Raw genomic sequence first — 144,179 nt, forward strand, 5'->3', positions numbered from 1 at the left:
GGAATCCCAACTTAACAGCAGTTTAAAAGTTACTGGTAATTTTTGTGCGAGCATATTTTTGAAAAATTACCAGTAATGTTTTAGTTTATGTTTTTATTTTCTTAATAAAATTGAGAAACTTTCTACTCTTCAAAACTGTTGGTTTATAAGTGCCTCGAAAGGAAATCAATACTGTCATATCCTTCCCTGGCGAGGAATTACTAGGTATCTTAGCAGTGGTGTCATGGTGCCGGGACGCGCCGTTCCGGCACTGGTTAACAAAAGATATAATAGTCAAAAAACACTTTTATCAATTTTGTTGCCTCAAAATTTCTAATGCATACATTCCTAACCAAAGTAAGAACATTGTAATAAAATGTAAATAAAGATTTGCAATAAAAACACACGGTAATATTTCACTTCTAAAAAAATTAAGAAAAGTGCGTTCCGGCACTGCTAATTTTGCCATGACGTCATTATATCCTAGGGATGAAGTGCCAAACGACATCGCTTGCATTATTTAAAGTGCAGTAGAATTTATTGAGGAGGTCAATCCCGTGCTATGCCATTGGCGACAGAATATTAGAAGTTCCAGCCCAAAAAGAATTTTAAGCTGAGTCAGGGGCGTATATAAGAGGGGGCAGAGGACCCCCTCGAAAGGAGGAAAATGATCAGTGTTTAATGAATCTCCGGAAGCAAAGGCTATCGCAGTACGTGCTATCCATCCACTTGTACTTGTAAATTTTGTTAAATTCAGTTTAATTTTCAGCATATGTATAATATTATGGAGAGAACTCATTTAAGATTACTTAATCCAATCTTGCATTGAACACCCTCCCCATCCAACCTCCCTCATCTTAAATATATATTCTACATTCTCTTCTGTACTCAGTAAACATCATTTGAAAAAATAACAAGAATAGTATTAAGTATGATAATAATAATATTTACTCACAAAAAGGGCAGCCCTTCCTTTATTTTTAAATGCTAATACAGAAATGTATAATAAATGGCTGTGTTTTTTAAAAGCTTTGTTCATTATATTGGTCCGTTTAAGGGGTATAAACTCAAAATATTATTATATCAAACTGATTAAAATCTGTGTCCAGCAATACAAACGGCTTTCATAAGTCATAAGTGTAGGGAGTTGTAAATTTTATTCAGATTTTATTTAAAAACGAGCGCATCCGTTCACTATTTATCAATAGACTACTCAGCGAAGATAACTGGATTAAGATGCGAGATGTAATAAGTGTGTTACTATTTTATTCTCCTTGAAAAAGTTTCCCTTATTGTCGCAACCAATAACATCTTCAGCCCATTTCTTCATGCCGCCTTAGTTAATGTATCCCCTATCCATCGCCTATACTTTAACGTATAAAGTTCTGAAGTACTTAGTTTCTCAATGCCTTTTGTCTAGAATATTCCTTTCTATGACATTCCGATGGAAGTTTTCGTGCTTGAGTTAGTGTCCGATGAGGTTTGCCTTCCTTATTTGAATTTTTACAATTGTTCTTTTTCTGCGTGGATTTTATTAAGTACTTTCTCATTCGCTTTTCTGCCGGTCCGCTAAGTTCTTGTAACCCGCCTCCAAAGCAACACTACTGCAGCTTCAAATTAGGTCACTTCACTCTTCCTTAGAGACCATGCCCACATTCACATATTAGCACACCTCATACAAAACTTATCTGGAATATTTTTTATGGAGTGCGCTGACATACGGATGTGAGACATCTATTTATAAGTATTAACTTCCCTTATTTTTTTCCATTTCCCATAATAACACCGCAGATAGGGGCTCAATGCTCGCCTCGGCTTTTGTTTACAGCGCAGTCATTTTTGAACGCCATGCTATTGAATGTCTCGGGATTCGAGTAACATTCCGATTCCTTAGTTGAGCAATAGATCCGACTGGAGTGATGCGAACGAACATGAGCCAAAATTAATAAGCCTTCGTTTAATCTAACGCAGTACGTTACTCATTATGCCCAATTCGAAGAATCCACAGATTTGAGAGAAATTCGTAGGCCCGACGCGACGGCTGGCGACCCGCGGAAAGCAGTCAAAATGGGAGGTCATTGGCAACGCGCGTCGATGACTCACGAAGGCATAAGAGCTGACTGCGAGAATATTCAAGATACTCCCGAAAAACATGGAGGAAAGAAAACAACCTGACGCATGCAGAATTGCAATGGACTAGTTCGCCGCACAATGACTCACCAGTGAGGTCCTGCCGAAAAGCAAACTCGGCATCATAGATTAGAAGCGGTCAACCTCGGCAAACAGTATACCCTTTTCACATTTCCATTAGGCTCTGGGATTCAAAGGAAAACACCACTATGCAGCGCAGTAGGTTCCCGAAAGCATTACTCTCGCTTTTTTCCATATAGTTTGAATGAATTTTTCAAGAAGTACATGTCTTGGTCAAACCACTGCCTAACGTTTGACCCGTCGAAACCGATTCAATCGAGCAAGGATTAGTGCATCAGTAGCTATTTCTCCGATCGTAATTTGTTTCATCTCATCACCATGGAGTTTCTCGTCCGAGAGGAAGACTGCAGGGCCGCAATACAGAGTTATCTAGGGTCCAACAACTTCATCCTGGAAGACTACAAAGTGAAACCAGCGGGATCAAAGCACGTGGGCTTCATGGGAAGGCATTACATCCTCACGGCGGCCGTCCATCATGCCGGTGAGCTCAATGAGACTCACATGTTCGTGAAGCTGCCTCCAATCACGGTGGCGCACAGAAATCTCGTCCTGGAGCTGAAGCTGCTCCAGAGGGAATACACTGTCTATAGTTACTTGGTACCTCTACTGAAGAGCAGCCTACCACCTTCGACAAAGCTTCCCATTCCAAAGTGAGTATCGTTAACCTGTGTAATAACATTTTTATATTTGACTGAATGACACCTTTCATCTATAAACCTCGAAAATATAAACTTATTGTACTTGCGTTGAATTCTTTGGCAATATTCAAGTTTTCCCCATTCCGTGCTGGCCTATTTTTGAACTTTTTTTTGCTGTCAATCACTTGTATAATTACGTACGTGAATAGGATGATCTCTCCCGAAGAATACTTTATTATATGCGGAGAAAAATCTTTGAATCTCAGTATCATGAATTTCTTAAATATTGACCCACAAAAATACCATACCATTCTTCCCGTTGGTACCGCTGTGATGGAGAAAATAAGTCAATAATCTTCAAATCTCGTAGCTAATTTATGTTTCGCAAATATTGTCCCGCAAAATCGCCATATAAATCTAATCGTTATTTCCTATGTACTTCAGGAAATAACACGATGAAATGAACAATTAATTAGCGAAATTTCTTCAAGGAAGACGATGCTTATTGTGGTCTAGTATAATTCGCATATATATATATATATATATATATATATATATATATATATTGCCGCGGGAGAGATAATAGTTATGTTTTTCAACTTCTCCTTTCTAAATCCTATTCCTTTGTTTTCGTGGTCATCATTCTGCTGGGTTTCTTCTCATTTTAACGAAATCGTCGGGAAATACTTTCTCTTTCAACTGAATTTAATTATAAAATACACGAATTCGGCCGGCCTCAGTAATGTGGTGGTGTTAAGTCCTCTTCTCCTGAGCCCAAGGTCGGGGATTTGAGTTCCACCAGGGTGAAAAATATACGCTTCTTTGGCCATGGCTCTGTGTTCGTCCATACCCAAGGGCGGATTCAGGATTTTTTCTGGGGGGGGGGGGCAAACGGTCGGTCTTCTCATATTTGCGATTAAAAACAACATGCAACAATTACTGTACAAAATATTCTCTTAATTTTATTATAAAAGCTATTAATATGAAATTATATGATTGTGGCTCCGTAATACGCATAACAAAACGAACTTAATGATAACCGTATGAAAAATCTTGTCTATTTTTTAAGCGTCTGGGGGGAGGGGGGGCCCGTGCCCTCGTTTCTCCTCCCTAAATCCGCCTATGTTCATAACAGTTAATCGGTTTCGGCTACGAAGTTTGCATACATTATTATTAATTAGCACTTTTCCAAAACTGATCACCGAAATGAATTATTGGTAGATTACATAAAACCTCACTTCATTCCTCGATACATTAATTTCCGTAAAATTTGACCCAATGATGAGATTCCATTTTCTATTCAGGAGGAACAGGTGAAGTCGAAAGTACGGCATCTGAACTTAAGATTCACGCCATTCCTTCGAAAAGTTGCATTACAAGTGGCGTTAGCGCTCTCCGACCTCACAGTTGCTTTAACTGCCCCCTTACTCTATTCACGTACGTCTAGTTCATTCCCTTACGCTGCCATGTACACACCATCTTTAGTAATGCGATAACCTCACTCAGTTCTATAATCCTCTGGAATGATTAGACAGCTGAAGGTGGAGCCATGGTCATTGTAAGATCATTCAAATTTACAATTCCCCGACTTTTCCACGACAAAAGTTTCATTTTTCTTAACGTTTTTTAAGTCTAGTTTCGATGATAAAATTATTATTTATTCGACGATCATTATCAATTCATTATTTAGATCATAAGTATTTTACGGGTCAAGATAGGCTTACATTTAGCATTTTTCCGATTATCCCGGCCCGTTTCCAAAATCAGAGTTCCCTCTTCAATTCACAATAACGCCTATTGCCTTTCATTTTATCCAAAAATCCTCTTTTCTTCCTTCCTCTCCCTCGTTTAACCGATATTCTTCCATCTAACGCTGTCTTCAACATCCCTTCCTCGCTCAAAACTGAAACTGAAAGTCTGAAAGTGATCACACTCGAGACTGCCGGTGTATTCCCAGACCGCGACTAAGCAAGCTTCCACTTCATAAGGCCACTTCCACTTCATCCCTTCTGCTACTTCTATTTGAGTTTTTTAAACAGGAAACGGAAGAAATAAAAAATATTTTTTAAAGTTGGTGTTAAACAATGCGTTTATATTTTTATTTGAAATTTTTTACGATAAAATGGGAGCGTATAATACCTAATAAGAAATGCAATTATTTGGTTAAAAAAAGTCGTAAGGTTTTACCAATATCACCCTCTGCAGAAATTATTGATTTAAATTATTATTCACAGTTTAAACTTTGAAATACATACAGTCCAGATGTTCGATACAGTCCAGAAGTTGCAGAGGAGAAAGATATGATCGGATTATGAAATCAACCTCCAACCATGCCCCTGCTTTTTCTGTACCATTACCGGTAACTTGGAATAAGGACTTTCGGAAGGTCGTCCAGCTACACTCCTATATGTGTTGTGAATGTTTTTAATATAAAGACGACGGATGAAGTGAAATATTTCGGAGTTAAGATAACTTTTAACACATAGAAAAAAACATGTGTTGGAGCCCTAAAGAAGCTAGGATTCGTCAAGCGTGCCGTGGGAAGATTTTCGAAAAAAGAGTGAAAGAGAGGTGCTATTTCTCACTCGTTAGGCCACATTTTGAATACGCAGCCAGTATAAGGGATCCGGTGCAGAAGGTCTTATTCACGGCACTTAATAAAACGCAAAGAAAATCTGAGGTATTTGTCAAGAACTACTACGAGGGTATGGAAGCGTTATACAGAATCTAAACGAAATAGGCTGGGAGCCACTGGAAACTCGGAGGCTTCAAGCTAGGTTTAGATTGCATGGGCATTTAAGAATGAATATCTTTCCGAGCAGTACAGAGAACATCATATTAGGACCTTACTATATTTCCAGGTCCAACGGAACGATAAATTGATAGGTAGACATTTTGCCTAACGGACAGGTATAGAGATTAGTCTTTTACCAGAATAATAAGGAAAAAATAAAAAATAAGGACTCAGAAACAACTAAAAAAACAATAAGTGCTGCGTGGAACTTCGTGGGCGCATTTCCTCTTTTCGTTTGTAAGCGGCTGGTGTCTTAATAACCCCGCTACATACCTATTACGACGGCTGCTGGGGTAGTGAATAGATGTAGATGCAGAATCCAAGTTTTGAACTAGTAATTCGTGGAAGAAAAGAAAATTCGATCGATTGAGGGGGTGACGTGTTCTCTGACGTAATATAACGTATGGTTAATTTTTTGTGAGTTGTGAGCTAACCCCTGCCTCATGTTCACATGTGCCTTTGAGGTGGCATCCAAAACAACGAAATTCCGCGCACGCACGGTAAAAATACTCACCCCCCGCCAAAAACCTTAAGGCCTGGTTTCACGATACATTAACACGTACGGGTTAATTTCTAAATGTATGAACGCGTGAATGAACACGAAAATGTACCGTATAACCACCCAACTTGTGCGAATGCATGAACGGAAAATAGAACCTGTTCTAATTTGGTTCATGCATTCGAACATTTTCCGTTCCGGTCCACCAAAATCATTCACGCAAACGTACATTAACTTGTACGTGTTAATGTAACCAGGCCTTTCGAGGCAGTTCACAGGATGTTATATAGATGTAGATTTTGATTCTAATTACCTTGTTGAGGAATACCTACGCATGTGTTTTGGTTATTTGGATTTCTCTTTATCTAAAATTGATAGTTTGAGGTGTAACTTTGTGAAAGCGATTTATTATGAAAAATGTAAAAGAAGAAGCTTTGTGCTTTCACGTGAAATATTTATTCACACTTTCACACATTTTCTAGTATAATGTGTGAATAAATATTTCATGTGAATGCACAAAGTTTCTTCTTTTTCATTTTTCACTTTATCTGTCAAACACACCATTTAATTATATAACATCTCCATGAATGAAATTTCATCCAACATCATCTACCGTAACTAAGTATATTTATTTGCTAACTATGTAGTTGTAAAGAAATATTTTGAATTAACTCTTCAATAGAGGAGGCCGAACTGCTTAGGCTCAGCACATTATTATTAATTCTCTTGCATACGAAAAATTCCTTGACGTTCGCGATGGCGTTACTCGTCTAAAAAATAATTTATTTTTGAACAATTCAGTCCTCGGTTTTCTCTAAGACCTCTGGCTTGGGATTTGTTTCATAAATCATTTACAAATTGCCATTCAGCTATTTGAGATTTTAGAGATGAGTATTGCCTGGGTTTTAAAATGAAGACAGGGGCTTCCAAAATCTTTCACCATAAGTTAACTTAAAATCTGGCCATGGATAGCTCTGTATTTATCTATTTTCATCACGGGCCATCTAAACTTAGTTAAATTCAACTTAGGCATACATATCTAGGAATTGTGTAGTGATTGCAGTTTCTACGCGATAAATATATCAAGGAGATACCATCAAGAAAAATTAAGAAACGTCATGAAACTGGTAATTCCAGTTGAGATGTGATGGAACCCATCCATTATGAATATAAAAAAATCTTGCCAGTTCCACTAACCTTCAATAATTGACACTACGCGTTTCTAAGCCTCGCGCACACATCTTCAAGTGCGACGTACGTTCATGATTCACCTAAGAAAAGAAGCGCTATTTTCATGAAAATTTTCAAAGAATCTTTCTTCTACTCCTATACTTACTGACGTTCAAAAAATTGGACTTCACAGGGTGAATTTCAGGAAGATGCATTCGAAAATCAAAATTTTTATTCAGGCTCTAAATTCAGTGCTAGGCAAAAAATAAACATAGGAAAGATATGTAGTTCAAAAAAATATAGGTTCGGACAAAACTAATATTAAGTTTCCCCCTTCCAGCTACTTGGTTGCGTGGGAAAAAAGATTCTTTCTTACGAATTTGCGGCATGAGTGTATGGACCCATCTTAATAAAGTTTGGGATGCTTTTGTCTATGGAAATAATGTAGCCAAAACGGGGTACATTCACCACGAATGAAGGTAAAACTCTTTAATAATAAACCCATTGCACATAGTAAGTTGTAAGTTCATAAAAATCAATATTTTTCATGTATACTTATGATTAAATTTGGTTTCTATAGGAACACCCAGTAGATAATTACTTTTACCAAATGCTGATAGCTTCCTTGAGCTGTCTTCGTTTTGTGATTTGCAGTCAACTTTTCAGTAACTGGTCATGAACTCATGAAAAAAATATTTTCTTCATCTAGCCAACTTATCGAATTGTTGATATTCTTGTCACTCTGTGAACAATTTATGATCAATGGGTCCCATGCATATTTTTCCCATTTTTAAAGTTCCTCGAGAGCACAGTACTGATTTATGGCCACAAGTTGGTCAATAATGTAATTTTATTTACAAACAATTCCAGAAAAGTGAGAATTCGGGTTAATTTTATGATTTTAGACAACCATAGAATATGGGCAATCACTTTCATTCAAGTCCCTCTCCGTATCTTTCCAGGTGCTTCCTCCTTCGAGATACGGTACATCCGGACGCCTTCCCCGCCCCCGGATCCGAAGATGAAGAAATCATCATCCTGGAGGACGTCACCCGGCTAGGCTTCAAGCCCCTGCAGAAGTGCCCCCTTCTGGACCTCCCCCACTGCAGGGTAGTGATGAAGACCCTTGCAAAGTTCCACGCCGCTTCCATCCTCTACGAGCACACGATGGCCGAGGACGACAGAAAATCCCGAGATTCCCCAGACTCGGAAGCTAAAGAGGAAAGAAGCAATCGCAACCTGCCGTTCCTCGACGACCTCTGGGAGTTCGAGGCCGCAGAGACCGTCGTAGCCCCTTGCGTCGTCAGCGTCGCGACGGCCGCCGCCGAGATTTGGCCCGAAAGGTTCTTCGGCGAGCGGGAAACAGTCTCGGAGACTTTGCGAGAAGCTTGGCAGGCTATGAGAAGGGATTTCTCCGAACACCCCCGCGTCATGTGCCACGGGGACCTTTGGGCCAACAACCTGATGTTCGCCTACGACGGCCAGGACCCAACAATACCCGTGGACTGCCTCATGGTCGATCTGCAGAAAGTCTCCTATTGCCCTCCCGTTACGGACATTCTGCTGTTCCTCCACTCTTCCACGACTCGGCAGTTTCGGGATGAGAACGCAGAGTCCCTGCTGGATTACTACCACTACAAGCTGGGAGAGATAGTGGGGACGGAGTTGCTGGACGAGGTGCTGCCTTTATCGGCGTTCCTGCAGAGTTACGCGGATCTCAGGATGCTGGGACTGGTACTTTCCACGGCCTATCTGCCGGTCATCTTAGAGGAAAATGATGACCTCCTGTCGCGCGGAAAGCTCTCGCTGGACCCCTTAGATGTGAAAGAGACGATATTAAAGGATAGGGGTGAGAGAATCGCTTCCAACTGCAAGGCGAGCAAAGCGTACGCAGAAAGGATCATGGAGTGTTTCCAGGAGTGCTTCGAGAGCTTAGGATTGTGGGACTGATTTCGCATGCGTGCTTATTCCAACTTTTTGGCTGTGCCTTAGAAATTACTACTCGTCGTAACGGTTAATATTCGTTCGATTTCAGATGCTGATTTAAGTTTCAGTCATCTCTTAATTTTTATCAATTCAGACGTTACCATCATGCAGTCTAACTTCATATGCTTTTACAACTTGATTTCCCTTTCAGTCGTATTTTTCATATGATCTACTATCTCTTTAACATTTTACCAAATGACGCATTCACATTGCAATGTATTTTTTTGGGCCTCCTTAACATGCAGAAACCCATTGGTTTTTATTTTATACGTTATTTCTGTCCGTAGAGAATTTCTAAAATACTTATTTTATTAATATCATAAATTTGCCACCAATGTGAAAAATGTACAGAGAGTTTGTAATCTGAAACTTCGTAACAAATAATTTTTGTACTTGTTATTATAATAAATGATGCCTAATATTTATTTTCCTCTGCAACATGCCGTTCAATGACCGCTGCACCGGAAAATGCTGAAGTGTATGATGCTGGATGCTTATGAACTAAAAGGTATTTAAAAAGAATCGGTAGCCTCACAAGTCCCTCATGCTGAAATAATACTTTTTTCCTAAACGATATAGAAATTTTGTAATAATAATCGGTTAAGGACGCCCTCCCGATTTTTTTAAGATCGTATATTTAATAAATATTATAAAATTATTAGGCGCTTTGTATTCGGGTACAACGTGTTAGATGAGAGAACGAAAGTTCTAATGAAAATTCCGACTCTTTTCATAAATAAATAGTGTTGCTACTGCACCGATTTTAATATCATTAAAATTCAAGTCATGAGCGCAGCCATTTTATCTGAATCTTACACATTTGTCCTTTTGTGCAACGAAAATGTTGATCCTGATTTCTAGGTGAAAATACACTCATCAAACCACAAAAAAGAAACACTTTCTATTATTTTCAGAATAGCTCGGGCAACTTGTTAAATATATAAAAAAACAGAATTAAAAGATATTATTTCTGGAAATATTGAAAAATGATATGCTCATGAGTATTCAAGTTTTAAGTAATTTTCCTACTGTTTTAAATGACATTATCTAGTCATAATTTTAATATTTATCAAGAGGATACTCCAAACGCAATATACGTAATACAATAGGTTATTTTTTACTGAAGCTATTCTCCAATAAATAGGATGTTTTAAAATAAATAATTGAAATAATACTGCTCATCCATCAATAGAAAAAAATCCTCGAAGTCAATGATTTTAAAAAAAATTTATTCTGTTTCATTAAAAACCACGAGGAATGGCATTAGAGGTCTTAAGGGCACTGAATAGCTTTTGATTGTTTTCTATCAAAATAAAAATTAATTTGTAATCCGCTTGGTTTGGTTGATTAATATCCCTGGTCTCAGTTCGTTAATAAACATATGATATGTTTATTAAACAATGATTAAGTTTAAACAATTTTTTAAACAAATGAAGAAGTCCACTAATTACTAAATATGCGGACAAGTATCTTAAAAAGCCTTTTCTGTGCGGTGAAGTCATACGGCAAATAAATAGGATCACCCCAGATGCCACTTTAATACCGTACTCCATGAGGAATAGAAAATGGAAAGTCACACTTGGCTTAATTACTCCTGATAATCATTTAGGAGCTGAAGTATGAGAGAAAAAAGAAAGGTCTATTATCAGGTATTATTCTCTAGGAATTGAATATCAATAGGCAGGTGAATTACTTAATTTTATACATTAGAATTTTGGACTTAATTTTATACAACAGAATCAAAGTTAGTTCCCAGTTATGTCAATGTCATCCAGTGGTTCAGGTTGGAAGGTTCAACATTATGATTAAAAACATTCGAATGCTTCCCTTTTTGAGTTGTGTTAATCCACAGCATGAAATTTACTGCACATAAAATTTTTGAAGTTAAGTGATATGTTTTTAAAAGAAGATATTCTCATATGTAAGTCTAAAATTCCGATTACCTCATCCTACTATGTATTTCCAACGCATATATCTACGATTATTTCTTCCATACATCTGCATACTCGCCCGTAACACTACAAATCATTGAGATAATGTGTATTTTTAATTTAAAGGAATGAGAAAGTAAGAAAGGTAGATTGAAAAATTAAGCATCCTTTCAGTCTATCACGCGGCTGCTGATGATCAGCTAAAGACTCAAGGACGTCGCCTGGCCAACCGGTCGATCCCCATAATTGCTGACTGAAGCGTGACTCTACGCGAGCACGTCTTCTTTAATGAATTAGCTCTCAATATTATAATTGCAGTATCTTCAATTTGTGCCTTCCATTTTACAATAGTTGTCCATACACAAACAACATATCTATGGCTAAGTTCTAACTACACGTATCTCAAAATTTGTCCGGTTCGAGACAGGTATCTTAAAAAAAGTGTGATGACATTAAAAAAAATTAAAATTCAAGCAAGAAAACTCTTTGTTTGCAAATTTATGCTTCTTTTTCAGTGTTATGATTTTTTTGTTTTTCATTTCAGTGTACAATTTCAAATATATATCGTTTCTTTTGCTCTCCTGAAAAGTTGCTAATTTTGAGATACGTATTGTTATAACTTCGCTTTCGATCCATCGTCCATAGTAACAAGAGCATTATACTCCCAAAAAGCTCATCACCTAATCCCCATTCTCCAACCATCCCTATCAATTAACTCTCCCACATGAAATTCTTACATACCCATTTACTTTCTTACTCTCTTCCACCATGACTTTTTGGGACTTTGGAATTCTTGGGTCTTCCTCTTTTCCTTATGCCTTCCGGTATGCATTTGAAAATAGCTCAGGGCAGGGCAGGGCTCTCTTTTTCCCCATCCTTAGGATGCGTTCAAATCATAGTAATCTTTCATCTTCCAGATTCTCTACCACATCCTTCTTTACGTACTTGACTTGTCTTATTTCTTCCATCTTTGATTCAGGAGGATAAGCTTTATTATCCGCTTATAAAATATTGACCACACATAAAATATTTTTATTCATTTTCGCTTAACTTCCAAGCAATAAAGCTAAAAAATGATACTCATGTTTTAGCATGTATATCGTCTCGACATCCATTTGAAAACAGGATTGTATCCCTCAAATAATCAACAATCTAGATTCAATGTCATACACAGCGGCTAAAACATATTAAAAATAAACTGATATCCGCTAAAAATGAGCGTAATTCGTATGAATATCCAGAAATATAACTCTCAGACTGTGTCTTGGGAGAGAATTGTCTACGAATTGTTTATACTGCCAACAGAATAATGTCTTTTGAAATCTCTTTTGAAAAGCTGTGGCAAATGAAGTGTGTCAAATCGAAACTTGAAGCTTGTGCGCGGTGGAAGGGCACAATATTAGCAATGAAAACCCTTATAGTGACTTCCACAATTTATTTAGAAAATTACTTCCGGGTTCGGCTGACAAGGTATTATTAAATACATAAATACAAAAAACACTGTAGTATTTTTAAATAAATTATGGAAGTAACAAAGTATTTTCATTGCTAATGAAGTTTTTTAACCTTATGATTTCACTATTTAATTCAAATGAAGATGGTAAGATTACTTGATGAGTATATTTCTATAAAAAATATTACTTGAGTGCAATGGTGCCGTACGCTTTTTTAAGGTAAAAAACACTGTGGGAAGGATTGCAACCTTCTAACAATGAGAATCGAAGATAGTTCAGCGAAGGTCTTACAGAGTCGACAGTAAATTATTTGGCTATGGAAAATCCTTCTCTGGTTGGAATGTTTCCCTTACTCGAGCAACTCTATTTATGGCACGACAATTTTAATGATCTAAGAGAACCGGAACGCCTCACTCGATCGAGGAGTGGAGATTTGTCGTAGTTAATGCCCACAAAGAAATATGGACAGCCAGAGAGAGCAAATGACCGATAAGCTATTCTCTCATAGAATCCACAAAAATGAAGCCAAGTCATGGGAGAATTGCTCCAATAAACCATTTCGAACTGATTCTTTCCTGAAGTGAATGATACTCACTCTTTCTTAAAACGAGGAGGTAATATAAATGACAGTAAAGGTCGGAATTCGTCTTATCTCTCAACACAGCATTACCTAGCCCTGACATTCGCTCCGACACATCGCCTGAAGGCAACACCAGGCATACCCATAAGTTTAAGTGGCTGTAATAGCAAGTTTGAGAGTTAATCCCCCAATTTTTGTGTTCAGTGAGCAGCATTCACGGGTTGAGTCAGCTTCTAACTTTATCTTTACCAGCACCTAGGCATGCACGCGTTGAATTCACCAATTCTTGTAATAAATATAATTTCGTGAAGAGAATTTTTTTAAGTTCAAAAGACTTAAATAATTCTGCCGACATAATTAGCGAGATGTCGGTCCATTTGAGTACGGAAGACTGCGAGACGGCGGTGAGGAACTTCATGAGATCCGCCAATTTTATCCTCGAGGACTACAAAGTGAAACCATTGAGCGACAAGACAGTCGGCTTCATGGGCCGACATCTGAAGTTGACAATCACCGCCAGTTGCGGAGGCGTCATGTACCAGCTGCCCTTCTTCGCCAAAATGGTCCCCATCACCAAGAGCCACAGATCGTTCGTGGTCGACTTAAACTTTTTCAGCAAGGAGGTGACCACCTACAACACCCTCGTCCCAAAGTTCAACTCGTGCCTGCCGTCCGGAATATCATTCCCCGTGCCGCAGTGCTTCTTCATTCGCGGCACGGTGGTCGATTCCGGAAGCATGCCCACTCAGGGGTCAGAGGACGAGGAGGTCATCATACTGGAGGACTTGACCAGTAAAGGCTTCCGGACGTTGGATCACTTCCCACCTCTGGACGTCGTCCACTGCGAGGCAGTGCTCAGAGCAATGGCCAGGTTTCACGCCGCCTCGATCCTCCTGGAGGATTCCTGCAGGAAAGCGCGCCCGGACGACTTCGAACCGGTGAGGGATCTGTTCTCGGGGATCAAAGAGAACTTTCTGGTCGAACAGAAGGGCCATGTGGGGTACGAGTGGGCCAGGAACAGTGCGGAAAGTGTAGCCACGGCCGTGTTCAAGATGTGGCCGGAGAAATTCCAGGACACGAGTAGGGAAAAGGTGCTGGAGACCCTGATGGGAGGCTGGAGCAGGGTGTTCGAGATGGCCAAGACCTCGCCGGAGTACCCAAATGTCGTCTGTCACGGTGACTTGTGGACAAACAACATAATGTTCAAGTACGAGAGGGACGCTTCAGGTATGAGGGAAAACCCGGTAGACGTGGTGTTCGTGGACCTGCAGCTGGTGCGATATGCCCCTCCCATCTTGGACATCCTGCTCTTCTTACACGTCTGCACCAGGAGGGAATTCAGGGATCGGCATATCAAGGATTTCCTCAAGTTCTACTACGGTGCCCTGGGGTACTACGTGCCGGAGGATACCCTCAAGAGGTTCATGCCGTTCGGGAAGCTCCTGCAGATGTGCGACCGGTTCCGGGACTTCGGTCGAGTGATGAGCACGGCATATCTCCCGATCATCCTTGCGGAGAGCGACCTCCTGGTGGCCAAGAGAGAAAAGACAGACGAGCCGCTCAACATCGACGAAGTGATGTTGGCAGACAGGGGGGAACAAATGGCGAGGAACTGTAAGCGAAGCAAGAACTACAGTGAATGGATAACCAATAGTTTTCAAGAATGTCTCGTGGGACTTAATCTGTGGAGATGATTCAAATGAGAGTTCCTAATGCTGTGAACATTTTCTTCATTATTAAATCATATACGTCTAGCTTGGAGCTTTATTTTAATTGAATACCCGTTATAGTACCAAAGGGTACAACCGATGTACGCGAAGAATCAATTTTTTTAGAGAGTAAATAAGGAACACTTGTGCATTTCATGGAAAAAATGTTACAAATTAAGTATTACGTCAGTTCTTAGAGTATTGGCAACCACAAAAGCTTGTGACACGCTGTCGCACTCATGGACTTTCACTCAACGACTTTTTCACGATGTTTATAGTATTTATCTGGAATTTTAGCTGTCACTCACTCACATAGTTGTTCAACCCCAAGGTTTGTTTGGATAGGTGAAAGTAGAGCTCACCCCGACCTAAAACAAAGGCGTGTGAATTTCACACATTCAGGCAGTTCCTTTACCTGTACTTCCGAGGTTTTTATTATTATTTTTTGCTTGCCAATAAAATTATCATTCTTAAAACAAATGATAGAATAGTAATTTCAGAATTCGAATACCACTTCATTAGCTTAAATAATAGGGTGGGCCAAAAAATAAATTTTACGCAGGATTAAAGTTTCCCTGGGCGGGAAAGAAGCGAAATTATATAAGGGTCTCAGATACGAAATTTTTATCAAAATCGGATATTGCAAACTACTGCCACCCGACCACTAAAGTTTATCGTTTTTCGAATATTTAGGTGGAATTTGGAGGCAAATACCTATAGAAATAATATCACTACAACTTTAATTTGAAGAAGTTTAATGTTTATCTAAATAATGTTATGTTTTTACGATTGGTGAGTCGAGTGTAAGTCGAGTCGTATGCGTCGTGAGTCGAGTAAATGTCGAGTGTATGCAACCCGCAAGTCACCCAAAATGTCTGGTTGCGTCTGACATCACCACACATTTTGCCTTTTGGAGGCCGAATTTGCGGTAAATTTACTACTTTTTCACATATTATCTGTATTTAAATGCCTCAATGACCGTTTAGAGAGAATTAATTCCCATATTGCACCGTTACATTAGTTAGCTGCGAATTAAATGAACAATTTTGATGTGTAAATGCATATTTGAGGATTTATTCCGACTAAAAAAATAATTTGCTCATTAAGATACTCCATTAAAAAACCTTGTACAGCTCTCGCATGCATCAGCATCACTTCACTAGCATTGTGGTGGTATATACCAGAATTCAAAAACGAGAAAATGTTTAATTGGTTACAGGGCTGGACAACATTTGAAATGCAAGTATTTCAAACTAAATATTTGACATACATTTGTAATTTGTACTTGGTATTTCAAATACACGGCCTGAATGCATCTTGTATTTTGAATTTCAAATACAGATTGTTGGTATTTTTCCATTCTAAATAAAAAAATGCATTTGTAAAATGCTTTTGAAGTAGCTCTGATACCACTTCCGTGACATTGTGCTTCAGGAATTTCTTCGTTTTCGTTAGAATCGTTTTCTTCATGTTTGCAACTATCCATAAAGTGCCTAGGCAGGTTATATATATTTTTTTTTAAGATCTCTTGGTTTCCATACAAATGTATTTTGTATTTTAAGAGGTATTTAAAATTCTATTCTGCAGTTTTTTTCAAATATTCAATCATAAGTATTTTCTATTTTACATTTCAAATACATTTGGAGCAGTATTTTGGGTTTCAAATACATTGGGAGCGGTATTTTCTATTTCAAATACTCTTCGGCCTGTATTTTGCCCAGCCATGATTGGTCCGCCCGAGTAACTCTTACCCTACTTCCCACATCAACCTCCAAGGAGGCGAGTGCACCTTGAATAGGTAATTTTACTTTCATATTCATAACAGTACTTAACTTACTATTTTTCTTTAACTTTTGGATGCGATTCGAGCTTTAAGTATATGAATCCAATTCCAATCCTCCCGAAATATCACGCGGATTTTGAATCAACCGTAACAATGTAACCAATCGATTATGCTTTTAAATGGGGAAGTATGAAATTAAAGCAAAGTCTCTTCCTCAATAATACATTCCAAAACATTAACTTTCCCAATTTGGGTCAAACTATTCACTTGTTTATCCATAACCCTACTCAAACTTGCCTAATACGTTAATAGTGCAAACATTCCAAGTTGAGTAATTCGAAATATTTTCAGCCCCTTTAATCAATCATACCAGCGGCGTAACTATGGGGAGGATTAGTATATTTCTACTTTTCCTCTTCTATTCTTGACCTTGTTCAATTAACTTTTTATGGTGTTTCTTGGAATTTAGGTCAATTGAAACCAAGTTATAGCCAACGTTTCGATTTATGTAAAATCATCCTCAGGGCTATGAAAGTGAAAACATGAACAATATAAAATACAAAGATGACAACGATATACAATATTTTTACATAAAAATGTTACGATCGCGTTTTTTATACAGTAATATAATTTAAAGTATACACATATATATATAAGAACAGAATGGAATACACAAAAAAATTTTGACATACCTCTTAACTTTGTACATATTTATTGATGTTGTGTTACTAAGGTATTGCCACACCTAGTTACCATTAATTTTGATTGTAGATTGGATAGATCCCCTCCCCCCCCCAAAGGCTCAGAGAAATAAATAATATTCAAAACCATTGTCTAGGTTTGACTTATAATAACTGCATCTACTTTAAGTTATTTTTTTAGTGCCAAAATGATGTAAAATGTATTGGCATGTCATTTTTTCCCGAGCCCCCTAAGGGGGTAAAGGGTGTCGCCACCCCAGGCTTTCTCATCCCCACACCCCCCAAAGCATATTCCTAGTTACGCCACTGAATTATACTATTACTCGCCTCTGATCTTCCTCATGTATGAGTATCAGACTTTTCCTGGAAGTGATAAAAATTTTCATTGAATGATAGCGTGAAAAGATAATGACATGCGCCATTCAGGTATTTCACAAATTGTATTGAATTAATGGCAGAAGGAGGATTTGAGCTTCTATACCACATTCCGCTGCTCTGACACAACTGTAAAAAATAGCTTTCTTCGATGAAGTCGTATTTATTTTAGAGGAATTAAAAAAAAACCTCAAATGCTCTATCTTATCAATTCTCGTCATAAACTCGGCATCCGGTTATTTTTTTTCTTTGCTTTTTACTCTTAATTTCCGTGGAACAACGCCTCCAAAAACCTTGAAATAAGAACCTCAAGTACAATCGTAAAAATATTAATTCCAATGGTATGATTCAGTATGTGGAAACATCAATTATCGCATATTCTTATATTAATTTAGGGAACGGAGAGAATATTTAATTTGAAAGAATTTGTTAACGATAATAGCGGTGCTAAGGTTCACATTTCAGCCATATCACCATGAACATGATGTTACGCAGTTTTCAAGAGAGCGGGAATTCGATTTTTTTTTCAATTGAAGAGTAAGTAGATATGGATGAAATAGAATAGCTTCCCCTTTGAATATGTTTTTGTTGCGCCAATGCATGTATGATCAAATTTGCGATTTCGGGAAGTCAATTATTCTATTTTCCTTAGGACCTCATGATATAACGGCCCATTACAGCGCGTACATATTTTCGACCTAATGACCATTAATGATTACCCAAAAATACGTTAAACGAAACCGCACACGCCAAAATGAATATTAAAACCCGGCAATTTGAAGGATTACGCCAATCTCAGAACTTAAACTGTTTTTAGTGAGATTTTCGCGGACGAAATCTTTTCCGATTCATCACTGGACTACTTTACACTGAAACGATACCTTTCACAAGTCTGGGCCGAGAAATATGATTTTTGAAAGAATTGTTCGATGTTAACCCTCCCCCTTTTCCCTCTCCCATTAACCCCTTGGGCTTTGGGGATGAGGGTTCTTCGACCAATACCGCCAACACTCGTTCAAAGAAAAACTGTACCAATTTTCATGCTTACCTCATCAAATACCATGTTTAGCTCAATGCTTTTAAGTATTTTTCAATTACCGCTAGCATCTCACTGTCATATTATATTAATAGCATATTTATTCAAATTTTTATAGGTATCATGATTTTATTTCACGCCCTCCCCCGGATTTAGCTCAACAAGTGTTTTGACTCGACATGAAAATTATAACCTGTTCAATACGGCTAATACGAGCGATATGCTACATATTGAGATGTTTAATTTTGCTAAAGGAAGGAAGCAGGACGAATATCATCTCCTATTTTACGAAAGGAGACATTTTTTATGAATATTTTGATTAGAATGTTAAGAAATTAGTTACGATAAGATTACATAGAGCATCGTAATGTCTTTTGCAGAAACATGGTATGTAGGGAGGAAGGACGAGAATGGGAGGTAATAGTTTTTTTGAGCGTACAAAGGGGAATGGAGGCATTGAAATTGACGAATTGGTCTCCTCTCCTCCTATTGGTCACCAAAATTTGCTTTTAGGTAGGAGAGAGTTCGTTACTTTATTAAAAATGATCTTCCAAATTATTTAAGAGAGGTAATGTTTGATATTTTCATCGTGCAGGAACTCAGCAGAACCCCGAGGAGTAGGAACGTGGGAATTTATAGGAGACGACAGGTATTCTTTGTTAAGGTCATTTCCGCCATGAAGCATTAGAATTATGGCGCAAATTGCATTGCGCCATTAACAGGCAAGGGTAATGACGAAAGGTTGGAGAGAATCGCAGCGTGACCAGTTGCCTGCTCTATACGAAATACACCAAGGGGATCCCGACTTAACGTCCCATCGACGTATGGAGCGCTGAACTCGAACAAAGCACTCAAGCAGGAATCGGGAAACCTCAGAAAAATCTCCCTCACTGCCAGAATTTCGCTCCCAGACCTAAGAGATAGGGAGCCAGCAATAAAGACACCACAACAACGCCATCCCCACGAATTACTATGGAGGTAATTGCATGGGGAAGCTGAAGTCAACAATTAATGTAAAGGAGAATGCTGAACAATTGAAGATGGAAGGGAGCAGAACAGAAATTTAAAAAAATTAGATTAAGAGAAATAAGACCTTACAGGAGAATAAAATTACAGGGAATATTATTGATTGCTGTTATTAAAGGGTAGAAGCATAAGATATTTTATGGAAACCTCTAACGGGTATAACTGAATGAAAGGATTATCTGAAATGAAGTGAACAATGTCGGCTATAGTGAGCTAATATTTTCGCTCTGACTTCCAAGTCTATCAATGTCTCTCAATTTAGTATTTCCCGTCCATGGCTGATAGAAGAAAAGTACAGCCACCCCAGAGATGAGCGTATTTTGCCAGTTCACAGCAAAATAAACTTGCCATTCTATATCCTTACGATGAAAGATGCACCCCTCATTCAGGAGATAAATGACATGCATTTCCCAAGCTTTACATTTAACGCTTGAATAAACGTAAAAGATGCCCCGTCACGCTGATGAATACTATTGCTTCAGGTTGGAAGACCCCATTTGCAATTGAAAAATGATTCACAGACTATATCATACACTCAAGTTTTATCTCAGCACCTACCGCATTCCATTTATCCTTGCGGACTTTCATTAGCCTGAGATAATAGCAAAATAAAACTGCAGCTAAAATAAATAACTTTGGATACTTTCATTTCAATAGAAAGGGAGTCAGTAATGTAAAAAATTGGTAAAAGAATGCGAAAAATCGGTATCGGTCATGTAATAATGATAATTGAAATAGTTTCCAACGTCATTTTACACACGAATAAATGTTCATGAAAATGAATATTCGTTCTTTTTAAAAATATAAATTTCAAACTACACGCAAGATACTATACAGATAAACACATGAGAATTCAGCAACTGTGAAGTGACTCAGGCAATTTTTATCAGAGATGAAAAAATGGAATGAGTCGGACATCCACAAAATATCGATGAAAAAACTATCAGCGGCCACAATCTTTGGATATAGATGAAATGCGTGAGAATAATCGCTGAATTTGACCAGTTAATTAGATAACGACACAGACTGAAACCAACGGTGACTTCCTTTTTAGTCTTCCCCTACATTACAGACGAGCCGGTAACTGAGTGCACAAAATGGAAGCCGTGCTAAGAAGAGAAGACTGCGTAACCGCGGTGAGGAACTATTTGGGCACGCCTGATTTCGTCCTCGAAGGATACCAAATTAAACCCTTCTCCGACAAGACTGTAGGTTACATGGGACAGCATCTGAAATTGACGGTCTCCGTTCTCTTAGACGGCAAACTTCAGCACATCGTCTTCTTCGTGAAGCTCATCCCGATCAGCGACGCTCACCGTTCCGTCGTTGTCGAGATGAACCTCTTCGGCACCGAGGTGACGATCTACAACAAATTTGTCCCCAAGCTTCAATCGTGCCTCCCCGCCGGCACGGAGTTCCCCGCGCCGAAGTGTTTCTTTGCGCGCAGTTCAATGCGTGTGGATGTGGGAGCTCCGGCATCCCCAGGAGCACAGGAGATCATCATCCTGGAGGACATGTCGGTTAGGGGCTACCGGTGCAGGGACATCTTCCCCGCCATGGACGTCCCGCACTGCCAAGCTGTGCTGAGGGCCATGGCCAAATTTCACGCTTCGTCCATCCTCTTAGAGGAGTCGTGCAGGAAAACCCAGGTGGGAGACTTCGACCCGAAGAGAGATCTTTTTCCGGAGATAAAAGAGAACTTTTTGGTGAACGAAGCTGGTCACAAGGGATACGAGGTCGCCAGGTTCGATGCGGAGAGCTTGACCTCGGCCGTGCTCCAACTGTGGCCTGAGAAATTCAATGGTTTGAGCAGGGATACTGTCTTCAAGGCGGTGATGGGCTTGTGGGATAAGGCGACGGAGATGGTCAAGCCCTCAACGAAATACCCGAACGTCGTCAACCACGGTGATCCATGGTCTAACAACATATTGTTCAAATACGACAGGGAAGAAAGTGGACGGGAAATTCCAGTTGATGCAGTGTTGGTTGACTTTCAGGTACCACGCTACTCGCCGCCCATACTGGATATCTTGATCTTCCTTCACGTCAGTACCAGAAGGGACTTCAGGGAACGCCATCTCAAATATTTGCTCAAGTTTTACCACGAGGCTCTCGCGGAACACGTACCAAAATACTTCATCGAGAAGCGACTACCTTATGAGCGGCTCCTGGAAATGTACGACGATTACGTTAACTTTGGTCGCATCCTTGGGACCGGTTACGTTCCGATAGTGGCATCGGGAGTCGATGAATTGAAAGACACAGAAGCAAAGATGGAAGAGGCTGTGGATATCGACAAGACTATATACAGCGATAGGGGAGACCAAATCGTGAGCAACTGTTTTAAGAGCAAGGTGTTTAGAGAATGGATAACTGACTCTTTCCAGGAGTGTCTCGAGGCGCTCAATCTATGGGATTAAGGCAGATGTGAGTCGTATTTCACATTATTTTCCTATTTTGTGCAATTCGGTATTCGTGATTTAGTAAAGCAGCTCATTAAATTGCCAACACTGACTTTAATATGCTTTTTTCAGTGACCTACTTTTTATCCCTACCTGCATGTAACACTAACAATAAGCCAAATCTTAAGAAGACAGGATAAATACGGAACACCACATTTCTGGAGCATTAATCAGATACGAATTGCATTTTCATATCGTCGTTGCAAAGACTTTTGTTTCAGGTCAGAGCATTTTACATCATAAAATAAAAACTACGATATAACACTTTTTGACAAGGAAAATATTCAACTTATAATTTTAAGTGATTTTTAATTTGTAAGTGATTCAAGCTTAAAAACAGTAAAATATAAATAAAATAGTCGAAATTATGCCTATGGCCACATTGGACCAAGTAAACCAGTGTCCATTGCTAAACCATACTTATACGAGATAAAAAAATATTGTGTTTATAAAAAACAGGCTGTAAAAATCCATTGCGATAAAATATTGTCACATAAAAATGAAATAGTAAATTACCCCAGATTTCCTACCCATTACAAAGTAAATATTACCAAAGGTGTTTATGCACACAAAAATTATCTTTGTTCTAAATTTATTTTTTAAATTTCTATGTTTTTCAAAAATTTGAAGACTTTCTTTTAGGTAAACCCGCGGCCTGGCTGGTGGCATGCTGTTGCGTAGTCTTTCACTGATTTATACAAATCGAAATCCTAGATTCCGAGCCAGATCCGCCGAACTAGTACCCGATGCTTAAAACCATTACTGTTAACAAGGCTTAATTGATTCAAGGTTCACGGCTAAAGGTTGGATGTTTAGGCGCGTGTTTATTTGGTAAAGGTTAGAGTCCAGGTCAATATGAATGATTACTGCACTTCGGAAGTTTAAGGACCTTGAGAGAGGCAACCTAATCCGTGAAAACCTGTTGCAACCACTGATCTCGAACAGTGGCGTAACTATGGGGTAGATAGATCCCCCCCACCCCTCAAAGCCTCAGAGAAATAAAAAAAATATTTAAAACTACTGTCTATTTTTGACACATAATAACTGTAATTGCTCAAAGTTGACTTTAAAATGCCAAAATGATGTAAAATTTTATTTCCAGGTATGCAATTTTTAAAAATTTTTCCAGGACTCCCTTTCGTGTGGGGGGGGTCGCAACCCCAGCCCCTCCCATCCCCCCCCCCCCCAAAGCATACCCCTGGCACCCCGGTTACGCCACTGATCACGAACACTACATCCCTGACTGTTCAGAATATTGTAATCCTTCATCATGTATTCTCAAATGCAAACTTCGCTACCGTTAAAACATTTAAATGAATCCCATTCGGCAGATAAATAAGGAGTAATATCTAGTAAATCTGATTTTTCATGCAATAATGAACCATTTTTGCCGCTCTCTACGTAAGAACGTTGTAGCGTTTGATATTTATGTTTATGCTGTGGCTAATATTATTGATTTCATGTTTATGTTTAATTTGATGTGGATGTTTAATGAATAGTGATGGAATGTTTCCTAGGAATTGTTGAGAGGAGAGAGGGGGTTCTTGAGAGGAAACCCAATGAAATGGGAGCTGTCAGTAGGAAAAAGGGAAAACAAAATTGTAATTTGAAAGGAATAAAGAGGTCTTTTGAAGAAACAATTTTCTGAGGTTACACCATGCAAAAGCGATCAAGGTGGCTCCGCAGTACCTCAGAGACGAGGTCAAAATTGCACCCCCAACTTCATTTTTACGCCAGAGAATGGAAGAAGTAAGCAAATGAAATATTTTTAAATATATTAATAAAATTCAGTGTATTTTCCTCTTTCGTGAGCATTTCATTTGATGAAAATAAAAATGTCAATGGAAATAAACTACATGGATGAGAATGCTATCGTCATAGTAAGCTAAACAGATCCGTCACGTAAATTCAGATTTTGCCATTTTTATCTTAGTCGCATACCTGAAGGCCATCAATTGCTCTTGTTTATGATAACCCATCACGTCTGGAGTAGACAAGCATCGGGAAGGTGTGTTAAAAAAGAAGCTTCTTATGCTTAACCTTGCTATCATCGGGAGCTGAAACCCGCAGTCAGTTAGTCGACGGGAATATTGCCGCTGATAAAGACGAGGTTTTGAAATCAAGAGTTCGTATCTTAATCTCCCACCATTCCACTCCCTTCAGAGCGCTTCCACTATCGGATAATCAGTTCCCATTCCAAAATATGAAGTTATTTCTTATTCTTCATATCTCCTTGCATTCAATTTTTTCGCTTCATAAACCTATGGCCAATATTTGTACATAACAGTGAAAGAATAAAATGGATCACGTTTGTTGAATACAATTGATTCACGGTTAACAAATAATAATAATTTTTTGGATTAGCAAACAAAAATGTTGGCTCCATTTCACATACTTGATTTGGCAGATAAAAATTAATCCCAACCCGCAGTGTTGTAGAGCTGATTACCCATCGCTCTATCACAAGAACACATGTCATTTCCATACACTGTCTAAAAAAAACATCTTCAAAATACTTTACTTTTGGATCCTTTGGAATATCCTTTCTTTGCGTTTTTGAAGACGTTTGTCTTTATACCCAAAAATACATCACTCCAACGTAAATAAAACGATTTCTAAAATTTGGATTAATTCAATTTTGTTTACAGATAACCTTCAAGTAAACAATAACGAATTAAATCACCAACATCTGTATACAAGCATTCCAATCCCAAGAAAGCAATTTATTGTCACTATATGAAGCAGAAGAGCATAATAACCATTTATTTTACTGTTTAATTCTCCCTAAGGTAATATCCGGCAATAAAAATCATCGTCCATTGTTATAAAGTTTTTTTTAATCTCCAATGGTGCATGACAGCGCTACCAATATTTATAGTGATCGTAAAGTTAACCTAACGAAATATTGAAACCTATCGAACAAAAATAATTATTAAAATCATAGCCAAGTTGCACCAAAGTATTGCCTAAAGTTCCACAGCAAAACAAAGCTATGCAGGGCTATATTCTGAGTACTATTATTTAAACTTTATGATCCGTTACTATTAGCCAAATTTAATATCGCTTAAATTCCTTCCTTTGACTCTCCTGACGAAATAGGCATACTATCATGAAATTAAATCAATTAATGATTACTTTGATGTTTTCCTAGTCGGTCAAAGATTCTAAAACTTAAAATCACCGCTGTATCAAAGTGCACTTGCACAGTAAGTTTCACAATGATTTTTTTTTCTACAGGGGTTTCGATACTGAACGTGAAACTCCGTACGTGTTGCTATAAAGTAAGTATATGATATTACTCAATTGCCATTTAAATATCAACCTAACCAACCTGTGATTCCGTAACAGCGCTAAAACGTAATAAACGTGATGATAACCTATCTATTGCATCAAATGGCAGTATGAGTCAAGGAATTGCTATCGCGAAACCATCGAGTATTTTATAGGAATTAGAGCCACTTATGATTTTTAGAAATAATTGAAGAGATGAGAAGATGTGGCTGGTATTACTGAAAAAAAAATCTTGAGGGTTACGATTGTAATACAAAGATAAGCTGTCCAAGCATCAAGTGCCCATTGAGAATGGATAATCGTGAAACAATGACTCGTATAACTCATACAGAATTACGCAATGGACGTTACCCCTCTTTCTCCATCTTCCATTCGTTAAATACATATAATACTGCCGCGCGAATAGAATGAACGTATTTTCCATTGCCTCCTCCATTCAATTCCATGCTAAGTGTACAACAACTCATATGGATTCCATGGCTCCTAAAAGTTAAGTAAATTACGCCTATATCTTATTCCAATAATGCGAGGGAGGATGTCCATCAGCAAAGGACTGTGAAGGAAACATTAGTGTCCATCGTCATTCATCACAGAGTGGAATTTCACTATATTCTACGCCTAATCTCATAAAATTATTGTGTATACAAGAAAATCAGTAATCAGCTACAGGAGCCTCCCATTAGTTTAATTTTGTGCTAAATAAACAGCACTAGAGATCAAAAATGGAAGTTCCGGTGAAGAGAGAATACTGTGAAGTGGCAATTAAGACCTACTTGAGCTCCTCTCAATTCGTGTTGAAGGACTACCAAGTAAGACCGCTGAGCGACAATGCAGCCGGGTTCATGGGAACGCATTTGAAGCTCATAGCCACCGTCGAACACGAAGGTCAGCTGCGGAAGATTCCGATGTTCGTCAAGATGATCCCAAGCAGCGACAAACACCGCTCAGTAGTCGTCAGCCTAAATCTTTTCGACCAGGAGGTGAGGGTGTACAACGATTTCGTACCAAAGTTCATCTCGTACCTACCACGAGAGACAAAACTCCCGGTAGCTAAGTGCTACTTCACTCGCGGCTCGGGGCCCGAGGCGGGCAAGTTCTCTTCCTCCGGTACAGGGGAGAAGGAAATAATCATACTGGAGGATTTGGCCGCAACAGGATATAGACTGAGGGAAAACTTCCCACCCATGGACGTGCCACACTGTCGGGCTGTGCTGAGGTCCTTGGCGATATACCACGCCGGTTCCATCCTTCTGGAAGAATCCTATAGGAAATCCCACCCTGGAGAGCTCGACCCGCAATCGGAAATTTTCGCAGGGATACAGAAGACCTTTCTCGTCCGGCAAGATGGTAACCACGGATACGAGTGCATAAAGTTCAGCGCAGAAAGCATGGCAACAGCCGCGCTCAAACTGTGGCCAGAGAAATTCGAAGGCGTGAGCAGGGAAACGATCCTCAAAGCAGTGATGGATATGTGGGATACATGCTGCGAGATGGCCAACCCTTCTACCACATTCTGTAACGTCCTCTGCCACGGAGACCCCTGGACCAACAACATCATGTTCAGGTATGAGAAGGACGAAGTGGGACAAGAAGTTCCGGTGGATGCCATATTACTGGACCTGCAACTTACTCGATACGCTCCGCCTGTCCTGGATATTCTTCTATTCCTGCACGTCAGCACGAGAAGAGACTTAAGGGAGCGTCACTTAAAGTTTTTCCTCAAGTCCTACCACGAGACTCTGACGGAATACGTGCCAAAGGAATACATCGAGAAAGTACTGCCATTCGAGCGGCTCCTGGAAATGTACGACCATTACCTTGACTTCGGCATCATTTTATGCACTGGTTGGCAGCCGATAATATTGTCGGAGAACGACCCTCTAGTAGCCAAGGGAGGGAGACTGGAAAATCCTCTGAACGTCGAAGAGTCGATATTCAGCGACAGGGGAGAACAAATTGCAAGAAACTGCGCTAAGAGCGAAAGTTACTGGGAATGGATAACTGGCTCCTTCCAGGAATGCTTCGAGAGGCTCAATCTTTGGAGATAATAATAACGTGAGTATATAATATTAAAATATAGTTTATTATTGAAGTTTTCCACCGATGAAGGTAGTTCTGCATGAAGCTTCCCGAAGCAAACCTGCAGTCTCTCCTCCCCTCATGACTTGTCTCTTCAAATCAAAGTAAGGACTACTCCCTTTCATTCTACCTCATCTATTCATTTCCTTTTACGTGTACAACCTTCCATATGAACTCCATGGTCCCTGGAAGTGAAATAAATTACTCCTACTACTTATTTCAATAATATGAGGGATGATTTTTCTATCAGTGAGGGACTTTCAATGATATGACTCGCTTTCCGTAAACGACAGATATTCAATAAATTCCAGGCCTCATATTGCAAGATCGTTAAGCTTGCCCATAAATTTGTAATTAGCTACAGGAAACGTCCTTTATCTTACTTTTGTACTGAATATATTGGACTTGAATTCAAAAATGGAAGTTCCGGTAAAGAGAAAAGACTGTGAAATGGCAATTAAGACCTACTCTTTGAGCTCCTCCCACTTTGTGTTGAAGGACTATCAAGTTATACCCCTGAGCGACAATGCAGTTGGATTCATGGGAACACATTTGAAGCTCACGGCCACCTTCGAACACTAAGGTCGGCCGTGAAAGATTCCGATATTCGTCAAGATGATCTTAACCAGCGAAAAACACCGAGAAGTGGTCATCAGCCTAATCTTTTCGACAGTGGCGGCTTGCCCATAAGGACTCTCGGACGCCGCCCCTCCCAAATATTTGAAAAAGTAAAAAAAATAAATATCCATTAATTTATAATTAAACATCTAATTAATCAAAGTGTTTTTTCAGTACCATACATCGAAAGTATTGGAAAAACACGAAAAGAAATGGCGCGAGAAGTTCGTATTTGTAGCCGTGGGGCGCTGGCCAGAACGTCCCAATCCATCCCCATGCAGTTATATGGAGAGTGGTAGTGGTGGGGGCCGCTGGTGCTATGACGCGTCTAACGTTGTGTCTTATGGAGGTCTTGGGACGTCGTCCGAGAATGCGCAGAGCGACGTGTGAGTTGACATCGCTGCGCAGGCCGGCGGGCGTATAAACTGGCGTCTACTTGGTGCTGCCCCAGAAAAGGGACGTACGGAATCAGAATGGTCACTGTACTGGATGTAGCTATACGATTTTAATTTTTAATTACTGGTAGATATTGCTACAGAAAATAAATTATCTCATTATGCTTGCGTTTTTGGGTGTTTGAATTCCGGAACACATAAAATCCAACCAGTTAAAGGCCGTATTGACGTAGGAAAACTATTCTCGAGTATTTGCCACAGTTCTGTTATGATTACGAATTTCAAGAACCTTGGGGAAACTAATGTTATAATGTTTAGGCCTGAACAATGTATTAATATCTTCCCGATGATTAGAAATGCGGTACCTATTTTTCAGATAAATTTTTTCAAAAGACCTGCGGTATAAGGAAAAATCAGTTAACATCTCCTACTGATTTATAATTTAAGAAATAGGTGCGTGCGTGATAGGGTGAAGGATTAAACATGATTTAAACCGTAAAACGTGACTTTAAATGGAGTCATTCAATGAATGTCAAGAAGTGCCGCGTACAATGCACCTTTTGTGTGTAGGTTCATCATTTATCTAGCCGTCCTTGTTGTATTACTTCATGTTCACCTAATTCCTCAGCGGCAGAGCGGTAACTGTCTGATGGAAAATGTCCACTTGGGTCTGATTTAAGTGGCTTTGAAGAGTTCATATCAGTGTGGAGATCCTTACAGCTCCTCTCTGTGGCTCAGAGTCGTCTTCTTTTACGATCTAGAATTTATATTCTATTATATCATGGCAATGATTTCGAAGACATGGTTATTCCAAGTGCGACCCGTTGGCGTTTCGTGTGTTTACCACATATGAATCTTAGACTCAAGGAGATGGTCCGTGACGTCTTTTGTTTGCTAGAATGCCTTTGCTGATCTTAAATTCGTCCCTCAGCTGAATCAGCATTAGTGGACCACGACTTCTATCTCCCTTGAGTCTTCCTTATAGTAACGCAAGACTCTCCTTAAGAACGGAGTGAAATGAGTTCAGACATCATTTTTGAGGAGTTAACTGTGCTTAATTGCCGATTAAGAAGTTTCTTAGTGCTAAGTGTACATTCAAGAAGACAATTTTGAATTAATCAACAGTGCTCGTTTTTGTTTTAGGGAAATATAGGGAAAAATTGTCCCCAAATCTGTGTCCTGGCACCTTGTTCTTTTTGGTCGTATTTTTTGTCGGCTCATTTTGTGTCGTCCCTTGTTTATTTATAGACTAGTGCCCTTGCTATGTGTTCAATCGGAAAGAAATTGTTGTCCGGCGCTGATTTCAACGAACGTGTAATTGATCACTTTGCTGGACAAAAGGAAAGAAGGATGGACTTGTGCAATATAACTAAAGGCATGTGAGTATTTCAGATTTTGTTAAAAATGTGTGAGAAATATTAAATTATTGATTTTAAATCATACTGTATTCAAGAAGCAACGCGAACACCGCAATCAAAGTTTACATCTACAATAGCAAAGCGCGCGCATTCTAGTAGTGTTTGTTGCCTAGTGGAAGTCAGTGACACTCCCCTCCCTCCTCAGGTGTTACAAGTGTCATTTCTACCTAAATCTTTGCAAATGTCGAATAGATTTGACAAATAACGCATTATGATTGCAAAACGAACAACATAAGTGTATTGCGGGCATATCCGCACGAAGAATGTAGGCGCTAAAACCTAAAGTTACGTATTTTCGTTTGTATTTGCAAAATATCGCAGCAATTATATTTTTATTCTTCAAGATCATTGATCAGTATAATCGAGAGTCCGGACTAAGCGGATCCGCATGAACGAGAGTCTACCGCATTTAGTATTTATTAATCAAGCTTTATTAGGAAAACTAGGTATTTTTGTTGAAAAAAACGGAACATATGGCATTACTAAATTTTATTCCTAGATTGCCGTAAAAACTTAATAAAATACACGAAATATTAAAAAAGTGGAGTGGTGCCCGGTGGAGTGCGCCCCCCCAGGCATTTGACTCACGAGCCGCCACTGCTTTTCGACAAGGAGGTGAGGGTGTACAATGAAAAGAAGTGGAGCGGGAAGGATCAGAAGGAAGAAGGGTGGGGAAAAAGGAAGGGAAATAAGGGGGTGGGTTGGGTTGAGCACAGAGACAAAGTTAAGAAGATCACATCAACAGACCAATTCAACCAAAACATTCAGGACATACATCATATCACAAGGTAGAGACGGTTTTGGGGTAAGAAGTGCGGTTACAAAGCAGTTAGGGGATTACACCTAAGAAAAGGAGAGTGACTAAAAACTTTATCCGTTCAATAAATCAATTTATTCCTTTTCTCTTTCTATATTTCCCACATGACGGAAGTCCGGAATTTTTTGGTTGCATTAGTCCGTTGATGTAATGTTCTTAACTTTCTGACTTAAATAGGAATTTGTTGGCACCTGATGATGATTGCAAGGCAATAAAAAAGCGTATTGAGAGCTGTTTAGTAAAATTAGCGGGCAGTACGAAGTCTTTGTTTATCATTAATACAAACGCTATCACCTCAGTTAGCCAATCAGATCCATCACGTAAAATCAGATTTTGCTACTTCTGTCCTGGGGCCGTATTCTGTATTTCGTCGGTGCCGCACCGGTCGGTTTCCCTTTCAAGCCCACCGACTGGACATCAAACCGTACCGACAACAGATTCCGCACCGACGACGACACTTTCAGCGATTCTGTAAGGTCGTCGGTTTCAAACCAGTCGGTACGGTTCCCTCTCCTTCCCAAACAGGGAAAATCCGAATATATCCGAAGTTTCACGTGTCTCCACCAATGAAAGAAGGGTAAAAACAAGAGAAGACTCATTGGCACAATTTGTTGTCGTCATTCTCAATCTTTTTATTTGCGGAAATTACGACTTATTGCTAGATTAAGATAAACGATATTGGATAAGTTGTTAACAATGCTTATATAATGTGTGGTAGTAATGCTGTACCTACAGAATCGAAGGAAACAATATTACAACATCACAATAAAGTTTGTATGTGATGGAGATTGTTGTTGCTGGAATGAATTATTGAAACTATCCTTGAGATCGTAGTTTCTTTTTTTAAATATTGGTTCCGTATAATGCTATTTATTCATGATTTGGTAATATAGTTGTCATTAAGTAAGTTCCGTATAAATGTTATCAAAGGAAGGTTACCCGTAGCAGACGAAAATAGCATACCATGGAACGTGAACGTAGGATTCAAATGCAAATGTAAATGTCATATTAGAGGAACAAGTTAGGAAATTGTTATAAAAATATGGAGCTGGGTGTAATTAAAAGAAGTGTAATGACGAGGAAGTAAAGAAATTGTGATTGGGTGAAATACATATGTATAAGTTGCGCATTCCAAGTGAGAGAAAATGATAATATTGCGGTAAACCTCATACTTATAAACAAATATCTTCTTTTATCGTCAAGGGAATCAATGGTTGACGATGAAATGAAATATAGTTGCCCGTTACAAATGAAAGAAACTGATTCCGTGGTGGCAAACTTCATACTTAAATAAAAATATCTTATTTCTATGCCGAGAGAAACGCCAAATTGATGATTGAGTGAAATAACAGTCGCCTATTCAGAGTGATATACAGTGATAACATTGCGGCAAAACTCATATTTAATCAAAAATATCTTTTTTATGTCAAAGGAGCAAATAAATGATGATAGAGAGAAATAAAGCCTATTACAAGCGAGTGAAAGTGGTAACATAAATGAGAGAAAGTCATTATATGTTAGCAAACCTCATTTTTATTAACCATTATCTTATATTTCTGTCAAGGTAATTAATATAGATGATGACACAGTGAATTATAGAGGCGTATTCGAAGGGGCAGAAAAAGATAACATTGCAGAAAACCTCATTATTTACTCGGTGGTGAGATAAAAACAAAATAAAACGTACAATGCGCACCCACGATTCATGAAACCCACTAGTCGGTGGCCGTACCGACACCTTTTTGCTGTCGGTACGGCTACCGACGATCTCCCGTCCTCTCGTCGGTGCCGCACCGACCGGGTTCGTACAGAATCGCACGACTTCTTACCGGGAGTCGGTGTGACGTCGCACCCGACGAATCGGTGCCGCACCGATCGGTTTGGAGTTACAGAATACGGCCCCTGGTCCCATCGCGAACGTCGGAATTCGCTCTTGTTTATGACTAGCCATCCCGTATGGAGCAGACAAGCGTCAGAAAGGCGCGTTAAAAACGTAACTCCTTATCCTTAACCTTGCTATCGTCGGAAGCAGAAACCCGCAGCCAGTTAGTCTACGGGATTATGGCTGCTGATAAGGACTAGGTTTTGAAATCATGAGTTCGCATCGTTAAAGTCCCCCATTCCACTCACTTCAGAGCGCTTCTACTGTCGGATTATCAGTTTCCAGTCCAATATGCAGTTAATTCTTTTTCTTTATATCTCGCAGAATGAAATTATCCGCTTCCTAAGCTTAAGGCCAAAATGCATATTTAACAGCGAATGAACAAAAATGGAGTACTGATAATTAATTAAATGGTTTCAACCATGGAAAACATTTTGGAGGTTAAAAATTTTAAAATTGGCTTCATTTCACACCATTGATTTGGCAGAAAAAGGTTACCCCACTCGTAGCGTTGCAGACATTACGCACAGCTCGACGAACACATATCATTTTTTACCTTGTCTAGAAAACATTTTCAAAATACTATACTTTTGTATCGGCCTGACTGGTCCCAGTCAGGCCGCAGGTCCTCTCGTATTGAATGCGAAAATAAAATGCAGTCTGCCGACCAAATATGGAGCGACGCTTGGACGACGGGCGTTCAACACATCGCAGCGGCAGGAATAAAATTCGTGGTTGGAGCCGAAGTGGTCTGGTGGAGTTGAATGCACATTCTCGCCCGTATGTGCACGGCTTGAAACGAGCAGATTTGCGTTCGCATGACACGATGCATGCTTTCGAAAATACATCGCGTAGTTTGCGTTCGACGCAGAATCTCTGCACCCATATTTCACACTTGGTTCCAGGGCTATAGCTTTATATCACACTCATCCTATTCGCGCGGTCGTTATATTATCCAGCGGTAGGAGAGAGGGAGGGGGGAAATAATACTTGCGTAAAGTTGCGGGCAGAAAACGTTCAAAAATGGACCAAAAACAGCCTGCCCACAATACGGGAGAAAAACAGTAGCAATCACAATTGATTCCTGTCTACCCACTGCAGGGATTCTACTTTACAAGACGCTAGCACCCAGCAACAGGTGCAACACTATGACAGGCAACAGGCCACAACGATAGGCGACAAGGCAACGACAGGTAGTGCAGCTGAGTCAACCTGGCTATCGAAAAGCTATGATGGCACTGCTATAGTCACTTCTCAGATCTTTTTCTTAATGCACAATAGTAAATCATTCCAGCGTAAAGAAAATGATCCTACAATTTTAATTGATTTAATTTTGTTGGTTATTAACCTTCAAGTGAACAATGACGTATAAAATCACGTACTTAATTGCACAAGCATCCAAATTCAAAGAAAGCGATGAAGTGTAAATTTATGAAGGCGAAGAGGAGAATCACCTTTTATTTTAGTGTTTTTCTCTCTCTCTCTCTCTGAGGCAATATATGGCGACGAAGTTCATCACCCATTATTAATAGGGCTCACACCTCCACGGGCATGAAAACGCCACCTCCTTTTTGCATTAATATGAAAGGTAACTTAAAGTAATATTGAGCACCTATCGCACAGAAATAATTATTAAAATCATAGCCAATGATATTTCACCAGGTGTCATTCCAAAACAAAGCTATAAAGTGTAAAATTTCGGTTTAACATTATTATTTAATACTTATGATCCATGAGCTTTAAATGATTTCTACCACTGAGAAACTTTAGGAGACTAAAATATAAAAAGACGGCTCGATTACATTATGACTATTAGCTGCAATTACTATCATCCCAATTCCTTCGTAGGCACTAAGTATAGACGATATAGGCCATAAATTCAAGAAATTAACTCAAAGAATGATAGTTGTGATGATTTTCTGAATGCTTAACGATTATAAAACATAAAACACAACAAGTTTAGTTGTATAGTGATTTTCACAATTTAGCTGCAGCTGTTCAGATACAGAAAGTAACTATCACCATGTATTCCCTAACATCCTATTATATATCAACCTAACCAACCTTTGATTCCGAAACAATGATAAAACGTAAAAAATGTAATGATAACCTATCACATGTACCAAATGGCAATATGAGCCAAGTCATTGCTCATCGCGAAAACATCCAGCATTTTCCAATAATTAGAGCTGCTTTTAATTTTCAGAGATAATTGAAAAGATGAGACGAAGAAACTACGATTACTGAAACAGAAATCGTGACGCCTATGCTTGTAATAGAAAGATATGCTATCCAAGCATGAAGTGCCCTTTGACAATGGATAATAGTGATGCAATTACTCCCATAATTCACACAGAACTACGCAAAGATTATCACCCCTCTTCCTCTCTCCTCTCCCTGGTCAAATATAACAGCAGCGCAAATAGGATGGACGTATTTTCAATTACCTCCTCTATACAAATCATTTCTACGAGTACAACCTTCCATATGAACATCGTGGCCCGTAAATGTGAAGTATATCACGCTTACATCTTATTGTTAGTTCAATAATTCGAGTGAAGATTTACATTAGTGAAGGACTGTCAGTGTCACTCTCCATCTATTACTCACAGACATTTCACCAAATTCTAGACCTAAACATAGAAGATAATTAAGTGTGCCACTAAATTTTAAATAAGTTTTAATTTTGAGCTGGATTAAAAAAATGGAAGTTCCGGTAAAGAGAGAAGACTGTGAAGTAGCAATTAAGACCTATTTAAACTCCTCCCACTTCGTGCTGAAGGACTACCAAGTAAGACCGCTGAGCGACAATGCAGCCGGGTTCATGGGAACACATTTGAAGCTCACGGCGACTGTAGAACACGAAGGTCAGCTGCGGAAGATTCCGATGTTCGTCAAGATGATCCCAAGCAGCGACAAACACCGCTCATTGGTCGTCAGCCTAAATCTTTTCGACCAGGAGGTGAGGGTGTACAACGATTTCGTACCAAAGTTCATCTCATACCTACCTCGAGAGACAAAACTCCCGGTAGCTAAGTGCTACTTCACTCGAGGCACGGGGCCCGAGACGGGCAAGTTCTCTTCCTCCGCTACAGGAGAGAAGGAAATAATCATACTGGAGGATTTGGCCGCGACAGGATATCGACTGAGGGAAAACTTCCCACCCATGGACGTGCCACACTGTCGGGCTGTGCTGAAGTCCTTGGCGATATACCACGCCGGTTCCATCCTCCTGGAAGAATCCTATAGGAAATCCCACACTGGAGAGTTCGACCCGCAATCGGACATTTTCACTGGGATAAAGGAGACCTTTCTCGTCCGGCAAGATGGTCACCATGGATACGAGTGCATAAAGTTCGACGCAGAAAGCATGGCAACAGCCGCGCTCATAATGTGGCCAGAGAAATTCGAAGGAGTGAGCAGGGAAACGATCCTCAAAGCAGTGATGGATATGTGGGATACAAGCATCGAGATGGCCGAACCTTCTACCACTTACTGTAATGTCCTGTGCCACGGAGACCCCTGGACGAATAACATCATGTTCAGTTATGAGAAGGATGAATTGGGACAGGAAGTTCCTTTGGATGCCATATTACTGGACCTGCAAGTAGCTCGATACGCTCCGCCTGTACTGGACATCATTCTATTCCTGTACGTCTGCACGAGAAGGGACTTAAGAGAGCGTCACTTAAAGGATTTCATCAAGTTCTACCACGACACTCTGGCGGAATACGCGCCAAAGGAATACATCGAGAGAGTATTACCATTCGAGCGACTCCTGGAAATGTACGACCATTACCTTGACTTCGGCATTATCATGTGCACAGGGTACCATCCGATTATACTGTCAGAGAACGACCCTTTAATAGCCAAGGGAGGGAGACTGGAAAACCCTGTCAACATTGAAGAGTCGATGTTCTGCGACAGGGGAGAACAGATTGCAAGAAACTGCGCTAAGAGCGAAAGTTACAGGGAATGGATAACTGGCTCCTTCCAGGAATGCTTCGAGAGGCTCAACCTTTGGAAATAGTAATAATGTGAGTATATAATATTAAAATCGTCTTAAGTAGTGTATAATTCAATTTTAAAGGAGAAATATATATTTTGCTGTACTTACCAACATACACCTATGTTACTGTTATTCTAAGATTGGTATACCTCAGCCCTACATCACTTGCTGTTCTAAGCCAATTCTTCTGCATGCTCGAGGATCTTCTCCCCCGTAACCTTCGCCTTTTGTCTTATGTAATTGTCACTCGATAAAATGTCACTCGATATGTGCGTGAAAAATAGCTGCTAATATTCCCCAAATTATTTTCGATTTTTTTTGTTTACTCGGATGCCGCAGCGAAAGAAAAAAGAAAGCTTGGAAGATGCGTTGCTAAGTGTCTTCCCTAAAAATGAACCCTCCTCCACCCGAAATAAACCCAATTTTTTATTCCAATTTTTTTTCTCTGTCTGCTGTCTCGAATACGGTAGGTTTCGGTCAGTTGGGCCACTGGGTATTTGAGGTATCCGCTAGTTAGAGAAAATCTCATAGGACATATCCTATTGAGGAATTACCTGGAGTTGTCTCTGGTTATTTAAGGCAATAAAAAACGTTTGAAGAGGTTACTGAACGGTAGCATTTTCACAATACGTACTTGAAAGAATGAATTTTTTTCAAAAGCTAAAAACCGATTTTGCACTTTCTCCTCTCACCCTCATCCTCATCCTTCGTCTCTATTATCTACCGCTACTCAGACTAATATCACCCGTTCCAAAACGTGGAGGCTTTTGAGAGAAATATGAATAGCTTTCAATCCGCTGTCGGAATTTCGGGATAATGCTAAAGACTTCAGCATTGTCATAATTTTTGTTTATCCAAGAGATAAAAGAAAAATAACGCATTTTGTCGACCTGAAAATTGGAACAAACAAAGGCTGAAGGATTTCTGCTGCGTTGTAGTCGAGAGACCAACGATGGACGAAACAAGAAGAAAATAATTAGTAGAATATATAAAGCAAAGTGGGCATATGTAAAAAGAAGAGTAGTGAAGCACGGGCGATGACAGCATCGGAGAAATCAATGCTGAAGCTTTCGAAATGTGTGCTGTTATGGTGTGGTGTTATAGAAGAATGTTGAAGACCAAATTGATAGATAATGTGAGTAATTTGGAAGTTCTGGGAAAAGTAGGAGTGAAGTCTTTTGAAAATCTACAAGAAGGGGCAATTTAGTCGGCCATATCGTGAGACGATAGAGTCTAAAGAAAATTATCGTTGAAGGATAGGAAGGAGGGAAGAACGACATAGGTAGCCCACGGATGAGATGTATATAGTAGATGATGAAGGATGAAAAAGCAGAGGAATGATATAGATTTTAAAGATTTGACCATTTTCCGAGAATTAAATGGAGAGCTATGATAGAATTGATTACTGTGTGTCAAGGTGGAAGAGGAAAAGGAATAGATGGGGAAGGTTGGCCTGGGAAGAAAGACGTTCGTAAAAAAAGAAAGTTACATTTCACGAGGCATTATTTCGCAGTGGTAGCTATTCCGGGGCATAAACTAAAAGCATACATCCATATTTAGCAAAGCAGTATACCTGCATGCCTGTCATGGAGAATGGTGGGTCATCCCACTGAAACGCCTGGAAAAATAATTTTGTGAGTGCCCATTTTTCTGTGTCTCTATGTTTAAAAACTAGTTATTTATTTATTTAAGTGTCATCACTTGAAGCATTTTCAAGATTGTATTCTTCATGATATTCCAGCACGCTATGTGATGGTATCTTCAGACACGCACCCTAATCAAATGCAATAGGTAAATACTCGGTTAGAATTTGAAATTTAGGAAATATATTAAATTTTCAGTTATTGCAGATAATTTTTCATGAAAAGATATTGACGGAATTATGGAAATATATACATAATCGTAGAAAAGACGTTCACGAAGCCATAGCAAATGAAGTTCCATTTGATGATTCGGAACTCGGCATCGGAAAATGAAGAATGCTAAAATTAAAGCTCTCTAAAATAAATGCTAAGATGACCACATTCCAAACTTGAAACTATGCATACTCAACTCGAAGTGTTATAGTTGGAATATTGGGTGCGCAAGAAAAGCAAGCACGTATAATTTACAGAAACGTAAAGCGAGTTGAAAACGCTTCCGATAATTATATTGACACACCCATACCCGGGTGAAACTAACGCGTCAAAGATAACGTTTTAGAGAGCGAAGCCAAGTCGGTCACAACACTTTCACTTCTCGACTGTGATACATGCTGAAAGTCGGTCTACAATGACGGCGACGCCAAGAAAGGAAGATTGTGTTGAGGCAATCGCGAAATATCTACAATCACCCGATTTCGAGCTGAAGGACTACAGTTTTAAGCCTTTCAATCAAGGAACGGCCGGCTTCATGGGCCAACATCTGAGGTTGACGGCGGACGTTGTATTCGATGGAAAATTTCAACAAATCTCGTTCTTCGCCAAGCTGATCCCGACAGAAGAAAAACACCGCTCGATGGTCTTGCGAATCTTTCTTCAAGAGGCTGCATTCTATAGCGATCTCGTCCCGAAGTTCAACTCATGCCTTCCTCCCGGCATAGTCGTACCCGTACCAAAGTGCTTCTTCATCCGTTATCCCCAAAGCCAAGATTTAGGGAATGCCAAGGAAGAGGTCATCATACTGGAGGACCTGACGTGCAAGGGGTATCGCTCCCTGGAAAATTTCCCGCCGATGGACGTGCCACACTGCGAAGCCGTGCTCAGGTCAATGGCCAAACTTCACGTCTCCTCCATCCTACTGGAAGAGTCCTGCAGAAAAACCCACGAGGAAAACTTCGACCCGAAGAGAGACCTGTTTTCCGAGATCAAGGAACACTTACTGACTAATGATAAAAGTCACCGGGGAAACAAGGTGATCAGGCAGAGCGCAGAGAGCTTGTCCACTGCCGCTTTTAAGCTCTGGCCCGATAAACTCAAAGGGTTGAGCAGAGAGAACGTTACAGAGACATTGATGAAGGGCTGGACAAAGGTGATTGAAATGGCTGTATCCTCTTCAGAGTACCCTAAGGTCGTTTGCCATGGCGATCCGTGGACGAACAACATCTTGTTCAAATACGAGAGGGGTGAAGCTGGAAGGGAAGTCCCAGTGGACGCGATCTTCGTAGATTTGCAAGTTACTCGGTACGCTCTCCCCGTATTTGATATTCTAATATTTCTTCACGTGTGCACGAGAAGAGAGTTCAGAGAACGTCACCTCATGGATTTCCTCAAAGTTTACCATACAGCTTTCGGAGAATGTGCGCCGGAGCATATTCTCCACAAGTTCCCTTTCAAGCGGCTAGTGGATATGTGCGACAAATATCGGGACCTGGGTCGCATTATGTGCACAATGTACTTCCCAATCATCCTTCCGGAGAACGATCCAGTGATTATTGCCATTCGCAAGTCCAGCGAATCGGTTAACATCGCAAAAACGATGTTCAGCAATAATGGCGATGAAATAGCGAATTACTGCGGTCAAAGCGAGAGCTACAGAACATGGATATCCGACTCCTTCCAGGAATGCCTGGAGACCCTTAATATCTGGTAAAACAACGGTGAGTAGTACCTATGATAACCCCATTTCCTCCGTAGAGGCACGTTATATCTCCGGGAATCGATAGAAATGGCCTGTAATTGTAATTATTTCGAACGTAGATCTACGCGTACTCCAAACGTGCCAATAAAGAAAATTTCGATTCGTCTTTATAATACTCAACAAGCCCCAACGAATGTGTCAGGCCAGTACAGGGTTTTAACGGAATGTAATACACCACACGTTAAGTATTTATTATAATGATAAACATAATTTAGAGGGTTTACAATGTCACGTATGGTGACCAGCTCTTAAAGTATTTCACACAGGTTGAATCAGTCAGCGAGCAAGTGAGTAAATGCTAAACGGAATTGATTTATGCTTATTTGTTTAGTGAGCTTTCACTAATCGCACACATATCTGTGCGCGTAAAAGATATGATATGGAACTATGAAAACCGGTAGGTACCTGGGTAATGAAATTATTAAATTTTATTTAATGTAAGTATTTTTATACGAAAATGCTATTTTTATTAGCTTAATCATTGCAAGGGAGACAAACACTCCAACTTCTGTAGTGGAATCATATGGGAGGAACTTCATGTCACAAAGCATTTGACGCAGGGAGAGATAGGAATATCCAAGGGACGAAAGGACAGATTCTCTTGTAGCAAGATAGAAACTGACTGGGCGAGTAAGCAAGTGCAAAGTTATAGGGCAGGCGAATAGCCAAATTGGGAATTAGTATGAACTCTATGATCGAGAGGACACAGCTGATGAATACCGAAGAGAGAGCAAACGGTTCTTCAACGTCTGCGTAGAATTAATGTGAACTGAATTTCATATTACTAAGATAATGTGTCATTTAAAATCATCACACACTCAGTGATTCAATCCGAAGTTTGGCTTGGACATGTGAAGGTAGAGCTCACCTCGAACTAAGCCACCTCGCACTTCGAGGAATGCGTTTGGGGATGTCCGAAAGGCTTCACTCGGTATTCGAACCCGAGATCCCTCGATCAGCAGCCAAGCGCTCTAACCACAAGCTTCTCCTTGTTTAAAATCATAGGGATTAATTATTCCCATTACCTAATGCTTAAACAGGTACTTTAGCTCATGGAAATTGGTTTGTAAGCATTGAGTGATCCCGATCAGATATTAGAGGGAATAATAAATAAGACTTTTTCCGAGAAATTAAGGATGTAGCTACCACTCGTCTGGCAAAACTTGCGGGAAATTGAAGGGTGATTTGGTAAGGCCTTTTGTTCAATATTCATTGGCACAAAAATGGTAGTCTTTAATTGTAAAGCTCCAAAAATAAAAACGAGTAGACCAGTTGATCACTGAATGCGTTTTTAGCGTTACTTTTATGAAGACAATTATTTAATTCTCTCCATTGTGAAAAGGCGATGCTTGTATTTCTCAAGGATGCACCTATCCAAACAAGACCCATAAATAAAGCCTTAAACTCATATTATCAACATACATAATATATTTTCGCGCCAGCCATAGTTGAAAACTTGTCAAAGCCTTCATCTTACATCTATGCCCGACATCTGGGGCGGATCCAGGATTTTTTTTCTGGGGTGGGGGACGGGACACAAGGGTCTTACAGGTCTTCTCATACTTGAGATTAAAAACAAAATTCAACAATTATTGTGGAAAATATTCTCTTTATTTTGATGTGAAAGTTATTGATATTAAATTAAATGATTGAGGCTCCGTAATGCACAAAATAAAAAGAATGTAATGACTTTTCTACTATACGTGACCCCGTGCCCCCCTAAATCCGCCTACGCTCGACGTCATAACAAAATAAATTCAAAACTTTTTTGACTCAATAATTGCATGTCGTGATTTCGTGCGGAAAACTAATTCAAAGGTTGCGTACATTGTAATTTAGGAAGATAGGAAGAAGGAAGTGACCGCTTTGGGTGTCACAGAGGCAATGAAATACACTCGGGAAAGCACAGGGAGGAAGTTGGCAAGCAAAGATCGAGCGCAAATTCTTCCACCACTTGCCTATGCTCAAATCAAATATACGAAGTTACTGCGGCTGCTAAATGACGTTACTGCTACCGTTCTATCACTCATAATTAGCTAAACAAAGACCAATTCACTTCCTAAGGCTACCCTTAAAACGTTGAAGACAACAAATTTCTGCGATAACAGGCATCACCTTCTTACGGCTATATGAGTTAGATGCCGTATACAATGCACTTAGATAAGGCAGATGCAAACACTGTGATAACGAGGATGTCATCGAGGAAAAATCTCCAAGATTCCGAAATCAGTGGCCAGCTCTATGAAATAGAGGAGTAGTTTTCAACGTCATATATTGCACAGTGATGGATACATTTTTAGAATGAGGACATATAAGGCATCAATTGGCTACGATCATTAAACGGCCGATTCTTACGCGATAAAGAGGAGGAACACGCTAGTTTCACTTCGGATGAAAAGAGGTTTGTCTTCAGCTCGAAAATGGCGGACACTCTCAGGCAAGAAGATTGCGAAAAGGTGATAAAAAATTACTTTGACTCACCCAATTTCCTTCTTAAGGATTACCAAGTAAAACCATTTAGCGAAAAAAATGTAGGATTCATGGGACGACATTTAAGGTTAACAGCACGTGTCCTCCGCGACGGAAAACTACAGCGGATAACCTTTTTCGTGAAGACGGTCCCCATTGACAACAGCCACCGTTTCATCGTCATGGACAGCAATGTCTTCGGAACAGAGGCGACGGTTTACAAAAAATACGCCCCCATGTTCAACTCTTGCCTTCCCCCAGGATGGACTTTCCCCGTTGCAAAATGCTACCTCACCCGCGGACCCCAGAGCGAGGGATTGAAGAATTCAACGACAGAGGACGAGGAGGTCATCATACTGGAGGACTTGACGGCCAGGGGATACCGGAACAGAGAGAACTTCCCACCGATGGACCTGCCTCACTGTCGAATAGTAATGAAAACCATGGCGACCTTCCACGCCGCCTCCATACTCCTGGAGGAATCCCGCAAAAAATCTCACCCTGGAGACTTCAACGCCAGCATCGACCTGTATCCCGAGATCAAGGAGAACTTCCTGGTCTACAACGAAGGCCACGTGGGATACGAATGCATCCGTTTGAGCGCCGAGACCATGGCGACAGCTGTGTTCAAGTTGTGGCCGGATAAGTTCAAGGACGTGAGCAGGAATGAGGTTCTGGAGGCCATCAGGGGAGCGTGGATGGAGGTCTTCGAGATGGTCAAGCCCTCAAAAGAGTACCCCAACGTGCTGAATCACGGCGACCCCTGGACCAATAACATACTCTTCTCTTACGAGACGGGCCGAGAGGGACGGGAAGTTCCGGTGGATGCCAAGTTCGTAGATCTTCAGATCGGACGCTATGCTCCGCCAGTGTTGGACATATTGATCTTCACGCACGCGTGTACGAGAAGGGACTTCAGGGAGCGACACATGAAGGAAATCCTGGAGTTTTACCACCGAGCTCTCGGAGAGATTTTGCCACAGCAGGTCCTCGATGAAGTCCTGCCCTTGGAGAGGCTATTCGAGATGTGCCACCGCTACCGGGACTTCGGCCGGGTGATAAGCACAGCTTACCTCCCGATCATCTTATCGGAAAACGACCCACTGATATCCGGGGGAGACAATGCGACGGCACCATTGGACATAGAGCAGGCTGTTTACAGCGACAGGGGTGATAAGATCGCGGAGAACTGCGTCAAGAGCGAGAGCTACAGGAGATGGATAACCGAGTCTTTCCAGGAATGCCTTGAAATTCTCAACCTCTGGACATAGGTATGGTTTGATGGCCATGTAAAAACTTACTTATGCCACCATTTCATTATCACATATCTCTAAACAAAATTACAACTAAAACATCAGCTCGAACAGCATTCTAAAGCAGATATCTAGAGTAATAAAATAAGTTCTGCGTTGCCGATAAAGGCTACTTATTGGAATATATTTACTTGCTATATTTCTATGGATGCAATTGATACTTATGCTGCACTAGTTGTTATTCGCTATTTTCCGTGAATTACTATTTGGCGTTATCTGGTTTTAGAAGACTAGGATGACCATATTTATAAATGGTGAACATATACTAGTACCTGAATATGGAATCACATGAACATAATAGAAATTAAAATAATCATAGGTCATATCAGATACGATGGGTGGAAAGACCAATAATTCAATTAATCTGGTAATCCAGTGAGAAATGATTGTGAATTCCTAAGACAGCCTCGCTTTTGGGTGCAGAATAAACTACCAGAAGAAGGCCATACTATGGTACCAGAACAACTACTGGGACCAAGTATTAAGAGGAGTGGAAATTATATTGGAGATATTGGCTTCCACTTGAACACTCTGAGGAATCCACCCATCAAAAACATGGTTAGATGAGGAAATGAAGCATGTAATAAATGGACCAATCAAATCCCACCTAAACATGCCTCCACACTATATTGACCAGAGAATATTCCTGTTCTCCACATCAGGGGCGCAGCTAGGAATTAAGGCTAGGGGGGGTTTCTGGCGCAACTAATACTCTGGGGGGCTTGGGGTATTGCATACCTGCCAGGGTAAGTGGGAGGTGCGGAGGCCCTCTGCCGGAAAAAATTAAGATAAAGGGTTCAAAATGGTGATTTTTACGGCCTTCTGGGGGATATTTTATTAATCTTCACACTATTCTATAAGAAATATTATTCCAATTAATTAAAATAGATTTAACTTAAAAATTTCTATGAGCTCTGGGGGGGTTTTATCCCCCAAAACCACCCCCTCTCTGCGCCACTGCTCCACATAACCTGAAGATAACCTTAGTGCCAATCAAATGCTGGATATGGTGGGATAACTGAGAACTTTCCCTACTTACATTGCCACCTTAACATATGTGTTACCCAGCAAGCTGCCTAAATAGGTATATGGCAGAGGGTGGTAGGATATCAGCCGTTAACAAAAAAGGAGTTGCACGCTGGAGATAACTGACTTCTGAGTCCCACCTAGCAAGTACATACCCGAGTCCTTCATTATTCAGGGGAAAAATGAATTCCTATACCTATTAGTATGGAAAAAATGTCTCTAATTTGTTTCTTTCCATCTTAGAAAGATAGTTCTAAGATGATAGTCATAGTTGAAGGGACATCTAAATACCTGGTTTCAAACCACTTAGAGGAGTGTTAGTGTTATGGTAAACTGAAAAGTTAGGAAAAATGCATACGTAGTGCATAAGATTGAGCCTGACAATGAGACCCGTGAAACTACTTATGCAAATCGGGACTGTAAACCCAATTCCACATAACATATATCACTGTGATTCTAAATTTTGTTCTAAGATAATACTATTTTGACCCAAATATACATTTGTCTGCACATTTTCTTCTTAAGGCTTACTTGTCATTTCACCAAGAGATTTCTGAAAATGTACTTGCTGCGAGTGAGTTGCAGCTGTTATGTGTACCTACCCAGCAAATTGTTTTCTGTCAAAGGGGTTGATGGTACGAGGAAGTTGTACAAGAAATTGATGATTTGACAGGAAAAAATCAGGACCACCACACTGACACTCATTTGCAAGTGCAGGCAAAATTTACAACTCACATGGATAAATTATTCAAACAACTTGGATATGGTTTTGGCCCATGCAACTTCGTATTTTAGAATTAAGTGAACCCAAAAAGATATAATAAGGGAATACAAAGAATTAGTAATACTCTCATGACTTAGGCATGTAGTTACCATTTGTAAGGCTATTCATTACAGAAAATTAAGGGTAAATCAGCAAACAAACTAGAGCAGAACATTTAATCGCTGATGGTGGCGTGATTTTGTGCAAATTTTATGAAGAAAACCTTTTTAATTTTCCACCAAATTAAAAGACAATGTATGAATGTCCTAGAGACCAACCACCAATTATTATTACCAACTGGTTGACCAAGCTATAATAGGCATCCAATCAGAAGGGTCACCAATCCAGCATCAATGTTGCATGATACACAGATGGAAAATGACACAGAAAATCTGGTGATTGATGATACCATGACAGATGTCACAAACTAGGATTCATAGGGTCATACATGATGCTCCCAGGGCATCATCACTCAACTAAGCCACGGGCATGTGCTTAGGGGAGTCCTTAGGCTTCACCCAACATTTGAACATGGGATTCCTCGATCAGCAGCAAAGCGCTCTGCCGACTAGACTACCATGCTCCCCTAAATAACTCATATCATTTCCTAAATTAAATACATATGAATGATGAATACATAATTATTATAAGGATTAATACAAGGTTTGCACCCATCTTGAAATATTCTACAATAAAATTTGAATTATAGTAGGAATGCCAACTAGAATTTAATTGTTTAAGCCAATTTACTCTTGTATTATTACATTCTACATATTGCTCACAGGGGCGGAGCTAGGAATTAATGCCCGGTGGGGGGGGGGGGGGTTTAGGTGGTACTAACACCAGGGTGTGTGGGGGTATGGTATACTCACCAGGATAAGCGGTAGGTGCGAGATTAATAAATTGCTGAATTTTAAGATAAATGGTTCAAAATGGTGAGTTTTACGGCTTTCTGAGAGGTATTTTATTTTAATTTTATTAATCCTTACACTATTCTATTAGTAATATTAATCCAATTAGGTAAAATGGATTAAACTTAAAAATTTCTCTGAGCTCTGGGGGGGGTGTTCATCTCCCAAAACCCCCCTTGCAGCACCACTGATTGCTCATGCATCCAACTCCTTTCAATCCCATTACTCGGGACCCTATCATCATCATGATTCTGAAGTTCTTAAGTTTGATTATACACCTCTCTTGTCAATTGTCATGTCAGCTTACCTTTTCATAAAATCATTCATTATTCTTCTCCTCTGTATCCTCCATGGTACATCCATGTTTGTCTCCATCAGACCCAAATGTCTCACAAAGAGGCCAGTTACATACCTCTAGAGGCCACGTACATTGCTTTTTCTCTTCAAGAATTATAGACAATTTCTCACCTGCCTCTTCCTCATTACTCACGCAGTCCATCCACTTCATTTTCATTACACTCCTACAATCTCCCTATATCCTCATCACTCTCTCCACTCATAAATAACAAAAACTGAGCTAAATATTCATTCATAAATTAACATATCTAATTCTTATTCACAGGTATTTGCCACAAGGTGCAGAAGTGACAAGCCCTATGTCAACTATTCTCATCCCACGAGGGGACACCTAGCTACCAATAGCAGTTGGAGTGAATCCTTTAACATGAGGAGCCAGGGATGCTTTGTTGCTCAAGATGCAAGATATAATTGTCATATACCTATTAATAAACAGTATTGAAGACAGTATTTGTCACCTTGAATGTCATTCATTGGGTTAAATCATGAGTGCTAGTGATACCCAATTTTCTACAAGAGACTGGCGAGATTTTGCTGACTTTTATGCATTCATTCATGTTCATTCCCTATTAATAGTAAAAAAAAATTGTTTCAAACTTACATTGAGGATTGTTTGCAGAAGGCTTTTCATTTTTATGCATTTATACTGGATGCACAATTATTCATAACCAATAACTGCTGCTTTTCTTCAATAATTTCATCCTGCACCTATCTTTGGTGTATGATGCTCCACAGTTCCTTTTATTCTTTTTTACTTGGCATACCTCCTTTTTCTCATCCTATTCATTTCCTTTATCTTCAGTATCCGCCCCAGCAACAGGTCTTGAACACTTATTCAAACACCCAAGCACCAGAAAACACATTCTTAATTTAAAGGTTTCTCTCTTTTCCGAACAGCTTTTCCAATGATCCACGAATCTCATCTTTAAGATGCTTCTAGACAATCCAGCCTTTTACCATTCACCACGGATGCCACGTCACCAGGATTCAAAATAAAAAAAGCCTTAGTGAGTGCCTTCAGACATATCAAAGCTCGCTGAACATGCAGCTCCATGCCAAGGTCCTACCGCTGCCCACTTCTGTCTGCCATGGTGCAGTACCATTATGCATATAAAATTTATAGGAGCTCCAAGCCATGCTAGCAATTTTGCACAGTGAAAGGGCTGATCATCTGAAAGAAGCCATTGAGTGCTATTTCCACTGTTATTACATACTGCCCCCATCACTGATCTTGTACGAACCAACATACATACAGTAAACTAATGTAGATGGAAGCTACCCTTCTTTGCAAGACTGAGGGGAGATGCAAGTTGTTCTGTCCCTCCTCCCTTCTTCAGGAAGTTCTGAGACCCTGGCAACTCCTCAGTATATACTATCAAAAATGAATTCTATGCTAACCAAGGACAACAAATATCACCACTTCTTCATTAACACGTTCACTGCGGCGTGCGACACTGTGTCGCGTGGCAAGTTTGTTTCTGCCGGCAGGCGTCGACAGTGTGTCGCTGTTGACTGTTTTACTTTTTTAGTGCCCGTATTGGTTTCACTTGAAGCGAATTTCTTTCCGATGCATTTTCAGCCCTCAGAAAGGTCGACAGATAGTTCCGGTGGTTTCCGCCGTGAGTTTAGAGTTTTTTGTTGCTGGCCAAGATACTCAATTTGTAAGGTGGGTTCATTGGCTCCTGAATTTTTTTTTCGGAATTTTTTTACAGCATACATTTTATTTAGATTAATTTCACTTGTCAGAAATTAATTTGTACTTAATTTCATCTTTCTTGCCCGTATCGTGTAACATTTTCGTATCTTATAACGGCTTTACACACAATGTCTACATTTTTTTTCGTGGAGGTGCTTTCTGGACATCGATACATAATGTGTCAATGTAGTGTACCCCACCTTCAAAGGCCCGGTTCCTTTTGCCAAGGAGAAAAATTTAGTTCAGTGTTTGCTATGATCCCGTCAAGACCGAAGGATATTACCGGCGGCAGTCGTCTTGTTTTTTCTTTTCTGCTCAGTCCACTTTTTCAACGGTAAGTTCTACTTCTTTTCTTATAAATATTTGGTGTGATTTGATAAACTTAGGGTAACATGATATCTTTTTGCAACGAGTAATAATGAAGTATTATTCTGTATATTTGCACTCATTGAATTAAGGATTCATTACATTGGATTATTTTTCAATGATTTTTTTAGTCATGAATCAACCAAAAAATGGCGTCAAACGGCATTTATCTAATTCCTTGAACTTTTCTGGCGAGCCATCCCCCGTTGTTCGTGGCACTTCCTCTGCACTGACGTCGCCTGGACCCTCATCAAGTGGCCTGCTGTTCGGATCGCCTTCACCTAAGAAAAATAAATCCCATGTGCTGGTCAAAAAGCAGTGGACAGAGGAGGAGCTACTCGATGCGTTGCAGAATTCTGACAGGGAGGAGGATCTCAATTCTGACTCGGAATCTAGCCCAGTGGAATGCACCGATGAAAATGAGGAAGGTGATGATGATGAAGAAGAGGCAGGTGATGTTGATTTTTTTCCAAATGCAACTCCATCTATTGCCGTAACAACCGTGATGTCAGCTAGCCCACCAGCCATACCATCTCCCGGGAGTCAAGTGTCCCAAAATCACGGTGCAGCTGTTGTAGATGCACCACCAGCTGCAGCAGGGCAACCATCAATATCGACTTGGTGTCAAAACGCGCATCCTTCCGCACAAATTCCTTTTTCAGGAAATTCTGGGTTGAAAATAATTCCTCAAGGAAATAAACCTCAAGATTATTTTTATTTGTTATTTTCTGATCAAATATTCGATTTAATATGGCAGCAGACAAATTTGCAAGCACAAAATTTGTCATCTAAGAATGTTTCACCTAAAGCTCGCATAAATGGATGGAAAGACATCAACCGTGATGATTTTGAGGTTTTCTTGGGTTTGCTTTATCTTTCTGGTCATATTCATGTACCCAGTTTTGCACATTATTGGATGAAAAATTCGGTGTATAACTTTCCCCTTTTCCGAAATGCCATGGGGCGCGACAAATTTTTACTTATTCTTAGAACTCTTCACTTTGCGAGAAATCCTCAGCAAGGTGAACCTAAACCGTCAGACCCACTTTTCAAAATCAACCCATTGGTGGAGTTATTTCATCAAAGAATGTCAGACATTTATTATCCCTCTAAAGAGTTGAGCATATATGAGTCAATGTTGTTATGGCGGGGACGCCTTTTCTTCAGGCAATATATCCAGAATAAGAGGCACAAATATGGTATCAAACTATACATGTTGACACAGCCTAACGGTCTCTTATTGAAATTTAGAATTTATTGTGGTTCTGCTGATAAGGTAGTCGGTGGAATTGGCCATGCTGAAAAGGTCGTGAAACACCTTATAAAAGATCACTTAGATGTAGGCCATGCAATATATATGGATAACTATTATTCTGGGGTTGGTCTAACAGCTTACTGTCTTGATCGTAAAACATACGTAACAGGAACCTTGAAGGCGAACCGGAAAGGTAACCCATCAGATATAGTGCAAAAAAAGTTGAAGCCTGGTAATGTAGAAGCAACTTACTCTAATAATGGCATCTGTGTTCTCAAATGGCGGGACAAACGTGACGTTCTAATTGTGTCCTCAGAGTTTGGCGCCCGTATGTCTGAACACAAATCCCGCTCTGGTAAGGTTACTCAAAAACCTGAGGCTGTCCTAAAGTATAACGAGTTTATGGGAGGGGTCGACAGATGTGACCAATTATTAGCATACTACCCCTGTGAAAGAAAAACTCTTCGCTGGTATGCCAAAGTTGGCGTTCACATATTCCACGTTATACTGAACAATGCCTTTATACTGTATAATATTTTCAGCAATAATGAAAAATTGACTCTTTTGCAATTTCGGGATAGTGTGATTCAATCACTAATTTATCAACATCGTCCACCTCTTGAATCTTGGGCAGAAAATCCCAAGTCAAAAAACATCCATGTTCCGAGAGAAGTTCCCCGAAATGAAAAAAATAGAAAAATAAGAAAGAGATGTGTCATATGTAAAAATGCAAACATGCGAATAGAGTCGAACTATGTAAAAATGCAAACATGCGAATGGAGTCGAACTATTACTGCGATCTATGTCCAGGGAAACCAGGATTATGCATTGAAAGCTGTTTTGAACGATTTCATGGTTATAAATGAAAGACTGTACTGATATTTTTACATATTGCTCTTTGTAAAAAATATCTTACCTATTTGTAATTTATGATTATATGTTTTTCTCTTATAAAAAAGTGTTCATAAGGATGTTGAAATAAATATTTATGTTTCTGAAAAGTCTACCCGGTTTCAATGTCTAAAAGTAATGGATGGTAAAAAATGTGTAATGTTACTGAAAAATTGATTTGGATATCAACTATATACCTATAGTTTACAATAAACTTAACTTATTGATCTGACACGAATAAAGAGAGAATCTGACAAAGTAACATTATTTGGAAAATCCAACCGAGAAAATGGATTTTTTTACATTTTACGCTTTTTTGCAATAATTTATATTTCATGTATAAATTTTTATTTGATTGTATGTGTGCGAGTTACTTAGATTAACTATTTTTAAGCGATACACTAGTGAATTCTTGTTGTTTTATGAGATATATTCTGCGTGTACCCAAAAAACTATGACGCGCTCTTGGCGGTGATCTACGCACACGTGATCGTATGCCACTTTCGAATGCTTGCGCATGCATAAAAATGACTTGCACTAAAATAATCTATAACTATTGAGTCTGTATACAAATTCTTAGGAAACTGGATGGATACAAAACCTGCCACAAATACAGTATACCATAGCGTATGTGAACAAGCAGGAATTCCCGTGTGTTGCGGGACTGCATAAGCAAAACCTATTCGAGGGGCTTTCGTACGGCGGCAGTCGACACTGTGTCGCAAGTCGTTTTTTTTTATAAACAATGTCCAAAATGCAAAAAGGTATTTAGGTATAGTTTCTATATGTCAAAAAGAGAATATTTAAGAAATAAAACATTTCAGCCATCGGGGAGACTAAAGAAATTTAGCCCAGCAGTGAATGTGTTAATAGCTACTAACTAGCGATTAGGGAACACAATTAAATGACTGAGAAATGTATTGGAAATCAAGACAAGCTCCACGTCGTGCACACCCAGGAAATGTTGGTGATGTTATTGCTTTTTAACAAGTTAACAATTTTTCATTAAACCAACTATGATAGTTTTGGCTAAGTGAGCATGCATGATGAGCCCAAGCTATAATATACTTACTTCCAAAAATTACAAACAGAAACTGTGGCCAACCAACCAATCTGCATTTACCCTAATTCTACAAATCAGGACTTCGTAACCGCTAACCAACATACACTTAGCAACCTAAATTAGGTGGTAATATCCCTTCCCAACATGACAGACAGTAGGTATCACTAGGAAAAATGCACAGTTTTAACACTAAAGTGGTGGAAGTGGAATTGAAATCATAAGCCGACTGCTGCAATATGAAAGACAGCAGAAAACTACAATTTGTTTATCATACCACACTTTTCACATCTAGCTATTCTTTCCATAGAATAAATTATGGATTTTTATATGCCCAATTACTTACACAAGAGGTCAATGACACACTTGTGGCAATTTCTATGCATTCTTCACCCTGATAACAAATGTAGTACAGTTAAAACCTAGGTCAGAGCCAATCAAGGAGGTTGTAAATATACTGGATGGGGTACCACTGGTTCCAAGCATTGAGCGCAGTGTGGCAGGAATGGGGGAGCTTGGGTAAGATAGCCACGCCTACTTTGACCACAACATTAATAATCCCATAAAAGTCAATGCTAACTAATTGGTGAAATATTCGGTCATGATTGTTGCTACGTTAAAATAAACTATCCCAAACGAACACAGTAAACCTTTTCTCTAGCATTATGGGAAGGCTTCGTGAAAACATGCCTTCGAATATCTTTTCCCAAGGAAAAATTATTGTCAATCACCATGATTCTGCTGTGCAACTAGCTTAGCCGAAAATAACATTTTGCAAGTGTAAAATATCAATTCCCCTGCACTTCTGCAGGTAATTAATAAGATTGAAGTCATTGGAATGCTTACAATAGCAGACCGGTCATAATAATAGTGTGAAAGAATGATCACAACGATATATTATCACCACGATATGACTACATGGACAGTTTAATGTACACAGTAGTATGACGAACGATCGGAAAACTCCGACGACAATCAAGAAGTAATTGTTGCATTTTTATTTTATAAATCAGAGGCGATATAAGGAATAGAATACTTGATTAAATACGTACTGTTTGAGACTAAGTCCGAAAATGGTCAAACCAAGATGGCGGAATTGTGGCCACGCTTAAAACTCGAATACAGCACCTCCAGATATTTATAACCTCCTTGGTGCCGATTAACATCGGTGAAATATCACTAAGTTACTAATTATTCTCATTTTCACAAACTGAGTTTCACCTACCACCAACAATACAGACAGTACAGTCTGCAGACTTGGTTAATGCCCTTGAATGGGCCACAGAGGTAAAACTACCATTGAATAATTCTTCTCGGGTTCTCAACCAGGTTAACTTAGCTGTGTAGGCCGACATTTCGGAAAATGACTTGTCTCCCATTTTCAAGGCGTGTTACTCAATTAAAGTACAATTTTAACATTAATTCACCAGGAGAAATAAAAATCGTAACACTACTACTTTAACAGCATTATCATGTAAAATGTGAAAAGATGTTTAATAAATGACCAATACTTACTACAGAAGATACATACGAGTACATTGAGTTCTACAAATTACAGATATTAAAAAAAAAGCATAGGAACATGACATAGATCGTTTTTCAACAGCCTTTTACAAAAAGCATACATAATTTCACGAGTATATGACATTTTTCTTAAGTTCTAGGGACTCTATTAACACTTGACACAGAATACTCCCAGTGGGCAAATAATAAATAAAACTCTCACAGCACTTCAGTAAGTTTTTTTCCAAACATGCAACTCAAACACATTTTTCAATAGCCACACCATTTGAATAGTGAAAATGATTTTACCCTCCCTGCAAGCCTCACATTTACACCTTTTAATTTAGTTATGAAATAGAACATTACATTCTGCTTCCAAAATAGCAATAAAAGTGTTAATTGTCCAAGTAATTATAAACTTGATTTAAGGCCTGCTATAACCTCAACAGGTGCCTTTGATTCTTAAAGGAGTGGAAATGGTTGCTATCACAGACATACTCAATCTAAACAATCTACCATCAAATTTGTGGCAAGAACAGATTAACAAAACATAAAACTAATTGAGCGTTTTTTAAAATTATGGGAAAGTTAAATAAGATAATTTAAGTTTAAATACAATGTTTACAGCCTCCACAGATTTTTAAATTGAGTACAACAGCTTTCTAGTATTGACGCTACATTTAGGTGAATAGATATATACATAATTCTCCTATGTTAATGGATATAAACAATATTCAGGGTAGGATGCACATATAAAAATGTCTTTAGCTTCAGTTGAAAGTAGTGATTTCGCCCTGCTAATTTAAAACAATGCAAAAATCAAATATGCGTCTGCCACCATCTATCATTTAGATCTAAATATCATCTTGATGGTGTCATAGAAAATCCCTCAGGTCTTTCCCTCTCCTTTTCCATTTTTCCTTTCCTCCCAATATTTTCAAACCCCTAAGCCAAAAAAACAACTTCAGTCAAAGTCATAAAACAGATACCCTAGATCCCCACTTTCTACCCATCTCTCGTTGTGAAATAAAATCCATACTTTGTACCCCATTAAGAGAGAGAGAGAGTCAAAACCATGGACATGATATAACAAAAAAAGTATGGGAAAGAGCCAAGTACCTTCATTATATGTTTGATCAATAACCTCCACCAGGTGAAGCCAAAGACTTTGTCTTGTATCCTTGATGGCACTGATGGAAAATACAGACTTACCTTCCAAACACAAAACATCCATGAAAATGTTTAAAATCACTCGCATTCAAACGTGACACCTATGTCTTGAAACATTCCTCAGAATGCAAATCCAACTAATTATACACGGACACAAAATGATTTTTCATTCAACACAATCCCATATTTCAACCTCCTCCTTTCAACGATAAAGAAGTGAATATCACTTGCTTAGCCCACCAACTATAATCAAAGACATAGCCAATAATAGGTGGGACTAGATAGATAATTTTTGGGGCTACTGATTCATGATGAGGCGAGTAAAAATTTTAAGTTTATACTGAAATGACTATTTCATGGATCATGAAGTGAGTTTCAAGAACAGTTTTCGAAAGATAAATGCAGACCACAAGTTGAACTATAGGAGCTGATAATTTACAGCTTTATTTGGCCATACTACACAGCCAATAAACAAAATTGCCTGATGAAACTGACATACAGTGATGATTTACCACCAAAGACTTCTAACTATACAAATTAACTTCAAGTAGTAACACTTGATTCCTTGCTTGTTTGATCACCTCTACCATTATGGGCTTCTGTTCTATGCTTCCTCAATGCACTAGTACCAATGAAAGTTTGCTGGCAATCTTTACACACCAATGGCTTCACTTTACAATGAGTGAGTAGATGTTCCCTTAAGTGATAATATCTATCAAAAGAACAATGGCAATCTTTACACATAAACACCTTTGTATGAACCTCTCTTCTGTGAGCTCTCAGCTCACATCTGTAACTGAAAAACAATGAACAAGCTTTACAGGAGGACTTACTTGCGTTGGTTGCCTTCAAATGTCCTGTCAAGCTGGATTGAGTACCAAAATATTTATTGCATCGAGTACACTTAAACTTAGACTTGCAATTATTACTCTTATGGGCCTCAAAAGCAGCAAGTGACCGGAAATCCTTTAAACACTTTCTGCCTCGCTTTTTGCAGGAGTCATAACCATAATGAGGCGTAACAAGCGAAAGAGGCAATGAATTGACGCCAGTCTTTCTTTTACTTGGGCCACCGCAGCCTTTTGCCGATGCATTGATTGGATTCATAAAAACCACTTTACCAGCAGTATTTTCTTTGGATAGTTGCTGTTGGGTCTGCCGGTGTTTCAACCTCCCTTCCTCATGTTCTGCAATGTGGTCACGTAAATTCTTTTCCGTACTCAACACCGCACTGCAGAAGACACAATAAAACCCTTCACCAACAGCAGAGTCCTCACCTGCAATGCCCCCCAATGACTGTTTGCGTTTGCGTTGGCGCACTTTAACACGAGACACTGACTCCCTTTCAGTCGATTCACGCTGAACTGGCCGATTCGAACAAGTTGCACCAGTAACAGGATCAAATGAAGACATTCCAGGAACCTGCAAAAAATAAATTTTGTAACAATGAGTGAATGAAAGCAAAAGATAAGATGACCCAACTAGCACATTGTAAGTCATTGAGATAAGGTGAAAGGAAGAAATGAGGGAGGCGCTTATCAAGTAAGCTTGTTATGGGTTTCTTACACCCAGGCCGACAAACATCCAGAGTAATGAAAAAATGGATGCCAAACTTTCAGCACTTCCGTAGATGTTGTTTTTATTCCATCATTCTTAGAGTATTCATTAAGGGATTTATGTATAAGAATAATTTTTCCATTCTTGGCACTACTACAATATGAGTAGAAATAACGTCATATGGCCATAATTTGAAAATCATTCACATATTTATGAACTGATGGCGAAATGACGGTCGTGAGAAAAACACATAATTTCACAAGAATAGCGACGTAAAATAATATAAAAATGCCGGAAGGAATCTCTAACATACATATTGTATTCTTTGGGTTATCAGGCCATAAATTAAATTTCATAAATGTTATATTGTGTGGACCTTGAATACCTAATTTCAGTTTCTCATGCACCTACCAGCCAAGTTTTTCCACATAATTGGATTTTAAAGTGGTAACTGCACCTCTCACAGTTAACAGTTGCTGTGGAGTAGTAGTAAGCGTACAGAGCTACGGATGCGTAGGTCTTATGTTCGGTTCTCCCTGTTGTTATTTTTTTTTCTTTCCGCCACAAGGACAAAGCACTTGTATAATACTTTATATCTTCACCAGCCGGTCACTTGCAGAAGTTAATTTTTTTCTATTTACGGGAAAATCTGTTATCAGTTGTTAATCTCTTATAAAGACTCGCTGAATTTCACCGGTAGGCTATTTATTCATGTCGGGATGAGCCGCGTATCATGTGTAGTATGCTGTTCAACCCCCTTTGGTGCTCCAACTGAAGCGACTTTCGTTGCCTGAGGATATTTGATGGCATTCCTTACCTATTCTTCCCTAAAATCTTACCCTTACCTTATATAACCCCCTTAGCTTAGGATAAAGATCTTATCAATTTTTTCTGTAAGAAAACCATAAGAAACCGATAACTCTCTTACTTTGTGCTATTTGGGGAGTTTCCACCACAAATCCAGAAGTACATAGAGCAGAAATCAATTATGTATAACAACCATCATTGTAGTCAAAACTACCTCAGGATTCATAACACCTTTCAATTTTCATTCTCCTCATTCATAGAAGTTTTTTTTCTTTTAAGAAGAATATACATATTTTCATTTGCATAGAAATTTTCCCTGATTTCCAGTCTGAATTTTTTAAATTTCCTGAATACCAATAGTAAAACGGTAAATATCATATTAATTCGATACCCAATTACATACATATTTTAAAAGGTTGACACCAAAAAATGAATGCAAAACTGGGGGTTGAGCTTCTACAGCCTCAGAACTGTAGAAAGGAAAATGCTCAATTTTTTTTTCTCCCGGAAGATTGAAGCCATCTCTAGGTGAGTGAATGTATGAGTGACTGCTCATTGAGCGCTTGTGTTTCTGCAAATCACTGGCTATTCCTAGCAGGCCTATCCTGAGAAGATTCCCGGTTTTTTTGTGGAGCGAGAATCCTTCGTGGAGGTCCGTGCAGCGCCACAAAAGATCTTGTTGTGTATGTTTGTTGTGAGTGAATGTGTGTGAGTTTTGGGCTTTCCGGTTGAGAGGCTGGTGTTTGGTCCCTGCGGTGAATTTCTCCCCCTTCCCGCACACCAACACAGTGAAAATAATTTGACTTGCAAGGTGGACGAACCATGGGAGAATTATACGGCTATCTGAGTATTTTCCTTTCTACAAAAAAAATAAAATAACACAAGAAATATAAAAAAATATGCCACCATACCCTACTGTTCGGCTAAGGATACCATGAAGCATGCATCAATAACCAAAATGCCCTGAATAACTGAAGTTCCCAATCAGCAAAAAACAAATGAGGAGCCAAAATTTGATTCCCTTAAGGAAATGTTTGAATGTTCATCCATTTCCTTCCTTTTCATACAGCTTAGTTTCATAGAGTTCACATTACTCGGGTTCGAAAGGGAGTTACCACGGCCACACTAACAAGCTTGTATTCACACAGCTCCTGATTTACCATGGTAAGGATGCTGGCGACATATGATGGATAGTCAAGAAAACTAAATAAAACAAATTGGGTCCACAGGAGCCTGTGAACACAGATTGAAAAAGGAAGTTGAAGACAATTATCAATAATATTATTTTCAATGCCCAACATATGATATTGAAAAAAGATAATAAAAGGAGGCCTCATTAAAATAAAGATAGGGGCAAAGTGCATTCTTAACTTGTACTGATCTTAAAAATGTGTGAAAACTGTTGTTATAGCCAGTCAGCTGAGGCACAATATCTTAATAATAACATTTATTGTGAATCATTACAAGCTTCTACCGCAAAAATATACACACCTCCATTGAGGATTGCACACACTGATCAATCTCATTCAAGTAAGTACCATCATGAAAAACATCCAGTTTAAGTTGTCTAAGAATTGTTAAACTTGCATGAATATCACCTGATGCATTAAATCAACACTGGCTTTTTCTTTTCTTTCTAAATCTTGTGAAATTGAAACAGAATTAGAGCTTCTTACTGGATGAGTGTATTTCAGCCAATGCAAAATATCATTTCATGAGAAAATAACTACATAAAAAACAATAATTTCACCCCCAAATCCATACCTAATAAAGTAAATGAGACATGGTTGAGCAAAGGTACTCTCCAAAACATGCATGCATATTTAAACTAAACCAGTATTCCTATAATACCACTACATATTTAAGACACTGGTCCAATAATTTAAGATGTGAGTTTGAGTTTTCGTTTAGAATAATTCATTCACACCACACTTCTGTCGTTTCCTCTCTTCCATCTTCTATATTATTTCTACAGTATAGATACCTTTTTCTCAACTTATACGCAACCAAACTCTACAAATGAGGTACCAAAATGCACAAAATTTATCAGAGAGCATGCGACGGCATATCGTACTTCCTAAATATTGCTATTGTTTCCTAAAATTGGTTTTTAAATAATAAAAAAAAAACAAAAACCGGTAAATATCCCTGACATTAGTGGCGCACAACCTGATACATTTGTTCATTTGCAACAATACCTCGCATTCTTTAAATAACTTTTATCAAAATGCGGCTGATTCCACATTCAAGTCTCTTGTTGATACGTAAGTATGAGTCATCATGTGCGTTTAACAGAGGATAGTGTAATTACTTCCAATGTTGTGTTTACAGAGGTCCACTGATCTCAATTTGTACATGAACATTACAATTAAATTTGTGCATAAGACCCTGCCTTTTTTTCTACATTTTTGAAATTAGAAACGCCTATCCCTCTGTGGACCTGCATTGAAAAGAGCGGGCGCATCACACTCGTATGTCTATTTAAACCACCTCCATTTTGATTCTCAAATCCCAGTCCCCACTGACTTGTGTTCATACAAGCTCCAAATACTGGTAACCAGTGCCAACCCTTGTAACTCTATGCTAGTAAAACTGGCATATTTTTAGAGTAGTTCAGTTAAAACTGATTAACTGTTGTAGTGGTGTACTGGTGTAACCTACTTTCACACCGTGAACTAGACGTTTGAGTTAATACTCATGTACAGCCAATTGCTACTCTAACTTATTAAGGTGAACGAGACCTTATAAATATTTGACATGTCTGACTTCATTTCCATTTAATATCATTTTGCACACGCCACACAAAACATTTTTTGCAAACAGTCATGAAAATTGGATGTGCTTCTCTGCCAGTTTAATTCAGTCTATCAGAGACGTGAATCCTGTGCGTCCCTCAGTGTATTGGTGATGCCACCCAGATGCACATTCACATCCATGGGGCTGAATGTGTTAAGAAGCAGTGGCAGCTATTACATACAGTGGATAGCACATGGCATGCCGATGATGGACTCAGAACAATGATCATGAGTGACACCAGGAGTTCAGATTCAATAAACATGCTCAACTTGGCTTCAACCAAACAAATTTAATATGTATTCAAAAATTCTAAGGCGTCACATGATTAATAAAAATTGACCGAGCTAACTTGAGCATACCTCAGGTGGATATGATGATTCATCCACTCGAAATTCTTGAGGTTCCTCCTTTATGTCCAACCTCTGTCCCTGAAAAAGCAAATAATAGTAAAATAAAATCACATCTAAATACTGTATATGTCTGAATATAGTGCCCCCTTTTTTTCCAAAAATGTCCGTGGTAAAAGTAAAGGGGGGGACAATATTCAAACGCATTTTTTTAACTTTTCCCGAAACTGAAGCCTCAAAATTAGGGGGGGGGGGGGGGGGGGACTATATTCAGAGAGGGACTAAATTTGGAGAAATATGGTATTCAAATTCACTACTCCAAATTCAAAGAAGAAGAAGTAATTCTACTTCTGAAATGGAAATATATATACTAAAGCAGGGTGGTGCACTAATTCATGAGGAATCCAACAGGTTAAAATATCACACTGAATGTGGGATCAAATATTTGACTTTGATAACACTAGTATCTAAATCCATGAAATAAAATTAAATGCAATTTTAACTAAGCTGAGGACATTGCCTAAAAGAGCCATGAAGAAAATCCTCTAGCAGCATTATGCCTCCGTGAGCTTGGAAATAATTGGTGGCCTGAGCTGCATTTAATAGAATGTAATAAATATAAATTAGCTACATTCCTGCCGAGATATTCATTTCTATAGTTTCCATATGAATGAATCAGAGACAGGCAATGTTAAGCATAACATGAACTCACTTCTTCAATGTCAATCCCTTCTTCCTGGTCTTCTAAGTTTCCTTCACTGGAGTCTTGGAATTCTCTCTTGCAAGGATACAATATCACATTGGGATTTCCTTCATCATAATCGTGCCAATCAGAAGTTACAGCTTTTACTCCTGTCAGTGCCTGGCACATTTTACTCACATCAGCTCCTTCTTCATTCGATCCATCACCTCCCTCAGTAATCTCATCAGCATTTGGCATCTGAAATACAAAACATATGAATGACCACAAATTTTAAATACTTCACTACTAGCTGATACACTTCACTCTCTCCAACCCTTATTATTAAGGACTATATACACAAATCCTCTTTGTTAATGGTCAACCTTGGAGGTCACAATTGCTAGCTTTGGATTTCCTTCCTATCATCAACTGAATGACAACGTAATTAAATTAACCTTCATCCATATCACTTTCCCAAGAAGAGAAGACAAATGGATCATAGTGCCACAACTGGATCAATGTCCTCCAACTTAGCACGGCAATTCTTCAGAGGCTGGGTGTACAAGTCAGAGACTTTATTATGTACCAGGTAACATCAGAAGGGGATAGATTAAAGGAAGAATTTAGGGTGAGGGTCTTGCCAAGTTGAACACAGCAACTTCCCAGGGTTAGGATGGACTCAAAAGGTTTAAGAAGGAAAAAATGGATCTTTAAATGCATATTTAGACAACTCACCAGGGATACAATAGGCTTGGAAGGTTTGGGAAGGGAGAATCTATTGATATCAAATCTTGTGGGGAGGCACGAGCTACTACTACAGTGAAACAATTAGGTAAGAGTTTGTCTAGTTTTTGATCATTGGGCCAACACTGCTAAGCTGTATCATTACAATAGTTTTTATTGTAATGATACAGCTATTACATATTATCAAATTTTGGGCCAGAGTATATAAATGGTGCTATCCATAAGGCTCTCATTAACAGTTGAGACAAGGCATAAATTCTAACTCAAACCTAATACATATGTACACAGTATATGGTTTAAAGGGATACATGCATCCCTTTTCCCAACTCCTTTCATAGCTTAAAAGAATATTTGTAACTGGTAAAAATTGAAAAATCTCAATATTATGTGTACAAGTATCCCTCACTTAACACTTCAGGTATATTCCTGAAAAGTGTCGTATTAAGCAAATTTCGTGTAAGGTGAAAGCTGCATTTCAGGCAGTATAACTTACACTTTATACACCTTAGACAGATTTTTCTGGGGCTATTTTACATCAATGGACATAAATACAGTTGATATGGCACAGTGATCAAAATTTCAAGAGATTATTATCATTTGCAGAGCTAATTACTTCCTAAACAAATTGAATTGTGATCTATTTTGCTTTTCTAATGCTTCTAAAGAGGTGACATATAAGTTAAGGCAAGTTCCTCAGTTGAGGAAAAGCAGGAAGATTTCCTAAACAAATGGAGAAGAATATTGAGACTCAGTCATGTTACAGCAAAAACTGAGTTAAGCAAATACATGTTAAGCAAGGGATACTTGCATATTTATTTATATTTTAGAACTCTGCCAACAGTCGATTTTTGACTGCTACTCCGGCAAATGTCCATACCATGTGGATCTATCCAATACAGTTTCAATTATCAAAGAAGCAGCAAAACTTTTTTTAAACAGAATAAACTTTATTATTCCAAAACCTAGCATTCTTCAGTACCAAAACAATACTAGCAGTAAACAAGCAATATAAACCATTAGCATTTGATTTCAATGCATGAGACTCAACAAGATGTTCCACTAACATTATTAAATTAATAATTATGCATATAAATGTACAGAGCCTTAAAGCAAAAATGTATGTGTTCAAACCATTTGTGAATTCTTAAGAACCTTATGTTATCCGTGCTTCCGAGCACAGACTTCATATACTTAAATGAAATTGGAAGAGTAGGTTTTTCGGGATATCACTCGTCCAGTAGTTTTTACAGGGAGTTCTCCAAAGGTGGAGGTGAGTGGAAATATGTAAAATAAAGCATTAGACCTCAAAATCTAATATCATAAGCATTGAGAAGTTTTGCTCTGAACTCAGTTTTGGATGTTGTGCAATAGAAGTGTTTTTCCATGATATCAAGGTTCCTGTCGCCTCTGTTCACAGATCTCCCAATGGAGGTTTTTCAAAAGGTTTTAATGCAGGCATTATCATGTTGTTGTTGAGAAAGGGTACAAGAACTCTAGTAGTAAGTGGGGACTTGAATGTTGATTCGAATTTTGACGATCTCCTCAACACACAACTGCCACACTTATGTCTTAGCAATCTTACGGCTAGCTCAAGTACACCATAGATAATATGAGGGCTGTGCAGAAAGTAACAGAGGTTTTGAAATAAAAAATAAACAAAGCGAAAATAACAATTTTTATCATATACATTTTGAATTAAGCTATTTTAATCCATAATCGCCATTTAAATTAAGGCATTTATCATTACGTGGGTCAAGCTTTTCGATACCCCCTATGTAGAAATCTGCCGCCTGCGAGTTCAACCACTGGTTTAGGTGCACCAGCATGCAGCTCAGCGTCAGAGTCAAATCGCTGCGTACCAAGCCACATTTTCATTGCTGGGCAGGGGCGCCGACTTATAAAAAATATTGGGGGGGCCCATATCGGAGGTTTTTCCCCGGGAAGAGGTTAAATTCAAAGTGTGTCGCAGCGCCGAAAAGCTGTCATGATTCACACCACCTGATTCAGTTAACCTGCTTAACCTTATAATTATATGTTTTAACACATTTTTGAATTTATTTTAAAAGGTAACTATCGTCAAACATGGGAAAAAAATTACGAATATATATTTTTGTGATTTCACAAAGCATAATATAACTTAATTATTTTCTTGAATTATTGAGGGGGCTCCGCCCCCCCAAACGAATCTTTGAGGGGGCTCGGGCCCCCTCAGGCCCCATGGAGTCGGCGCCACTGTTGCTGGGAACAGGTGGCAGTCCCTGTAGTCCCTCGGCACCGAATCCGGGCTGTACGGCGGGTTATTGAAAACTTCCCATCCAAAACCATCCCAGAGTGCCTGGGTTCGATTGACCATGTGTGGATGAGCATTGCCGTGGAGAAACAAAACTTCCTTGCTGAGTTTTCCCCAGTGTTTGTTTTGTGTCACGCGTGTTAATTTTCCTAGTGATTATTCCTTGACTGTTCACTTTGCAAATCTGGCGATAAATTTCAATTGGTTTGCAATTTTTCACAAAAAAAAACGTATAGACAGCTAACACTCGACTACTAGCAGGATTTTCAATTGCAGTGCTCATTTAAACCCTCCACTGTATGCAAGGTACGATAGACACGATGCACAAGATACCCCAGCTGGTTGCGTACAAAGTGTAGGAACCCTCTGACGCCGAGATAGTGGCACTAGTCCCACTCATTGCCGTGCCATGTCAAAAGGTCTGTTACCTCCTGGACAGCCATCGTATATTTACTAGTTACCCTTGTTTGGAAGAATCAGTGATTGATAATTACTTCTCTGACCACTCTGTCCAAGTTATAAAACTACAGGTCTTCCCAACTGACCTTTGTCAAACACATAAAAACATTTCCCAGGATCAATAAAGAATAATAATAATAACACCATTGAAAAACAAATTGTCACTTTGAGGTATAAAAAAACTGACATACCTCTAGAATATTTTCTGATGCATCCTCTATGGTACCTTGGCAAAACCTTTTTTCAAATGTTATGTTAGAATCAATGCATCGGCTTTTAAAGAGTTTAAAATCGATAAGCTTTTCCAGACAAGTGGAACATGCTAGCCAGGGGTAATTTCCAACCTTCCGCACCTGGAATTTCAAATTTACAGAATTAAAATTCTAGTGGCATACAAAGATATGAATATAATTGCACACTAATTAATCACAGATTAAAAAGAAAATAAGGGCTTCTACAAGTCAAAGTGTCAATTACCATGGTAGAAACCAGAAATATTCCACTTTGAGTCAACAATAACCCAATCATGCAATGTACCTTTGCCTCATGCAAATAAATTTCCAGTGAAAGAAAATTATGTATTAAGCACGAGGTACGAACCCAGCTTAGGGCATTCGAACACTATAAGGACAAATTTTACCTTAACCTGCATTACAAGTCACATACCACTTTGATTTAAGTAAGGTTGTATACAAAGTGTATTCAAACAATTGGCAAGAGATAAAGTTATCTCTTGCCAATTGTTTCTGTTCTCGGCCAAAAGTTCTCTCACTGGCCCATGAAAGTAAAATGGTCCTACAGCTGTGTGTTTTCATCAAAAGGGAGAGTTTCATGAACATCTTTAAGGTCTACACGATTTTATATGGGATAAGTTTAACAATACGTTTCAAATTTCACAATGTCAAGTGAAGAAACATTCTAGAGGCATATCCAAATGTTGGCATTTTTAAGAACATAATTAACAGCTCTATCATATTGACAGTAAGTAACCAATATTTTTTCCCACTTTTAAGAGCCATCGGAATCTTCAGCACCCATGACAGCAATTTTTGAGCAATGAACTTCATGGAATTTTTTTTAACTCCTTAAAAAAAAGTAGTTTTTATCTGAAAATGTGCTGTGTAATCAGATACAAAGAGTTGATCTTGCTTCTACAAAATTTTTAAATGCCAGGAATTCTAATGTTACAGCTGGGTGAATTGCTTGGATTAAAAGTTGGCAGCTAAGGGTTAATATTTCCCCACCAGTCTCCTTAATTAAATAAACCTGCAGGTGTGGTAACACAGGCCACTAAGTCGTTCAAAAGAATACCCTCTATCTAATAACAAAAAACTCCACACCGTTCTACGAAAATTCTAAAGATTGAAATTGGAAAAAATCAAAATTACACTCATTGGGGATACATGCATTCCATATTAAAGTGACCCTAAGGGTGAAAAATTATTAGTTCTACTTAATATCACACATTATGAATAATGTTTGAGAATTACATAAACTTTCATAAAAATGGATATTTTTTAAAACAATTTGTTTTTTTTTCTAAGATTTTATTGCTTCTTTTAGCACTGAACAACACTGTCTTTGTTGAGCAATAATGATGGTCAGGTTAACAATACCTTTTCACTGTTTTAACATCAGTTAGTGATTGTTGTTATGAGTGAATGGATTGCCAGTGAAGTCTACTTTGCTTCCACATCCTAATTTAAGGTTATTTCTTATGACCATTAGCTGAAATTGATGTTTTTGTTTAGTGTATTTGTCTGTAACACCCGTTACTAAAAACATAGAAAAGTTTATCTCACAATTAAACTAAAACATTAGGATTTTTTATTTTTTGGAAGAGTGAAGTTGTGTTATAGTGGAACATTAATACCTATAACAAATTTAAGAATATTAAAATTTAGTTGGTGAAAATGTGGTAACGGGTGTTACAAACTTTGGTAAAACTGAATTTTGTCTTTTATTTTACTAATAACTTATTTTTATACTAAGGTGTGTATTTAAACCTGGAAAAAGAAAACGGGTTTATTTTATACCCATTTTTTTCTACTATGATCAACATCTGTTTACAGAAAATGCCACCAATTGAAAAGACAATTTTGATGAAAGCGTATCGTGAACAGCTTAAAGCTGACAAAAGATAAATACCAGCAGCATCTTTTAAATGAGAGGCAGCGTGACAAGCAGAGAAGAGAACTGAACAAAATAAAAGAAAAAGATGACAACAAATTATTGCTTGAAAGACGTAAACGTGTCCAAGAAAGAGTGAGGAAGCATCGCAACAAACTTAAACTTAACCCATCAGGGTCAACAAATAACACCATATCTCCAATTGGCAGCTACAAGTGCCCCCTATCATTTGGAAAAGCTGTTAATAGACTGAAAAAAAAACCTGCCAAGTAGCCGATTATCTGTTTGTTTTGACCTATCTCTAAGTGTTTAGGAGATATCGTCCGTCGTAATGCAATCCATCCCCCAGGGCGCCACCCCGAACCGCAGCGCCGCTGAGTTATGGCCCACACCACTTACCAGAGACTTCCCCTCCACCCCCTCCCCTCCCTCGGCAAAGAATATGCTCCCAATGGCAAGATCTAGCCTCTGAAGAAATGTGCTTACGTTAAAAAGATTTTAATTTCCATCACAATATTTCTAATCCAAGTGATCAATTTATTTTCACTCTGTCCATGAATTTCAGTACATATCGACCAAAATAAAATACATTTTCAGTGTATTTCTAATATTTTACTGACGCACCATATTTGGCAATTAAAGTGTCTTTGCACACGTTAGGGGTTGTGCTACAATGGAAAATCACATCTTAGTAATAAATTTTGAAAGCTCTCTTCCTTCTATGAGACTGATTTAAAATCTTGTATTAGTTTCACCCCTCTCTCTCTCTGCACAATCATTGGTCACAACTGGTCAGTTACTTTTAGTGGGACAAAAGTATGCCCTGTCCTCTTCAATTTTAAAGAAATAAAAAAAATACAACAGCAAAATTAAAGGTAGGCTTCAGGAGAAAAAAAAATTAATGAGAAAAATTAGTATTACATTATTCGCACATGACAAAGCAGCCATAGCCAATACAGAGATATCTACATAAGGCTCTGGTAAGGATGGCCAGGCATGGCCAGTTGTGCCATCAAGAAAACTTTAAATACTAGTATACAGTAGGAGAGAAAGGCCAAACCTAACTATGGAAACCATAGGTTGATGAGGTGAAATAGTTGAGTAACTTTTATTACAGGAGTCAAAATATTTACTGCCGAGAGAACTGAGGGGAACACAACACATAACCAGGATTTTTTTACTATTGATGATAATTGGAAGAAGAACTTTTATCAATGATTTAGTCAGGTAACTCTCACTGGTAGAATGCAATAAAGTAACAATCATCTCTATGAGATATGCCATATTCTAACCATGAGTAAAAAAATTTGAAACCTTTCCAGTAAAAAATTGTTGACTCAGAGGCCAGTTCATAGAGTTGAGGCTCACCTGAGCTCGAGCTCTTGACAATACATAAACCACTTCAAAAGTTTTTGATCGCTTAAAAAAATCATATTTTTTATGCAGGATAAAGATAATTTCCTTAATTAATTCCAGACCAACTTCGGAGTAAGTAACACAATAGTAAATAAATATCTAACAGCCACTACCTCACAAATTTCGATAGTAATCATGTTCGACAAATTACAGGACTAATAATTATAGGTACCCTAAGCATGAACAATGACCAACATAGACTTTCGAAATGAAATTCATTCAGTAACTACCTATTAATACCTATGATGTCCAAGCAAGTCTTTAGTAAACTTGAGATCAAATACGCAAATATCAAATAAGATGAATTGTACTTTGGAATTGTAGATGTATAAATTGTCTAATATAAGAATGTCACTAAATAGTTATAAGAGCATTGGGATGAGCATTTACAATAAATTACTTCGTAATATAATTAATATCCCTTAAGATAAGTTTGAAAAAAGTTTGATAAAAAAATTAGGTTTGTGTCCATGAAAAATATCATAGTGTATGAGTTGTTACTTTTTTGCTCTTGATCCTAGTGTATATCCAATTTAGTTAATAAATTTACTTCGCATAACATAGTTTCAATAATAAGGTTGCTTGATTGCTATTAACACAGCCAATTTTTCATGGAAATTGTATTTAATTTTGTATACTAGTAAATAACAGCTGTTTTTAGTTCAACTTTAATATAGCCACCTTTCTTATTAATAATGATATATTACAATTATACTCCGTATAATCTTTGTAAATATTTTAAACTTTAGATTTAAGCTTGACTTTGTCTATTGCTGTGAAGGCTTAGAGACAATAAAATCTCTATCATTATCATACTGCAAGGAAAACTTATTTTTCACCTACTCCATCCATGCACCAGCCGCTAAGCTCAAAACACTCGAACTGGACAAAGCCAATACCGGCTTTAAGCCCATACACGATTGTACATGCATGCAAATAAAAATAATAACGAAAAATGGCATGAAATTAAATGGTCTCAACAGCATGCAATCTAGAGATTTATTGAATGAGCAATGGAGATGAAGAATAGAAGATTTATAGGCTCACTTTAAATTGAAGTAAATCTTCTATGGTTTTCGCCACGACGAACCCCAGATCACCGTTTTCTTCCATCACATCTATAAATTGCCTGCTGATGCAGAGGCAAAGCCTACATAATCTAGCACTATTTTTCAGATCCATTTTGAAATAACAGCGGTGACAAACTTGTAAGTGTAAGGCAAAACTCGGCACAAAATTAAATACGATGAAAATGTTGAGTGGACAATAATAACTACACTTTAATCCATATTCCGTCACCTAGCCAACTTCACACACTATACAACTTCACCTTCACACTTCCCTCCAAGTTAGCAATAGATGAGATCGACCGGAAAACAAAAACCACTTCACTTCCAGCAACTAACATTGCATAAGCTCACAGTATAAACCAAGTATAAACCAATACAAAGACGAAGCTAATTTCACACGCCTGCTCCTTGATATAAATGCGAATTTGTTATGACAATATCATCCATAACATCGATCGGCGCGTTGGTTCTTCGACTTTTTAGCATCGAAAATGACAGTTTCTGTGCAGCTTTTTAAATTCTAATTAATTATTTATCGCTATTGATTCGACAACTTCTGAATCAGCCATTATTATAATCAAGTAATAAGACGTCTAATGAGCGCTACGAGGGAGGTGCATCATGTGCACCTTGAGTGCTTGAAATTTAGTTAATTACATTTTGTTTACGTTTGCACCATTAGAAATGAAATGCCAGTTGCCTAACTTCACAAATAATAAGGGCACCTTAGATAAACATTTGTAATTATTTGTTGTTCACTTAGCGTGTTTTATTTTGTGAAGCCACGGTTAGTTATTTATGTTAAGCCAAGTTACGGAAGCCAAGTTATTAATGTATGGTAGTTAATTTTTAATAAAAAACGTAGAAAAAAGCAAATATTTTCCAATAAATGAATTCACAGGAAACGAGCTAAATAGTTACAATAGTTCTAAATAAAAAGTAATATGTTGCTTCCGAAAGATGAACATGATTTATAATGCCTTAGGTGCAAATTATACATTGTTTGATCACAGTACAATAGCAAAGAGAGGGGAGGAGGATAAGGGTTGAGTGAACCTATTACCTCCACCGTTTCATTCTATGAAATTTTGTCTTAATTTGGCATTTGTATTTTACGGAATATGACTCAAACATATCAATAAGCCTTACAAAATTCTTTCTCCAAATAGCATGCATGAGTCCAAGAAAACCTACACTTCTCATTATTCTTATACCACTCTAGAGAATTATACTTTCCATACCTTGGTGCAATGAAAATATCGAAGAAGTTTACTCTACCAGCAACCAGATTGAGTTTCAATTGGAGACTTAAAAGGAACAAATGCCACACTTCACTTATTTTGATGCTAAGTTAAAAGAATTTAGGTTATTGTCATTTAAAGTAGGTGCGTTCAGTTCTCAGTCAATCTTTATAGCAATCAAGGCTGGTTTCATGATTTTTCTACACCTGGCTAAGTTAAAGTGATGCTGAAGCATCACCATCGGTTGTCAATCTGATTCCAGCATCTCCTTTGGTGGCTGATGCCGGAATCAATCAGGGAGCTGAGATCCATTCAGAGGGAAGCACCTCTGCTTACTTAGTCTGCACGCAGTATCCTGTGCTACGGAAATTCATCGTGAGTTGGTGGCAGCTGCCCAAAATGTGGCATTTGGTGACTGATATTTTTGAATTAGGAAAATCATCACCATTGGGCTATTAAGTTTTGATGTGTTTCCTCTGGGAAAATATCTTCGGTATTGGACAATGAACATAATATTCTCCATTAAATACCAGGACCATTTTGTGTAAAAAAAGTATTGTTCCATTTGATGAATGTGTAATTAAAGAGTTGAAGCATTCCATATTGTCCTTTAAAAATTACGTTATACATGTATAGTAAAAATCCAAAGTAATAGCCATTTATTTTCCATCATAAAAAAATCTAATTTTGATTTCTGTCATGGAATCTTATGGCCTCATGCCCCTGGCCAAAACCGATGTATCCACCTGCAGGACTGCTATTAAGGGGTTTAAATGGTGGTAGGTAGGTCGGATGGTGGTTGTGATATGGGTTCTGGATTTTCAGTTCCGGCATTTTTAGTCTCTGGCTCCTTTAGTCAGAAGGCTCTTTTGCTTTTGCCTGCTCAAATGTCCTTAGCTCATGCCCTAAGCTGAAGTCCTGTTACTAAATCCTGAGACCAAGATTCTGCATAGGCTATAAGTCGAAGAAGGGTAAAATTCTGGTATGTACTAAAAAAAATGCCACAATATGTGCCATGCCTTCCTTTATCTTTTTCTTGCTCTTCAAGCTCAAGCGAAATAGTGTGGACAATCTCTCACTTGTCCTAAAAGTAAAAGAGTTAATGTTCAGAGAATTTTGAAAGGGGTATTTATACGAAAGCCCAGAAAAATTATATTTTTCCATAGGAATAATAAGTAAATCAACACCACCATTGAAGCCGATGAATTCCATATCAGAATGCAATTCTCAAATGCAGGATGAAAACAAAATGCAGGTAGTAAAAGAAAAGGAAATGAAAAAAAGGCAATGAAAATTCGATGAAGTCATAAATTATGGGCCAAAAAATAGTAATTTCCACTCTGTAAATTACAAACCATGATAAATTGTATGACATAGAATTAGGAAAAATGTAATCAACTGACCATCAGAATAAAATAGCATTGATAATTGGGTGTTTGAATAAATTTTTCTCTAAATCTGGTTGATTTTTCTCATCTATACTTCCAAAATCTTGAAATTGAGGATTTTCTGATACTTCTTCCGAATCACATTGATATATACCCTCTAACACTAGGTCAATCTAACACTGGTTGCAGGGGAGAAATGCAAGGGATCAATTCGAGATTATTGGCTAATCACTGTTTAAGGAAAAAAAAACAAATTACACCCAAGTTTAAGATAATCCTCGAGCAGTCACGGTGGTGTACTTGGTGAGTCAAGTCAAGAAAACTTGGTTACTTTAATGAGAAAATTAAAATCTAACAATCTGGTCGTGACATTTAAAAAAACACATAGGACTTCCTAGAAATATTTTTGAAACACTTGTAATTACTAAATCACTTCACTTCATAAGAAATATGCTGATAAAGGTATAATGGCACATGATTTTTTTCTATCATTCAGTAGAAATGATTCACAAGAGGCTTGAGTTCAACTTTTCATTTCCATTAACAGGTACTACAACAAGGTAAATAGCTTCCTTTGAGGACACTAGTAACTGCTTGAAAACTCCACAGTTCTTTCACCACATATCGAAGCATCTCAAACAATTTCAATCACATCCAAACAATATGGAAGAAACTAACCCACAAATCATCGTGATACGAGCATATTATCCTGCTTGGGCAGTTGAGGCAACTCGAGAAGCTTCCTCGTCAGACTCCTCGTCATCTTCTTTCCCACCTTTGGTCTTCTGAGTCAAACTTTCATTCACATACACACTGTGGTCCACAGTAAGTTTCTCTACTGAAGGTAATGACAACAATAAGCACTTAGTTATGAAAGGATTGTTTTTTCTCGGTTTCATTGTATTCACATCTTCAAGTAGGGCTTTGAGGTTTCCCTCCAAATGCTCCTCATTCATATCTAACTGTAAGTAGAAATAAGAAAAAGTACAATTCAGTTTCATAAATTGAAAAAGAAAAGGAGGAAACACATTAATTCAACAGATAAAGGAAAGAAGCACCAAGATAGTTCTTGGGCTGATTTTTTCTTAGTTCAATACCATTTCATTCTCCCATGCCTCACAAATTTGATAATACTAAAAACATTCAGACTTTGAAGGTGGAGGGTACACCTACAACTTTGAAGTATGAAAGAAACTTAATAAATAAATTTCTTACCTTTTAAATTGGTAATCACAAAATGGATACATTATGACAACAAAGGCTAAGTAAAACAATAAAAAAGAAATTTACTGCACATAACTAGGGACATTGACAACAGGAAGTGCTCAACAAGTAAGCAAGCACATAAATAAGACCCAATGGCTAGAAAAAAGGACTGGGAGAGCAGAAACTTCATCAAATTTGAGTTGATGAATGCCGCTATATAACCAATAGGGAAATAGTTCCCAGGAGACTTACAGTGCCAATGCATGCATCTATCCAGCCATAGTCTTCTTCGAATTGATCCCGCAAGGCAGTGTAGAACAAGCCAGTGCTGAATCTTTTAATAGACTTCTCTATATCCTCCACCAATGTCCCTGAAAAAATGCCAGTAGCAGGTGAATCACTTAATAAATTACCTAATGGATAAATATTAACAATCACCCTTTTCATTATTTGAACTAAATATCGAGGAGTAAACCCAAAGCAAAAGATATAACTACTATGAAAGGGAAGCACCAATATCACAACAGGTGAACGGTACAGCTCGCCTTTGTAATTTTCATTACAGGAGAAACATAGATCAGTGGGTCTATAATCTAACTTTTAGATATGTCTCTACAATAACATCCATTGCAGAACACAGACCATGAGTATTTACTATCCTCAAATTTGGGTCTCTAAAAGCAAAAAGTTGATAAAAACCAAAAATGAGGCCGGGTCTGCTGGGAAAGTCAGGGAAATAGAAATTCGAAAGTTGGTATGAAACCTCACCATGGTAAACATTGCTAAGAAAATAATCATGAATAAATTATCCGTCTCTTTTCCTTGCTATCAGCATGGGCTTGCCCAACATCAGGACAGACGAACAAATGTAAATATTTCTGGGTGCAAACTGAAGAATTTTTGAAACAGGGATATGAGCTCTAAGGCCTTCAACGCGGAATAGAAAATGAAAATGCTCCATAAGCTATAATGCATAAAACTTGTCGATTTTGCACCAACCCTGATCTTTGTTTGCAGGGATGGAACAATTGACCGCAACTCTATGTTGAAGTGAAAATGTATAAATTCAAGTGTTGACAAAGGACTCTTGAAGGTCGAAATAGTGCTATTTGCTCTTGACTTGTCTTATTTGCAACTTGACCTCCTCCGCTTATTATCCCAGAAATTTATTCTGTATGTTTTGTGTGCGCTTCAAGGCTTGCAGGTTGAGAGGCTATTTGCTCTCTGTGGTCATCACTCCATCCTCTTAAAAATTTGTTAAAGCATTAGCTGGTTTAGCGTAAGAACCACAGACCTCAGTGATAATAAATAATTTTTACTTTGATTTTTTACTGTCCTTAGTCCCGTTCAAAACAGTACCAGGAGTCAGCTTACCATTTCGAGCTGAGGGGAACTTCCTCTTCATTAACCCTCTCAGGGCAACTATTTCTGTCAGGATATCAGAATGTGCCACAAAATAGTCATAGTCATGAACAGATATTTCTCCAGTCTGAAATAAATACAAAAGATTTGATTAAATTGATGGGAAGCTATAGCTGAAAATTAATGGAATTTTCTAGTGTATACAGTGGAAATTGGTTATAACGTCCAGAAGATTTTTAACGTTATATCCGAGTGACATTATAAAAAAAGGTGCCCAAAATCTGAGTGACACCACAACTTGACATTGCACAAACAACACACAACTAACGACGTATAGAACAACTGTCAACATACGCGATGCTCACATGGAGGAAGGTAGAGATGTGACTGATGATCTACCGTAACTAACGAAACAAACAATACAACACAGTGTGCCTGTGTCAGTGTCCTTGTAGAATGTAGGGGTGGGAAGAGATAAGATCCAGATATGTGGGACAGCCCCCGCTCCCTCCAGACACCAATTAAACAAAAGAGTTGCATCCCGTCACCTGCTCAACGTCCAGCTTGTGACCTGTTTTTGCTTTTGATGTTTCTACACATGGTTTCTATGAACTTTGGGACATAATACAATCACACTCCCACTTTTGCAACCTAAGAACCGCAAAATTTTTGACGCTATACCCGAGCGTCGCAATATTTGTTGACGATATAAACGGGTTTCCGTACAACATAAAATGTTCAATTTTGGCTGGTCTGTATAAAATGTGACGTTAAACCCGAGTTGACGTTACAGCCGATGCCGTTATAACCAAGTTCCACTGTATTATATTAAACTGCTGGAAGTGTGAGACTGACAAACTGATGCAACTTAACCCTTTTATTGCGACGGGCCGATATATCGGCTTTTGCCGCTTGGGTGAAAAGTGTGGTGGGCCAATATATATTGGCTCCCTCGTGGTCCATTATTTAATTTGCTATTACTCATTATATTGCTATAACTTATTTCAGAAAACAGAAATATTTTGTCAATACTTACCAGTTAAACCTCATCAATTAAAAAAAACCGCATATCGATGGCTATGTTCTAACAACATGTGTCTCAAAAACAGCAACTTTTCAGGAGAGCAGAAAACAATAATTTTTTTTCTTGTACACTGAAATTAAAAACCAAAACTTCATAAAACTGGAAAAGACGCATTCATTTGCAAACAAAGAGTTGTTTTTCGTTTGTATTTTATATTTTTAATGTTATTACACTTTGTTTAAGATATCTGTCTCAAACCGGGCGAATTTGAGATACATGTTGTTAGAACTTAGCCATCAATATGCATATGTAATAAAATAGCTTTGCATTGTTTTTTTTCCTAGTCGCTACATTTCATGAAAATACCCTCTGCATTGCTCACCAGTATCCAAGGAATAAGGATAGCACTGAGAGGGTTAAGGTATGTGTACACTGTAGAGCAAAATCTCGCTAGAGTTTGACTGCTCTAGCGAGACTGCATTTAGAGACTGTACACTCTGGAGAGAGATTTTACTCTAGCGAGACTCTCTCGAGGGGTTGTAGTACAGCTCTATCCCAAAATTCCTTATTCCCAGCATCCCAAAGTTCTGGGTTACTGAATGAAATGTTCTCAGATCTTCCACCAGGTGAGTTTCTCTTATAATATGGATGTTTCGATGAGCAACTCGCAGTATTCTTGATGACGGCCATTAAGTCACTGGTTGAAATGTCTACATTAATCCAGCAATTCACATGGTGAGAGCCCTTAAAGAGCATTTCATTCAACTGAGACTCCAGGAATGCACCAGATCATCCTTCTGTATAACTTTCCAAAAACTGTATCGAGATCAGTTTTTCTCCACTTTTTATTCATTTCTTGCATAAAGAATTGATTTACTCACAAGAGAAAATACTCAGCGTGGCAACCTTGATAGAGCAAGAGCAGTATAGCGAAACACTCTGCCTTTCTGTTCACACTGCCGCTCTAGCCAGAGAGTAGCTCTACCACTAGAGCTGAGAGTTGCACTAGCTAGAGTGCTCTCAGAAATGTTTACGCTGTAGACTTTAATGATAGACTGCTCTCACTAGAGCAAATCTAGCTAACAACTCAATAATGTACACATACCTTTATGATTGAAAAATCTAAACACTCAAGTGGATAATGATGAAAAATAGGGATAACAATAAGGTAGGGTTGATCGTACTTGAATTAAGTCCATTACAGTGATCAAGCCCAAAATATATTTTTATGAAAAGTAAAGACTAACAAGGGGAGACCACGTACCTTGCTCCGCCTTTTTCAATCCCATATTTTTTACGGCATTTGGAATGGCGAACACATCTCTGAACTGATAGTGGTTCCATTGAGTGGGCCTTAGTTTGGCTGTAATTCATCAATTTCTGAGCGGTATTTTTACAAAAAGCGTTATATAATCCTGAAATAGTGCCATCCCTCCAACAGGGTTAGTTGGTCTAATGGTGAGTGCCTCATGTGCTCTCGAAAGAAGTGGTTTTTATATTTAATCTGGAAGTTGATCAATATAAGCAATACAAAAAATTAACATTTTCGCGCACACCTAACCTTGCTAGTGTAGTCTTCATATCTCCACACTCAAAATGACACTGCTCAAATACCTAAACGCCGTTATGATGATAAAAATTTTTTTTCATGCCTATGTTTGCTGCAATTAACATTAGTGAAAAACTTGTCGCCATATGATCAAAATGAAAACTACAAAACATAATGCCATGACAAAGTATCAAATCCGAGCCCCCCAGGTGAGAGCCGGACGTGCTCACCACTAGACCAACTATCCCTGTTGGAGGGATGGCACTGTTTCGGGATTATAAAATGCTTGTTAAAAATACTGCTCAGAAATAAATTAATTAATTACAGCCAAACTAAGACCCATTCAATGGAACCACTATCAGTTCAGAGATGTGTTTGCCATTCTGAATGACTATGAAGTAATATCATGCATACCTTTTAGCGAGATGAAGGCTTAAAAACAGCTTCAACTATAGTTGGTCTCACCTTATAGAGTATCATATGCAATAATAAATCCATACTTGCCTGCACACTCTTGATAAGCTCCGAACCTCCGGCAATGATGGCACCAGCATTGAGCGCAACACTTTGGAGTTCTGGAGTTTTACAAAATGCCACAATTTTTCTTTCTTCGCCATGTTGATAAGGATAAGGAATTGCAACCATTCGAGAGAATTTCTCCACAAATTTAGTCTGGAAAAAAATTCATGCCACATAAAAGGAATTTATATTGGATTCCAAACAAAATGCTTTAAAGGAATGCACATTATGAGTAACAAAGATGAATGGAAAATTTTCTACTAGGATTGTTGCCAATTTTTAAGTAGAGTCAAGTTTTACTCAACAACCAAAGGGAAAATAGAAAAAAATTTAACTATTTATCTATGTGGAACATTTACCCATTAATACATAACTTATATTGCTTGTACATATAAGATAAAGCCTAATGCTTATAAAATTGACTAATTTTTAAGATGAATTCATTTCATCAAATCAAATAATATTAAACGATTTTCATCTGAAATCTCTGGTTTAGCTCTAATTAATAATTTGATGACATTATGTACTAGATAATATTATTAGACATAAAAGAATATTTGTATTGGAAGCTTTTCATAAAAATTATAGCTCAAGTTAAATGATCTGGGACAATCAGCACATTTATAACCTTCAATTAAAAGTCAGCTGTATGTCCTTAAAATGGGGAAGCAGGTATATCAAATGGTAAAAAATGTTTATGCATAACATTTTTTTCTTTCTCTTAATAAATTTTTTTTGCAGAAAATGAGGACAGCTTAACACATTCCCTGCTGCGGACTTTTAGACGAATTCACCCATTACACCAACAAGTTTTTCATTTTTCTTTCATTTTAATACTTGAATCCTTTCCATTTGAGTTTTCGTGTGCACTCGGCTACGCACATCACATCAGTCACGTCATACATAACTTTTGGTAACTATCGAAGGCTTTTCGCAAAACAGATTACAGTTGGTAACATGGAAAAAAGTAAACTCTCAAAAATGAATAGGACGTTTCTCCAAATTGCTGCCCAGGGATAATCTTAGCACGACTGCTCGGTGCGAGTAGAGGAAGGGGAAGGGCACCACCTTGGGCAGAGCCACACCACAAAACAAAAAATCACAAGCCAAAACGTTTGTCTGGAAGGTCTTCTTGAGTGTGTGGAGAGAGGGCACTCGCTCTACAATCTGAGACTTTGTTGTTCTCCTGAAATGGGAGTATGGTTCAGCCATATTGCCAATTTGGCATCAAGACAGAATTTTCAGCTCCTGAGTCATAGCTTTTCTGCGTGGAATGTACTTCAGAGCAAACTGTAAGCTACTGCAGTAGGGATTGGGAAGCACAAAAATATTTGGTTACTACCATCCACAATCCTTACAAGAAGTGTATGCACCATATCTCATGTTTTCCTGACTAATATATAAATATGTATTTAATACCCGGTTCAATAAAAAATTAAATATCACTCACCTTTTTTTCTGTCCTCATATCCAACTCAATGGTGACATTCAGACGAGCATTAGGAAGGTTGTAAACAGTTGGATGATGAGTTTGACGGTGGCACTCTACCGCTTCAGCAAAATTATAAACTTTACTTCGGTAAAACTTACTGATGTAAACATCATCAGATGCAGTGTGCTTCCAACTGTCATCAATTCTTCTACTCACAGTTGGCTTACCTCTAACAAATAAAAAGAAAGAGAATGAGGTAAGCTAGAAAACGATTATTGTAGAGATGAGATAGCTACACCCATCCAGGTAATCCCATCTCTGGTCTCTTCAGAAGAGAAAAATATCAATGAATTTACACTTAAGGGTCATTCCATGTAAACTCATAGACCCTTCTCCACCCTAGATTTTAATAATTTTTCCCAGACACTAGTTGCAACCTCGGTTAATGAAAAAATGCTTTGGCCCAGATATTGATACTTTTTGAGGTATGAGTATTTGAATGCACCAAGTCATAGAATAAAAATCTGCCATTGGGAAAATTATGCTATCTAAGATTTTTAAAGTGGAGCATAAAAAAGCTAAGCCCAAATAGGATAAATTGACAAGGAGTGATCATTTTAGCAGCTTCGTTTGTCAATTAAAACTTTGATGAAGTAAATGGAGTATTGCCTAAATGTACAGAGTAGTTTTTTTCCAATCGATTTAAAGTAAATGTTGAGAGCATATGAATTTTTGCTGCTTTGATTTTAAGCAATATTTCCAAATAGAATTTCTTAAAATTACACCAGTTATCCTTTCCCTTGGCCTACAACCTTGAGAGTACGGCTTGCGAGTTTCTATGACCCCTAGAGCTGCACTGGTGGGATTAATTCTAAATTATTTCTGGTAGGGCCACCCATGTGAGATAGGTTGAAGGGTAGGAACTAGATGAAAGGTAGTCCACGTGATGGTGTAACGTTAAAAATACTGTTGGAATGGAAGTGGGAAACCCTACCAACTATCTCTTCCCCGAAAACATGGAGTACAACCAAATAAGCCTCGCAATCTCATTGAATGGGACCCGTCTGCAAAAGGCAAGGTCTACGGGGTCATCAACATGTGAAATCCTTGCAGAGACTTATCATCATCAGCAGCAGCAATGAAGAAAGAAGAAAAGAAGACAGAGAAGATGAAGTCGGCAATAAATGTAGGGACATGAAATGTGAGGACAATGATGAGGGCAGGGAAGTTCGAAAATATCAAAAAGGAAACGGATGAAGGAAGGATAGATACCCTGGGATTATGCAAAGTGAGGTGGAAGGATGGGGGGGGGGGGGCTATCGGAGTATTCCATACCCCCACACACACTGGTATTAAGGTCTGTTCACTTTATCTTTGCGGGTGAGCTGGTGTGGCTTAACCGAGTTGGGGTGAGAGGAGGGAAAGTTTATCTACACGTGACTTTCCCTCTTCCAATCAGCAAACAGTAGGCGTGGCCTAGCACTTCGGAATTTCAGTCGCTCTCAGACCTCCGTCGCGTCAACTTCGTGAATCTGCTAGCTGTGTTGCCAAATCTCGCGCATTCTCTTGGTGCTCTTCGATTCTTCCATTTAAATCCAACTTATAACTTACTGTTCCTTATTCTTCCACTTCAATCCTTTTCCATCGCCTTTCCAGAAAATGTTTATTCACCTTTTGCATTCCCATCAACACCGACTCCCTCCCTCCACCTATTCCCTCTCAGTACTTTTCCGATCCCTTTATTAACAAACCCTAACCCTTTTCCTCAACTCCGTATTTACTTTTGGGTATTACAACCTATATAGTTTTGTATACCTCTGATTTAAAAGATTAACATCCAAGCGTGTATATTGAAGGCTCCGAAAGTGACTCCGAAAATTAAGACACTGACGGGAGGGAAGACGAGGAGGTTGATTTATTAGCCACACCACTCCAGCAATAAGTACAAAATAAATTATGTAATAAAATACCCGTCGTGCTACTTTTCTCCATTCTTTTTGCATCCTCATCCTCACGAATTCCCTTGCAATCCCCGTTTATCAGAATGTTACGCTTATGTATGCCTTTCACCAGCGGTCTCGCATTTAGCGGACAATATCCTGGCTTCTGAGATGGGATTATCCTCAATCCCCTCTAAATAAGTAGCTATACACTGTATGCATTGTTTCGCCGCCGGGCCCAAAATATCTGTGGCCATGTATGAGTCACACCTTTTCAGTGGGACACTAGGGCGCCTGTGTACATTTGGCAACGTTAAGGTCACTCCTGCTCTCTCTCTCTCGGTACTACCCCTTCGCCTTCAGCGAGGCCCCTCCCACTTCAGCGAGGCCCTCCCTCCGGGATATCACGAAAGCTGACCCGCAGAGATAAAATGAACAGATAATAGTTGCACCAAAAACCCCCAGCCTTAATTCCTAGCTGTGCCCCTGAGATAGACCACATTATGGTAAGACAAGAATCTGTGTGGGAAAGCATTGGCCGAGGTGTGATAAAATGTTGTCCTTTATCGCCTAGTGTAGATATTTGTGTGTTTATGCAGGGCAAAATGCCCTCAGAAAAATCAGAATCGAATATACCCACAACAAAAAGGTTATAATTAGGGAGGTCTGATGCTATCTCCCCAATAATTATGACCAAAATTGATGATTCGAATAAACAAAGACGCTATAAGATTGGCCAATTCTGTTCACTTTTACGAGATATTCTTCCGATAGAACCTCCTAGACGGAGAACGCTGCAAAAGTTTTTTTGAGCTTCAAAATACCTGAGGTAATTGAGCCCCACACGAATGCAGGGTAAATCAATCAAGTTAGTAACAAAAGTTGAAAGCAAAGTTAACAACAACACAGATTGGTTACATTGACGTTACAACTTACAGACGTGCCACTTATTCTTTTGCAACTTACTGCAAGATGTCACGCTTATTATGAGGAATGAATTCCTTTTTCTTCTCTTCAACTTTAACCTTCTTTTTCTTGGCCTTTTCCCGGTAACCTTTTCTTGCAGCATAATGTCTCACGGGAAAAGCAACGTCGACGCCGCTCTTCAAGCTCCTTCCTACACCCACGAATTTTACTGAAAATAAAGAAAGAAAATTCTCCTTGGAAAGAAGCGAACTGCTCCACTTGATGACAAAAGCGCAAAAATAAAATGAGAAATTTTCAATAATGACGAAGATAGAGTTCGAAACACGCATCACTTACAAATAAACATAGTTCGACTAGGGTATCAACATAACCACCAAAGTAATACTTTCACTCCATGAGGAATTAACACCAATAGTCATCCAGAGCCTCCAGTTCCTGCAGACTACTGTCTCAAGTACGTATACTTCACTGCTTCTTAGCACATACACGGAAATCAAGGATTTCTACTGAAAGAGATAATCCAGATTAAAAAGGGCATTACAGTCAAAGCTGAAACGACGATTATCCATTCAAAGGACCAGCAACTCACCACAAATACAGTATTATACGACGTATACGACCGTAAGCACAATGCCCCGGTCCGGTAGCATCCAACGAATTACGGCGCTCATTTGTTACACGAACGGTAACTTTGGCGGTAAGTTTAAATTAATAATTTTGAGCTATATTCTTTGTAAACCAAGACCACCATTTCCTGAAATATAATCGTATATCTACCTCTAATTGAGTTCACAATCAGTTCAGGTGAAGTTGCTCATTTACAAACATTTATTTTCTCCATAATAGACTTTTGAGAATATAACATAATATCATACTTTGGCAACTGATCTTATGAAGATGAAAAGAGGTATTGATGATTTTGATTATTGATGAATGCAAAAATATGTTATTTTCGAGAGTACCAATGCCTCGTGGTATAAATATAAAAAAATTAAATGAAATTAAAATTTATGACTAGCATTGTACCTATTTCTGACTAAAGCCCGTATGACACTTTCCAATTTATTGGCCAATACAAGGGAAATACTGTATTCAACCACAGTGAAAAATTATGTTTTTGCATTGAGGCTGCCATATGTTTAAAGCAAGTGGTTTCAAAACACTACGTCCCACATCGCATCAAATATCTTAGAGACATCTTACAAGACATATAGGCGTCCGTAGAAAAGATAACAGAATACATTTGAGGAAAAGAAATCTTTTCTGGGCATGTGATCAATGAGATATATCATTGAGAGGTTCATATTAAGATGAGATCATAATTTCTTGTAAGATATCCCCAAGATATTTTATGTTATGTGGGGTAAAGCATTATACAAATAATTTAAATATCATTTCACACCTTTACGAATTATTATATCAGATGCACTTATTGTAATGTTTAATTTTTGTACTAACTTTGAGTAACAAATGTTGGCACCAACAACTACATTCTCTCATTGATACTTGAGTTGCCATATTGCTTACTTTGTATCAAGTTTACAAATATGCTATATAGGTATCTGTAGTATCCCTTTCCAAACAACTGCTACAAGTTGAAATCATAAAGCATTAAAGAAATTAAGACAAATCTCCATGAACATCTCTATTCCTCCAAAGTTTACTTAATGAGCAAAAAGTTGGCTCTAGTGTGGATGATATGGTAAGCCCAAAATATCACAAATGCTTGGAGTCCGTCCTCAGTGCTCTGCAATGACCGAATATTCACGCAAAGAAATTCTGGAAACACCAAAATGCAATATATTTTAAATGAATCCAATTCAAGACTACACTAATTGTAAGCAAAGAATGGTGGATCACAAATACATAGTTAACTTTACAGGTTCAAATTCAGACTGATAAAGTCTAAATAATCAAATGACGATGAAGATATAGATCATCCGACTAGCTAAACAATCACATGTAGCCAAAGATCGTAATATTGATAGAGATGTAGAAGCAACCGAGGATAGCTGAGTATTTATATAAAAAAACTTGGAAGTTAATTCAAATTGCAGCAGTGTCATAAAGTTTATTTTCTGATTTTAACTCATTCAAGAACAGAAAAAGGAGAGCTCATGCTGACAAATAAATACATCAACTTCATTTCTTCATAAGTGTGCCTAGAAAAAATGACAGAATACATAATACAAAAAATTGAGGCAAACAATATTTTTACGGGCATGTGATCAATGAGATACGTCACTGAGAGAGTACAATCATACGAGCCTTGGAAACTCATTGAACTAGACCCATCCACAAAGGACAGGTGTCGTTCATGGCAGCGAGGTCGGTAAGGTCCTTCGGGTCATCAGCATGGGAAACCCTTGCAGAGGCTTATCAGCAGTGGCATCCAAGAGAGAAGAAAAGAAGACTAAGGAGATGGAGAAGAAGAAGGTTGCCGGCAGTGAATGTAGGGACATGGAATAAGATGACAATGATGAGGACAGCACGAGCACATTGATTACAGTCCAGCGGGAGAGAGTTGTCCGTTGGAAGTTAAAAAGGAGGTAAGGAGAACGGTTTGCAGCCAATCGCTGTCCCCTAAACGCACCTCACACTCTCGCCTAGTCATACAATGTTGTCACATGCATATGAAGTACTGAAATAAGCCTGAGCCACCAAAACAAACCCTTTATTCTTATCACTAAAGCAGGGGATTCTTCTTTTGGTTCCTTCACGTTCGTCATCCCATCTGGCTCCTTTCTTCATGGAACCCTTTTGTTTACAGGTGAGGTGGGCGTTTCTCTTTCTTACCAGGCAACCTTGCCCCCTACCCTGAACTAGACCCTTCTCAAAGTCATTGGACAACTCTCGATGCCGGACTTTACACATGGAATTTTTGACCTCTAGCACCAAGAATTTTTCAGCACTCTAAATAAGATCGAGAAGCTATTAGTTGCATGCCTATGCTCTTCCCTCGGGAGATGGCAACTTCCCATATTTCACAGAATTGGATTGATAAACAACAGTAAGTTAAAACTAATGGATGATAAAAATCACATTTTTTTATTATATACAATAGTGAAGCACTGTACAGAATTTTATTAGGAGATATTATTGTAAGAAGAATAAAATGCAAATCAATTTATACAAACTTCTACAAAGCTATTATAACTATTTTCACCCTTGAGATAACTTCCCTAATTTAGATTCCATTCTGACCACAGCTCCTTCCACCCTAAGATGAAATTGATGAACCTGCAGAAAAAAAATACAGTAAATTATTTTCCAGTCAATATGTTACATATTTAGAGACTAACAGTGAATCAATAGTGCATGCAATGACAACATCCATTAATGTTTCACACATTAGTGACTATAAACATAATTTGGAATTTTGCAATATTTTAATGAGTGAAATTAATTCCAATAGTTGGGGTCTTGAGGATTTCTGCTAATGAGATAATTTGAGGTAACAAAATACCTAGATTTTCCCATAGCATGTTTTGGTAAATGTTTAAAAAAAATTGGCTCAAGTGATGATATAAATCTTAAGAAAATGGTACTAAAATATATTTCCAAGGCTCAAACCATCAACAACTTCCTGATATCATACCAAGTACGTACTCATGGACTTCATTGCATGGGAAGGAGAGGTGTGGCCTTATTTAACTTATTTATTACAATATGAATTGTGGAGCTCATGTTAGATAAAAATTCACCCCTGGGCCATAAACTTATTACATCCCCACTGCGTAATTATGGCCCCTTCACAGGGGCATTATTCTTTTGCAGCTTAGGAATCATTTTCAAGAGAAGGGGATAGCATTTTTCACGCTCAGCAGTAAAAATACAATCACAAATTTCATCCGGCCATGAATAACCTGAAGATAACTCTCTAAGGATACCAGGGAAATCTATTCAATTGTTTGTTTCTATTCTTCATTTTCTGTTCCCTTATCCACAGTAGGTAACCGTGTCCCTTTTCCCAGTTGTACAATCAACTGAATGTGCTTAATAACATCTCACTCAGGAAAACCTGGAAATTGCAACAAATGCAACAACACAACAAATGGCATCGATGTAGTCAGGGCACTACAAAAGTTATGAGAATAGTTTTCAGCCTGATCCCATTATGCAAAATACCATTTTGCCGATAGAAGGACTTCTTGAATGTCATGTGGCTGCGTGACCATTAAGCAGTCCGTCAATAAACAAAATACAGTGAAACCTCGATATAACGACACCCCACGGTGCACTAATAAACACTCGCTATAGCGAATTGTCGCTTTACCGGAGGTGGAGCAAATAATAGCCAATATACCTGTTGCGAACAGATATACAGGAACAGGAGTGGTGCGGCGACAGATAAACATCTATCCGATAAACATAAGCATAAATCCAGACAAAAGGCGATGTTTTTTTGCATCACTAAATTTCCTTACTCAAATAACGACTAACTATTCAAACAATTTATAACACTGAATAAAACACCGCACTGAATAAAAATCATGCAAAGCATTGCTTCGTCATCATTATATTTATCGAACGACAGTTTACCACATACATTTGAGACTGAGCACTCCATTAACTTCATTTCTAACAGATCGCTAGCAATTACAGAGGTTAAGGAGTCTTCATGAAAGTCTTCCAGCGGTGAAGCCCTCGCTATGGCGAGAGCCAACACCGAAAGGGCCTCGTAAAAACGAATTCTTTAACATGCTTATTATAGGGTAAATTGACGGTGCATCGGCTATCTCTCGTAATAGCGGGGGTGTCGCTATAGCCCGTACTCGCTTTAACGAGGTTCCACTGTAGTATCCTCCCTTGGCAGGCCCTTATAGCCTAGGGTGGGCCGAAAAATGACTTTTTTCAGGATCAAATATGTACTGAGCAAGAAAGTTGCCAACTTACATCAGGGGCTCAAATCCGAAATTTCTCTAAATCAGAGATTATTAATCACCACTGCCTGGGCCCCAAAGTTAAAGATTATGCAAACATTCAGGCTGAATTTAGATAGAATCACCTATGGAGAATAAATCACAGCTACTACTTTTTTGGCAATAAACAGTGATGTATAAAAGTTCATGGTTATTTGACAAAGTTTAAGGTTTATCAAAATAATTTTATGGTTTTACGATGGGTGACAATGATCAGCAAATATTGAGCCCCCATGTGCCACCCTAAATGTCTGCCTGGAGTGGTGTTCGCTTACGCTTGGTGTGATATCTTGGGAACCAAAGGGCTGAAATTACAGATATTTGAAGTGATACACTGCAAATTCCTAACGAGTCGTTGCAAATAAAGAAAAGTGATAGAATAATTAGAGAGTGACATACACAGTTGTGTCCAAAAAACACCCCAAAATACCATAATTTCAAAACTTTAAGTGCGATGCACCACTTTTTCCCCGGAATCTGATTGCAAAAATGATTTTCATGATTTATTTTAAAACCAAATGGAACAAATCTAGAGAAAGTTCCAAAAAAAATTTGAAAACTTTAAAAATAAGGCCACCCTAATGAGGTAAAGCATACAATTTTTAGATGTGAAATACTATATTCATGTACCAATGATAACAGAAACAAATTGATTCCTGTAAATGGCTGAAGGGAGATATATGATAGTAGAAATATTTATATAACCCATGCATAATCAAGCTTTTATTCTTCTATGATGGATAGAAAATAAGAGGAATGACATAAAGATTTTTCTTCCAGATAATTTATACGTAATAAGTTGGAAAACTGCTTGTGCAGCATTTTTTCCATGAACAATGCAATAGCAACATTACTTCCAAATGAAATAATTACCTCATTCTCAATTTTCTGCTTCTGCTCTAAGAAATCGTTTTCAAGCATTTTCTCTTCCTCTCCAACGCTTGAAATCTTCTCCTTCCAAATATGATTTTCATGAGCAGCACGTACCTGTTCTGCTCCCTTCTTGATGTGTTCATCTTCAGCCTCCTGTAACCTCCTAAAAATAATTGAGTTGATAGATGAGCATTTCTCCAGGAATATATGTACATTACAACTCTCACTAAGATATATTGGCACCACATGCATGTGTAAGGGCACAATTATTACGTAAAAAACTGAGCCAAACTAATTAGAATAAATGATGAAACAATACCATTCAACTTAAAGCCTGTGTCCCACGGTCAAATTTACATCAAAATATTAGCATCAAAATTTTTGTCCAAATATTTTGATGCAACTGGATTTGGGTGTCCCACGATGTATCTCATTTTGATCAAAAACAAACGAAAGACGATATCTACGTAAACAAATTTGGAAACTTGTGGAGGTGAAGGATTCTGTCTTTCTTAGCTGGCGAAATTGTCTGAACAGGCCTCTTGAACATTAAAGATGCGAAAAAAAGAAAACAGAAGGAGTGCTGAACTTGGCCTTGGCTGGAAAGGGGGTATGAAAGCGTTGGAATAAGCATGCTAAACATGTTGGAGAAGGAGTTGGTCGCCAATGTTCCCGTTTATTATCGATAATAATTGACGATAAGTGAGGATATTTTCATGTCCCTTATCAGCAAGGTTGAGGGCAGAATAAAACGTCAGGATACAAACGTGAGGCAGTTTATTCCCACGAGGAAAATGTTATTAATAAATGATGGACATTATGGTTGAGGAGATGTTATGAATAGTGCTGTAAGCGTGCTTTTAAATCACATTTTTCTCTCCTAATCTAGCAGTTGCTAAAATAAGGTCCTTATGCTATAATCATAGTAATAGAAACGGGCAGCTGTAGTGTTTCACAGGTATAATCGTCAGTGCATATTAGTCATTTCTCCAGCTGCTCGCTCGCATTGTATGCCCTCCACAAAGCTAACCTGTAAAATTCGGCCTCGATACCTTAAGTACCGTATAAGTCTGAATATAGTCCCCCCTTTTTTTCCAAAAATGCCTGTGGTAAAAGTAAAGGGGGGGACTATATTCAAACCCATTTTTTTTTAACTTTTCCCGAAACTGAAGCCTTAAAAATTAGGGGGGGGGGGGGACTATATTCAGAGGGGGACTATATTCGGAGAAATACAGTAAATCTTTTATTCTTTCCAAAACATCCCTCCTTGTATTGCGATTCTAAAGATCGCTTCCTTTTCATTAAAGATCAACTAATTATTACAGATTTCCTAGTTGAGAGCTTCCATCGCCTATCACAAAGACCAATTTTTGCTCATATTTACTTTTAGGGCCACACCAGGCGATGAAATAGACGATCACGAACGTATATATATATATTTGAAATAATGTTTTGTGAATTCACTGCGTGGTATGGTGATATTATAAGTTTAAAACTAAACCTTTTAGTATTCCATACAGTACTAATGAAAAAACTCAACCGGTTACGATCTTTTCAGGTCCTTATCTAGAGGTTTACGATTAAGATAACGACCTGAAAAGGTGGAAACCGGTTGGGTTTTTAATGCATACTGTGTGGAATACAACAAAGTTTATTTTTGTGTCCATAATATACATAATTATTAATTAAAATACTCATGCAGACGATAAATAAGTTTAACCTATTTGGCCTGTGTGTCAGCGCTTGGCGATGCTTTTTTGTCAAAGGCCCTGTGATTGGTTGGTTTCATCCAATTGGATGAAAATTTAGAACCTGTCCTATCCATTTGTACAAATCGGTGATTTGTACAAACGATGGGACCAAAAGCCAGTTGGATGAAATTTTGACCATGGGACAGGGTGCGGGTCAGTTGCATTAAATTTTGATGCAAATTTGACCGTGGGACATCGGCTTAAGAAATTCAACAATGCAAAATTCATATCCATGGGCTCAATGACGTCATGGCAAAATTAGCAGTGCCAGAACGCATTTTCCTTAACTTGTTGAAGAAGTAAAATAAAACTTTTTTTTATTACTAGTTATTTTTTACATTTTAGTACAATTTTTTTTGTTTTGGATAGGAATGTATACATGTAAATTGGATGGATGAGGCAGATACTTTGTGGAGATCCGTTATGAGATATGAAGTGAACACTTTGCACTTTCCACATAAAATTTATTAAACTACAGGCAACATGTCTCGCTGCACTGCAGCATTATCATGACTAAACCGAGAAATTAACCATACCGATATAAATACAAAATTACACACTCGCAAACATTTAATAAGGTGGGGGTGGAAGGTGGGGTGAAAGGAGGAAGGGTTGGGAATATTAAACTGACCGTTGGTCTGGGGTGAGGTAGGGGAGGGGGGAATGCTGACTATTTTCAGGTGCTCAGAGGGTTTTTCCCCCATTACCTGAGGGAGGTCAAGCAACGGAGAATGGAAGGGAAAAACATGGTCATTAGTATTGTCCGACTAAGACAGTAAACTAGAATCTCTTGTTTTATTATTCGATTTCTCCAAGGCCTTTGATTTCATTATTCACCACATATTGCTATCGAAACTTCAGCAACTTGGCATCAGAGGTACTCCATATAATTGGATAAAATCATTTCTAAATAACAGACAACAGAGTGCTATTCCTATGAGGGCTAGTCCCAAAAATATTCCCAACAGAGGGCTAGTCCTATGAATATGATACAGTGTATCGAAACTACTCAGGAAAATAAAGTTCCAAATTGTAGAAAAAGCAAAGTTTTTCATTCACAAATCAGTAAGATGGATTTCTACAACGCGAAGGCCTCTACTATTCAGTGCGACAACAGTGTTTATTTAAATAAAGAAGGAACACCTCATACATCACAAAAAAAAACAATTTCCTGTGGGGTTCCTCAGGGATCGGTTCTGGGTCCAGTGCTCTTCCTAATATACATAAATGACCTCCCAAAGCTGCTGCATTCCGTGCCAAATACACTCCCCATATTGTATGCTGATGACACAAATGTCTTGGTGTCAGCCTCTTCAATTGATAGCCTGGTGTCACGGGCCAACAGTATTGTCAACCTCTTACAAGAATGGAGCAATAACAGTTTTCTTCTTCTTAATAAAGAAAAAACCAATCTAATCCATTTTGTTAACAAAAATAAGCCTTCACCAGACATTTCTGTGTCTCTTGACGGTACAATGATTCCCTGGAGCAACAAAGCCTCCTTCCTGGGGGTTACCCTTGATAGCAGTCTAAGTTGGGACAGCCATGTTTCTAGTCTACGTAAAAAAAAACTCTGTGCAGTGTGCTTTTTGGTTCGCTCGATTAGGTCAACAGTTAACAATGAAGTGCTAATCTCAATCTATTATGGTGATTTCTATTCCCAAGTTATTTATAGCATCCTTTTTTGGGGCCTTTTTCCGTGCTCATGTTGTTTTTAAAATACAAAAGAAGATAGTGAGACTGATGTGTAGTGCACCCCTTAGAGCTCCATGTCGCCCTCTTTTCAAGAAACTCTCCATTCTCCCAATTCTGTGTGTTTACATATTGAGTGCAATCATCTGTGCTAAACGCAATCTTGGTCTGTATGCTACCAACGATAGTATTCACCACCACTACACCAGGAACTCTAGCAATTTACATGTTAAGTTCATCAGAACCAGTAAAACCAGCCTTTCCTCCCTTAACATGGGACTACTACTATACAACAAGCTTCCTAGAAACATTAAGAGCTTGGTAAAAATGTCTAGTTTTAAATTTAAGGTGAAGGAGTTCTTTTTGATACATTTATTTTATTCTATTGACGAATATTTAACTATGTAAATATGTTCTGTATGGGTAATGTTTATTATTATTTCCTTAAATGTCTTTTTTTGTAACTAAACATTGACGTGCCGTATATCATGGAACATGTATGTACCAAGATCTCCAGGCACCACACCACGTAGTTGCATCTCGCACAAGTTGCCGGGTTGCAACTGCTGTGCTACGTGTATCCTTGATCAAGGACCACGGTCGCGCACTGCGAGGCTTGGAAAACAGGAACACAGTGCTACCGTGAATGCAGCTAGTGCGTGATCGCTTCCGTTTTACGAAGGGGATTCTAACACAAATAATAAGCCCGGTTAATAGAATTAATGCCGCAATTCCGATGATTTTTCCTCCGATTTTTTTTAAAGATTGCAGAAAAAATTGAGCAAGCGCGAAAAATCATGCACGGATAATCTGCAACCCAGATGAACCGCAGCCGGATAATCAGGAGTCTGCTGCATAAATATTTCATACATATGATTCATGGAAGAAATTTATGACAAAAGCATGAAATCAAATGCATGTAAGAATGTGCATAGCAGTCAGGGCTCCCATCAGCTACGTGTTGGTTTCGGAGGTAATGGTAGCCACCAGAAATGGCACATTTTGACGTGGCTCTCCTCTAACACCTTGCTGCACCTTGCCGCGGGAATTTGCATTGGTAAAGTGAAAGGCTACTACCATTGCCAACCAATTGGAAGCTCTGGACGGGGTCACAGGGGTGTTGGGCAAGGTGTGAGAGTAGGAGAGACTCAAGGAGTCTCACCCTGGGTGAGTGATGATAAACATCTATGTACAGTCGGATCCGGATTTAAGGTCTTCGCATTTAACGTTTTTCCGCATTTAGCGTTTATTTTTTTGGGTCCCGATTCATTCCCTATTAGGACAATGTAAACATTATCCGTATATAGTGTTTCCGCATTTTGCGTTTTTCCGCATTTATGGTCGTAAAAATTTGTCCCGCTCAAGATTTTTTTGCCCGATTTAACGTTTTTTCATGACGGTTCATCCAAATCTTCGAATTTATGCTCATCAACAAGAACAGTCTCATGAAAGTTTACCAAGAGTCGATAGAATCTACCGGGGAACGCTTCTTCAACTGCTTTCTTCCGCGAGCGCAGCGCTGCGACCTTCAACTCGCAAGTTGGGTGATTTGTCTTCTCGTAACGTTTCGCTTCCCTTCTGATCCAAACACCAGGTACTTTTTGTATCAGATCCGATCTAATGGAGCAAAGTCATCCCTTAATAACCTCGAACTACCATATCCTTCACTTCTTGAACTTGACTTCGATGATACGTGACGACTGATGACACGAGTTATCCTCCGAGGGCCGCTACAATAATGGTTTTCTCGTTATGTTTTCAATTGATGGCTTATGCCCCTTTCAACTCTACTCCCTAAGGGCAGTCCATTATTAGCCCAATATTTTTCTAGTCGGCTACTTTCTCTGTTCAAAAGAGGAGGCCCAATATCAATTGCGCAGTTCACTAGAAGATTCTTTCTATAATCCATTCCAAGGTCAGTTTCCACGGAGGAACAGCGAAAGAACAGAGGAAGTGTTTCCCCTGTCATGACCGTGAGTGAGAGCATTCTTTCACTACGGAACAACATTATTTTACATCGTAATTTAGATATCCCGGAGCCAATTTATCGACATGCGGCTGGTTGATATCGCTGTCGATTCAAAAATATTAATCTGGTGCTAATTAATGTCAAAAGAGAATAACAATCGGAGTTTTGACGAACTATCACGGTCCATGACTCTAAATAAATCGCTCATGCTGGAAAAAAATCACCGCATACTCACGGTAGAATAGATGAGCGCGGAAAAATACGAAAATCCGGCAGGTGGTTGGTGGTTGACTTCGACATCATAACCCTGACGAAATTGCCAACCTCCAGAGGCACTGGCAATTTTTCGGATGAAATCCAGTTCTGTTGAAGATTAAACCTTTTCACTTAACAGAGTTTAGCTAATCGTTATTCAAGCTCCAACCAAATTTTATTAAAAGCTGCCGAGAAACAAGGCGAGTCGGAGTCAAGGTGATCAGCGCGCCGCGTAAGCAACTTCTCCCGGCTCCATTCGACCTGCATAAGGCCGCGGATATATGACAACGAATCTGGTGTTATCATCGAGTTGAATCACCATCGACTTGTACGCATACTAAAATAAGATTCTACTTTTTTGCATGACCTCGAAATCCAAAATGTGCGCATAGGAGGCTTTTTAAAGGCTCATAAATCCCTTGTTTCGCCGAGGCAACAGAAAACGTTAAGTTGGCAAAATTCCAGAAAACCTCCCTTTTACTAGATATTCGGTAGTTGAGAACTCGGGATTAGCGATCTTCTGCTGTCCCTTTATTTCACTCATTCCTCATGATTTTTCGAGTACCTACTTACACCTTTTCTTATTATATTAGAAATGTTATAGTCACCTACATGTCACTTTTACAGAAAAAATTCTAAATTTCATCGAGACCACTGAAATATGCATAAAAATGGAATCACTAATGTCCATAATAATAATCTGTGTGGGAATGCTTTTAAGTTGATGTTTATTAGAATTTTCTTAAAATATTTCATTAAAACAATTGTCATCCTCTCATTACTTATTTTTACTACCCATTTTTTTAGCTGATTCCTGAAAAGTATTATCCAACCTTCATAGGGCAGAGAACATTTCATTAAAGAATTTTTTGCTGCATTCAGCACCTTTTAGTTACTTAAAATAATATTTTTTATTCATAAAAAGCCACACCAATCATTACAGACCCTAAAACCTGAAAAAAATGGCAGGTCCTCATTTAGTGTTTTTCCGCATTTAGTGTTTTAAATTTTGTCCCCCCTGAAAAACCTTAAATCAGGATTCTACTGTATTAGTTATGTGAGTGAATCAAAGCATTAAAACAGAATTTTTGACTTGTTCCCTTACCGTGCCTTCCCTGGACCCAGTCCTTTTTATTTAAGTAAGCGCTTACATGCACAAAATATCATGAATTTTAATGAAACCTTAAACCTAAGGCCTTAATGGGTCTTTGCTCAATGAATAGAGGCGGAGAGTCCCTTATACATATGTATGCATACTCATAATACACTGCATATCAAAAAGAAAACTGTACATACCGATTTGCTTCCAGGAGCTCATTTTCCAAGGTAGCACATGTGGTAACATGCTGCTCCTTCATTTTCTCTGTTTCTTTCACAAAATTTGCCACTTCCAGCTTCCTGCTTTCGTATTCCCTCCTAGCAGCTTCATATTTATCCATAGCTTTTTTGCAATTTGATTCATCTTCATGGAATCCCTTTTCCAAATGCCTGAGAACAAAAAGCAGAATGCAAACTAAGGACAAAATATGTATAACCTATAATTATGTGCATCACCAAGTTAAAAAAATTGTTCTTTCTATACTTGGTAACTAAAGAAATATATGTGAATGTATTAAAAGTCAATTTTATACCTATGTATACTTTTTAAGATTCAAATGCTGTAGAAAGCTTATATTCCTATGAACCCCAGAGCTGTACTAGCTGGGAGTACATCTTAATTACTCTTTAAGGGCCATCCAAGTTAGATATGCCATGGGGTAAGAATCAGATGGGAGGCAGTACACAAGATAGGGTGAAATAAACACATTGATGTAGCAGATAAGGGAAAGCCTATCAACTATCTTTTCCCTGTCTAACGTGTTAGCAAAGGATATGGGAATCAAGGAGTGTTTGGATTCAAATCCAAGTCACAGGAAATTATTTTTTAATGACTTATGAAGATAAATGCCGAGAACACAAAATTCATGTAGTATTCTTAAGTTTCAAGAGCCATGAATTTGTGACTCTACATAGAAATGGAGTAACAAGCTGCAAAAAAAAGAAGGAAAGATATACTTGGTAAGGTTTATCACATCCATTTCTAGTGTTTTTACATGACAATATCATGATGCTGCCAAGCTCCAACTTGCACTTATACATTGAATACACTCTAGAATTCTCACTTATATTCTACATGGAATTACTAAGAGTTATTCCCACCAGTCCTCACCCAAGAGTCACAGGAATTCAAAATTTAAACCTGGAAAAAATTGTAGTATTAGGGAAGGGAGCTAGACAGCACTTACTTTGAAAATGAATGCTTTTCTGCAAGCTCTTTGATTAAATCTGGGGTAGTCTCCATTAAAGTCGAAAGCTGTTCAAGTTGCACAGCTATTTCATTCTTCTGATCAGCAGTGCTCTTTATGGCTGCATGTCTTTCCTCCACCTCCTTCCTCTTGTCCATGAGATGAATCTTTTCACGGTACACAGCATCAGGAGAAAGGATGATACTCCCCTTCAATTCTTCAATTTCTTCATTTCCCTACACAAAACATTAAAAAAACTCATTTCTACAGGTTTCTTGGCAGAAAACTCTCTCTTTCTACCTTTATGATGCATATCATGATCACCAGTTTTACATTTTTTTATCATTCCAAACCTGCAACAAATATTAGGAAAGCTATGGTTGAATATTTATTAAACTATTTACTTTGAATTATGTCATGAACAGTCCAAATAAAAAATATTTTCACCATACATATATGTAGTTGGAGAACCTTAATTTGAATTATTAGTATACAATCAAAATAAACTTACTCAAGGTAGAGTAAATATATTTCACTACTTGTGTATGCAGGACTCCTATTAGCAGAGACCTGCCCACACTGGAAGCTCAAAACCTGAAAACTTGCACATGATTCAAAAGACAGCAACTTACACTGTTAAGTTCATCTATACCTTGCGCCTGGGTTGCATATGCTAGTGCAAAAAGGGCCATAAAAAGTTTTGGGAAAGAACTGTGGAAATCCAGAGTAGGTGAGCCAGAGAGGAATATATTTCTTCCTCAAGAAAGGTCATCCATCTTTTCAGCAAGTGGTCACTCAAACGTATAGGACCCATCTGTAACTAAAGGCTCCGAGAAGCATCTTGCTGGTAAATTTTGCTTTTAAATTTCCCAGCAAGAGAACTATCAATTCTTACGGATTAAAAAATATATTTAGCTTCCCGGTTATGATCTTCCATTCCTAATCCACAGTGTTAAAATTTCAACCAGTAAAGCGATCTGATTAAAAAAATTAGGCTCGAATTGTAAGAATATGAGTCCATAATATCATATTGAAAGGAAACCAAGTACATGGGTATTGTAAATATAGGAGGGCATTCATTAATTACATGAGGTATTTAGGGGTTTTCCCATCCCGCCCTTCCTTTCCTACCACAGAGGCGTCGTCAGGCTCCTATCGCGGCGGCGCCTCTTTCCTTTCTTTCCAAACCCCTCCCCGGGAGCACAGGTGTATCAGTTAAGTTACTGGGTCCTGGCCCCTGTGTGTTGTAACCCTGAAATAATACACATTGGTGCTATCCAGGGTTACAATGAAACGATTGATGGATTCTTCTCATTATAGAATTATCCTCCAGTTTTGTTGGCATATTACTGGTAGCACCAGCTAGAATACAGTGTGTTCCAGGCCTCACTCACTCCAGTAAGGTCCTGTAGTTTAGCTTTTCGCCCTCTCTCTATCTCTCTTTTGACAGTGGAGACATCTGGCTCGGACTTATTTTGCAGCTATCGACAGAAGGTCTCACCATCGATTGTGACTCTCACAATCACCGATTAGGATTGAATTGTCGTTACCCGGATGAATTCCATTGTTTGTTTTGGAAACAGTGATGCATGCGTATCAGTGTGTATTGTTATCTTGACCACATTACGTGCTGCTATTTAATTCTTGCTTGTTTTTGTGTGTGTGCCTGTACTCTGGAGTGTTTTCTTGCTCGTTGGGAGTGGTGCCGAGCTTTTACAATATGAATAGTGGACTTTGAAAGAGATGTATCTGGCAATTATACCATGGACATGTGAAGTTGAAGTTATGTGCCTGCGAATCCCATCAGTTCATATCGTGATGAAGAACAAAAGAAGAAATAGTGACTTCTTCAAGAAATCCAAATTTGATAAGGTTGGCTCGTTAAACGATGCTGTGACTTTCGCATGTTCAGTGAGTAACGCCATTGGCAATGCTGTTGTAATGTAAATCATTCACTTTCTCAAATTAGTGGACACTAACATAATGAAGAAATACAATTGGATGAACCAAAAAAATCCATGATTGATGTAAGGTATCAAGCAAATAAATTACTACACAACGATTGCTGTGTCATTCTTTATCTTTTGTAATATTATGATAGTAACATGGAAGGAGGAGGATTGCGCTTCCTCTCCCTCTTCTACCATGGTAGTAGTCTATTTACTTTCTTTTGGAATTGATTCTTTACATATTATTTGTTTCATTGCATGCAATACCATTTACTGAGATTTTCCTCATTGTGTACACTAAATACTAGAGATGTGCGAATAGTATCCGCGAATACTCGAATACCTCGAATATTAGAAAGTATTTGATATTCGAGGTTTCGAATAGTTATGCGAAAAGTACCGCCTCGAATACCTCGAATACTTTGAATTTCGCGTCATACACTGTCGCACGCACGTCGTTGGTAGTTGACTCGGAAAAATGAAGAGAACTCTAGTCGTTTAGTGCTCGCTGCGCCGTTTTACGCAAGTTGACGAATTACATCAAATTCGTGGATTTTAGCGGAGAAAAGAGTTCGACGAGGGGAACCGAAAATGGTCGGGTGAAAAAATCCGAAAATCCCCGATTCCCCCCACCAGGAGAACCTCAGTGCCGTGGGATAGCAACCTTGGGGCATTTCCCACGATCCGCTATCCCCCTCCATTCAGCACTTGCCTCACCCACTCTGACGCTTTCCTCTTCTCCGAAATCAAACAAAAGGCCCCAGATCGCGCAGGGATCGCATTACGAAGACCCCTGCTTCGAAAAAAATATCGAGTTACGAGAACAATAAAAACGTGTTTCACGCCCTCCCCCCTTTTCTCACCCACTGACCTTTTTCTGGCTACCTGCTTCGAAGTTCCCCATTTCTGGAGGTCAACTGCTGTGTGAGTACCGTGGGATACTTACATTAGCACATTTCCCAAGATCCGGTATCCCTCTCCATTCAGCACTAGCCCCCCCCTCTGAGGCTTTCCTCTTCTTCGAAATAAAAAAAAGGTCACAGCTCGCGCAGGGATCATATTACGAAGACCTTAGCTTCGAAAAAATACTAACTAAGTTACACGAGAACAATAGAAACGTCTTTCGGGCCCTCCCTTTTCTCCCCCACTGACCTTTTTTTTCCTACCAGCTTGGAAGTTCCCCATTTCTGTGGAGGTCAACCGCTGCATGAGTCATCTATTAGCACAAAAGGTGTCTAAGAATGACTTTCGTCAATTGATGTTACACCTTTATTGAATTGAAATATCAGTAATGTGCGCGTAATTTCAAAAAGAATAAGACCAAACACGACGTATTTCTGAGTTTATTTAAGCATTTTACGCAAAGAAATAAATGTCAAAATACGACGGAGACTTAGCATTCTGGCGAAACTCGATATGAGCAGCAGAGCTTCTCGGGAGTTGATGCCGTATTTTTTTCCGAAAACATATACTATCAAGTTACAATTTATGAGTGGTGCTATAAATCTTTATATTGTTACAGTCCCAGACAAAGGGATATTTTCTCAGAATATTTGGTTTCTCCCTGATAGCAATTCCAATTCATCTAATTCTTATCTCGTGAGAACTCCCAAAGATGGACTAATAATGATAACTAACAAAATAATTGAAGAAAATCCGGTGGAAAAGAGCTTGTATTTTGCAAAATGCCTCAGATTGACAGCTAGCACTTGGCAGCAGGAGTGAGGGTAAAGTGATGTTAGTTGAATTAATTATATGCCCAATTGTTTCCATAAAATTAAAATATTCATTAATCAGCTAAATTCCTGTTCGAATCATTTAAAGGAAATCAAAATTACTCCCCAAAATCTTGTGTTTCCTGCTGCATAGGCAACCGAGGCAAACATACCAGCATTCATCATTTAGTATTCGAGGTATTCGAATATTCGAGCAATGATTTAATATTCGAATTCGATATTCGAATTCGAGAAATCTGCTATTCGACCCATCTCTACTAAATACTATTTATGCATATTAATTTAGCAATGTAGTGTATGATTAAAATATTACTTAGCTATTCTTAATGCAAAGGCATGGTATTCTAGTTAACCGCTTAGTCTCAACAGGGCCGGGCGACGTAGCTAGGGGGCAACCAAATTTGATTGGGGGGTATTCCATACCAAACCCCTTGTAATTTGGGGATATTTCATGCCAAAACCCCCAGTAGGTGGGCGACACAACAGTAGTATTCCCTGGTAAGTATTTTGCCTAGAGCCGACCCTGACAGTGGACGTCGAGAAAAAGAGTGTTGCAGGTCAACGAAGTCATCCGGTAGTCTTACTTAAATCATAGAGGTATCTTGGCTACCTTCGTTTCCCAGCCGGTGAACAACATGAACGTAAATATCTCTTGATGGAATGTTGCGGCATTACAGTGAGAGGAAAATCTCAGCCAATAAAGACATATACATACTAAGTACAACATGTATCCTTGAATTTCCCCTGTGGATTTTCGAATTCGCGCTTTAATCAGTGCCTAGCCGCCAGAGGCGCTGCTCACGGCGACTGCCCTGACATCTTCAGGCATCTGGCTAGTGAGCGGGGCCTGGTGTGTTCCTTCCTGCTCCCCTTCCTTTCCCCCCTTTGAGATTTCAGTGGATTAAATCCCAAGAGCATAAGTGCCACCACTCAGAGGATTCCCACGAAAGCATTAGACCTACTATCTAGGGTTAAAATTTCATGACAAAAATTTTTCTCCACCCTGTAAAACCCCCAGGGGAGTGATTCGAGGACAGCTCCCAATGAACTATGCCACTATTTGATTGAATTCCGAGACCTGCTTTTCAGACACTCCCGTTGTAAGTGGTGGCAGCAGGGGAATAAACACTTGCTTTCAAAGAAGCAAATGCGTGGCTACAAAAAAAACATGCGCACCACTCTCTTACACACCCAACTACGTCTCTCAGTAGCACCCGCAACCGGTTCACTCTTACAACCAGAGCACAGTGGAAAGGCAGTATACAAACCAATGACCATGCACCAATTTTTAGTGGAGTGCTATGATGTTTTATTCTCCCTAATGGAGTAATGATGTGTTTGAAATAATTAGACTCAAATGTATAACAAGGAACAACTATTGTTGGTTTACCTTCTGGATAACTTCTTCCAAGGCAGCCATCTCAGCTTCCAGCTTATCATGAACTGCTTTCTGCTTACTATGCTCTGATGCCACCTCCATAGTCTTTTCTTTGAGCTTATCCAACAATGCAGAGTATTTTGCCTTTTCTTCCTAATAGAGAGGATAGAAAAAAGATACTCAACAAATATCAATTAATTACTTTTGCTAGGAAATAAAATGAGAATGTGAAACATTAACTGTGTATTGGAATGGGCGATCACAAAAATTTATAAAGTACTATCTAGTAAGACGAACTAAAAAATCGATTCAGCTAGCAACATTGCAATTAAATGAAAGAATAATAATCTGCAAATGGACAGGAAAGATAAGTTATGGCAAAAGCAAGTCTTTCTTATTCGGTCATTTTTACATAACTTTAAGATGAAAAAATGCAAAACTCGCAGTTTGCATGAGTTAGTGACATCATTTAATTTCTGATTCATCAGCCATTGAGAGTGACCCAATCTTGACAGAAAGATTAGCTCAACAGAATTTTAATTACTACAATCCAAGTGAGACAGCAGTGCAAGCTGAGATGTTGCAGAGAAGCAGTGAGCCATTCGGAAAGAGTCAGTGACGTCATGAACTTCTCAGTCAAATAGTTAAGCGTGTTGAATGTTCATCACAAAGCGCTCGAGAAGTAGGCAGCAGATCCAAATGGTAAAACATGGGTTTCTTTATTCATCAAACTTATTGCAATGAACAACATTAAAAAATAATGAATGGGCCCCATTAAATGCTGTAAGTTTGATGCTAGAAATTACTTACCAACTTAGCCTTTAATTCCGCAGTCATTCGTTTATTTTCCATTGCAATTTGATTACGCCGATTTTTAAGTTCATCACTTTCTCTTATGCATTCATCTTTCAGCCGTGATTGGCTATCAATATCTTCCATTACTTCATTAAACTTGTTTCCAAAATAAAAATCCAAATACTGTGCAAGATGTAGAAGGACATCTACTTGCTTTCCAAACCGTTGAGGCACTAAAAAGTAAAAAATTAGTTAAGAATAAGAAAAAAATGAGTATATAGCTTTTTTTTGCCCACAGTAAAAATGAAATAAATAATTCAATTGACAATTAATCTAACAGACCCTTTTAATATAAAACATTCGACAGGATACATTTATCAATAAAAATTGATTGGAACAGCAAATCTATAATCCATCTTTCCATTTACAAATTCATTTTAATTCACAAGAATTGGTGATACACTGTAAATACATCGCAGGATTCAAAGATTAATATATCAATATGGATTGAAATTAAATATTAAGATTCATTCAATCATGTCAGGCGAAACATGATGGAACTCCTTCATGATGAAACAAAAAAACCTGCAATTGTCCTTCCTTTTTTGTTTCATTAAGATTCATTTCAGACTAAAAAATTAAGTTCAGCAAGGATACTTCATGATCACAGGTGTTACATATTCACCCTTACCCGAAGGAGCCCTACTGAGAAAAAGGCTTTCCCACGCAAGCACTCAAACCATTTTTACTTCTCTTTACAGAGTTGTCTGGAGGAATAGAATTGGCCAGATCCACCCATCATCCATCCTTGGAACCTTACTCAGTGGGATGCTGTGCCCTTCCCATTTTTCCCTTCTATTACCCTTCAGAATTCAACAGATTAGCAGCCATTTTTGCAGCATTAATAGGCTGCAAACTTACAGCATTAATATTTTCATTTAAACAAAAATTATTGTTCATAATAATCATCAATTTAAGTTTAAGTGTGGTATCCAAGTATTATTCTGGGCAATAGATTAAAAAGAAAAACAAATTTCTAGTGTTAACATTAACTGATATCAAAATTTCATATTTCTATTGTCAATCATACCCCTCAACATATACCTGAACTTTATTTCCCCTCCTACTTTTAACTTATCATTATTTTCCCAACCAACATTTTAGCATTAATTGTTTCCAAAAATATGTAAAATATAAAACACACGATTAGAAAGAAAACAAGAAAAAAAGATTACACTTATACTAGAATCTGCAGAAAACTTTTTACCAAAACAGTTATAAAACTGGAGACACCTATGCCATTCCACTGTGCTGAGTTACAATCATAGAACTCAGTTAGAATTCTGAGCTAGAATTTCAATTGAAAACAGTAGGGATTCAGTTCAAACCACATTCGTCTGTTCTATCATTTATTTCATTTATGCACATTGCATTTTTTCACAAGAACATTGTCAATTCCATTGCTTTACTGCAAATTTATTGTGCTCAGGCTGTGGAATATGAGTCAGAGTATAAAGTAGAAGTCCCAAATAGCGGGCCTAACCTATTGTTAAGGTGGGTTGCATGAGGTGCTAGGCATGCCTGAGCTTGGGACACAGTCACTCCCTACCCCCTTTGTCGGATAGAGCCGACCTTCGTTCTTTCATGAAGGAATATCTGCATCCGCTATAACCAACAAGAGGCACCAAGTTAACTTTGTCTCTTAGAGGAGGAGCAATGTCTTTTAGGAGTTAATGTTAGAATTGAGAGAAAATTATAAATTAGGAACTTGAATTCCGATGATTCCACACTTATGTTTTTATTTTTAATTTCTATCCATCAATATTTTAATATCTCATGTTATCTTTCTAATCACAACCATCATGCACTCATTTGTCTAGTATGGAGTCACTAGATTATTGTAGACTTATTTTTGTGAAGTAATTACTTATTGCAGGTTTTAGTTTAGTTGTTGTTGCTTCCTTCATTTGATCAGTATTATAAAATGGTGTTATAAATTCATAAATAAATGTTAACATCATACCTGGTTCTATAATATCTTCAATACCAAATTGGAGACCCTTGATTTTTGCGAATATGTGTCTGAATATAGTACAAATGACAACTTTCCTACATCCATCTGCCACAGAAACTAGATTAAGAACTTGATCTGATTGATGGTCCTGAAATATAAGAAAAAAATTAAAATTTTGCAGGTCATAATTCATGTTTCATTAAAGCAAGTATCGACTACTAAGCAAACCCAGACAGAGAGCCAAAAAAGAATACAAATGTACTTATTATGCCATTACTATTAGTAAACTATCTAAACATGTACAATGAACGTGATTCAAGCAAAAGTAAAATTGATGGAAATGTATATATCCCTATTGTCAACCAAGAACATGGGTTGATGAAGCAGTAATTAATAAAGGTTTCTCCCACATTTCTTCCTCGATAAACAAAGAGAGGGCTACATCACAAAACTTTTCAAGAGCTAAGCTCCACCCAACATAAATACTTAGCTATCCTTAGACATTCGTATCTCAGAATACTGACTTTGGAAGTTTCTAACAAAAAACTGCATCGTTTAATTTCATTCCAGCATTAAATCTACACCAAACTTGGCCAAGAGACTTAGGAAGAGGTAAATATGGAAGTAATTCTCTTATAAAGTTTTACCTCAAACTCTAATATCTCCACTGACCTACCCAAACACAGCAAATGATGTTTGAATTCTAAGCGCGAATAAGGGGAAAGCAACATGGCTATATATTTTGTAATGAACATAATGATCTAAGTGATTATTAGTACCTGACATGCGAATTCCAAGAGGGCCATATCATCCAATGCCCTTTCAAAAAATGACATGACAAATTCGGTGGTGGGTTGACTTAAGTCTGACTCCGTAACGATGAAGTCAGGCCACATTTTCCTTATATTCGATGCTCTTTGAGATGCCATTTCGTTGTGAATATAGCCACCTCACTTTACAGGAAAACGATAACAAGCGAAAACATAAGACTTGGTACACCTACAATCGCCCTTTACTACGCTTATCCTCGCCCAACTGTGGTCTATTTCCCGGTAAAATACGGTAGTTTGAATTGAAAATATTCGAGCATCTCATTGGTGGATGATAGCTTAATACGTAGTGCTTACGACAGTCAGAAGAGAGCGTTAGAGTAAAAAACCGCAAGTACCGCCTCTCTTATGAGGTGGTATCATTGGAACTACGAAGGCTCTGTACGAGGGGGCTGTTATTGGCGCGTAGATGAATTCCGAACTCTAAAATAGTGTTGTATTTTACTTTTGCCTCATTTCAGATCATTCTGAGTATTTTGGGCAGTGCAAGTTACATTATTTAGGTTTCTTTTTGAAGATGTTTGAGAGATGTAGTCTTTTGATGCACGGCATTTGTCGTAGAAAAAAATCATAACTTTAACGTGAATGCATATTTTTTACGCAGCGGCTGATCTAACTGTCTTTATCCTTTTACCTCGCTCTGTAATTGAATAGATGTATAATAATGAAAAAATCCCTCGATTTATATAATTTTCTATTTATTAATTAATATTTTTTTCTGATTGTTGAAATAAATAACAACTGCCGTGGCATTGTTGCGCACAATGACCATTTGAGCAGATCAAAAAATATAGTCCTAATTCCATGAATGATCGAGAGATACCTTTACCATTAGGCATTTGTTTAGAAACCTGATAATCTTGGATAACACTTTAAAATTAATAGGCGACATTTATTGATCAAACACTGATTTAACGATTAAACAAACCCAACCCTAGGGAAGGAGCTTATTTTCTGCAACAGCCAATCAGGGCTTTCCAGAGGTCGCTACAATCGCGGAAGAAGCGTTACTCACTCCTCCGACGTGAAGATATCGCCATTTTGAGAAAAGGCTGATATATGTCCCGGAAGAAAGGGTGCTGGATTGCGTGAATCCTTTCGAGGCATGAGTGACAGGGAGGTCTGTATTATTTTATTTTAACGTATTTCATTTTTCCATATGAATAATTTAGTATAGTAGTTCAAGAGGGCCGCTACAATGTGGATTACCCTGAGCGGGAACGCGGTGCTGCGATCAATAATTGAGCGTTTTGAGAATTCTTTCCTGCGAGTCGTAATATATCAGTACAGTTTTCGTATTAACTTCATATTATAAAATGGACCACATTAAAAGAGGGAGGAAGCATTTTTTTCTAAAACTAGTAAAGCCATGCTTCATGGTAGTTTGAGAGCCTTATTACTTATTACAGCGCAGCCCGACTCATAGTGGTTCTAATCATAGTCCACCAGCAAATGATAAATCTCCTTCGCCTACAAGGTCGAGGTCTAGAGAGCAAAGTAGAAGCCGGTCAAGATCTAATAGCCCTCAAAGAGGACATCACCAAGGACGGTCGTACTCTCGGTCGAGGTATGTCTTCAGCGCCTCAGGTGGTGTATATGGTTCATGCCTCCTGTCGTGTATGAATTATTATCGCATTAATTATCCACTTTGAATATTATAGGAGTTACTCTCACTCTAGGAAGATGTCGTACAGAGGCCGGTACAGGTCACGCAGCCGTTCGCGCTCTCCTAAGCGCTACAAGTCCTCGAGGTATTCTCACTCGAGGTCACGATCCTACAGTCCACGCGGAAAGTACTGTGGGTATAGTGATCGAAGGAGAGAATTTTATCGAAGTCATTCACGAAGCCCTATGTCCAATAGAAGGCGGCATGTAGGGAGCAGGGTTAGTATTTGTGTTATAGAGTTAGTTATATTTCTGGTGACATTTTTATTATGTATTTTGCATTTGTATTTATTTTTTCTTTCATCAGGATAATCCAAATCCGAGTCGTTGTTTAGGAGTCTTTGGCCTCAGTATTTATACCACGGAACAGCAACTTCATCATATTTTCTCCAAGTACGGACCTGTGGAGAGAGTGCAAGTTGTAATTGATGCAAAGGTAAGTTCATAGGCTTTCATTTCTCAATTGTGTCACATCAATTGGTATTCACCCCAGAAATGTGGTGTGATAAGTTTTTATGAAGGCAGTGCAAGGTTTTGGAATGTAATTACCCAATGATAATTTCCATGCCAGCAATCTAGATTTTCGTAGCCTGCTGGCGTGATTTGTCAGCCTTGGGGTACAATCGTATGAATTATGATTATTCGTATGGACTTAAAATTATGCAAGGGTTCCCTCAAAAAATTGCTGAGATTGTTCAGAAGTTAAAAAAATAAATTTTCGAACCTCACCCAAAATGGCACATGTCGATTCATACAGCTAGAGTTTGTCAGACTTTTAGTGGTCATTTTAATGTTAGCGATTGTTCTGTCTGTAAATGTACTTGTTGTTTCACTAATTAGGTGCTGGAAGAAGTTCTTGACATTATATCAGGATATTGAAGTGTAATCGTTTTAAGTCTTTTTTTCATTCATTTTTTCTTTTTGCATATTAATTACTTGTTTGCAGTCGCTACTGCATTGTTTCTGCGAGATAATTTACCTTTCATTTTACTATACCACCAGCTACATCATTGCTATGATTTTCTAATTTCATGTCCATATTCTTAATGTTAGTGCTTCTGGGTTGATTGGGAAAAGTGAGGACTTAGCTTAAAGTAGATTATGCCTAACGGTGTAAATCTAGTCTAGTCTAGTGAGGATATTTGGTTGGTGCCGTAGACTACAACTTGAATTGGGACTTCAGATCCATAGATCAATGCCCAACCTCTCCATCCTCCTGACTATCTTGCTCCATTAATGAATCAGTCTTGTTTCACAAGTTTTAGAGCTACATACTTCGTGATGGTTGTGTGGTACGAAAACCAAGGTGGATATGAATTTTTCTCGATGACCTAGAGTGATGTGATGTGGATAAATGCCGTTTTGTTTAGACTTTATCATTATTAATTCGTTGTTTCATATTGATGTGTGACATAAGTGATGTTGTATGAGTTTGTAGTTATTCACTCATTTGGAGTCTTCATCTTTGCTCATTGATTACAGACTGGAAGATCTAGAGGATTTTCCTTCGTATACTTTGAAAGCACTGAAGATGCCAAAGCAGCTAAAGAACAATGTACAGGAATGGAAATTGATGGTCGCAGAATCCGTGTTGATTACTCAATAACACAGCGTGCTCACACGCCAACTCCAGGAATTTACATGGGCAAGCCTACTTAGTAAGTATATGCTGAAATTGCCTCCTTTTATAATTTAGGGGAGTTGTTTTGGCTTAGTGAATGTTTTTATCAAGGAATGGAATTGAGTCAACAATTCTCTTTCAGTATGGCAGAAGGACGTCAGTGGAATGGTGGCTATTCTAAACCAGAAAGGTAGTGTGATTCTTTAACTCAAATTCATTCCAGTGCGCGATATTTTTGCAAATTGAATTTAAGCTTCAACTATGTGAAATTTAGTGGAACTCTTATGAGAGTTAAAGTTGGTCCTATGGCATACAATTTTAGAATCTTTTCAGGACAACAGATGGGTTTTCATTTCTTCTGAACTCTGGTAATATTTTAAAATTTGGCTCAATATTTTACTTTTAATGCATTGAAAGTAGCAACTTTGATCACAGAATGCTGTAATTTCTCTTCAGTCCTAATTCACAAGTTAAATCTCAATGCATGCGATGAGGTTTATTGTTTCCAGGGCATTTGATAGCTTTTGGCTATATTCAAGGATTCCAGCTCACAAAGGTACTCATGCTTCTTAATGGCCTGATTTCTTGGACATATTATTGCTAAATGTATTTAGTTCTTCATTGGAAATTGTATTTAAGTGGCTTTTTAATCTTGAATCACTTCTGTTTTTACTTTCCTGCAAAAAAATAGTTTAAATTCTAGAGATGTAAATGTACTTAGTGATGTTTATTTTTGGTTGATCAGTCTTTTTCCCACTTTTTATTGGTGCTAGTCATTTTGTGTCTTGCTAGTCAAAGATTTTGACTGTCCAAAAGTTGATATACTAGTTATCAATCATCATTACAATCACGAATCTAATCTTATAAAGCCAGAGATTTTAATGTTTAGGGGGAATCATTCCAAATTAAATTTTTTTCAGGAGCAATGCTGTAAATCTTTGGGGACAATCAATGTTTGTTATTATTTCCACTTCTATTCTCTTCCACTTTGGAGTGTTAGCTTGAAATTTATTTCTTAACGGTACTTAGCTGATATCTAATACACTTTTTGTGAGGATTGAATAATTTTCCTTATTTCTCCTTTTGTTCTCCAAATTCCAGTGATTTCGGGGGCTACCGGGGAGGTGGTGGCAGTGGAGGTGGAGGTTACAGACGATCACCTTCTCCATATTACAGATCTCGTAGACGCTATGACAGATCCCGTTCTCGTTCATACTCGCCACGTAAGTGCAATTGAATATTATCCATCATACTGATTTGTTATGTTGTTTGTGTCAGGAAGCTAATTATGTTTGGTGGTGGTGGTTCTTGCAAGTATTTTGCATTAGCCTTGTGGTTGTGAAGTGGTGAATGGCTTTGGTCTTCCTATAAAATAATCACAATCGAAGACATATTAATTCATAATTGTGAAGGCAGGAACTTGGATTCCCAATGCTGTTAAATATAACTATGAAGCTATTAATGTTAAATATGCCTCTAGAGCAAGCTCTGGATCCTGGAGAGTCTAATACTTTCATTAAAAATATTCTTTATACTTCAGAAAGATGGAAATGTTTGATGTAGATGTAAATGGGAACGTGGGTGAATCAAACTTTTTTGAGCTAAGCCTTTGAAATTTCTTGAAGCATTTGGATTTTTGTCCCCCTCTGTCATGGTGTACAATATGTGAGTCAATCATTGGTATTTCCTAACATATTTTAAGGCAATTGGATATTATTCGGTAGTGGCTAAAGTCACATTCTTGTATTTTATTTATCAATTCCAATGGCAAACATCACCATGCAACAGTAAATGGAAATTGAAAGGCTAATGAAAAAAGAAACAGTTGGCAGATTGCCACTCATAAACAATAATTTTAACGATAACAGAAAAATATGTGCAATACTGATTAATAACAATAATTCAATGACAATGTTGATGAATATTAATATTATTCTTGGAAAATAAAACATAAGTAACTCAGGACTATCACACTATTTAACTGTAAATGAGAATAGACAGCTACAATGATAAATAAATAATTTGAGAGTACAACATAAACAGTATATATTGAATGTAGCTATGGCAATAATTAAAATGAAGGTTGCAACACGTCAATGGGAGAAGAGTCAATTCATAAGACTATTTCTCCATCAAATGAAATTGGCTCATTCTTGAGGATAGGAGGCTGTGATATTGTCTTTTTTAAATGTGACAAATTGTATACATGTAATTGGGTTCAATATTTGTGCTGGGCATAGGTGTGAAAGTTTGGTATTCGGTCATGTCTTAATATGGTATTGTGTTTAACTTCAAAAGCTGCAGTATCCTGTATGTATCTTCGTATTGTGTATACAATGCTTATGGACAGAAGGCATTGAGAAACGACCGCTAATAGTTTTATTTTGTATCAGATTATGGGTGTTAGCGTAAAAATTTGCCTTGCTGTGGCTAATATTCATGGGCCTTTAAACTAAGTATGTATTTTGAATCTAGCTAAATCTGTTATTAAGGATAATGTAAAATTTGGAGACATTCATGGTACTTGTCAAAAACTCATTTTAAAAGTTAGAAGCCCATATTATAATCTTAACTTTCCATCGCTGTTTGTATTTGAACATTCTTAGTTAGGTGTGACAGAGTGCCAATATTAAGTAAATTAAGTCTGGTTAAGTTAAAAAAAAAAACTAATGTCATTTTATAGTGACCATGTATGTAGTGAAATCTCATCTATCACAAGGTGAGTTATTGGTACCTTGGACTTTCCGATGTTCATATTTATTACTTTTTCCCCCCGATAACTGGTATGTGGTATAGATAATGTGACATCATTCCTATAAAAATCATTCTTTGGTCCCTATTATAATTACTATCTGTCATGTACCATCATTCCCTCAGTATTAAACTACCTTTGATCCCTTCATAGTGGGTGTAGCTCGTGCATTACCACCATCACCTCTTTGTGCAGATCATCTAGCCCTGCCCTTTGCAGGTGTTTCGTATGAAGGGTGACTCGTCTTAGTTTTCTTAGGTTTAATTTTTGTTTTCTGCATCTAAGGGAATTTGTTAGAAGTTATTGATGTGTAGGCCATGTGCATAAGCTATTATCTTTCAACTCCCTACCTCAGGCTTATGTGGGTTGTGATGAAGGTAATTTATTTCTCAGGTTAAGATTCATAGTGTTGAAATGTCTTAACATACTAGTACATATTTGTCAATGGTAGATTTAAAATTGTAGTCCACTTTAGAGGAATACTTGGTAGTACACTGCAGAGGCAGCAGAGGACTGGCCTAGAGGAATTTATATGTATATATCAGTATAAATTATTTGACGGAGCTATTATGTCATTTATTGTATAAGATCTTTTGAAACTGTAGTCATCATGAACATGATTTTCTCAGAAATTCATTCTTGTTAGAAAAACTCATCATAGATTTTTTTATATATTTGTTTCTCCAAACCTCATGTTCACAGGATAGAAAAAAAAACATTGCTAGTTCCACAATAATTTATTCACTTGCATCCGGTTTCGATGCAGTGTATCATCTTCTTGCATAGTTCACTAAATTCTCTCAAATTATATACAGGTATGGAAGAAAGGGGGAGGGAAGAGGTAAGTGGGGGTGTGAGATAAAGGAGGGGAAGGCGGAATGCTGGTTTGCTGGTGCATTAATCATGTAGGGGTTAAGAAGGCGTGGGTGCATACAAGTACCCAGACTGCAGACTAATGGGCGTAGGGCTAATCGGTAAGGTGGTGGGAAGGCGGGGAAAATAAGTTATGGAATAGTAGAATTCTACGAGTACGAATGGAGAGACAATTTTGTTGACTGTGCTAGAAGATGATACACTGTATCCAAACTGGTCGCAAGTGGATAAATTGTTGTGGAACTAGCAAAGTTTTATTCTTTGCTGATGATCATGAAGGAGTTCCATCCTATAATGCCTCAAACTATTACATATCATGTTCTGGCCGGATGAGATAATTCTAATAATTACACACCTTTATAGGGCCCAACTCAATAATGGAAGTCCATTCAATTTTGTTTTGTATCTTGGTGATATAAGTGTTATGAGGGACCTAGTGTATTCATTTATGTTCCGCTGGCCAAGGAAATTTAACATTTTTTTTTTATTGCAAGCATGTAACCATATTCCTGATCCACCTTTAGTTGAATCATCCTTAGGTGCTTTTCTTTAATTTAAAATTTTATTTTCACCTCGTGGTTCTTTTAAAATTTTAAAGTAGATTTTATATTTAATATGGGTGATAGTTAAATATTTGTAGAGCATTTGTGCCAAGTTCAAGCAGCCCAATATTGTAACATAATTTTCTGCCATTAATAAATTCATATTTTAACATTCGAGACCTTTCTCAGAAAAATATGGTATCAATATACTTGAAACTCAAATTGAACTGTAGAAGGTGCGACTGTTTATGGAATGTTAAGTAGTAATTGAAATGCGATCCATTCGAGAGTTAATTATTTATTTAGAGCTTAATACTTATATGACTTGCTTCATTTACTTCTCATTTATAAATGATCCATATTTTTTTGGGTGTTGGTGTTACCTTATCAGACTCATCTCTTTTTAGGATGTCAGTTTCTTTTACATATTTTAACTGTAGGAAACTTTTTTATAGGGTAATTTATATTTTATGGTTATTTTTATATTCCTTATTAATGCTATTATATGATTGGTGTTATGATCGTAATGATTAGAGTATCAATATTACCCTGTTTTGTACATTAATTTTTTATGTGCCTTTGGTGGTAGTGTACTCATTCCTAGTCTCTGCTTCTAAACTTCTGTGAACAAATTCTGTACTTTCTGCCATATCCCTTTTCAGGTCGATATTAACAGCACCACTGTGGGGGCTCCTAAACAACTTCACATTGTCTTGTGGGAACTGCATAAAATATTGTTTGCCCCCACTGTTGGGTTAACAGTTCAATAGCTCAGATTGACTATCTGTTGAACCTTGCAGTCGTTGGTGGTATTTTCAGTGTAAATTATACCAGAGACATGTTTATCAGTTCTAATTTTGAGTGAGATGAACTCTTGATAGCTAGCTATGCAGGAACTTGTTTCCTTTGAAATTTTGCAATGTAACTGAGGTACGTGCTAGCCTCTGTTTGTGTTATTCAAGAGAAACTGTGGCTCATTTTGTATTTGACTTTGGTGAAAGCACTTACTTCTTAAGACGAATGCAAGTTTGCATAGATCGTACTAAAAGTTTTGTTTCATACTTGTGTTTTGAATGTTTCATTAGATTCAACTACTGAATTTGACTACCAATTCATTATATTTCATTTGCTCTTAACATTGTAGGCAGGTGGTTTATGTATTAATAAAGAAAGAGCACCTTCTAACTGTTTTTGTTTTTATTTTTATAAGGTTATGAAGCGAGGGGTATTGGATGAAGTATGAAGTGTGAAAATGTAGGAGTTGTTTGGATCTCCAAGTTGTCTTTGGGGATGAGCGAAGACCAAAAATGAAGGCATCTAATGAAGCTAACTCAAAAAAGAATATGATCAGAATCTTAAGCTGTTCAGTCGCAAGAACGAAAATCTTCCACAGCCTGGGTCACTTGTAGAAGAGTTTTGTTCCTTTTCAAGTAGTAATGTCAAGAATCAAGCAAGTTTGAAAATGTTTTAAGTGAAGGAAATGAAGAACGAGTATTGGTAAAGGAAATTGGTCGGTTGAAGCTGAATGGAAGACAGTAAGTTAGGGGAAGTGTCTCAAAATGGGTTACTTATCCTAATTTTTGCGAAAGGACAAGAGCCACTAGTTTTGAGACTTGTGTCACTTAACCCTTTGAGGCTGGGGATGGTTGGGGTTATATGGTGATTTTCCTTACATCTGGCCTTCCAAGTCTGTGAAATGCCAGTTCTGTCTTTTCATGAGTGGCTTATAAAATGCCAGTGTGCTATTTTGTGGGGGAACGGGTTCGTTATGTTTTAAGATGCATGAAGTGATCATATTCTTTTCTTGCGAATCAACTGAAGAGCTTTGCTTGATTACATAATGAGATAATGTTGGGCTTGGATAAGTTTTGGAGATCGTGTGTGGCATCAGAGTAGGAGTGTAATGGGGTGTTGTGCAAACTGTTTCTCTTTAAGTATTATGATCATCTGAGATCATCAGTCCTGCTCCTGATAAAGGTAAGTTTTTATATACTTGTAGTTTGTATCTATTTGCATGTACTATTCCATATTAAATAAACCCTTCGTCGCCTTTGCATTTCATCTTGTTTTTTCATTTATCTTTTAAAGTTTGTGGTAAGAAGTGGTGTGATACCCGAAGACCTGTTAGAGGGAGTTGTAATTGAAGTTCAGTGTGATATAATTCTGTGGTGATTACTAAGAGGCAGTGCATTACATTATATCATACTAACATGATGAATTCATGGGCATGAAATTATCAGTATATTTGTATTTTTGAGAACATTGGATTCGATTTTTGAGCTTTTGATGGCCAAGATAGCTTAAGTTTTCATTCCAAATTTTGTGTATTTTATATTTATCATATAGAAGTGCAGGAAGCCAAGCAGATCATTTATGTCATTGGAAATTATTTTTTTTTCTAGAATTTGAAAATTTTCCCCAACTGACTCATTTGAATCACATCGAAGATATACTGTGCAGCCATACTATGTTTTATGCGTTTCCTATCCAGCATTTTGGTGTATGGGGGGTATGGTGTGAATTTCTTATGTGATTATTAGGCGACCTGGCAACTGTTGTTTTGCTGTATAAATTATTTCTAGTAAATATTTTGGTGGTCAAATAAAAAATAACCTACTTATCGTAGGTGTGTGGGGTTGTGGTATATGACTGAAAGAGGAAGATGCCGTGAACGATGTTGCCCTATGCAAAACAGTAAGCATTCATTTTTTTAAATTTATTGTACTCTTATTATCTTTTATATATATATATATATATATATATATATATAAGAGGTTGTCTGTTTGTCAACCAAAGTTAGTTCATAGGTGCATCTCATGCTCCCAAATCACATAGTGCTACCTTGATTTCGTCTGACACATCCTTTGCGTTCTTATTTCATTACCAATACATAGTTACATCACATCATGCAACTTCTGTGGTTGCTAATCCGGCTGGGTTTACAAAACCCTTGACATGGTCTGGTAAAATATAACAAAAAGGATACTACCTATTAATACTCTTGGTGCAAAACTTTTACTGAGGTATGCGTAAGTTCATCCCGTGCGTGACATTCAGAAATCATTGTTTGCAGCTATACATGTATACCATCATCAGACCTGCATTGTTCTTTTACCAAAAAATCCTGCCATGTGACCATGAATTCCCAGATCCAAGTTTCCCCACTTCTCTGAGTATTATCCTTCCCGAGCAACACCGGGTGGCCTGCTAGTAATCAATAAATTTCAAATGACATCTCTATCACAAATGATGGCTATTAAAAAATATTATCAGCCTCAATGGATTTTACAATAATTTTAGTAAAACTATCTTAAGCCAAAACTAACAGGATTGTTTACCCATGCGTGAACATGCCACGTACAATTGTCCATATGAAAAACACTGTGTGCCTCAAAGCCACCAAAAGACATCGTTTGGCCTTGAGACTTGTCATTGCGAATGCCAATCTAATTGGAAATTGAACTAGTTTGTATTCAATTGGCACATCTGTCGGAATATTAGGGATTTGTGGTAGTAATAAATCTCCTTGGAACATGGCATTCATTATTAATGGTGAATTAAAGAGATTTCAAAGGACATAAACAATACTGATGGTCGTCTAAAGGTAAGCCAAAAACACTAAAATTTCAGAATTTTTTGGATGTTTTCTAAATTCACCGTAAATCACGAGGAAAACTAAATTCGATTGCAAGAATAAGAACGTGCATTTCTTTTTTTTCCAATGGTGTATGTCTCTACTGAATGTGACCATTATCACTAATTTAAGTATGTAAAAGAAAAAAGGTCAGCAGTCATTAAAAATGAACTTTACATGTATTTCTTATGGAAGTGACTCCGGTCCAATTCCAGGGCCTCATGGGCCCTGGAGAAGACTGAAAAATAGTACTACAACAACATATACTCAGTCCTACTTAGCATACACTCCAAATTTCATAGGAATCAGTCCAGCTGTTTCGAAGGAGTTAGTCTACAAAAACCCGTGACACAAGAATTTTATATATTAGATTCAGTTAGTATACAATTATGTGGGTGCTGACTTTATCGCTTATTACTTGCTTGTTCTTGTGAAACACTTTCCATGTGGTTAGTTCAATGTAGACCTCTGACTCTAGCCATCTAAGTAGAAACATCATCTCACAGCAAATTTGCTTGGTGAATTAGTGCTGGAAAGGAATGACTGCTATTAATTATATGTATTATTAGAAATTCAGTAAAAATTTCTTAAGGAATTCATTAAACTTATGGCATGTCTAGTTAGGTTTGTAGTGGAGTGAATGAATTTTCTTTTATGTCTTTAAGGAAAAGGATGCTGACTAGTTGGTATGTGGATGGATACTTTTCAGTTTCCTCAGGCTGTTGAAGGATCTGCCTAGATAAATTTTTGTGTCACTGAACTTCTTGATTACTTTATCCTTCCTGCTTCCTTATTTAGTGGCAGGATATCTCAGAGGATGTTTTGCTTGTTATTTAGTCATGATCCCCTCATGATTCATTATATTATACCTTTAGTATGAGTATTTTGCAAAGTATTCTAATCGTTGACTCTACAATTACATATTCCATATTCACCTCTACCTACTTCTTATGATGTCCCCCATATTTAATATTGAATCTTATCCACAATTTTATCTCCCCTGCTGCTAAGGAGATACTCCTCACATTAAAAATCGTTTTTCTTTTTAAAATATTTATTTACTTGACCAACATCAGTAGTGAAGAATTCCTCTTACCAAAACGTTCATAAAGCTCATGAGGTCTATGTTCAAACTTGATGCCTTTCTGGATGAGTTGCTCCTGGTTTTTAAATATCTAATTGACAGTTTCGTAAGCCTGCTGTATGAATTCTTGGATATGAGTTCATTTTTTTCCATCTGCTCCTTGGACAATGGTAAATAAAACATCATAAAGTTCAATCTGTCATTCTTCACCTTTTCTATTTGCTTCCTGTCAGTGGCTTAACCGTCAAGCTTAGCCAGTCAGTGCTTTAGGATTAGAATTAAATACAAAAAAATCCTATTCCTTTCCATTTTCCTTGCAATTCTGATCATCTGTGCTACATTATGCTTCTCTGGAATAGAAAGGAATGTGTGAGTAGTGACAATAACAATGGCTTTTTCATTTTGCATCTTTTTTATTACAAGCATATGGTACAGAATTAAGTGTGAGACAAGTGTACATTTATAGGTATGTTAAAGCCAATGTTTCATTATTTTGGATTAGACTTTTGGTTGTATTTTGTTTAAGTTCATTCATCGAGGATATTTTCTGTAATATTTTTTGCTGCTGGCATAAAAGCCCTAGGCTGAGCACCTCATTTTTCTATTTATTAAATGAACATGAAAGGGACTTATCTCCACAAGTTATTACCAAAATAATCTATAAGTAAATTGTGCTAAAATTAACTGGAATACAACATGGCCCCTTCAGATTCCAGTTACTAGATACACAGTTTAAGACCTAGAATCTAGAAATCCGGAACATTTGAAAGTTCCTATGCGACTTGCCACCTCATGGCACCACTCTCCGAGCCTTATTCGGGGTGAGGAGGAAGTTAGCACATGCTATAAACATATGCTAACAACCTAGGCAGGGACCTCAAACATAGAGCACAAGAGCCAGAACACATTTATAAATCAATTAAAATATACCATGAAGACCAGAAATCCAGAAACCCTTTGGTCCCAAGCTCTCCGGTTTGAGGTCCTCAACTGTACTTATGTTTGCTCATTTGAGTCCATTTATTAAACTGCTCTTTCAAGGAAATGCAATTTTTTAGATGTGTTGTTGGAAGTGGGTGCATTTTTACTATTACATGTAGTGAATGGAGGTGGTAAACATTGCTGTGTAGTTGTTAGCAGTATTATTCCATTTATGGAGATTCAACCCTATACTTTTAAGTAATGTGGTGTTAATGTAAATATATGGGATTACCGATGAAGTTTTAATGGGCTGAAAATGTTAATAGCCCATTTGTTTCAGAACATAATTTGATGAGCTTCGAAGAATTAAGGAAACTAGGCCTTCCGATAGATTCCGTCAGTTACGTATTTGTTTTTTTAGTTGGAAATATTGCTACTGCAGATGAACCCTCTGATTCAAGGTATCTCACATGGATTCGGTCCAAAGTTCTTATTTTCTTACCATTATTAAATATGCTGCTATAATAACTCAGATGTGACACATCCTGAAATTTAAACCAGAAACATTTTTGTTTTTTGAAATGGACACATTTGCTTAGTTTTCTTTGAAGAAGGAGATAATATTTTATTCTGTATAAAAATATTCCCAGAACTGCATAATGTTGATGAAAGAAATTTTTTATTAAGATCTGACTGGTTAATTTTTTTCTTGCAATGTAATGTATCCTTGAAGACTATTACTGGGATTTGAGTGATGCACTCACATGATCAAGGGTCAGCTATTTTTTTCACTAAGTACATAGTTATTATATTATTACAGGGGTATTTTAATGTGTTTACTGCTTGCATATTTTGAGTGGGATGTGCTATGGGCCAATTATATTTTCAGAAGGTTTGCAAGATTTCATGTTATCAATTGTTTCATAATAATTCATCTTTTTAATCGAATATTTTTTTACTAAGGTGAGGTGGGGTAAGTGTGACTGCAGGGTAAGTGCGACCCCCCTTAAGGAAGATCGTATTTCCGTTCTCGAAGCAGGTGGTGGTCGTGTAACATATTCCACAAATAGTAATGAAACCAGAGCCAACGACTTTGTAATACTTATCCCTTAATTTCTCGTTACACATGCTTAAGAAATATACCCGTCCCTTCATCTCCTAGTCTTAAGTTGTTTGTGAGGAGAGGCACACCTCAGTTCCCTTTCAATCAACCCATCGGAAATGTTAGGTAAGAACTATATCTTGTTTTCTCTTTGTCATGGATTGGTTTTTCCTTGCTTTACTTTAAATTTGGTAACTCGGGTCATTGCATTTAGTTTAGATGGGGGTCGCACTTTCCCCTTCGTTACCATCCATTCCTTCCTTCCGGGGCAAGTGCGACCCCCTGTTGCACTTACCCCAGGCTACAAGGTTGGAGTTAGAGTCAGTTGCTCACTGTGTAGGGAAAATTCTTGAGATTAATGAATCAGGTGATCCCGTGGTTTGCTATCTGAGGACATGTTTGGGAACTGAAATAAGTTTTACTTATCCACGGAATGAGGATTCCAGCGAAATACCTAGGGAAGGTGTTGTAAAAATATTACCCAAGCCCTCTGTCGGCCGTCGAGGAAAGTTAACGTTTTGCTTGTCTTTCTCGGGGTACAACTTAAAATAAACATAAATATTCAATTGGTTGAAGACCATGAGTTTTTCTTCATTTTATATTAATTGCGTTGGTTACATTAGAGAAGCAATTCTTTGTTCATTACAATCTAGTTTGTATTCAGATTTGTTGTCATATGCAAGATTCATACTTTTTTTTTATTTATTCTGCTTTTATGCACACTGGCTATTTTAAATACACTTTTGAATTAATGTGTAACAGTTGAATACTGTTTCTCTCATCAAAAAAACACACTTAACAGCAATTCCATACTGTGCCATAATTAACCAAAAAACGCAAAAAAAATCTACTTACATTACCTAAGATAAAAGTTGATTTCTCAAGAATGATTAAACATAATTTGGTACTTTAAAAAGCAATGTACAGCTGAATTTCTGGGCAAATCGCACTTACCCCATGTGCCGCGTAATGTATAAATATACTGCACATCAGCCATGGGACGCACTTACCCCATGTACGGGGTAAATGCGATCCCTCGACAAGATGGTAAGAAAAAATTTATAAAAATTACCACTTTACAGAGAGGAGTTTTAATCTAGTTATCTTTTTCAGTGATTCACATACATATTAAACATTGAATCTCATGTTTTTAGCTAGCCTAGAAAATTTTCCTAAGCTAGTTAAAATTGATATATGCTACTTAGGGGTCGCACTTACCCCACCTTACCTTAATTCTAATTGATACTTGATACAGAAGGTCGAAAATGAATGTGTTGGCATAATTAACTGGTATATGGGAGTTTCTGCACATCCGGCAAGGGCAGGTAGGTATCTGTCCTCTTGCAGTTAAATGGTTAGATACAAATTTCCTAGTCCAGAGCATTCCCGATCTTTAGTTAGTTTAGATTGTAAGTTTCAATTTTTGAAAATGGTTTCTTGTACTGGGTGAGGTGTGTGAACTCTTGCATAAATAATGTGCATTCGAGAATTTTTTGTACCATCCGTCATCTTTATATGTATAACTTAATAAATAAGATGACTTACAGGGGTCACCAAGCCTCACCACAAAATAGCTGTAGTTCATCTGGAAATGAATGAGGGCCGTAGGGGGGCTCTTAAAGGATACAACACACCGGGACTGGGACATAATAATTCAATTGATGTGTGTATTTGTCTAGCAGTGTAACTTACGCCAGTCCTTAGTTACTCAGGTGGTCATAAAACTGCTGAAAATCCCCTCTTGGTTATCATGCATTTTTATTGTGGCCCATATAGTGCCAACTTGTGAATTTGTCAGATTTTCAGTAAACCCTCATCTCTTGGTTTGGTAATGCTGCACTTTTCTGGTGATATAAAGCTACTTATCTTTTCTGTGAAAAAAATTAAAGACACTGGTTTTATTGAACCAATGTGCCAAAATGATTTCGGCCACTACTTGCGTCAGAAGTAAATTTTATGTTCAGCCCGGTCATAAGTATAGTATAAGGGAATCATGTTGTGTGAAATGCCGCTAATTTAGTTTTGCATGGGGAAGAAAGGACACTATGGAAATAAAAGTTCAGTTTATATTGAATTAAAATCAAGATTGATTTGTGTTCGGGCAATAACATTCCTTATCATGATTCATATGTAAGTAGTTTTACCAGCACTTATGAAGAGGTGTAATTTGTCTCATCATCCTTCATATTAGCATTTGGTTGTCATATCAACTTTTTCCAGTCTTTTGTATGATCTCACCTGATAGTTTTGCTTAACTTGTTTTGGTTGGTTGACACTGGTGTTATCCTTCCTCTGATCATACTATTGGGATGGTGGATCAGATGGTTTCTTCCTCAAATGTAATGGATGTGTAATATAATTATTTTAGGCGAGACAGTAGTTCCTGGTTCATCATTTCACCTTGTGTAAAGTGTAGATTATGAGCACATGATGAAAGAGGGGATGTGGGAATGGTTAACTTGACATTGACAATTGGCTGACTTATTCGTCCTTATTTAACTCTGGCCAACAGGTATGTGACCATGTTGCATCATCATGTTTATTAATTTTTTATGATGTCCCAACTAACCAAGGAAAGATATTTTTCATTACAAAGATAAAAAATTACGATGATTATTTCAAAAAACTTATTGCATTACAAAAACATTTTTACTAAGCAATATTAAAAACATAAAAATAAGGTGTAATAAATACTCTTATTTTCAACTATTACAGTAATCCTCCAAAGAAAATATCAAATAACATACAGCATTGCATACTTTGCAGGTCATCATGGCAAATTATTATTAATTATGATACTTATCTGGGATGTAAAATCTGTTAACATACAATATTGTATTCCCTACACATTTTTATGATTGATAAATTAAAACAATATTTTGATTTTACAAATGGGACGAAGGTTTGCTGGTACCTTTGGTTAAATTGTGGAACATAAAAGATTAATTTGTGGAGGATAGCTCTTTTCCATACTTATTGTTTCATATAAAAACTTATACCCTATGCCCTTCCTTCTTGCAGAAAGTGACATAAGTCCATAAAAATTTAGCAGATTGTTATAAGATATATAATTTTTTGTACATTGGATAGACTATTTTCCTCGTAGAAAAGAAGTCTAAGATATTGTTTTTGTATCTGTCCTGCAAATCAATGAATTCTATGCAAGTGGTGCCCACACAATAACTCCATATTCAAGTTGAGACTTAATTAGGGCATTATAAAACATAACAATTGCTTTACTATTCTGAAAACCAACCGTATTTCTTATAGTAAAGCCCAATGTCTGATATTCAGATTTCAGTAAGTTTTCAATTTGAGGTATGAATGTAAATTTTTCGTAACTCCCAAGTCTTGACACTTTATTTCTTTCTTTAATATAGCTCCGCACATAGCAACAATCAAACAAACACCTATAGCAATAATCACGAGGGCTTTTCTTTCTTGAATATGTAATTAAATTAAGAAAGAAGAACTTTGTGCTTTCACATTAATATTTATTCACGACCATGGTTTGAACGTTAGATGTCATCATCAGGTGAACTCTACAGAGGTAGAGCATAGATCTTTCAAGATCTATGAGGTAGAGAGCTCTGTAGAGTTTACCTGATGATGACGTCTAATGTTGAAACTATGGTCGTGAATAAATATTAATGTGAAAGCACAAAGTTCTTCTTTTTTAATTTGATTATGAATCGCTTTCACCAAGTTACGCCTCAAACAATCAACTTGAATATGTAATCTTAAAACACTTATCCATATTGTTAAATGATTCATTTTCACCATTGATACAAATTATCAATGTCTTTCTGTAGAAAGATAAATTCCTGTATTTGGTTCCCGTTCATGAATATCTTCACATCATCAGCATCCATTAAACAACTGGAAGCATTATATATTCAGTTAAATCATTTACAAATTATAGGAATAACAATGGCCCCAGGTTTCATCCTTGTGGTACACTTGAATGGGCCTCTTGCATTTCAGATCTACTCCCTTTAAAGACAACATGTTTTCTATTTTGTACGTAAGATTGCATAAATATCAACATGTCACTTAAGAAACCAATGTTAGTTAATTTTTCTAGTGGAATGCTATGCTCAACCTTATTGAAAGCTTTTTGGAAATATATTATGCTATGTCAGTCTGCTCTTTTTCACTAAGACTCTTGGAAACCACCTCTGTAAGGTTTGTTATTGTCGATCTTCCAGATATGAACCCATTTTGAGCATCACTAATCAAATTCTCTGCTTGCATGTAAATATGTTTGTAAAAAATTTGCTCAAAAACTTTTGAGAAAACACTTAAAATTGAAATGGGTACATAATTTCTAATATCTCCCTTCTCGCCACTTGTAAACCGGACAAATGTTAGCAGTTTTTCATTTTTGTGGAAAGGTGATTGTTTTAAGAGCTGAATTAAATATATAATGCAATGATTGTGTAAATATATCACAGCAAGCTTTAACTTTGATGCAGGTATGCCATCTTCCGCAACAGTTTTCTTAGTTTAAATATTTTAATGGCATTTTTAATATCAGATTCTGTAGTATAAATTATATTGATATAATTTTGAGAGACTAACTGTTCATTTGGAAGAATGTGCTTTTAACTGAGTTCCATTCACTGATTTAAAATAAACCCTAAATTCGGATGCAATCAGTACAATACAGAAATTTGTACAAGCTGATATTGATACAGGGAACCCCTTTTTTGTTATGCTTTTAAGTGTCTCAATTTCTAATTTAATAATAGATCTATTCTTACACTTAGGTATACACCCATTCATAGCATCACATTAATGCATAATTATAAAAAAATCAACTTCTTCATTAACATTAATTTTTCTCTCCAATATCTTCCAATCTATATTCTTAAGGCCATTGTACAATTTGAGATAATGTCCTCTTTTGAAATTGAAAGAGTTCTGACTGGAAGTACATTTCTTATATGTATGACTTTCTCTTTGACTATTAACACACACATGCTTAAATACATACCTTAAGGGTGGGCTATACTTATCAGCATTCACTATTGTAACACATTCATCAACAGTTAACATATCACATTTAACACTGGTGAGAACTAGATCTAGCTATCCACTTTTAGTGTGAACTTTTTTATGTTGGTCAGCCACTTAAGGATTGAAATTGAATTAGTTTTACTGAATGAGATCATCAGCTTCTCATAAAATTCATTTTTATATGTACCTGTAGCACCAGCATGTTTTATGTTGCAAGTAGTAGTGAAAAGTTTTCATAAGCCTTATCTGGTGTTGTGGGTTCAAGACCTGCTCAGCTCGGTTTTGGTGAGCTTAAATTGACATCACCCACTTAGGCAGTGAGAGATAAGCCATCATCCATTTTGGATCACAACATTACTTGCATAACCAACTCTGTTTATGGAGAGTAAAGCATTTTAATAGCAAATTGGGTTCCTCCAAAGCTATAAATTCATTATAAATATTACTTTTCAAGCTGTTATCGAAATAAAGTTAAGTGTAAGGAAGGTAAATAATGCCTTACCACATGACAAGTTTTTGTCATAAACACTAGCCTGGCTAAGTTTGTATGTCATAATCACCCATAATCAAATGGATAAACTGATGGTGTATTGGGTTAGGATCTTTATGTTTGATGCCTCTCATTTGATTTCTAACACTTGCAGAGGATAAAACAATGCACCAGGGAAATAATATTTTTTTATTGAAGGGAGGCTGTTCTGATAAATTCAAGGTCTTGCGTTAAAGTTAAATAACTGTTTCTAATGGAAAAGCCTATGAACTGGCAACATTTCATAACAGTTGAAAGCTCTATTTAATCCATTTTTGAAAGATCAATTGAGCCTGTTTCCAAATTAAAAATGGTTATTTTTATCATGGACTTGATCAAATGTCACAATTTTTAAAATCTTCAGTGTAACCATGTAAAATGTTGCAAAACTGTAAAGTATCAATTTTTCATTTGTTGCATGCAGCAATAAATATAATAATTTTGAAAGACCTGAGAAGGCTAGATTGAGTAGCGTAATCAACTTCAATGGAATGACCCCTGACAGAAGGATATGGAAACAAATAGGTATTTGTCTATGAAAAGCTGTTAATTTTGACTTTTAAAAACTTACAGTACAATCAGTTAAAACAATGATGTTGAATGGGTTAGGAACTTTAAATACATTGTGGATCAATTTCTTGTACACAATGGACTCATGCAGCAAATCAGCTCATCTTGGAATTGAAATGACCTGGTTCTGAAAGACCACTCATCCATACTGCATGAGAAAATCTGTAAGTTTTTCATAAGTTACACTTACACATCCATACTTGGTCAACTTGGAGTAAATGTTCAGTTTTCATTCGTTCTCAGTAGCCAATCATGGCACTAGTCTGTAAGAAGCACTTTCGGTATTGTTTGTCAGAATTATCCTAATGACTGGTAACAGGCGAATAAATAGCTACTACAAAAATACTTTTGTCACACTATAAAATCTTCACATCCTACTGTGATATAGTTTCAACACAGGGAATGCAAATTATAAATTTGCAGCCAACTTTACCCTTGAATAATTGCTCCAGGGTAAGAAATCCATGAGCAGTAGGCATGTCTGCCTCAAGTCCGAAGTCACTAGCACAGTGTTTCTTTGTCTTCAACAATTTTCTCATTCGACTTAGTGCCAGTAATGATGTTCTTTTGGTTTCCATTCTGGCTATGATTGATGTCCCCTTCCCATGTTAATGAGTGTGGTGGACTGCTTCCAAATGGCCCAGCTTCGGAGGTGGTGGTGGACACAGGGCGGCCAGACGATGTCACCCCACCACCCATGCCCCCTCGGCAAAATTGGCCCACAGCTCCACTCTCGTCATAGTCATCATCATCGTCATGGGCCACACCATTGCCTAACTCCCTCCTCCTAAGTCCACCATTGCCTCCCACCTTGCGGAAACACCACATTCGTCTGAGCGCAGCCCAAACTTGGGGCTGGCATCCGACAACCACAAAGATGAACACACCCTGGAAAGCATTGATAAGGTCCGTGATGTACCAAGCGTGTGATGGACCACCAACTGCCCATGATATAACATCCGCTACCCATGTAACACCCATCACCACCACTAGCTTCAAGCATACACGACCAAGGGTTGCCCTGAAATAGGTGTAATTGGTTTAGTAAGATCGGATTGTAATTATAGTAGCCTTTAAAATCTTGTGATACCTTTTATGCTAAAAGTCACTTTTAGTTAGTAATACATAAGTATTTATTCATGAGGGAGGTTTTATTGATGTGTTTTTCATGCAATGTCATTTTATAAGAATTTTATCATACTGATTCTTGAAATGGAAATAGGGTATGAAAAATTTCTAAATAGGAAGTGTAATAGTAATAAGAATATTTTATCTTTAAAAAAAATGCAGGATAGTAAAACAATACGGCATCATGTATTACCTGTCTGCTCCATCTGCATGGGGACTAGATTTAGCCACCTCTCTTCTCCATAGACCACATGTGAGTTCTCTGGCTGTTGCCAAGAATAAAATTAAGTTGATGAGTAGGAGTACTCCTACTGGACCATGGAAATATGCAAATATTTCCATATCTCCTGCAAAAAAATATCAAAGATTTGTTAATGCCTCTGTAATGAGAACAAGGTTGCCTATTTCATTGAAGGCTCCTGTTTCATAAAAACTTACCCTCAATTACGCTGATCAAAAAGCATTATAACTAAGGCATTAAATGTTTAGATTCTATTATTCCCCATAGCAATGCAATGAAATATATACTATTGAAGGATCTTAAAAGGTTTTGGAATGAGTTCTTCATGGTAGATGAAGTAAATTTTACGTACAACATTCCTCTATAGCACCACTTTCTCCCTTTGATCTTTCAGTATCTTAACTCCTTGTTTATTTTTCCTAGCCTGTCATCTATCAATAGCTATTTTTTAACGTATATGTGAGACACCACCATCGGACACAATTTGTGCATGTACAGTCTCAATACTAGGAAATGATTATCATTAAACTAGTACATATATCTGTTAAGAAAGCATGTATGTAATATGTTACAGTATTCTCAATTATTTGAGCCCAGCATGTTTTGAAGCATTCAAATTCACTAATAACCATGTAAACTTGATAATGAGTTCACTTGATGGTGTAGGAAAATAGTCTCCTATGACAATTTACCAACTAAATCCAACAGAGAAGATGTCTAATGGATGTCGCCTTGTTAATGAAGTTTGGCAGTATGGCCTCTACATACTGGAAATTCGAAGCTCAACAACAAAATTTTTAGCTTATATGTGCTATGTAATTTATGGTTTTCTAATGGGTGGGAATTGACATAAAATAACCAGCACAGGCAGCGTGTATTGATACTACCAAGGTCTTAACTGAAGCCAATTTCTGGTTGCTTGCCTGCTGCCAGGTAAATGATGAACTATGTGATGGCTGCTAGATCTCCCCTCAGTAGGAGGTAGTAATTAAATTGCCACAAGAGATTTGTCCAAAGTCATCGAGTGGACTCAAAATCATTGGAGCTTTAACGACCCTTCGAAACACTTTCGATCCACAAAACGTGGATGCAGTAGTCCATTAAAATCCTCTCCCCTTCAAGCAGTGCAGGCATTGAAAAAAATTTTTGGTAGTTTTAATTTTTCAGCACAAAGTAGTGGTGGACAGTCCATACACCTATTTGAGGAAACATTTCTGCCACAAGTACTGTTTCTCTGCTTTGGGGGGTTTAGCAGGGAGGGCCTATCCCAAAATCTTTTCCCTAGTAGCAACTGCCTGCTATACATCCACTCAGAAGACTACTAGCTCATGGTCACTTCTTTGTTTTTCTCTCAACTAGTAGAAGTTTTGGAGAAGTTATTGAGATTAGGATCTGACATCCAAAATTTCCTCAAAATCAGATCTGTAATATTAATCCATGACAGCCGGAGCACTAAAGTTAAAAATTTAGTGAAAAATCAGATGGATTTCAGGCAAGGAAAGGATCTGCAGAGATTTAGCCTGACTAACTACAGCCATTTTGGTAACAACCAACACACTATGAATTTCAGCACTATGCAAAAAAGATTTTAGCTTATATGTTTTATGTAATTTATGGTTTTCTAATGGGTGGGAATTGACAAAATTACCAGCACAGGCAGCGTGTATTGATACTATCAAGGTCTTAACTGAAGCCAATTTCTGGTTGCTTGCCTGCTGCCAGGTAAATGATAAAAAGATAAGGAAATTGTAAAATAGGGGTAAACTAAAAAATATATACTATTCACAGGACCTCAGAAAATAGGGGAAAACATTGAATCTAGAAATCGAAAAGCTTTCTGCTGTGTACATGGGTAAGGCATTCTATTATTTTCATCGATGAAATACTACTGAAAGTTAGTATACTCACCATAAAACCAACACCTTCGATCCCCAAAACGTGGACGCAGTGGTCCACTAAGGTCTCCTGCTGCTGCCAGGTCTAGAGTCAAGCCTATCCCAGCAATTAGTAGAGGTGCACCCCAAGCATACAGGGAATACCCTCTAAATCGGCACAGTTCTTGTCCCTTATCCAGACTGGCTGGTCGTAAGTCTCTGGTAAGACATATGCAAATTGAAAGAGTTACATAATTAGCATTTTAGCTTATCCTCCTCCTTAATAGCACCAAGAAGGCATAATTCTTTTACTATGCAAGGAAAATACAGGATGATATTGTGCCCTTTAAATAAATTCTGGGCAGAGTACATAGTCATTTGTGAGTGAAAAAGTTTTTAGCCTGGCCCAAGATTAGGAGCACGTAAATTGTCATCAACTCATTGAGGCCAAATTTTGTCCTTAGGCACGGCCACAAAAATATATTAGGCATAAACACTCATGCACATTCATTCTTATAGGGATTTACTTGTACATGTATTTTGATTATGAATTAGTGAGATTTTGGAAAAATGTGGAATTAATGCTCACTAAAACCTAAGAGTAAGTAAAAAAATGAATGATATATATTTTGTGCCAAACCCCATCCTTGAAGAGGCTCGCAAAGGCCTGTAAAGAACTTCAATTGGTGTTCTTGCAGGTGGAGAAAGAGTCCCAAGCGAGTGCATTTGTTCAAGATTCAAAATACTCCTTACAGGCACTGTTTCTAATATATATGTACATAGTAACAGAAGGAGTGACCATTACTAGGAGAATTTTTCTATCAATTCTTGCCTTTTTCCTGACATTGCATACCATAGACACATTCCCTGTTAGGCCTCAGGAGTTACCATGTATGTATTAGGTATCTGCCAAGAATTTTCAGCAGAGTAATGAGATGCCATACAGTGTCTCACTAAAAAACATTAGAAGTCATGTGAGTGCCAAGTGGAGGTGCATGGCAAGGAACATGTGAGTCACGTATTTCCAGTTTTACTCTAAGGTTGGGTATAAATACCTATGGCATTTTCTTTGCTCACCTGAATGTCCACCAGATGTTGAAGCACATAGTGTTCAGCCAAAAGAAAGCAGCAAGAGAGAAGTAATGCATGAATACCCCTGAAGTGGATGAAATAGAATGTAAAATTATTCATCAGTCTATAACTATAATGGTAAAATCTTAATAATTGAGAAATCAACAGACAAAATCATTGATTTTACACTTGGGTCTTAAAAAAGGTAAACTTGACAATTTCATACAATTCCTACGCAGAGAAAAAATATATAGTTGTGGCATACTTAAGGATGTGTTTATACATAATATGCCATCCGTTTGAGGAAGTTAAGAACCCTACCTTACCTCTTGTGTGAAATTATTTTTATTCAGTTCTTTTGTTTTTTCACTAAAATTTGCAATTCATACAGAAAATAAGAGAATAATTTTAAATAGTACGACCCAGGTTTCTGCATATCATGCTATCATCAGGAAATGATGATATGCAGAAATTCGGGTCGTACTATTTAAAATAAAGTGTGGAATTGAACGAAGTATTTTTATTTTATGATGAAGCAGTTTCAAACAAGATTTCATTGATGGAACAGAGTCAGTGGCGCCGACTCCATGGGGCCTGAGGGGGCCTCAAAAACTTGTTATGGGTGTGAAGAAAAAATGTGTCAGGCTTGTCGATTTTCCCCGAAGTGTCTATATATTGAGATTCGAGTTATAGGGTTCTAATGTTGATCATATGCCTCTCCAAAATGCTTAAAAAACTTATAACTCACTACTTAAAAAATTTCCCGGGCAAGATCCCGGTTTGGGCCCCCCAATATTTTTTGTAAGTCGGCACCCCTGAACAGAGTATTGAGAACTGGGAACTGATGGGGGAAAACCAGATCGGTACCGTGAACTGGAAAAATTTAAGAACCAACTCATCCTTAATACAAATGAATTAAAAAATCATTTATTTTAGAAGTTACATCTTTTGTCTTGCCTTTTACTTGTGTTGTCTCAGGTTTTTATGGTTAAAACTTGTATTTCATACAGGAATGTTTGGATTTTCAACCCTTCCCTTGGACCCCCTCTAAATCGATCACTTGTGCCACACTGTAGACATCAACATGTCTGTTCTGACTTATGGACTTCCTGACTGTACATGAAAAATTTTTCCGGGGGTGTGTTAAAATTCCTTGATCCAGCCCCGGCTTATTTGCATCCTTGAATGTCTGATGCCTTAGCTCTAATTTAATTGGCAAGGCAAGTAGTGACCAATACAAGTTGATTCTCCTGAGAAAGCCCCTCTGTTAGCTCTGAAGAAAGAGAATTCTGCACTCCTTAAAAAGCAGTTTACCCTAATGTCTGCTTGGGAACCCATTTCTACACTCATTTGAAAGACATATTTAAATGCAAACTGGCTTTCCTGAATTGTATGCATTCAGCCATTAACGCCGTTGGCAATCCGTACAATAACCACATTAATCCAAGTAACGTTGTATGGATATCTGTAAAGTATCTAAAGGATCCACCAAACAACGTTGCAGCTATATCAAACAGTGGGAGTAGAGGTTCATATTACAGCATCTCTTACATATCTTTACAACATCTAATGAGTTGATAATGGGTGAACTTATTATGGTTTTTGGTAATCCCTGAACACAAGGGCGTACCCAGGATCATAACTGGGGGGAGGGGGGGCAAGCCATGGTCTAGGGGGGACGAAACCCACGGGATTTATGAGATTATTTCCTTGAAAAAATAGTTTTATTTTAGTTACATATCTTATACTAATATATATCATTTTTTGTGGGTTTAAAGAAAATTTGTTGAATACTTTCATTTCAATTCAGTACTGATTTTGCTTAAAGACTTTTGCGATTTTTGCATCTGGGGGGGTAGCTGCTCCCCTCCCCCTCGCTGGGTACGCCCATGCCTGGACATGCAAACAAGACATCAGTGCCCTTCAATTCTATACAAAAAATATGCTATGTATAGATACTGTTTAGAACAACAATTTTTAATGTCACGGATTTTACAACTTGGACATCTATGTAATGTTGTCAAAATATCCATGGTGTAATAATGTGTTTTGAATATATCAACCTATTTAGATATCCAATGGATATCATCTGCTGCTTGGGAAATATTGATTAATAGACAAGGTGTTTGGTAGGGGCGGTCTGGCTTGTCGAGAATTGCAGAGGGCCCCGAGCTTAGGGAGTCCCCACAAGGCTCCCCTATGTATGTATTGTGAAGCAAATATGTTATGAAGAAGGATTTGGTTCTTTCCCGGCGAATGCTGTTGATGAAATCTTCTCGGGAAATCAGCCGGGTGATGATGGCCATTGCTGCCCCGCAAGGCAGCAATGGCCATCATCACCCGGCTGATTTCCCGAGAAGATTTCATCAACATATATGTTATGTGTAATAAAAAAGACTTGGGTAACTTCCAATATTTTTTATATTATAAAATTCTACGTTTTTATTAGTTACTTTATTTAGAACATACTCAGAATAAAGATATTTTAAAAAATTAAATAAAGGTGTTAGAAGATAAAAGAGAATCTAGTGGTGAAATCAATCGATTCGGCTTTTACTTTGTGAAAATCCATGTTGAAATGAAAATACACAACCCTGGTAACTTTTCAGTACCAATAAAATTTTTTTAGAACCTAATGGATTTTTGAAATGATTATCTTCGAGGTTTCATTCCAGTTTCAAGGAAAGAATTCACTGAATAGATCAGAACCAAAATGAATTATTAAATTTCGTACTCAACGAAATTCTCACTTTTTATAATATTTTTTCTTCAGCAATTATCATTTTATATTTAATTTTACCTAGTTTTCTTTCTAATGTTCGGCATCTACATTCTCGCCTGCTAGTGAGCGACTTACCGAGGGCGATGCACGGGCCGCGCTTCACTGAGGTCCCTGCAATCTGCGTGGCCGCCAGCAGTATGTATGCGACGAGCAGGCTGGCCACATGGCCCGTCTGGCATCGCCAGTGCAGCGCGTGGTGCGTCTTGGGGAGCAGGCATCCGGCGGCGAGCGTGGCGGCCAGGAAGATGACCGAGATGATGAGGGCGATGGGGTAGAGCTTGTAGCGCAGGTCTCTCTGATCCAACACCACGGGGTCTGGCGGGGACGGGATGGCGCTGGAGCAGGCCAAGATTCTGGGTGCGGAGGGCACAGCACCCTTGCTCCCGTTCACTATGTGCTCGACGCAAAACTTCTCGGCGGGGATGACGCCGGACGAGGTGTTGAGAGAGCCGTCTTCCGGGGAAACCTTGATGTCCTCGTTCTCGGCTTGCTGCATGAGGACGTAGTCGTCGCCGCCGCAGCTGGGGAAGCCGGCGAGGGTCTTGATGGGGGGCGGCGCGGACCAGGTGCTCGTCGCCTGCGAGGTGGCCACCACGCACGCCCGAGTAGTCTCGTCGAACGCCGCGCCGTCGCCGCAGCACTTCCTCACCACCGCCATTGAAACAGAGGACGACGCCGGCGGAGTGTCTGCGAAAATTATGGCAACTTTTTATTCACCCACACAGTGATACAACCAGAAGGTTGAGTTGGATAGGTGAGGATAACGAATGAAATGGTAAAAGTGCTCACTTGGTGGAATTCCATTTATTATAACAGCAACTTTACAATCCACTATGATCAAAGAAAAAACTTGCACAATCCGGATTTCAGCGCTGGAGTATCATCATCAGGTGCTACATTTGAAATATGGGCAACATCATGTGCTATATTTCAAATATAGCACCTGAAAATTTGGATTGTAAAAGTTACTGCTATATATAATAAGGTGAGGATAAATCTTAACTCAGACCTATGGTGCCTCTCTTCTCAATCTGATGGCGGTTCCTTCCTCAAAAGCAACATTTCTCTCACAACTTACTCATAGAATGCATTTACCCCCAATTTGTTTTCCTCAAAATTATTTTTATACGCCGTAACTTGCGCCATACCTTGCGCATGTTATGGCGTACGCGAGGCGGCCCTTTGAACGGCCCTGGCTCAGACTACAGTCCGGCCGCCGACAGTTGTCCGATGGCATTTAGAAGGGTCTAAATCGGGGTAGGGGGCAAGGTTGCCAGGTAAGAAAGGGAAACGCCCACCTCACATGTAAACAAAAGGGTTCCGTGAAGAAAGCAGCCGGAAGGGACGACGAGCGCGAAGGACCCAAAGGGCGAATTACCTGCTTTGGTGATTCGAAGAAAGGGCTTGTTTTGGTGGCTTAGGCTTGTTTCAGTACTGCATATGAATGTGACAACGTTTTATGACTAGGCGAGGGTTTGCGGTGCGTTTAGGGGACAGCGATTGGCTGCAAACCGTGCTGGGCCCTCCTTTTGAACTTCGATCGGACAACTCTCGCCGGCTGGACAGTAAGCCACAGGTATGTGGAATACAAGGTAAGGAAATTAAGGGTAGGATAGACAGTTCTTTCCCATGTGCCACCTCACATTTCGAAGGTTAAATATTTTTTAATTCTTAGAGCAAAAAAATCACTTCATCAGAAATCATCGTGAATAAAAACAGAGGTGGAGCTTTAGGGCCCATATAACTTCTACAATGGAGAAAAAGAATTACGTCCGGATAAAAATGATTAGGTACACCTCTCCTGTGTATTTTTTTTAACCAAAATCTTGAGCAGCGTCAAATCTAGTCGGTTATAATATTTCGATTGTAGCTGCGTAATGAACTTACCATACTGGCTTTCGCGCCCGTATAGAGCGCGTTATTTGCGAGATGTAGTGGAATGATGGAGTATTTCTTACCTGTTGTATGTAACGATTCGAGTTTCTGGTTTAACTTTTTGTTTTCATTAATATGTATCTGTGGTTAGTCGGCTCGTTACCCTCGGGATATAAGACGTTTTCAAACTGCAGGTTGAAAAAGGGATTTACAGGTAGCGTATCGGACTTGCTTCGAATTAGGTGCCAAATTGAGATTTCTAAGGGAGACTAATCTTTGCATAATTAAATTAATTTTTCTTTTCTATCCTTTAAGTCCTTTTCCAGGGAGAATTCTGTCGTGTTGACAGAGGGTGAAGCTCATTTTTAAAATGCTAAAATATATTATCAGAAAGCACATTTTCCTTTTCATCTGGAAGAGGAATGTCAATAATTATATTAAAAGACACTTTGTTTCTTCCACAAGTTTATAAAAATGTCTAATTATTACCGGTTTCGGCTATTACACTATTGTCAAATACGAATTTGATAATGGTGTAATAGCCGAAACCGGTAATAAAATGGAAATTTTTATAAACTTGTGGAAGAAACAAAGTGTCTTTCATCATTAATATGGAGCCCTTCCACCACGTGCGACCTTCAAGTTTCGATTTAAAGAGGAATGTCCCTATATTCCTCTCCCTGGTCGGAAAATCGCCACTGACGGATGATATCTTTCTGGTTTTATTGCTTAAAAAACAATAAAGTCAAATATCATTATATCCGAAAAAATACTTTCGCGGGATATTGTTTAATTCCACTGTCATAAGTTTTTCATTACATGCGATCTATTGTGTCAGAGGAATCTACAGTAGAAACAAAGTGTAGTTTCTCGAGATCATTTTCTTCGCGTTCAAATCTCAGTACTATAGCTCTTGAGGAACCCATTAAAATATTGATTATTGTTAGAAACTAAGCGTGAATACCAGTGAGGGACTTAATTATTTTAATGTTTAAGCAATGGTTCATCGACGCAACCGTAGCATTAGACCACTAGGGTTTTGGATGGCCATGGAATCAAAACAGCAAATATCTTAGCTGTATAAATGCTGTCAAAAATGAGAGGTTTCACCAAAAGAACGTATGCCAAATAACTCTAACATATTTAAATAAGTGACAAGTTGTGATTATTACGGCCTTCTATCATTTTTATCATATCTTCTATCACGGGGATATTTCATTAATCCTCACACTATTCTATAAGCAATATTAATCCAACTAAGTAAAATATATTTAACTTAAAAATTTCATTGAGCTCTGGGGGGTTTCCCCCAAAACCTCCCCCTCGCTGCCCCACGGGAAGGAAGATGGGAATTCCTAGTGTAAGACGGTTAATCCTTTATATTTACTCTATTTAATAATTGTGAATGTATGATAATTTCTTCATTCCCGACTCTCCCCTTAACATTTGTATGCACTTAACCCATGTAAGTCGGAACGGATTCTCTTTTCTGATCTCACTCACGCTTAGGAATACAACAAGATTACTAAACATTTTGCTGTTCTAACATATTTTTACAGTTCTAATTTTGATCGCATAACTCTTCCAAAAAGCTTTTAAAAACTTTGAAACTCATTATTTATAAAACTCCCAGGGCAAGACCCCCGGTATGGGCCCCCAAGTATTTTTTATAAGTCGTCACCCCCGTTAATTAGTTCGGATAGACTCTCGAGAAGGATGCTTCACACAGTACAAGTGCCCTAATTTCAATGTTCAGCTGAGGGCTTTTTCCCCTCTCTCTATTAGCGACCTGAGGAGATGTTAGGGATTCGACCTTGAACCTTGTGGTGCAACATTCTTGAGAACTCGCTAATATCCCCCACTGACTGCGCTTCGCGAGGCATATGTGCACACTTTTCGAGCGCGAGAATGCCATGTCGTGTAAATCAAATACCGTGCGAGCCTCCAGCAGGGCGTGGTGCGGAGTTAAATTACAGGAGGATAAACGTCTCGCTGTTTGGGACTGCAGGCACGTCGACCGACTCGACATTCTCCCAGCCGACAGCGGTTTGCTCAAGGTCCGTCCCGTGGAAGTTAGTTTCTTGCTGCCACTTCGCTCGCTTTAAATCAGTTTCAGAAAATATGCTTTCTACCGTTAGCGACTTTAAGTAAACAGTGTGTTTGTAATGGGTCACGTACTTAAGCCCTTTTGCTGACATCTCTACTTCTTGATTCTAGTTGTGATCAACGAGATATCACAGTGACATACGACAAGAAGAACTCGCAATGTTTTTCTTTGTTCGCATTATTTAACATTTGCGTTTTGTTACGTTTGCGCTAAAATCCATCACAGCTTTGTGGCGCTCGTGAATGCCATTTCTCTGAGAGTAAGAGGTGTTTTCATCTACGCGAAGGCTTTCTCCATTTCCCTAGAGGCACTACTAAAGTCAGCAGGCAGTTCTCCTATTTTGACGGCGTCAAAAGGGAATATGATCCGGCGGTACTAAGGTAATGCTGGGCGATGAATCGGCATAGAAACAGGGAGATGGAGAATAATGGTGATACAAACTTGGGTCCATAGATGTTTTTCTTTCTGTGTCCATCGTTTTTATACCATGATGAAATATTACCACTAGATTATGTGAAAGACATCGTAACACATTCCTACATGCCTTTTGTGGTTCATTTAAAAAAGAATTTGGAATGTTGAATAAAAATATTCTCTGCAAGAATTCGGGCAATCACTGGCTTTCAACGTTGGAAGAATAGGTATTTTTTAACGATGTTTAGAAATGTATACCTGTTTTGAAACCGCCTACATGCACTAGATCAATAGGGGCAACTCAGCTAGTGCAAAAAACTATGCTATCTGAATTTCCTCTGAAAGGGATCAAAATTGACTCATTTCCTGAGAGTTAGCAAACCCCAATGGGTAAAAACGACCAGGGTTCAATGCTTACAATTTTGCCCAATAATTACTTTACTATCGATTTTGTAACAATCTTATTAATTTTATTGATAACATACAATTCCCCTCCACTCGATATTTTGTCAGTCGGGATTTTTGCAGATGTAAACAAGGTCTAAAAGTCTGGTAACGTAAGATTTTTTCGTTTTCGGACATGGAATGTCTAGAACTATAAGCCAAATAGAGGTTGATTGCTTCTCAGGAAGGCAATCTTTGAATATTTAAATAATTTTGAATTTCTTCTCCTAAAGCCTTCTACTTGGGAGGTGTCTGGCACGTCAGCATAAGATGATGCTGTTACGAATTATTAGTCTCATTAAAACTTTTCCTGGAGATTTGTGGGTAGAATTTTTCTCAACTTCGGTGAATTCATTAATATTTTATACACCGTGACTTTGTTATTATTAATGCCAGTGCCCTTCTCCTCAGTGGCGCGATTTCAGTTTTGAACGTGGGACTGCAAGGACTGTCCTCCTTCCGCGAAAAATTATTGTGTTTATCTCCTCAAGTGGAATACTAACCCCCTCTAATTGCCCAATTATTTTCCATATAAATCACTCGATAACAACATTTTGGGATGACAAGATACGGTGCAAAAAACAATGATATATCGACCGGTCCCTCCGAAATACATCGCTGCTTCTCAAGCCAGTGATCCAATGAGAGTGAAAAAATCAATGGCCGTTGGTACAGTGAAACCTGTGTTGAGTAACTGCCGATGGTTTCACTGAAAACTAGTCGTTATAAGGAGTGGAGAGATTTGGATAGGATGTTTCTTTAAATACATGTGATTGTTAAGGACTAGGTGGCTGGATTGAAAAGAGTGGGGAAAGTAATGAGTTTACCAATCACTTAACCCTTTATAACCCAATGTTGCTTCTAAGCAACATCAAAAATTTTTAAACTTTAAGCTCTACTTAGGAGTTATCTAAACTACATATCATTTTGTAGTGCAAATTTTAATGACCAAATATTTAGCTGCCGGGATAATTATCATTGAGTGCAAAATTTTCAAGTTTCCAAAATGAAAAATCTTGAAATGTGATTTCTTCCAGAATCAGCTTTGGGTTGGAAATGGTTAAAATAGTAAAGAGAAAGTTTTAATATTTTGAACGATCTATGGCAATGTTATGACAGCGTTTACATTCGCAGAAAAGAGATAAATTTCCTTCGAAGTTGCTGTCTCAGGTCGGAGTAAGAGGTGGTCTTTTTAATAGGCAAATTAAATTCTATGAACCTGCCGGCATTGCAGTCGGTTTCGTTATGAACTGATCTCTGAGAGGGGTGGTCGCTTAGCAGGTGTGATTGCGTAGACAGGTTTCCCTGCAGTAAAACATTTACCTTCATCCTCGGCATCTTTGCTCATCGCGATATCCTCGGCCGTGCACACGAGCGCTGCCAGCTCCATGTCGGCAGACTGCGACGGCTCCCGGGCCGCGTCTAGACAGAAGTTGTCCGGGTGCAGCAGTCCGTCGGACGAGACGGGCAACACGAGGGAGCCGTTGCTGAAAAGCACGAAGGAGGGCGCGGATGGGTCGGCCCGGTGCAGCGTGGGTCGGCGGCAGGACGAGGGCCTCTTCGGTGCGGCTATCAACCACTCGGCCGGCACCGACACTAGGAAATTGCGCTTGGAGGGCGAGAACACGACCGGCGTCCACGACGCCTCCTTCTCTCGCGGTGCCGACACCGGCCGACAGGCGAGCGTCGACGGGACCAGGATCTCTCCGTGGGCGCAGCACTTGTTGACGGTGGTGGCTACCGCCGACGCCGCGACACCCAACACCAGAAGGAGCGATAGGATATTGGGCATCCTTGCGAACATGTTTGCAAACATTGAGAAAAACTCTCTTTGTTTCGGTACTTAGAGACACTGAAAGCTGCACTACTGGTGGATGTTCGCTCCTCACTGTAGAAGCAGTGTTAAAATCCTTCTAGACATGTTTGCAAACATTCGGAAGGTCGGTCAAGACCTCACTACGGAAGGGTGTTCGGTCCTTGCGGGAGAAGTCTGATCATAACAACTCCCCCTGTCCATCACCACAGCAGCAAATGAACATGGGAGATGAATGCTGAGGGCTAGATCACGCATGGGTGGCACCCACCCCTAGGGGGTTGTCTGTTAGGGGTGGGGGTGATGGTGTCCCCTATTCGTGTCGCGGTCTCCCCTCCCCCTTGACAGCTAGGGGAAAAAAATAAACGTCGGCGTCGCGACACACGAAACCAACCGCGAAAAAGTATTCCTACCTCTTAAGAAGACGTCTCTCTTTCACACCGCGCACACAAACACAAAGGCTTCTTTTTTTAAACTCACGCCTCGCACTACAACTTCTTTCTTTTTAACTTTTAGATCTTTATTTCAATCCTCCTTCTCTTAGCACTCATTCAGCATCCTTGAAAGGCGTTCCTTATCCTTTCCTCCCCTTTCAGACACACGTAGCGCGGATGACAAGCGTCCTCCCCCCGTAGACCTCCCCCTTCTTTCACGCTGCACCAACAAACACACGCGGCGCGAGGAGCAATGAATGATCGCCGGGGACTGCACACCTCACCGGCATCTCCTCCAGGGGCCAGCCGCTCTCCTCAAAACGCACAGCTGCCCTCCTTCCGAGGTTGCCAGATTATTACGCCCTCTTCTCTGCTATTCAACTCCGAAAAAATAAGACACTCGCAGGCACAAACACGCACAAAACCTCCTCTCTTCAGTCCTGAGGCACTCCTTCCCCGTTCTCTCCGGACGCGGGAGCGAAAAAAACCTTATTGTTACCGGAGGGGAAGGAAGAGGGATGACGGGAGGCGGGGAAAAAATCGTACGATCATCGGAGGGCAATTGACGGGAGGACCTCCGAAAATTCCTCCTCTCCGTCCTTCCTTCCGTCCCGCGGAGAGCACGTTGAATCACGCGTGCGCCGTTCCTCCGTCCCCGTTGCTCACGGAACTCCCGCTTGAATCACGGCGTGCCGTGCAATATCCCCGGTAGGTGGAGTGGCCTCGGAGCGGGAGTCGAAGTAGGTACTCTCGGTGGTCATCCGCGACGCTCTCTTCAATCCGGTAAGGAACACCGAAGCCTCTCCGTGAGGCGAATTCATGCACATATATGCACACGCGATATCACGTCCAACCAGTCTCAGCGACCGGCACTTTCTGTCTACGAGGAGATCGCACGACTGCCCACGGACGAGGAAGAGGAAAAGACGGAGGGGAAGCTTTGAGGGGGGGAGGGCGTGCGTTCTCCCTTGCCCAGTCACCCGCTCTCCGTCGAACCACGCCGCCTAGCAGAACCTTCGGCATTCCTCCGAGCCCACCCCTCCCTCCCTGCCATCGCCAACCTCTCCTCCTCATCCCCCCTTCTCCTCTCTCACCTTCCACTCCCAACAACAACCGTCCGAGTTCCTCTCCTCTTCGTCTCCTTCTTGTGTGTACTTTCCATCGCCCGGTGGTGGAGTCCGCTGCGAAGGTAATAAGAACGGGCAGGTGTTGTATGGACTTACCTGCGTCCACATTTAGGGCGACTACATCTTTGTCTGGGGCGAGACGTGGATGTGTTACTCAAGGTCTAAAGGTTTCATCGAGTTCCAAGGGCTGTCGCACTGGCAACAAAAAATATCTATAAAGTTTTAAACAAGTTTTCCACAAACACAAGAAAATAATATTAGTTTAACACATGTCAGTGGGCTATGATATTTTCAAGGATATATTTTCAATTTTTGATAAAGATAACAGCTGTAATTATTAATGATTTTATTAGAATTTTGTTTTTTTTGCCTTTTCCGAGCTGAAATATAAGTCCCTGAACGACCATGACTTGCTACCATCTCCCGCCTAATTTTATCCTGGGTACGCCCGAGAGCGGTTGTCTCCTGCAACATCGTTCTCTAAAATACTACCAGATATTCTAGGTTTTAATCTCCTGCTGACCCTATCACACCTTATTGGTCTAGTTATTTTTGATCATTCGTGACTCCCTCAATAACAATCGCCCGAGTTAATTTAAGTGAGGTAATTGTTTTAGGTAGTGTAGTTACATAATTCCTGTCATGCTTCTCTTTATACATAAAATAATATGCCAAATAGCACTTTTTTGCGTATTCTCCAGTGGTGGTGGTGGTTTTAACAAAAGATAAAATAGTCGAATAATATTTTTATCATTTTCTTGCCACAATTCATTCGTGTCCAAAACAAAAAAATTCTCTAATGAAATGTAAATAATAAATTTTATTAAAAAAACATGTACTTAGTAAGTAGTATTGGAGTAATGTTTCAATTCTAAAAAAAGTTAAGGAAAGTTCCTTCCGGCACTGCTAATTTTGCCATGACGTCACTGATGTTCTTAGCTCGGAATGTTACTTGCTTCTCCATTTACATTGTAGTCGTCAGGACATAGATTTTGTACTCTGGAGACAAAGTGAACTCCTGGAGCCTCATCCTAAGTCCTCCGTAAAAATTCTTATCATTCTTTAACTCCCGCTGCGAAATAATTTCAATAAATGCGGCAGTGCCGCATATATTGAAATTATTTCAGAAGTTTTTTACAGCTGTGAAACGCCTATTGCATATTGGTATTAACTAACTTACGGGCAAACATGTATGAATTTAACTATATAGTAGTATGTACTGTAGTATATATGTAGATGTACTGCAATACAAGAATAAGTACATGCAGAGAAACTATTCACATTTTTCATATGTAAGATGATCGGAAGAGAATAGCTGGTATCCAGAGGGCCGCCATTGGTACACTATAGTGTGTCACCTGGAGCCATAAATTGCATTCTAGTTCAAATATTAACCGCTCATGTCCCTCTTCTTATGCGCAACCTCCTCAAACCGATGGAAGAGTCAATTGCCAAGGTAAAGAGAGCAGGCAGGTGCTTGCGCGAATCCCTTCGTCAACAGTTTGGGGATGAGCAAAAAATTTCTTTGTCCGAGGCAAGATGGCTTTCCATGACCTTTTTCGAATTTATACCTGTGTTTTTCGTTTAATGACTTTATGGATAAATTTACGTTCGCATCTTTGAAAATACCTTGGAAACAGTTGTGTCATGGAGCCGGAACGCGGTTCTGCCAAAAATATAATTTCGTCAAAAATAGTGATGAAAGTATAGTGAAACCTCAAATGTTGGTGATGGTTCACCCCCTTCCAAACACCTCCGTAGGTGGCTTTCAGGGTATTATGTAGATGTAGATAGAATGTAGCTTGTAATTTTTAGTACGTGCTACATCCTATATCGTTGATGAGATATGCCGCTTTACATGCTGCGTAAGCATTTTAGGATAAAGTTGAAGAGTAGGCTTTCAGTACATACATTTAACGCTAATATCTCTTTTTTCATATTAGGCAAGAGTTTTCCCTTACGGTGTCGTAGAATCCTACAAACGAGAACTTTATTAAGTATTACACGCGCGTATACAGAGAACGGTGGAAAATGATAATCTACTTTGCACCGTGCAGGTGGAGACTTCAACTCTTACCTCTCGTATGTGAACCGTTATTGCGAGCTCGAATATGCAGCATTTAATTTGACGTGGAATTGAAGAAAGACGAAGCATTCGTAAAGAAGTCAATCGAATTTAGCGTCATTAGTTTGATTATAAATTCGCAATCAGTGAGCACTGTCACTTCTCACTGTATGCATTTGAGAAATTCTTGCTTGAAACATATTTCCTTTGCATATAAGTACTCTGTTGTGTTCTGAGAGTCCTTATCGAGCCTTATGTACTAACTGGGTATTCTAGCCGTAAACAGAAGAATAATGAAATTTTGAAATTCCACATTGTCCCCAAAATTGGCATCAGCATAATCTCTCGTTACTATGCAGCGAATTAAAATGTAGTTCTTTATATTTTTTTCATTTATTACTGTCGAATATTTTTCTCATGAAGTAGGGGAAGTGGAGGAGGTTCTTGAAGAATCGCCATCGTCCGCAAACTTAACTCATTAAAAAAAAAATGTAATCATTCATCGTCGTGGAAAGAGTTCCCAGACCATCTTAGAGAAAATTTTATTGTGCCATCCCGGAAGAATGCATGCTTCTGATTATTAGAAGGGTATCGAGATCACAATCGGTCAACAGACCAAGAATATAGTAATCGGTTGATTGGCTTTCACCCTCGAGTCTCTTATCGCTTGACCTCTCCCTGCCTTCACGACCCATGATCTCTTCGGACGCATCCCTCTGCCATATTACAGCATTTTCGGTCCTCTCCCTCGGTTACTTTCGCTTATTTTTTGCCACCAAGCATCCGCTCCCCTCCATATCGCGCCTGGCGATGTTCTACTTGTCCTTATTCTGCTGATGGTTTCGTAATAAAAACATTCGGAAATCCTTCATGCACCCCTCCCTTTCATTGCACATATTATATCATTTCTCTGAAGCTCCATGTTTCGTCGATTGGTTTAGACGTCATTATGATGCCACTACGTAGAGCATATTTATGCATGGATCATTATCCACTCGTAAGCAGTGGCGTAACTATGGGGTGGATGAGGAGGATAGATCCCCCCCCCCCCCAAAGCCGCAGAGAAATAAAAAAAATTAAAACTAATGTCTAGTTTTGACATATTATAACTGCGCCTGCTAAAAGTTAATTTTTTAGTGCGAAAATTATGTGAAATGTATTTCCAGGCATGTTATTTTTCAAAAAATTTTCCCAAAGGGGGCAGGGTATCGCCAGCCCAGACTATCCCATCCCCCCCAAAGCATAGTCGTAGTAACGTCACTGCTCGTAAGGATGCAGAGATTCGCATCAGTCTTTTCAGACTAATTTAGGGAGCAAGGAAAGAAACGCAAATTTTGCCATATGGTCAAAGCCATTCATTATTTTAGCATTGCTTCTTCCCTTCTGGAATCTCCTATGCGTAGTTATATATATAGTTATTATTAGCTAGCAGGTATTGCTTACCTGCAACGCTTAACCATGGCGGTGCTTGTTTTTAGGCCACCGCAGAGATTTTTTTCTTTGTTATGGCCTTAAAAGATTTAGTTATAAGTGGCGGGTTTATTATTTGCAAAATTAAATGGAGGTGAGAGCGGAAATATTTAGAATCTATTTAAAAAATCATTGAGCTCTCATTAAATTAAAAATCTCTGGTAAGGGTAGATGCATGGGATTTTATTGTGGAAATATATAACTTAAAAGTAATTTATGAAAATTTTTTCATGAAAATGTTTTAAGAGTAAACTTGCTAACGGTTAGTAATTCCTATGCAAAATCCATACATCTACATCTACATAATACCCTGCGAGCCACCTATAGGGTGTTTGGCAGGGGGTGACCAATCACCAACATGCAGCATGCAAGAGGACCGCCACATGCACACCACACAGTCAAAGAAATATTACGCACACTAGAAAAATATACATGCTTATTCATAA

The 144,179-nt window shown here is 38.3% G+C and overlaps 9 protein-coding genes across 26 annotated transcripts; 5 read left to right on the forward strand and 4 right to left on the reverse strand.

Moving 5' to 3' along the window:
- Positions 1-2,206: 2,206 nt before the first annotated feature.
- Positions 2,207-9,901, forward strand: LOC124159801. Its single transcript, XM_046535719.1, has 2 exons — positions 2,207-2,840; positions 8,254-9,901. The coding sequence occupies exons 1-2, from the start codon at positions 2,509-2,511 to the stop codon at positions 9,239-9,241; spliced, it is 1,320 nt and encodes a 439-aa protein (XP_046391675.1). The 5' UTR covers positions 2,207-2,508; the 3' UTR covers positions 9,242-9,901.
- A 3,422-nt stretch (positions 9,902-13,323) lies between these two features.
- Positions 13,324-14,996, forward strand: LOC124158619. The gene has a single exon (XM_046533790.1). The coding sequence runs from the start codon at positions 13,608-13,610 to the stop codon at positions 14,934-14,936; it is 1,329 nt and encodes a 442-aa protein (XP_046389746.1). The 5' UTR covers positions 13,324-13,607; the 3' UTR covers positions 14,937-14,996.
- A 5,908-nt stretch (positions 14,997-20,904) lies between these two features.
- LOC124158622 lies at positions 20,905-22,637 on the forward strand. Its single transcript, XM_046533799.1, has 2 exons — positions 20,905-22,299; positions 22,407-22,637. The coding sequence occupies exon 1, from the start codon at positions 20,970-20,972 to the stop codon at positions 22,290-22,292; it is 1,323 nt and encodes a 440-aa protein (XP_046389755.1). The 5' UTR covers positions 20,905-20,969; the 3' UTR covers positions 22,293-22,299; positions 22,407-22,637.
- Positions 22,638-26,028: 3,391 nt separating this feature from the next.
- Positions 26,029-51,580, forward strand: LOC124158620 (piggyBac transposable element-derived protein 4-like). 6 transcript variants are annotated; one of them, XM_046533792.1, is made up of 3 exons: positions 41,301-42,917; positions 47,566-49,330; positions 49,494-51,580. In XM_046533792.1, the coding sequence occupies exon 3, from the start codon at positions 49,496-49,498 to the stop codon at positions 51,494-51,496; it is 2,001 nt and encodes a 666-aa protein (XP_046389748.1). In that variant the 5' UTR covers positions 41,301-42,917; positions 47,566-49,330; positions 49,494-49,495; the 3' UTR covers positions 51,497-51,580. The 6 variants fall into 6 exon arrangements, with proteins under 6 accessions (XP_046389750.1, XP_046389749.1, XP_046389751.1 ...); XM_046533794.1 differs by lacking the exons at positions 41,301-42,917; positions 49,494-51,580 and adding an exon at positions 26,029-27,680 and having other exon boundaries at positions 47,566-47,750; XM_046533793.1 differs by lacking the exons at positions 41,301-42,917; positions 49,494-51,580 and adding an exon at positions 34,351-36,871 and having other exon boundaries at positions 47,566-47,750.
- Positions 51,581-54,043: 2,463 nt separating this feature from the next.
- Positions 54,044-70,222, reverse strand: LOC124158623 (zinc finger protein 37-like). 2 transcript variants are annotated; one of them, XM_046533801.1, is made up of 5 exons: positions 69,800-70,222; positions 65,115-65,276; positions 61,461-61,688; positions 60,761-60,829; positions 54,044-56,663 (listed from the first exon to the last, which is right to left on the reverse strand). In XM_046533801.1, the coding sequence occupies exons 1-5, from the start codon at positions 69,875-69,877 to the stop codon at positions 55,785-55,787; spliced, it is 1,416 nt and encodes a 471-aa protein (XP_046389757.1). In that variant the 5' UTR covers positions 69,878-70,222; the 3' UTR covers positions 54,044-55,784. The 2 variants fall into 2 exon arrangements, with proteins under 2 accessions (XP_046389757.1, XP_046389756.1); XM_046533800.1 differs by having other exon boundaries at positions 69,517-69,892.
- Positions 70,223-72,685: 2,463 nt separating this feature from the next.
- LOC124158624 (50S ribosomal protein L1) lies at positions 72,686-82,794 on the reverse strand. Of its 2 annotated transcripts, none has more exons than XM_046533802.1 (8): positions 82,717-82,794; positions 82,464-82,633; positions 82,167-82,335; positions 79,279-79,489; positions 77,814-77,981; positions 74,749-74,863; positions 73,627-73,745; positions 72,686-73,130 (listed from the first exon to the last, which is right to left on the reverse strand). In XM_046533802.1, exons 2-8 carry the CDS (start codon positions 82,471-82,473, stop codon positions 72,873-72,875), a joined length of 1,050 nt encoding a protein of 349 aa, XP_046389758.1. In that variant the 5' UTR covers positions 82,474-82,633; positions 82,717-82,794; the 3' UTR covers positions 72,686-72,872. The 2 variants fall into 2 exon arrangements, with proteins under 2 accessions (XP_046389758.1, XP_046389759.1); XM_046533803.1 differs by having other exon boundaries at positions 82,464-82,630; positions 82,717-82,793.
- Positions 82,795-85,156: 2,362 nt separating this feature from the next.
- On the reverse strand, positions 85,157-104,904 carry LOC124158625 (probable kinetochore protein nuf2). The gene is made up of 8 exons (XM_046533804.1): positions 104,526-104,904; positions 103,756-103,894; positions 101,748-101,965; positions 100,950-101,090; positions 95,875-96,110; positions 94,886-95,077; positions 87,923-88,085; positions 85,157-85,367 (listed from the first exon to the last, which is right to left on the reverse strand). Exons 1-8 carry the CDS (start codon positions 104,673-104,675, stop codon positions 85,290-85,292), a joined length of 1,317 nt encoding a protein of 438 aa, XP_046389760.1. The 5' UTR covers positions 104,676-104,904; the 3' UTR covers positions 85,157-85,289.
- Positions 104,905-105,561: 657 nt separating this feature from the next.
- On the forward strand, positions 105,562-114,090 carry LOC124158626 (transformer-2 protein homolog beta). 11 transcript variants are annotated; one of them, XM_046533805.1, is made up of 8 exons: positions 105,563-105,696; positions 105,986-106,143; positions 106,238-106,460; positions 106,549-106,677; positions 107,724-107,899; positions 108,005-108,052; positions 108,949-109,085; positions 113,240-114,090. In XM_046533805.1, exons 1-8 carry the CDS (start codon positions 105,682-105,684, stop codon positions 113,263-113,265), a joined length of 912 nt encoding a protein of 303 aa, XP_046389761.1. In that variant the 5' UTR covers positions 105,563-105,681; the 3' UTR covers positions 113,266-114,090. The 11 variants fall into 11 exon arrangements, with proteins under 11 accessions (XP_046389766.1, XP_046389761.1, XP_046389769.1 ...); XM_046533808.1 differs by having other exon boundaries at positions 105,566-105,696; positions 106,256-106,460; XM_046533807.1 differs by having other exon boundaries at positions 105,567-105,696; positions 108,964-109,085.
- A 10,754-nt stretch (positions 114,091-124,844) lies between these two features.
- LOC124158628 (probable G-protein coupled receptor Mth-like 1) lies at positions 124,845-139,984 on the reverse strand. Its single transcript, XM_046533817.1, has 6 exons — positions 138,148-139,984; positions 132,060-132,671; positions 129,209-129,287; positions 128,166-128,350; positions 126,210-126,363; positions 124,845-125,909 (listed from the first exon to the last, which is right to left on the reverse strand). The coding sequence occupies exons 1-6, from the start codon at positions 138,638-138,640 to the stop codon at positions 125,390-125,392; spliced, it is 2,043 nt and encodes a 680-aa protein (XP_046389773.1). The 5' UTR covers positions 138,641-139,984; the 3' UTR covers positions 124,845-125,389.
- Between the last annotated feature and the right edge of the window lie 4,195 nt (positions 139,985-144,179).

This window comes from Ischnura elegans, chromosome 5 (assembly GCF_921293095.1).
Source record: "Ischnura elegans chromosome 5, ioIscEleg1.1, whole genome shotgun sequence".
Taxonomy (NCBI): domain Eukaryota; kingdom Metazoa; phylum Arthropoda; class Insecta; order Odonata; family Coenagrionidae; genus Ischnura; species Ischnura elegans.

Coding starts and splice junctions, on each gene's coding strand:
- LOC124158626 (XM_046533805.1), top strand. Junction 107,900..108,004: donor TACATGGGCAAGCCTACTTA/GTAAGTATATGC, acceptor ATTCTCTTTCAG/TATGGCAGAAGGACGTCAGT. Junction 109,086..113,239: donor TTCTCGTTCATACTCGCCAC/GTAAGTGCAATT, acceptor TATTTTTATAAG/GTTATGAAGCGAGGGGTATT.
- LOC124158622 (XM_046533799.1), top strand. CDS start 20,970: ATGGAAGCCGTGCTAAGAAGAGAAGACTGCGTAACCGCGGTGAGGAAC.
- LOC124158619 (XM_046533790.1), top strand. CDS start 13,608: ATGTCGGTCCATTTGAGTACGGAAGACTGCGAGACGGCGGTGAGGAAC.
- LOC124158625 (XM_046533804.1), bottom strand. CDS start 104,675: ATGGCATCTCAAAGAGCATCGAATATAAGGAAAATGTGGCCTGACTTC. Junction 101,966..103,755: donor TGAAGATATTATAGAACCAG/GTATGATGTTAA, acceptor TTTACTTTTTAG/TGCCTCAACGGTTTGGAAAG. Junction 88,086..94,885: donor GAGCTCCTGGAAGCAAATCG/GTATGTACAGTT, acceptor AATTATTTTTAG/GAGGTTACAGGAGGCTGAAG.
- LOC124158623 (XM_046533800.1), bottom strand. CDS start 69,651: ATGGATCTGAAAAATAGTGCTAGATTATGTAGGCTTTGCCTCTGCATC. Junction 61,689..65,114: donor CATCAGAAAATATTCTAGAG/GTATGTCAGTTT, acceptor TTTGTATTTCAG/ATGCCAAATGCTGATGAGAT. Junction 56,664..60,760: donor AATCATCATATCCACCTGAG/GTATGCTCAAGT, acceptor TATTTTTTGCAG/GTTCCTGGAATGTCTTCATT.
- LOC124158624 (XM_046533802.1), bottom strand. Junction 79,490..82,166: donor AATAAGCGTGACATCTTGCA/GTAAGTTGCAAA, acceptor TTTATTTGTTAG/AGGTAAGCCAACTGTGAGTA. Junction 77,982..79,278: donor ATATGAGGACAGAAAAAAAG/GTGAGTGATATT, acceptor ATTTTTTTCCAG/ACTAAATTTGTGGAGAAATT.
- LOC124159801 (XM_046535719.1), top strand. CDS start 2,509: ATGGAGTTTCTCGTCCGAGAGGAAGACTGCAGGGCCGCAATACAGAGT. Junction 2,841..8,253: donor ACAAAGCTTCCCATTCCAAA/GTGAGTATCGTT, acceptor GTATCTTTCCAG/GTGCTTCCTCCTTCGAGATA.
- LOC124158620 (XM_046533791.1), top strand. CDS start 49,481: ATGATTTTTTTAGTCATGAATCAACCAAAAAATGGCGTCAAACGGCAT.
- LOC124158628 (XM_046533817.1), bottom strand. CDS start 138,640: ATGTTTGCAAACATGTTCGCAAGGATGCCCAATATCCTATCGCTCCTT. Junction 132,672..138,147: donor CAAAGATGCCGAGGATGAAG/GTAAATGTTTTA, acceptor TAATTTTCGCAG/ACACTCCGCCGGCGTCGTCC. Junction 129,288..132,059: donor CGGCCCGTGCATCGCCCTCG/GTAAGTCGCTCA, acceptor CATCCACTTCAG/GGGTATTCATGCATTACTTC.